Below are 141,975 nucleotides of genomic sequence, written 5' to 3' on the forward strand. Positions count from 1 at the left end.
GGTCGGGGGGCGTGAAACTGAATTTGGGGGAAGAGCTTAAAGACTTACAGCAAATACGTGAGTGTCGACTAGCTATAGAACACTGTACTGGGTACAGCAGAACCCTCATCGGTGAATAAATGCGAAGGGTAGAAGTGTCTTAGGTATTTTGTTATGAGAATTATTCATGCAAGGATGTAACTCAAAGGACCGCCTTCTGTTTTAACTCATTCATACAGGTCTTCTTTCTCTCTCTTTATACCTAGGCTAGTTCAGGGGATACGGTAAAGATCTCCACATGCGTCCTGTACCTCCTCTTGGCTGCCACCTGCACTGCTGCCATCGCCAATGGAGTGTTGTTTTTAATGAGGGAGGGAAGGTAGCTTATTCCCCAGAGCATCTTGTGGGACCCATTCCTGTTCACAGGGTTGTCTCTGAGTGCCAGGTATTGCCCCACTGCTCTGAGATCTGGCTGGGTGATACTTCTGCTGGTTTCTTTTTACCTTCTGTGTTACAATTCTGCATGTCCTACTTTTCCTCAATTCTTCTCAATTTCGCATTTTCTTTGCCCTAGAGACACAAATATAATCTCTCCCTTTGTCCTACCACCACTACTCCAGTTCAGAATAGATTGTAGTCTGCCAAAGGGTTCCTTCCCTCATCCTATCGCAGTCTGTTTTTATTGCCCCATATTAACATGCCCATAGGAGAGCCAGTTGAGTAGAAATCAATATAGATATGCACACGCACCCTATATATACATTTATGTGGTCTCCAGAGGATCCTTAAAGAAGGAGTTTTAGATTGAGAACTATTTAGTTGACACATCCCTTTTCTAACCACAAACCAGCTGATGTATTTTTAATCTGTTTCTCGTCCATCTTGTAATGAATTTGGTGGGTTCTTCTTGTTTTAATATAAATATAGGGTATGCAGCACGTTTAATAAAATCAGAATTCTTAATTGGCCGATGCCCAGCTCTAGGCTGAGAAGTCCTTTATCTTTTCCCCCACTTGTATTTCCTTTTTTCTGTCCACCTCAGTGGAAACAGCACACGGTTAAGCCTTTTCCTGCTACAACTACAGTGTACTTGAGCCTGTCCCCTCAGGGACATGGAGGATTGCCAGAGATGATCCGAACTTAGAGCCTGCTTCCACAGTGTGGCTTTTGCACACTTCCTCTGTCTTCCTGAAACTACTTCAGTAAGCCATGCCGTTCCTTCTCTCTTCCCTGTTTTTATTTGGTGTTGTGGGTAGAAGCCCCAGACCTAACCATGGAAGCTAAGTTCGGCCCACCTTGCTCTTCAGTCTTCTCCACACTGTGGGCAGAAGCGCCGTCCTTGCTACTTCATCTCACCCAGGTCCCATTCCAGGCAGCCAGGGCCTGGGTTTGAATTCTAGCGGGGACAGCCTGCCATCATCCTTTCCACTCACCCTCTCCCGTTCAGCAGTCAGCCAGGTTAAGGGGTTTGGTCCCTAGTGGTTACAGCCCTCAAGGAAATGAAATCTGAATTAACTCTACATGACTGTCCTTGATACACATTCTGCTGTTCTCACCTTTTCGAATGTAGTAGGGGGACAGGTCATGATGTTTGAAGAGAAGAAGCATTTTGCACATACACGTGTTGTACAACAGTAAACTCCTCCGTTGTAACCAGCCGTCACGTCTCCATCTCCATCTCTTCCCGTTCTGTAGCCCCGGCTCCACCAGCTGTTCCCCCTTGGCGTTGCCGAGCTTCCCCACGCGGTTAGCTACTGACTCTTTCCACTCTGCGCCTTTCCTCCCTTCCCCTCACAACTGATCAAGTGAAGACTTGGTTATTATTTCTTCCTTTATGTGCTTTATTTTTTTTGTTTGGTTCTAATTAATAAAAATTAAAGTTTCTAAATTTACATTTTTATAGGGTATTGTAAATAAAAACAAATTGTATACTTGAAAAAAATGTGTGCCTACTTTTCTGCTTGTTACTTCTAAACAGACTTTTCAGTGTGTTTCCAGCATGTTTAGCTAGACTGGCAAACCTCTTGGTATTGGGGGTTAGTAAGGCTATTATGACCTGATGTTTTTACCTTTTTTATTTTGTCGTAAGAGAGGAAAGATCTTAGGTGTACAGGATAACTTTCCTTTAAAAATCTAGGTTCCCCCACACATAGGCTTTTAACTACAAAACAGAATTGTAAGTTTCAGTAGACACACTACAGTTGATCTTCTTCATCTCCAGGCATATGAGACTTTTTTAAGGAACTTCACATAGCACAGTAGGGCCTTAAGCTGCCTTCATGGTTAGTATTTCCTTACCTCTCACATCTCTTCAAAGGAGGTGGTTCATTGTAGTAAATTCATGTTAACTATTTCAAATGTGAGTGTGGATTTTGCTCTAAAATGCTCATTAAAAGATTGGGTTCTCTCTTCCTTTCTTCACCCTTGTGGTGTGTGCCATCGACTCTTCCCTTCTGTGTCTTCTCCAAGTCTCACCAGAGACTTGCAGGATCAAGTGATACCCGACCAAGAAACAAAAGCAGGTCTTCCCATTCCCCCGTAGGTTCTCCTGCAAACTGGTCCTAGTGTCAAGTACAACTCCAAGAGGAGCCATCAGAGAAGAACCAGGCTGGGTCTACAGGGACTCACACATGAGAGGCACACATACTGATGTTCTGTCAAGGTCACTAGCACCTGACTGTATCAGGCTGAAAGCATCACCACTATCTGGGTAATTGGGCATGTTTTATTCGGAAGATGATTTTTTTTTTCCTTTGTTTCTATGCTTCTGCACTAATAGGTTGGTTCAGTAGTAAATATTTGAAAGCTTTTGTTGGGGAGGGGGGATTTCAAACAATTAGAGAAGGCAGAACAAGTTAAAAATGAGGGAGGAGGAGTTCCCGTCGTGGCGCAGTGGTTAACGAATCCGACTAGGAACCATGAGGTTGCGGGTTCGGTCCCTGCCCTTGCTCAGTGGGTTAACGATCTGGCGTTGCCGTGAACTGTGGTGTAGGTTGCAGACGCGGCTCGGATCCTGAGTTGCTGTGGCTCTGGCGTAGGCCGGTGGCTACAGATCCGATTCAACCCCTAGCCTGGGAACCTCCATATGCCGCGGGAGCGGCCCAAGAAATAGTAACAACAACAACAACAACAAAAAGACAAAAGACAAAAAAAAAAAAAAATGAGGGAGGAGATAATTCAACATTACTGGATGCCTACTCACATAAAGTGCAGTTTTTCCTGGTGAGCAGACAGGCTTCTTGAGGGGAAGTAGGTAGCACAATGGTGAGCAGCAGAGCAGGAGGCTCAATCAGGATATGCTTAATGCTATGAGGGAATGACGGTCTTCTGGTAAAAGATTCATTCTCACCACTTATGTGAAAGAGCAGAGGTCTCAATTGATAGCTCTGCTGTGTTAGGATAGACCCAGCCCAGTGGTGCCCTTTCATCCCCAGAAGACTAGATTCAGAATGAAAGGAGTGAGATGCTGTGGTCCAGCATCTAAGGTGTGAGGGAGCCGAAGTCCCTGGATAGCTGGTTATTGGTGAGGTTTATGAGCTCTGCTCCTCTTTAGATTACAGTCTCCACTACGGTTTGAGGAAATGTCCAGAAAACATCAGTATTACATTTCTTGTGAGAAGAAAACCAAGTTTAAGACGTCCTTACAATAACTACCAGCTGGGTTTTGAATCATGTGGTAAATACCAGATACTACATTTTGGTCTTTAAAAAGTTGTTCTAAGACTCAACCAATGAGAGCAGCATTAACCTCCTGACTAATTATATGTGAAAGATAGAATATGCACTAAAATAATTTATAACAACATAGCACAGAATTCAAAACTGACATCAGGAGTTCCTGGCATTGTTCACTGGGTCAGAGATCTGGCATTGCTGCAAGTGTAGGTCGCAGATAAGCCTCGGATCCAAGTGTCACCATGGCTGTGGCACAGGCCTTCAGCTGCAGCTCTGATTTGACCCCTAGCCCAGGAACTTCCATATGCCGCAGGTGCAGCCATAAAAAGAAAGCAAGAAAACATTACATCCATGTATGTAACCTCTTTGTATGAGAAAAAGAAGACCCTGATAGGTAATAAATAAGAGATTCATTAATAGTATTTTTCGGGAAAAAATGGAAGTGAATGTTAAGTTCACTAGTAATCAGAGAAATAGAAAATATTTTTAACCTATCAAATGACCAAAAACTTGAAAGAATGCTAGTGAGAAGTTGGGGCTATCACGCACTCTGGTGGGGTAAATGTCTACGTTCCTGGGAAGTGCTTTGGCAATATAAAGAGCTTCAGAACTAGGAGTTCCCGTCATGGCTCAGCGGAAACAAATCTGACTAGCATCCCTGAAGACTCAGGTTCGAGCCCTGGCCACACTCTGTGGGTTAAGGATTCAGTGTTACGGTGAGCTGTAGTGTAGGTCGCAAAAGTGCCTCAGATCTGGCGTGGCTGTGGCTGTGGCGTAGGCCAGCCCCTACAGCTCCAATTCAACCCCTAGCCTGGGAACCTTCACATGTCACAGGAGTGGCCCTAAAAAGACAAAAAAAAAAAAAAAAAAAAAAAGCTTCAGAACTATTCATATTGACTTATTAATTTGGCTTTAGAAATCTAAGGAAAGATTCTTAAGTAATTATACTTAGTACAGCATTATTTATAAAAGAAAAATTAGGAATAACCCATGTGTCCAACACCACACTAATGGTTAAGTAAATGTTAATCTGGGCCATGAACAACTAGAATATTAAATCATGGGAAGTGCTTATGATAGAGTCTGGGGAAAAGTGGAAAGCGTATATGATTCGAATTCAGTTTTTTTGTTTCTTGTTTTTTGGGTTTTTTTTTTTTTTTTTTTTTTGTGGTTTCTTTATGGCTGCTCCTGCAGCATATGGAGGTTCCCAGGCTAGGAGTCAAATTGGAGCTGTAGCTGCTGGCCTACACCACAGCCACAGCACACAGGATCCAAGCTGCATCTGCAACCTACACCACAGCTCATGGCAACACCGGATCTTTAACCCACTGAGAGAGGCCACGGATCGAACCTGTGACCTCATGGATGTTAGGTTCGTTTCTGCTGAGCCACAATGGGAACTCCTGAATTCAGTTGCCCCTCGGGATCCGAGCCCCATCTGCAACCTATACCACAGCTCAGGGGAACGCCAGATCCTTAACCCACTGAGCAAAGCCAGGGATTGAAGCTGCAACCTCATGGTTCCTAGTCAGATTCGTTAACCACTGAGCCACGACAGGAACTCCCTGCTTTTTTAATTTAATTCAGATCACTGGATGCCATCCACCATCTACTTTTGGAGAACAATAAAGTCCAGTGTGTGAAAAGTAGAAGCCGGAGATTGAAGGCATCTTTAACTTTTCTTCACCCAGCTATGTTTAAGTATATTGATATTGTGATCCTTAAGAAATTAATATGTCGGACCTTCTGTATGCAAAGCCCATTTCAAACTGCATTGTCACCATTTTAGCACAGCAACCCCTTGGCCAGGAACTTGATAAAAGTAAATCAGAGAAGCACTTGCTGATGTCCAGCATTCCTCCAGGTACAGAGGTGACAAAACAGATGCTCTGCTCTGGTGCTGCTTACAGTCTGAGGGGCTGGATGGTGATTAAGTGCTAAGAAGAGAGCAAATACAGGTAAAGGAATGAAGAGTGATGGAGGATTTGTGCTTTAGATAGAGGCCAGGAAAGGCCTTGAGGAACATGTGACATCCTAATTAATGAGAAGAGAGCCATGCAAAGGCTCAGGAGGGCATCCCAAGCCAGAAGAAGGCGATGGCCTCTCTCCTTGAGATGAGAATGAGTGAGGAGTTCGAGGGGCCACAGCAGGTAAACACTGCTGGAGTGAAGGCAGAGTGACCACATGGGGCCTTGAAGGGAATTATGCTTATTATAGCAGGAAGATTTTGCAGAGTTTTTTGGGGGAGAAGTGAGGCGGGGTTTTTTAGAGCCACACCTGTGGCATATGGAAGTTTCCAGGCTAGGGGTCAAATCAGAGCTGCAGCTGCAGGCCTATGCCATAGCCATAGGATCTGAGCAGCATCTGCAGTCTATGCCACATCTTGCAGCAACGCCATGTCCTTAACCCACTGAGCAAGGCCAGGGATGGAACCCGCGTCTTCATGGATACTAGTCGGGTTCTTAACCTGCTGAGCCACAATGGAAACTGCCTTTGCAGACTTTTTAAGGAAAAGGTACAAAACAAAACATCTGATTTATGCCTTTTCTTTTCCTTTTTTGGCCACACCTGAGGCATATGGAGGTTCCTGGGCCAGCGATTGAATCCAAGCCACAGTTGCAATCTATACTGCATCAATACTGGATCCTTAACCCACTGCACTGGGCTGGGAGTCAAACCCAAGCTACCATAGAGACGATGCCAGATTCTTAAGCTGCTGTGTCACAATGGGAACTCCCTGATATATACTTTTAAAAGTCACTTTGGGGGTAGGAGGATAAATTAGGAGTTTGGGGAGTTCCCTGGTGGCCTAGCAGTTAAGGATCCAGTATTGTCACTGCTGTGGCTTGGGACTGACCCATGGCCCAGGAATTTCTGCATGCTGTGGGCATGGCTGAAAAAAAAGAGTTTGGGCTTAACAGGTACACACTACTATATGTAAAATAGATTAAAAAAAAAAACAAAAAAAAAACAAGGACCTCCTGAATAGCATAGGGAACTATATACAAAATTTGTAATAATCTATATGAAAAAAGACTCTGAAAAAGAATATATATATATATATTTATATATATATAAAACTGAATGACTTTGCTGAAGACCTGAAACTAACACAACACTGCAAGTCAACTAAACTTCAATTTTTAAAAATTGCTTCAATTTTTTTTTTTTTTTTTTTGTCTTTTGTCTTTTTGTCTGTTGTTGTTGATGTTGTTGTTGCTGTTGTTGCTATATCTTGGGCCGTTCCCGCGGCATATGGAGGTTCCCAGGCTAGGGGTCTAATCGGAGCTGTAGCCACCGGCCTACGCCAGAGCTACAGCAACGCGGGATCCGAGCTGCGTCTGCAACCTACACCACAGCTCACGGCAACGCCGGATCGTTAACCCACTGAGCAAGGGCAGGGACCGAACCCGCAACCTCATGGTTCCTAGTCGGATTCGTTAACCACTGCGCCACGACGGGAACTCCAAAAAAAAAAAAATTGCTTCAATTTTAAAAGGAAATAGGTGAGAGAAGAGGCCACTTTGGAGAAGGCCTCACAACACTATTCCCAGTCTACAGAATGAGGAGACGGAGCCTTTATTTTTATATTTATTTATTTGCTTATTTATTTTAGGGCCACACCCTCAGCATATGGAAGTTCCCAGGCTAGGGGTCAAATCAGAACTGTAGCTGCCAGCCTACACCACGGCCACAGCAATGCAGGATCCAAGCCACGTCTGCGACCTACACCACAGCTGACGGCAACACCGAATCTTAACCCACTGAGTGAAGCCAGGGGTCAGTGGAACCCACATCCTTGGGGATACTAGTTGGGTTCATTTCCTGCTGTGCCACAACGGGAACTCTCAAGACTGAGCCTTTAAAAGGCAAAATAACCAAGGGAATAATTTTTCCTTAGATTCAAACCAGAGGTTACCTTTTTAGGGGGAGTGGTTTGGAGAATGGGATTGATATAAAGATAAGGGAAAGTCCAGTATACATTTCCTAAGTGGAGTGGTGTATTGATGGGTATTCATTTCACTCTTGTGTGTCATACTCTATGTATCATGTATTCTGCTCTGTGTATGTTATGGGCTGAATTGTGTCTCTCAAAACTTTAAAAGGAAAAAAAAAAAAAAAGGAGTTCTTGCTGCAGCTCAGCAGAAACGAATCCGACTAGGATGTGGCTGTGGCTGTGGTATAGGCTGGCAACTGTAGCTCTGATTCAGCCCCTAGCCTGGGAACCTCCATATGCCACAGGTGCGGCCCCCCAGAAAAACTTAAGTTAAGGAGTTCCCTTGTGGTGCAGTGGGTTAAGCATCTGGCATTGTCACTGCAGTGGCTTGAGTTGCTGCTGTGGTGTGGGTTCAATCCCTGACCCAGGAACTTCCATATGCTGTGGGTGAAGCAAAAATAAAAATAAGGTGAAATCCTAACCCCCAATACCTCAGCACGTGACTGTATTTGGAGACAGTGCCTTGAAGAGGCATTAAGTTAAAATGAGGTCATTAGGATGGGTTCGAATCCAACATGACTGGTGACTTACAAGAAGTGGCGATGAGACCCAGACACAGAGAGATCATGTGAAGATATCAGAAGAAGACAACCATCTAGTCAACACCTCAGAAGAGGAGTTCCCCACTGTGGCTCAGCAGATCAAGAACCCAACTAGTATCCATGAGGATGCAGGTTTGATCCCTGGCCTCACTCAGTGGGTTAAGGATCCATTTGCAGCAAGCTGTGTCAGATGCTTGGATCCAGCATTGCTGTGGCTACAGCAAAGTAGGCCAGCAGTTGCAGCTCCAATTAGACCCCTAGCCTGGGAACATCCATATGCCATGGGTACAGCCCTAAAAAGACAAAAAAAAAAGAAAAAGAAAAAGAAAAAAAGAAAGGGAATTTCCTTTTGTTCTTCCTCCTTCCCTCTTCTTGCTGCCTAGAATGCAGTTGTAATGACTGGAGCTCCAGCAGCCCCCTTAGAGCAACAATCTCAACAATAGTAACAATGCACAGTGGAGGAGAAAGAAGGAGGCTGGGTCTCAGAAGACTTCAGTGAGCTGCCATACCAACCCTGAGTTGCCTACCTCTGGATTTCTTTTCAAAATGTGAGAATAACACTCCTATGTGTTTAAACCAACACAAATCGGGCCTCTGTTATTTGGAAATAATGGTCTTTTGGGGCCACACGTGAGACATATGGAAATTCCCAGGCCAGCCTACGCCACAGCCACAGCAATGTGGGATCCGAGCAAGTCTGTGACCTACACTGCACCTCAAGTCAATGCTGAGTCTTTAACCCACTGAGCAAGGCCAGGGATCAAACCTGCATCCTCATGGATACTAGTCGAGTTCTTAACCTACTGAGCCACAACAGGAATTCTGACAAAGGATTTTTTTCTTTCCAGTCATCTGATATTAGAGTTCATTAAGTGCTACAGGGGAAAGATTTTTTGAATAATCTTTTTTAGACAAATAACAACATCATTTTATCTTTAAGAAGCCCTTAGATGGTAAGCATGTAGACGAAAGCTAAGATTTATTGGGTAAAACTTCTCAAAGAAATTATAATTGTTATAAAGACTATCTTTGTAAGTGACAATCCAGTAAATTCAAAACTGGTTGCATATTCCTAAGTATTTCAGCTTTTTTCTAATTTTATTTTGTCTGAAAATATAGTTGATTTACAATGCTGTGCCAGTTTCTGCTGTACGGCAACGTGATTTAGTTATATACATACATACATACATATATTCTTTTTTTTACATTCTTTTTCATCATGGTCTATCCCAGGAGATTGGATATTGTTTCCTGTGCTATTACCGTAGGACCTTGTTGTTTATCCATTCTATATATAATAGTTTGCATCTACTAACCCCAAACCCTCCCCATCCCCCTTGGCAACCACAAGTCTGTTTTCTATGTCTGTGAGTCTGTTTCCGATTTGTAGATAGAGTTATTTGTGCTATACTTTAGATTCCACATGTAAGTGATATCATATGGTATTTGTCTCTCTCTTTCTGACTTACTTCACTTAGTATGAGAATCTCTAGTTGCATCCATGTTGGCGAGAATGACATTATTTTGTTATTTTTATGCCTGAGTAATATTCCATTATCAATAGGTACTATATCTTCTTTATCCATGCCTCTGTTGATTGACATTTAGTTTGTCTCTATGTCTTGGCTGTTGTGAATAGTGCTGCTATGAACATAGGAGTGCTTTAATAGGGGGTGCATTATAGTTTTGTCTGGATATATGCCCAGGAGTGGGATTGCTGGATCACTGAATAATCTTTTTTAAAATTTACTACAAATTTGTGGTAATTCTTCACACCCACAGCCTCCTTTTTCTCTGAAGTGCAACACATGATTATTTGGTGTGAAACAGGAGGGTTTGTGTAGCCTAAAGAGAGTGGTTACAATGTTGGTATGGGGGAGGAACAGGAACAGGGGTAGTCTAGTGATACTTTTTTAAAATATAAGAAACTGATTCTGGAGTTTCTGTTGTGGCTCGGTGGAAATGAGTCTGACTAGTATCCATGAGGATGCAGGTTTGATCCCTGCCCTTGCTCAGGGGGTTAAGGAGCCAGCATTGCTGTGAGCTGTGGTGTAAGTCACAGATGTGGCTTGGATCCCTCATTGCTGTGGCCGTTGTGTAGGTCAGCAGCTGTAGCTCGATTCAGTCCCTAGCTTGGGAACCTCCATATTCGGTGGGTGCAGCCCTAAAAATGCACAAAAGCAAAAATGAAAAACTAATTCTATTTTCTGTTATCAAATTTAACCTAAACCTCAATTTATTATGTTGATGACACCTAATTTAACTATTTGAATTGTTTGTTGTTAAGGAAAAAAAAAAATTCCAAGGCAGCAGTAGCATAAAGTCTGCCAGTGCCGAAGGAAGGCCTGTTCCTATCTGCTATGCCTAGCTGAAGGCACAGACTTCACTTGTTTGAACCTTAATTTCTCTCTCTGTAAAAGGGATGGTAAAACATCTGGGATTGTGACAAAGAAAAAATAAAATTACTTTTGCAAAAGTGCTTTACACTCAATAAAAGCTGATACTCCCTCAGTTTATGAATCCCTTTCTACCTCATATAAAGTTCAAATACTTCTAGGCTTGTCATACCCTCAAGAAAGACATGTAGATCCTACTTGGATGAGTTATATTGTGCTGCAAAGATAGTCTTGCGTAATTTGGAGTTCCCTTGTGGCACAGAGGATTAAGGGTCCACCGTTGTCACTGCAGTGGCTCAGGTCCCTGCCATGACATGGGTTTGATCCCAGGCCCAGGAACTTCTGCATGCCATGAGCCTGGCCAAAAAACAAACAAACAAAAAAGATAGACTTGAATGATTAATAATTACAGTAAGCATTTATTGATTATTTGCCATATGCCAGGCACATTTCACGCATTTTCATTTAACCCTTCTCCAAAACCTTGAGAAATAGATGCTGTTAATATGATCATAAGGAAACTGGGTGAGTTTGAGTAAACAACACAGGATTGCATTCGCTGAGCAAAAGCAGGATTTGAACTCCAGCGGTCAGGGTCCTGAGACAGAGTAATCAATCACTACCCTCTGGTGCCTATCCGCCAGTAATGCCTTCTGCTAGGAGGCAAGAGACATGATTTTTCCCAATTAGCATGCAGCTCCTCTTTTGAAATTTCCCAATTACTCCCTGTGTGACTGTCTACAAAATACACACAGAATGTGGTCCCTGCTCTCTAGAAGCGACCGTTCCCCTCATAAGCCACGAGAGGAGGGTTGAATTATCTCCCCCGAGGCCCTGTTGGAGACCTTGTTCTGATGTACCAGAGTTTCCCACCTCACTTCCATGTCTTCCTAGTTTCCATGAATTTCATCATCCTGCTGCACAGGCTTAAACACAAGAGGACGATCAAAGAGATAGCATGTGGCTCTTGCTCCAGGACAAAGGAGACAGCCAGCAAGGGACCCCGGGCAGACGACTCCTTGCTGACCACAGAGATGGAGTTCATCCCCCCAAGCACTTTTCCACTGCTCACAGCAGTACCTGGAAATAACAGGCTTTAGGAGGTGTTTGGGGCAGACTCACAGGCATGGAGACCAGACTTGGGGTTGACTAGAGGGAGGAGGAAGGAGTGGGGTGGCGGGGAGGTTGGGGTTAGAAGATGCAAACTATTACATTTAGAATGGATAAGCGATGAGGTTCTGCTGTACAGCACAGAGAAATATATCCAATCTTTTGTGATAGAAGATACTATGAGGAAAAGAATATATGTATATAAAAACCGGGTCACTCTGCTGTACAGCAGAAATTGACAGAACATGGTAAATCAACCACAATAAAAATTTTTCTTGAAAAAAGAATTGTTTGGAATTCCCTTCGAGGCTTAGCAGTTAACAAACCCGACTAGGATCCATGAGGATTTGGATCTGACCCCTGGCCTTGTTCAGTGGGTTGAGGATCCGGCGTTGCCATGAGCTGTGGTGTAGATTGCAGATGCGGCTCAGATCCCACGTTGCTGTGGCTGTGGCATGGGCAGGCGGCTGCAGCTCCAGTTCGACCCCTAGCCTGGGGACTTCCATATGCTGTTGGGTGCGGTCCTAAAAAAAGCAAAAAAATAAAAGATAAAAGTAAAAAAAGAATCATTGGGGAAAGCATGAATGAGTGATGATACCTGCAGGGCCTCTCTGACCATTAACACGCTGTCACCAGGTATAGTGTCAACCTACCAGGTGTCTGGTCTGCTGTTTCTTCATGCAGGACCACATAATGAAGGTCCTGCTCCGAGGAAAACCTGGTTTAATATCTCACCGTTAAGGTCCCTCATTAGGAGGAGAAGAGATTTACACTTCCACATTCATCGCAATATTATTCACAATAGCCAAGACATGGGAACAACCTACGTGTGTGGCAAGGGAAGAATGGATGAAGAAAGCATCTCCTACACATAACGACTATTTTTCAGCCATAAGAACGAAGGAAATCCTGCCGTTTGTGACAGCATGGATGGGCTCTGAGGTCATTCCATGGAATAAAATAAATCAGATACAGAAAGACAAATACTGTATGGTCTCACCATGTAGAATCTAAAAAAGCCAAATTCATGGAAACAGAGAGTAGAACGGTGGGTGCCAGGGCCTCAGTGGAGGGGGAAATGGGAAGATATTGATCAAAGGGCACGAACTTCTAGTTATAAGGCGAATATTATTGTGCTCATAATTAGTATGAGCACAATAATTAAAAATATTCTTTCATATATTTGAAATTTGCCAAGAGAACAGATGTTAAATGTTCTTTTTTTTTTGGTCTTTTTTTAGGGCCGCACTTCTGGCATATGGAAGTTCCCAGGCTAGGGGTCGAATCGGAGCTGTAGCCACTGGCCTATACCACAGCCACAGCAACGCAGGATCCAAGCCACGTCTGTGACCCACACCACAGCCTACAGCAATGCCAGATCCTTAACCACTGAGCAATGCCAGGGATCGAACCTGCATCCTTACAGATACAAATGAGATTTGTTTCCACGGAGCCATGATGGGAACTCTGAAATGTTCTATTTTTTTAAAAAAGGTAATTATGTGTGGTGATAGAAGGGGTGACTTACACCTGAATCAAATCATCACGTTAATTACACACATTAAATTTATACAACATTATATGTTATACCTTAACAAACCCCCCCCCAAAAAAAAGGGAAAAAAAGGAGGGGCGGCATGAAAGATCATCCAGTTTTTGGCTACTGACTAGTTATAACTAAGACTTGTGAGAAAATCAAAGATCAATTTATTTATTTATTTATTTTTGCTTTTTTTTTTTTTTTTTTAGGGCCACACCCATGGCATATGGAGGTTCCCAGGCTAGGGGTCCAACTGGAGCTACAGCTGCTGGCCTACATCACAGCGACAGCAGCACCACATCCGAGCCCTATACCACGGCTCATGACAACGCCAGATCCTTAACCCACCGAGCAAGGCCAGGCATCAAACCCGCAACCTCATGGTTCCTAGTCGGATTCGTTTCCATTGCGCCATGACGGGAACTCCTATTTATTTATTTATTTATTAAAACATGGAACACTTCACGAATTTGCGTGTCATCCTTGCACGGGGGCCATGCTAATGTTCTCTGTATCATTCCAATTTTTAGTATATGTGCTGCTGAAGCAAGCACGCTATTTATTTTTGCAACACCCATGGCATGTGGAATTTCCTGGGCCAGGGATCAAACCTGAGCCATAGCAGTGACAAATCCTTAACCACTAAGCCACCAGGGAACTCCTCAAGCATAAAGACCTTGTATTTATTCCACAATCATGCCTTGACTGAATCACTACCATGTGTCCAGTTCTGTCAGTTCTATCCCCAAAATATGCTGGAATCTGTCCATTTCTCTCCGTCTCTGTTGCCACCACATTCAGTAAAGTCCCCAATATTTTCCGTCTAAAAAGCTGCAGAAGCTTCCTAATTGCTCTCTCCTCTCCACCCTTGTGACTTCACAGCGATCATTTTAAACAAAAATTGGGGTCACTGGAGTTCCCGTCATGGCTCAGCAGAAATGAACCTGGATAACATCCATGAGGACGCAGGTTCAATCCCTGGCCTCGCTCAGTGAGTTAAGGATCCAGTGTTGCCATGAGCTGTGGTGTAGGTTGCAGACGCAGCTTAGATCTGGCGTGGCTGTGTCTGTGGCTGTGGTGTAGGCTGGCAGCTATAGTTCTGTTTTGACCCCTAGTCTGGGAACTTCCATATGCCACTGGTGTGGCCCTAAAATGACATCAATCAATAAATAAATAAATAAATAAATAAAATTACTGTACATATTTTCTCTATGCAAATACTGTTTAATTCATGTGTATACTTCTTGTTTAACACCTGACTGTCCCCAGATCCTTTACGTTCCATGAGGAACTACAGCCTATCTGTACATTCACTCCTCTGTCCCCAGCACTCAGCAAAAGCCTGGAGGTTATTTAGCAAATGCTCAGTAAATATTTGTTAAAAGGATGACTATGCGAGGCTGTGTGCTAACTGTCACGAGGGAACCAAAGATGAAACAGGTAGGGATCAAACAGGGGGAGGAACTTATCCTCGAGGAGAGGTGATGCGGCAGGAACCCGAAGGACTGTAAAGCAAGACAATTAATATACCAGGAAATTCTGAATCCCGAGGAAGGGGCATTATTCTAGGCAGGGAGAGCAGAGAAGACTCTCTGGGGGAGGAATCTGAAAGGAGGAGATGTGGAGGGCACAGGTGGGTGAAGACACGTGGATCCACGTAGAGCGTGGAGCACATCGAGACAGAAGAGCCAGAGATGGGCTGGGGAAGAAGCGACATTAGATTACCAAAGACCTCATTTGCTGGGCTGAGAAATCTGGGGTGTACTCTGGAGGGAGTGGTGCGTAACACCATTAACTCAACACACCAGGATTAACTTAATGCAGCCTTTTAAAGTGTTCTCAGGAGTTCCCATGGTGTTTCAGCAGTAGCAAACCCAACTAGTATCCATGAGGACGTGGGTTTGATCCTGACCTCGCTCAGTGGGTTAAGGATGCAGCGTTGCCACAAGTTGCAGTGCAGGTTGTAGATGTGGCTCCCATCTGGTGTTGCTGTGGTGTAGGCTGGCAGGTATAGCTCTGATTTGACCCCTAGCCTGGGAACTTTCATATGCCTTGGTGTGGCCCTAAAAAGACAAACAACAACAACAAACTATTCTCGGGTATAAGATAAAAATAGAAATAATAGTACAGTAAACATGCGTATACTTCTCACCAATGTTCAACAAGCAACATTTACCTATTTGCTTTATAGACAGATATACAGATCGAGATATATAGATATAAATATGTGTGTATGTGTACTTCAAAGTTTGTGTTATTTTTTTGGCTTTCTTTCTCTGACCGTTTCAGAAGAAATTGACAGGAATTCCTTACTGGCTCTATGGGTTAAGGATCCAGGGTTGTCACTGCTATGGCTCTGATTACTGCTGAGGCACGGGTTCCATCTCTGGCCTGGGAACTTCTACATGCCTCAGGCACAGCCAGAAAAAAAAAATTTAAATTGCATTTAAAAAGTTTCTTTCTCAGAAGTTTCCTTGTGGTGCAGCGGGTTAAGGATCCAGCATTGACAGAGCTGTGATACAGGTCACAACCTCAGTGTAGGTTTGAACCCTGGCCTGGGAACTTCCAGATGCTGCCGGTGTGACCAAAAAAGTTTTTTTCTCTCTCTCCCGAAGGAAGGAAGGAAGGAAGGAAGGAAGGAAGGAAGGAAGGAAGGAAGGAAGGAAAGAGAGAGAGAGAGAGAGAGAGAGAGAGAGAGAGAGAGAGAGAAAGAGTTCCTGTCGTGGCTCAGTGGTTAACAAATCCGACTAGGAACCACGGGTTCAATCCCTGGCCTCATTCAGTGGGTCAAGGATCTGGTGTTGCTGTGAGCTGTGGTGTAGGTTGAAGACATGGCTTGGCGCCTGCGTTTCTGTGGCTCTGGTATAGCCTTGGCAGCTTCAGTACCGATTAGACCCCTAGCCTGGGAACTTCCATATGCCAGAGGTGCGGCCCTAGGAAAGGCAAAAAGACCAAAAGAAAAAAAAAGAAAGAAAGGGAAATTTACAGACTCCTAACATTCCTCCAAATTTTATTTTTTGTTTTTATTTTCTCCTAGTTTTATTGAGATATAATTGACATATAGCACTGTGTAAGTTTAAGGTGTACAGAGTAATGATTTAACTTATATACATCATGAAATGATTATCACAATAAGTTTAGTGACCATCCATCATCTCATACAGATACAAAAGTAAATAGAACAAAATTTTTGTTTTCTTTGTGATGAGAACTCTTAGGAATTACTCTCTTAACTTTCATATAGAATATGCAGTAGTGTTAATGATGTTTATCATGTGGTACATTACATTCCTGTGGTTATTATTTTATAACTGAAAGTTTGCTCCTTTTTACTACCTTCCTCCAGGTCCTTCTCCCCCACCCCCTCAAACCCTGCCTCTGGTAATCACAAACCTGATCCCTTTTTCTTTGAGTTGGTTTGTTTTTGAAGTATAACTGACCTGCATCACTAGCTCCGTTCTTGTTACACAGGATGATGATTTTATATTTCTGTACATTTCAAAATGTTTGCCAGGATAAGTCGTTATCATCTGTCACCACACAAAGGTATTACTATTTACTTTTCATATTCATGACTAATTTATTTTACAGCAGTTATTTTGTGCCTCTTAGTTTCCCTCTCCTATTTCTTTCCTCCCCTCTGGCAACCACCTGTTTGTTTCCCATATCTATGACTCGGTTTCTGTTTTGTTATGTTTGTTCATTTGTTCCTTTTTTTTTTTTTTTTTTTGGTAAGATTCCACACATAAGCGATAACATATAGTATTTGTCTTTCTCTGACTTAACTAAGAAAAAGAAAGAAAAAAAAAAAAAAGAACATACTGCCTATGTTTCCTTTCAGGTCTTACATTTAAGTCTTTAATCCATTTTTAATTTCTTTGTCTTTTTTTTTTTTTTCTTTTTCTTTTTAGAGCTGCACCTGTGGTGATTGGAAGTTCCCAGGCTAGGGGTTGAATTGGAGCTGCAGCTGCCCGCTTAGGCCACAGCCACAGCAGCAGGATCCAAGCCCACACTTGGGCGACCCCCATCACAGCTAATAGCAACTCCAGATCCTTAACCCACTGAGCGAGGCCAGGGATCGAACCAGCATCCTCATGGATACTAGTTAGGTTTGTAATCCCCTGAGCCACAATGGGAACTCCTAGACTTTCTTTTTGCATATGGTGTCAGAGAGTAGCCCAGTTTGATTCTTTTGCAGGTAGCTGTCCAGTTTCCCCATTATCACTTATTGAAGAGACTGACATTTCTCCAGATTCTAAAGATGCTCTCATTCTTATCCATCATCCCAATATTACATTGAACAAAGGTAATAACGGTCTAATATCACCTAATCCAGTTCATTTTCAAATTTTCCGTTACCCCTCAAATGTCTGAAAAGCTGAAGTGTATTTTTTTTTTTTCAGAACCAGAATCCAATCAAGCATTTGTGGAGGGTTTTTGTTTATTTTGCTTTCTTAGGGCCACACTTGTGGCCTATGGAAGTTTCCAGGCTAGGGGTCGAATGGGCCTGCAACTGCCAGCCTATGCCACAGCCACGACCAAAGCAGCAGCTGCAGCAATGCTGGATCCCTAATCCACTGTGCTGGGCTGGGGATCAAACCTTTGTCCCACCGCTCCTAAGACACCACTGATCCTGTTGCACCACAGCAGGAACTCCTTGGGGTTTTTTTTAAGGCACAAGAAAATTTTTAGAACAATCACCGCCTGACTCTTTGTTATGACGTCACTTTTCCTTAACATTTATGCCTTCTATATAAGCAGTTATCTCACATTCTTGATTTAACTGATTGTCTCCCTGGGAGTGTTGTTTAACTGGTTCCTCTAGCTCCTATAAACTGGAGGGTAGATCTAAGGGCTTGATTGGATTCAGGTCCAACATTTTTGGCAAGAAAACTCCATTAGGCGAAGCTGTATTCTTCATGCTGCAGCACACCAGGAACCTTATAAAAATGTTGACTGTCCCAGGGTTAATGATGTTAAGCTGGATAACTGGGTTAAGGTGGGGACAGCCAGATTTCCCCCATTGTAAAAGTATGTGTTTCTGTTTTGCGGTTGGCAAGTAAACCCAGGGATGTGTTTGGCAATACAACTTCCATTTTTGCAGCAGCTGAGTTTATCGAACACGTTCATATGCATTTAATCATAACAGTATCCCTGTAAAGTTTTATTCCTATTTAAAAGAAGTGAAAACTGAGGCTTGGGGTGCCTAAATGACTTTCCCGAAGTCAGAGAGCCGATAAGTAGCAAAGGCAGGACTCAAGCATAAAAGAATTCATCTTAGCTCAGTTAAAACAATTAACCCAAGTAGCCTACATCTAACTGCAGATTTTCTTTTTTTTTTGTCTTTTTGCCATTTCTGGGGCCGCTCCCGCGGCATATGGAGGTTCCCAGGCTAGGGTTCCAATCGGAGCTGTAGCCACCAGAGCCGCAGCAACGGAGGATCCGAGCCACGTCTGCAACCTACACCAGAGGTCACGGCAACGCCGGATCGTTAACCCACTGAGCAAGGCCAGGGATCGAACCCTCAACCTCATGGTTCCTAGTCGGATTCGTTAACCACGCGCCACGGTGGGAACTCCTTTTCAAAGTGTATTCTCTTTCCAGAATTCAATGGATATTTCTCTTCTTTAAAAGCTTTCTAACAGGATATTTTTCTTTATTTCCTTGATACCGTGAAGCACACTGCAGGGAAAAAAGCAATTTTACAATGTCTAACAGCTATTTCTGCTGCCCAGTGAAATCAGAAAAATGTAGCAAGTTCCAGGTTCCCCAGAGCTCCTTTTGCAACAATAGTTCACAACATCTAAATGCTAAATGAGATACTAAATTTGTGACGTTCACAAATGTGTGAACAATTTATCTGAAATAACTACTTTCCGTGCAAGGTTAAGTATACACACGTGAGCATATGATGCTACAGCCAAGGGCCCTTTGGACTGGAAGACATGGGTCGCAAGTAGATATAAAGTCAGGTCCTCGCGAGTCTATTTTCTCCTCACAGCTGGGTCAGCAACTCGTGGGACAGAATTAGGAGTCTAGAAGCAAGAGATAAGAGGTGTGGTGGAACGATGAGCAAACCAGGGAACATTATTAGAATGGTGGATTCAGGAGGAAAGTGGGAAGCTATCTCTGGGCTCCCCATTAATTCTGGTCTCCAGCTGGGAGCCAGCTGCTAGAAGGCGGCCCTGGAAAGGAGAGACTCGGGCAGGGGCTGTCTACTAAGAATCACTCCTCCTAACAAGAAACAATAGAAATCTTAACTCAGAAAGAGGGATTCCTACGCTGCGCATACAGCAAAAATATGCTTTCGGGACGCTGACCCGCTTCTGCCTCTTAGAAAGTTCACCGAAGGTGGAAGCAGAAGGGCTCGCCCGGCAAGTGCTTCTCCCAGATTTTATTGGCTGCCCTGGCCTGCCCTCGCTCAGTCCGTCTCTTTCATTGGTCATCATTGCCAAGCTCCTGGTTCACAGACAACCTCCGGAACCAATCATCTCCAATCACTGCCCCGTCCCTCCCCCAACATGTGAGGGACATTCATTCTAACCAGTAAGAAATTAAAGTGAGGCTGTGATGGCTAGACTCCTCCTCCTTCTCCTCAACTCGTTCGGTAAATGGTAGAAAAGGTTGAGCAGCTGATACCAACCACCAATCCGTAAGGGCGGAAGAGAGACAAGGAGAAGGGTGCTGGGAGGGGGTGACGTGGCGGTGACGGGGGCATAAACTAAAATGAGTGGCAGAAGTTCTAGCCAATCGACAATCAAACTGGCTGGGCAGTCTGCATACTTGAGGCCTCCCGGAGCGCTGGAGACTTCGGGAAAGCACCAATGAAATGTACAGAAATCTGATTGGCCTTCACTTGCACCAATCAATGGCGTGCTTGGCGGAAGCGTCCCACCCTCAGTTTTCACTGGGCGGTGTGTAATGACAGGCCCAAGAGAAATGCCAATGTCCTAGGGGTCTTCCGCAAGTGACACTCGGCGGCACCAATCGACTTTTTCCTTCCCGGCGGCCGAGCCCTCCTCCCCGCGGCCGGCCTGGCGGGGCGGGGACGGTGCGCGGCGGCGGCTGATGCGCTAGCCGTGTGGGGCCCTCCGGGCGGCGACGGCGGCTCTCGTAGGCGGTTCCGGTCCTGTATCTCAGGGCGGCGGCGGCTCATGGCGGCGACGGAACTGAGAGGAGTGATGGGCCCGGGCCCGACAGCCATGGCGGCTCCGGGCGGCGGCGGCGCCGGTCCCCCCATGGTGGGAGGAGGCGGCGCGGGCGGCCGCGGAGACTCGGGGCCAGGCTCCGCGGCCGCGCCGAGCACGGTGGCCGCGGTGTCGGCGGGCGGCCCGGGTCCCGGGGCCGGGGGAGTGGCGGCAGCGGGCCCGGCTCCTGCGCCGCCGGCGGGGGGCTCGGGCGGCTCGGGCGCTGGGGGATCAGGCTCGGCTCGCGAGGGCTGGCTCTTCAAATGGACCAATTATATCAAAGGCTACCAGCGGCGGTGGTTCGTGCTGAGCAACGGGCTCCTGAGCTACTACAGGTAACTGCTTCCGGGGCGCCGTCTCCCATCGCAGCCCACAGTCCCCGCGCCGTCACCCTCTCCAGCCCGCGCAGCAGCCAAGGTCGCCCCAGGCCCCTTTTCGTCACCTGCGTGCATTGACAGCCCCTGACACAAGTCCACCCTCACGAAAATGAACGCCCCAGGACTTGCCCCTCCACCTGGGTGACCCACCCTTAGTGCTAGACCTTCCGCTCGGTGCCTGGCCCTTTGAGTTGTTCCGAGAGCCTCTTCTCTTCCATTGTGTTTCCAGCAGCACATCGGTGCAATGATTAATTCTGCAAGGAAGGCGCCGATGTAGGTGCTAAAGGGCACATATATGAGGGCCGATCGCAGGCACCACTCCCAAAGAACTTAAGTGCGAAAGTCTCAAGGCTTAGCTATCTGGGCCCAGTCTCCAAAATTCAAGGTTATTAGCAGCCCTTGATCTACCCGCCTTTTGGTCTCTCCACATTCAGGCTGAAGGACACCACACACAGGGTGGCCTCGGTAGCTGTCCCCTGTCTTTATCTCTTCCACGATTTGCCTATGCTTTTGCCTTCTAGACAGCCCAGAATGGAGAAGTGCACTCCAGCCTTTCTCTTATTTTTGCCTGCCCCACCTCCTCCCATGGGAATGATTAAGTGTTCCATCCAGTATTTCTGGGCTCTCTCTGGTTAATCAGGTTTTTTCATTAAAAGAAGAACCCATGTCTTTGGAATGACCCTTCTGTTCAGCAATGCTTGTTTTGGATTATTTAATACATATTTATGGTAACTCACAGTCTTGCCATAACATAACATGCTTTTGGCCACTCATGTTACTATAGAAAGGTTAAGATGCTGGATTTGGAGACAGGACATTAACATTTCCTGAATGCTGGACAGTTTGGATAGGTCTTTTACATATGGTATCCTTTGACTCCCCACAACAATGCGGAAGTTAGGAGATGTTTCCGTCTTACCAGTGAGGAAACTGAGGCTTGACTTGGGCAACTTTCCCAAGTTCTTGAGTCAGGATTTGAAACGAGTTATTTTCACACTGACACAGCCTAACACCCAGGTTAGTGTTACATGAATCAGATACAGAGATAACTACTTACCTTTAGCAAGTTAAGTTTACAGATCATGGTACTATGTGTATTTTATATACAATGTATGGAAGTCTCCCTTAAGAGAGATTTTGCTTTATCGAATGGCATTTCTAAGTGAAATCTTAGCCCATTCTACTTGGGATCCAAAACATTCTTGCTAAGAACTGTTCATTCTGTATTGCTTTTCCTCTGCCAGTGGTCACTTTGTTAACTCATTGAGAGAGTTTGGATGAACAAATCTCTTTTCCGTCAACTCCGTTGTATTGGCTCTTAAAGAATTTTGAGAGGACATTGAAGATGGGAGTTGGAGGTTGTTGAAGTAGAAACACATTCTTCTTATCTCGTCTTTAACACAGCGGAAAAATACCTTACCGCGCCCTCACTGCTTAAGCAGCATTAATTGGGAACGTTTAAGTATATCATTTGCATTATTATATTCAGAATTGATTTTAATTTTCACCTTTTTAAATTACTCATCTAGGACTGTTAGTTTAAGGTATAATCACAAATCTAAAATTTTAGTTTGCTTCAGAGCTTTTCTCCTACTCAAATTCGTGTTTTCCTGTTAATACCAGCCATCATTCTAATGTTCAGTTGATTCATATCCTAACTTGGCTCGGAAATCACTATTAACACTGATTCCCTATTTTCAAAAGTTGTTTATCAGCTGAGGGCCTTAATGTGGTCATTTTTCCTTATCCAACTTCTTAATCAGATCCACTTTCCAGTCCAGTTGAGTCTGATCAGTATCAGTCTTGATCAATATTGACCTTGGTTGGACATCATTACCTTATATGTTGCCGTCTCTCCAAGTACTTGTAACTGCTTTTAAGTTCCCTCTTACAAGAGCCAGTGGTACCTGTCTGACTACAGCTAAAATTCCTGCCAAAACATACTGAACCACATTTTGGGAAATATGCCATGGGCCTGCCCTTGCCAGCTAAGATGGTTCCGCCCACAAGCCAACCCAGCAACAGGATCCAAAGTTATCAACTCTATGCACTACCCTCAAAATCACATTGAGGAGTTCCCGTCGTGGCGCAGTGGTTAACGAATCCGACTAGGAACCATGAGGTTGCGGGTTCGGTCCCTGCCCTTGCTCAGTGGGTTAACGATCCGGCATTGCCGTGAGCTGTGGTGTAGGTTGCAGACGCGGCTCGGATCCCGCGTTGCTGTGGCTCTGGCGTAGGCCGGTGGCTGCAGCTCCGATTCAGCCCCTAGCCTGGGAACCTCCATATGCCGCAGGAGTGGCCCAAGAAATAGCAAAAAAAAAAAAAAAAAAATCACATTGAAGTAACTTCCTTCAGCTAATTGGTAGTTAATTCTTCTGAACAGGTTCCATTTGATCCCCACCTCCTTAGAGTTACTTAGCCAAGTTGTCATTCCTCTGCTTTTCATGCCTCCAAAACCAGTCATCTCCTGTGTATGCCTTTTACAAAACACTGTTTTCTTTCTAACTGAATACTTCCTAGACTCATCTTCTGATGAACTGTCGGAATAGGTTTTGGCAGTTTTTACTTATCCTGTTCTTCCTCACATGCAAAGTTATGCAGATAATTCTGTACTTAAAACCATATGTAGGAGTTCCCATTGTGGCGCAGCAGAAACGAATCTGACTAGGAATCATGAGATTGTGGCTTTGATCCCTGGCCTTGCTCAGTGGGTTAAGGATCCAGCGTTGCAGTGAGCTGTGGTGTAGGCTGGCAGCTGTAGCTCTGATTAGACCCCTAGCCTGGGAACCTCCATGTGCCGCGAATGCGGCTCTTAAAGAAAGAAAACAGAAAAACCGTATGTGGAATCCCAGCTCTCCCAGACACATCATGACAAGCCCGTAGCATTGGTTTTCTTAGCTAGCTTCTAGAGATTGAGTTACTCTTTCGGCTGGCCTTTTCAGGGAAGAACTTTCTAACCTGAAAATACCACCTAATGCTCAAGTGCCTAAAGAACGTGTCTTGCGCCCTGAAGAGCATGTATTTCTAGCTTCTGCACTAATCATTTATAAGTATAGGTGTATCTGCTTGAACCCAAGGGCTCCGAGATCAAGCCTGCCTTACTCCCAGAGTTCTTTGGTATTTTAAAAACTGCCACAGACTTTATGTGATTTGAGAAACTTCTTTCATGAAGATGGCCCAAGCAGAAGAGATTCCTAGGAAGTGGCTGTGGAAAGTACCAACACACTGTGAGGAATGTGGTATAAGGTCCAAGTTGCACCTTTGGAGTAGAAAGCAAGGGTGAGCTGGCCTGTCAGCTGTGAGTCTGTAATTCAGCCTGCATTATTCATAATGTAACTGAAGCTCGGGGGCGGGGGCGGGGAGGTTAGCATAGAAAAAAACAGGGATTCACATTACAGTGTGGCAGGTGCAGGGCATGGAAAATGGCCTAGTTTATTGAGACCCCCTGGCCATCCCATACTATTCATTTGAGCATTTGAGAAGGAAAAACCAGTTTCATGTGACAAATCAAACAATAGCAAATCTGTCTTCCTAAGCATAGTAAACAGACTTTCTCAAACCTACCAAAATCTTGGTTTCTGGAGATGGAGTGTGTGTCCCTTCTGGCATGCAGGAATTCTGGATGTGCCAGATGAGTTTGGCCACTTGGCACTCATGAAAGGGAAACAGCTCTGCTTTGCACTGTGGCAGCTGGCAAAGGACTTTGACCTCTTTATGTTCCAAGTTGGTCAGGGAAAACTGCAGTCTCAACATGCAGGTCCCTGTGCCTAACCAGCGGGTGGGGGGGAATTAGCACAATTTGCCCTGTAGACTCAATTGTGCTAGCAGCTTGATGTTTTTTATGTGAGGTCGCTTGTCGCTTGTTGTCACCAAGCATCGCTGTAAAGTTCAAAAGTTAATCTATTAATAGAGCTGTCAGTCAGGGGCAGTGGGGAAAATTTTTACACCCAGTCCTCTGAGAACAGATTTGCTGAATCTTTCCTAACTATTAATAGAATGGCTTAGGAGTTCCCACCAATAGAAGTCAATGGACCTTAGGAAAGAGTATATTCCAGAAAGATTATACCACCTGGTGATTCTTTAATGAGTGATTATCATTCTTCCTTTATTCCCACTGAAAGCTAATTATTCCTATTTCATATCACTTGAGCCAAAGTCAGTATTTAATGCTCTAACCGTCTAAGTATGCCTTATACTTCTGCAATGTAGTTATAAGCATAGTGTGACAGTTCTTACTTGGGCTGTTACAGTTGGGGGGGGTCAGTATATGGAAAGTGGAGCTGTTCTTTCTTTTAGAGAATAAGATAAGCATACACAATTTTGTTGCATGAGTTTATAAAATACTATTTCATAATGGTAACTTGTTAATTAAAAAGTGGTTCCTGACTGCAGAAGGGCATGAGGGAACTTTTGGGGTGATGGAAATGCCCTACGTCTTTATTTATTTATTTATTTATTTTTGCTTTTTAGGGCCGCACTAGTGGGATATGGAGGTTCCCAGGCTAGGGGTCGAATCTGAGCTATAGCTGCCAGCCACAGCCACAGCAATGCAGGATCCGATCCACGTCTGCAGCCTACACCATAGTTCACAGCAACACCGGATCCCCAAACCACAGAGCGAGACCAGGGATCAAACCCGCAACCTCATGGTTACTAGTCAGGTTCATTTCCACTGTACCACAGCGGGAACTCCCTGGAAATGCCCTACATCTTAATTGGAGGTGGTTGCACAATCATATACATTTGTCAAAACTCACTAAATTGTACACTTAAAATTGCTGAATTGGAGTTCCTGTTGTGGCCTAGGGGAAATGAATCTGACTAGCATCCATGAGGACACAGCTTCAATCCCCGGTCCCGCTCACTGAGTTAAGGATCCGGCATTACCGTGAGCTGTGGTGTAGGTTGCAGACACGGCTCTGGTCTGGTGTTGCTGTGGCTATGGTGTACAACTCTGATTCGACCCCTATCCTGGGAACCTCCATATGCCGTGGGTACAACCCTAAAAAGACAAAAAAAAAAAAAAATTGCTGAATTAATATTGTATGTAGTTATCCTTCAGTGAAGCCCATTTTTTAAAAGCTGCGGGTGAGAGGAGCAGCAGAGCAGTAAAGTCTGACTTTAGAAACAACACTTAGGGCTTTGAAAGGAAATCCCTACTGATTGTTTTCTGAATTTCAGGGAGCCATTGGAGGGAAATATTAGAACTTGCTGATTCCTCAGACTGCTGTATTTTCGAAAGCCTTAGCTTGTCCTTAGCTTATCTTTGCCTCATGATTACAGGTCAAAGGCAGAAATGAGGCACACCTGCCGTGGTACCATCAACCTCGCCACAGCCAACATCACCGTGGAGGACTCCTGCAACTTCATCATTTCCAACGGGGGTGCTCAGACATACCATCTGAAGGCAAGCTCAGAAGTGGAGCGGCAGCGCTGGGTGACAGCCCTAGAACTGGCCAAGGCCAAGGCTGTGAAGATGCTGGCTGAATCAGGTAGAGAGCAAAGAACACCATGTCCAGGGACCATTCTGTTTGCCTTGCTTCTGCACAAATCTTATCTTGTCCCTCATTGTCATTTAATTATCAACTATCTTCTGGATGTGTCAGGCTTCTCCCTGTCATGCAGAATTTTCTCCTGGAGAGCTGGTTTTCCACTGGAGGCAGTTTTGCCCCGAAGGGGTCCTCTGGAGATGTTTTATTACAGCTGAGGTGTGGAGGTGCTACTGGTATCTAGGAAATACAGGCCAGGGATGCTGCCAAGCCTCCTACAGTGCACAGGACAGCCTCCCCAAAATGTGGGTGTCTGGGTATCTGGCCCAAAATGTTAGAATTGGTGAGATTGGGAAACTCTGTCCACAGTTATCCTTTGGCATTTTTGGGAGGGGTGGGGGGGTCCTCACCCGAGGCACACAGAAGTTCCTGGGCCAGGAATCAAACCCATGCCACAGCAGGGGCAATGCCAGATCCTTAACCAGGCCACCAGGAACTCCTATCTTTTGGCTTTTTAATTTTTTTATTTTTAGGGCTGCACCTGCGGCATATGGAAATTCCTGGGCCAGGGGTCGAATCAGAGCTGTAGCTGCCAGCCACAGCCACAGCCACAGCCCCAGCCCCAGCCCCAGCAGCACCAGATCTGAGCTGTATCTGCAACCTACACCACAGCTTGTGGCAACGCCAGATTCTTAACCCACTGACCAAAGCCAGGGATGGAACCTGCATTCTCATGGATACTAGTTGGGTTCTTAACCCACTGAGCCACAGTGGGAACTCCCTCCTTTTGGCTTTTAATGCCAACTGACTACCTTAAAATCTTAAGAAACATTATTTTATTGAGAGGTCAGTCATCATTATTACAACTCACAATCTGGATCTATCCTTACTTTTTTCTTGCCTGCTAAATCTTCTTACCAAACTATTAGTTGAATTGAAACCAACACTCTTTGTAGACTGTCAGAAACATTGTATATGAAACCCCCGGCAGTGGGCAAGAAGACTCTTACTTGGTGGTATTGCTGTAGCATCAATCGGGCAGAGCATATGTAGGGCCCTTTGTACAGCAAGCTCGAGGCCTAGCTTGGTGGCTAGAGCTGTTTCAGGCCTGAGGCACATAAAAAAAAATTGTGTGTGATAGTTTTTGTGAAAAAAATCTCTATTTTGCTACCTTAATCTCAGTCAAAAGAACAATCTCGGAGTTCCCACTGTGGCACAGAGGTTTAGGAACCTGATTGTGGTGGCTTGGGTGGCTGCAGAGTTATAGTTTTGAGCCCCAGCCCAGTGCAGTGGGTTCAAGGAGCTGGTGTAGGTTGCAGCTGCAGCTTGGATTCAGTCCTTGGCCTAGGAACTTTCATATGCTGCAGGTACAGCCATTAAAAAAAGAAAAAGGACCATCTAATTATGTTTTGATTTTTCTTAAAGGAAAATGGTAATATTTCCCCTCAGATGTTGATAGTTTAACCACACTGAGCCTGCTCACTTAGAGCTGACCAGGATGGTCACCTGTTAACTTTTGTTCATCTCTTGTTTTTCTTATCCTTTGTCATTTCCCACGCTGTATTTCATATCTCTTAAGCAGTGAAAGGAATGTTCTCTGCTTTGTAAATTTTTGGGTGACAGGTTATATTTGACTTTGGCCCTCCCTCTCTGTCTAGCAGATAGGGTAAGTCTTCCCTTGTTCCTTTTGTTTTGATTTTAGTGCTGATTTTAGCTCTCCCAAAGGAAGTAACAGTGCTAGAAAAGCACTCTGCAGTTACAAAGTGTTAGGGACAAAACTGATAGCGAGAAGTACAATTTAGCTCTCTACCTCTTGTTTGAGAGTCATTTAACAGAAGACCTTGCATCGCTTTCAACATAGTGCTGGCTTTAGTGTCAAATGAGCTCATCATGAAGTTCCTGAGTTCTCCTTTAGAAGAAGATAGGTTAGGAGTTCCTGTCATGGCTCAGTGGTAACAAACCTGATGAGTATCTGTGAGGACTAGGGTTCGATCCCTGGCCTCGCTCAGTGGGTTAAGGATCTGGTATTGCCGTGCTTTCTGGTGTAAGTCAGTAGGCAGCCACTGCTCCGATTCGACCCCTAGCCTGGGAACTTCCATGTGCTGCTGGTGCAGCTCTTAAAAAAAAAAATTTAAGGAAAGATACGTTAATGAGTCTTTGATGACGTGGACTTGGTTTACAGAGAGCTCAACTGTGCTTCTCAACCCATTTCATACAGGCCCACTCATCACCCAACAGGTGATCGTGGATTTGCAGTAATAATGAGTGTGACTGGCTGGGGACCCTCAAGCTAGGGTTAGAAGTCTCAACAATTTATTCTCAATCCCAAGAGCTTCTCCACCCTGTCCTCTAGGTCTTTTGCTCTCAGACCTCAGTGTGCATCAGAATTACCCAGGCAGCTTATTCAAAATTCAGGTTCCTGGGCCTTGCCTCACACCAGCTAAATCAGAGTGTTTCTAGGGATGGGGCCAGAGACTGCACCTTTAAGAAGAACCCTGTGAGGGATTGGATGAAGATGGTCAAAAGGTACAGGCTTCTGGTTACAGGATGACTCTGTCCTGGGGCTGTGATGTACAGCATGACTGTAGTTAACACCGCCTGACGGTACATTTGAAAGTTGCTGAGAGAATAGATCCTAAAAGTCTGATCACAAGGAATAAAATCTTTTTTTTTTTTTTGGTCTCTGAGATGATGGAGGTTAATTTATTGTAATCGTTTCACAATCTGTGTAAGGTGTTTATGCTGTACACCTTAAACTTATCATAGGGTTATATGTTAATTATATCTCAATAAAACCAGAAGAAAAAAGAAGCATGAGCAAAAAAAAAAAAAAAAAAAAAAAAAGTGCTTATTGTTTTGTGTTCCACAGGGAGAAAATAAAAGTACCCCAGGTATTTGTGCTTCAGGTGGGCCAGTCACGGGTCAGAGTGCACAGCAGCAGCAAGCACGTGGCTCTGGTTGTGGGCAGAGCGGGTGGGCTCCGACTCTCAGCCCCGGGCCCAGAGTTACCTCTCTCACCTCGTGGCCCCTGCAGATGAGTCCGGAGATGAGGAGTCCGTCTCCCAGACTGACAAGACGGAGCTGCAGAACACCCTGCGGACCCTGTCCAGCAAAGTGGAGGACCTGAGCACGTGCAACGACCTGATCGCCAAGCACGGCACGGCGCTGCAGCGCTCGCTCAGCGAGCTCGAGTCCCTGCGGCTGCCCGCCGAGAGCAACGAGAAGATCAAACAGGTCAACGAGCGGGCCACGCTCTTCAGGATAACGTCCAACGCCATGATCAACGTGAGTGTGCAGGCGTCTGCCTTGCCTTTGCTGCCTTCCCTCTTCCAAGTGTAATCGTCCCCAAATAGTGGGAAATTGTCCTCAGCAGAGGGTAGAACTTTGGGTCCCACTTCACCCTTCAGGGGCTTTAATAAAGTTCCACCGTTCGTTGAGTGAAGTGGAACCAAGGTGCACAGGTGGAAGGACAGTCCCGCTCTGCTCAAGGGGTCAGGAGGACACCCCTCTAGCCCGCGAGCCAGTTAGGAGTCCAGGGTTCCAGCCCTGCTTCTGCCACCAGCCGGACATCTGATGGTGGTGTTAGCTTAGTCCCTTAACCTCTGTGGGTTCTGTGTCTGTTTATGTATTTATTTCTCTGTAACTTTGTCCTCATGGGCCCTTTCCACTGTCGGGCTCTTTGAGAGTTGGGAGTCTGACCCCGACTTTGCCTATGCCTCCTGCCTACAGTGTGGTAAGCGGGGGTTGCATCGAGTCCTAGTGAGACACTCCTAATCCTGGTTCATCTCATCTGTAGTCTTTAATTTGAGGGGTAATTCTGGGCGCTAAGACAAAACACTCAGCCTTGGGCACTTTTCTTCTAAAAAGGGGTCGATGCTTCTGCGTCTCATGACTCTTAGCTCAGGTAGCTGGTGTTGGTTTGTGGAATACTGCTTGGGTACGAGGCTCCAGGTATACCCAAAGCACCACTGGCCTTAGTGAGTATGTCAGATACTGGGTGGTTGGTGTGAAAAGAGTGCTCGGTTTAAACAGTGCTGTTTTTCCTCTGCTGGTGACTGAGCCTCACCTGGCAGGTTGTTTGAGTCGGCTTCCACATGGGAACACGAGGAGACATTTCATAAGGCAGGTGAGAAAGGGCTTATGCAGGTGGTTGTTTTTTGTTTTTGTTTTCCTGTCTAATTAAATGGGGTGAACTTACTTCACCAGGGCCAGATTTTTCCTTGTTTAAGGAGTGCTGATAAGACTCCGTAGACCTAGGTCTGCTTAGACCTAGTTTACTTCGTGAGGCTTCTTGAGATTAAAGGTCTTTTCCTGTGACCATAGGAAAATTTAGTTTTTCTCATTTAAACCCTTTGTTTCTTTTTTTTTTTTTCTTTTCTCTCTCTCTTTTTTCTCTCTGGCCACACGCATGGCATATGGAAGTTCCCCGGCCAGGGGTCAAATTTGAGCCATACCTGCAACCCACACCACAGCCACAGCAAGGCCAGATCCCCAACCCACTGCTCCAGGGCAGGATTGAACCTATGCTGCTGCAGAGACAACGTCATATCCTTTACCTTTGTTTCTTAATAGAAAGTTGTAATAACTTTTATTTTCATGTCATTTTCTGAAGTGTTGAGCTCTCTCTTCAGTGCTCTGATTCACACACAGTGGAAGTGAGAAATTATTTTGTCCATTTGGACTGCAGGAAGATCAGCTGTCTCCTGACGCTCTTCTGGGAGTCAGCACTGGCCTTGGGTTCCTAACATCTAGTCCCATGCTCTTTTTTTCCAAAGTATCGCACTTCTTATTACCTTTGTGACTGTTTTTTTGGGATCCTCCTGTGATCAAGAAAACTTCATTGGTCATACAGGTCATTTAATCAGTAGTAGATAAATATACTTTTGAAGTAGAACAGCTCAGGATATGAGTCTGTTGCCTTTTATCCATGTCAGGTGAATACCCTGCTCCATGACAGTTTTTTTTCCTGCTATGAAAAATTTGCTAAATAAAACACCTCCTGGAGTTCCCATTCTGGCTCAGCGGAAATTAATCTGACTAGTATCCATGAGGACGCAGGTTCGATCCCTGGCCTTGCTCAATGGGTTAAGGATCTGGTGTTGCCGTGAGTTTTGGTGTAGGTCACAGACGCGGCTCATATCCGGTGTTGCTGTGGCTGTGGCATAGGCCAGTGGCTATAGCTCCAATTCAACCCCTAGCCTGGGAACCTCCGTATGCCTCAGGTGCAGCCCTAAAAAGACAAAAAAAAAACAACAACAAAAAAACAAATCAGGAGTTCCTGTCGTGGCGCAGTGGTTAACGAATCCGACTAGGAACCATGAGGTTGCAGGTTCGATCCCTGCCCTTGCTCAGTGGGTTAACGATCCGGCATTGCCGTGAGCAGTAGTGTAGGTTGCAGACGTGGCCTGCATCCCAAGTTGCTGTGGCTCTGGCGTAGGCCGGTGGCTATAGCTCCGATTCGACTCCTAGCCTGGGAACCTCCATATGCCACAGGAGTGGCCCAAGAAATAGCAAAAAAAGACAAAACAAAACAAAACAAAACAAAAAAACAAATCACCTCCTGATTTTTTTTTTTTTTTTTTTTTTTTTGTCTTTTGTCTTTTTAGGGCCACACCCACGGCATATGGAGCTTCCTAGGCTAGGGGCTGAATCGGAGCTGTAGCCGCTGGCCTACACCACAGCCCCAGCAATGTGGAATCCAAGCTGTGTCTGTGACCTACACCACAGCTCACAGCAATGCCAGGTCCTTAACCCGCTGAGCAAGGCCAGGGATCGAAGCCGCATCCTCATGGATACTAGTCAGGTTCGTTAACCACTGAGCCACAGCAGGAACTCCCTGATTTTAAAATGTCTCATAAAACTGAACCTTTAGTTTGGATTTTTATGTCGAGGGAAGCATACATTCATTTTACTCAGTGGTTTGGTTGCCTAGCCTATAGCTTTCCTTGCCACCAACATGAATCTAAGCAGGGGAGTGAGTTTGATACTGTATTCGTGTTTCCGTTTACTGATCCAGTGGATGTCTGTTGAGCACCTTCTCTTGTCCTACGTACTGTGCAAGGGGATTTAAAACTTCATGTGATGTGGTCCCCGCCTTCAGGGACATTTCCCTCCAGTGAGGGGCCAGAGATATGACCTCATCCTCATGGAGCGGGCCAAGTGCCATGAGAGACAGAGGCTGCTGGGGGTGTCTAGCTCAGATCAGGAGGCTTAGGAAAGGCAACATCTAAATTCTGGAAGGCCCGAGAGACTCTTCCTATGAAAAAAGGGCAGCAGAATGCTGGGGCCCTGAAGTTTAGCTGCCTCGGTTAACTACCTCTATAACCTGGGGCACCCTCCTTCCTCTGTGACCCCTGTTCCTTTTCTGTAAATGGTGGTGATCCCAGTAGCTGCTCACAGGGTTATGGACAGGCTTTTATTAGATAATTGATGGATGGTTTTGAACAAAGCCCCTGACATCTAATTGTCCCTCAGTAACTTTGAGTTATGATCAGTATTCATCAAAGGGAGTGAGGGAGGAGGGTTGATCCAGGTGTGGCATCTGTGGATCCCCTCACTCTCTCCCCAGGTCTGGGAACTGCTCACCGTTGAGTGTTAGCAGAGCAAGGAGGTGGCTAGAGAGAGATAAGGCTGAAGAGGAATTAAGTGTTGGGCGGGGACGAGAGGGCAGATCCTACTGAATGGGCTTGGTAGCAGTGGATTAGAAGAGGATAAGACTGATTTTGATGCTGGCTTAACTATAATCGCTAACACCTTATTGAGTGATTACTTCAAGCCCGGTATTCCTAAGTGCTAGACCTCTAAAGCCACAACCTTTGGAAGTCATTACTTGTGTCATTCTTTGCTTACAGATGAGGAAGATGAGGCACCGAGAGGTGAAATAACTTGCTAGCAATTCCATAGATAGGCAGTGGGATGGAGCTGTGATTTGAGCCCCAGCAATCCAGCTCCAGACTATATAGTCTGTACTGCCTCAGAGTCTGGAGGATGGAAGAAGTGTACAGAGTCCAGAAATATCAAAGAAAAATCAGTAAGACTTGATCGTCGGATGTGGGGAGGGCAGAAAACTAAGAATCAAGGATGCCTCATAGTTTTCTGGCCTGGGCAGCTGCAGGGGCCCTGGAATTGGTCTTGGGATGGAAAAGCAGAGTCGGAAAGGAAATGTGGTGAGTTCAGTAGGGGACTCACTGATATTGAGATTCCTCTGAGCCACTAAGAGGGCAGTGAGCTAGTCTGGTCTGCAGCTCTTTGAGGGCGGGGCTGGCATGACTGATTTAGTGTCCATTAGCCCACAGGCAAAGGTTCAAACCAAGGGAGTAGGTATTCTGTTTACCCTTTAGTTTCTCTTTAACAGGGCATAGACTTTTAAGCTTATATTGCTTCCGTCCTTCATTTATTTATTAAGCAAACTTTATCAAACTATGTCCAGAGCAGCTAAGTTAGGAGCTGGAAATAAGTCTGTGAATAAGCTATAAATGGTGTCTTCAAGTCGCTCATAATCCAGTTGGAGCAAAAGTCACAATGCTGCTGCGGATGGTATAAAATAGCAGTATGTGCAAAGTGCTGTGGAAAGTAGAGGAGAAACTAGCTGCTTAGCGGGGGGTGGGGGAGGGGAGTGTCACAGAAGAGGTAACATTTGCCATAGATCTTAAAGAATGAAGAGGACTTGGCCAAGTAGAGAAAGGGGGAAGAAGACCTTCTAGGCCGAGTAAATAGCTCGTGTACCGATAGCCAGGCGGGGAGGCAATGTGTGTGTCTGAGAAAGGACGCGTGGTTCAGGGTGGCTCCACAGCAGGATGCAGAGTGGGTACAGCTGCCTGGAGGAGGATACAAGGGCCCTTTATGTCCATAACCAGCAGTCAGGATTTAACCCTGATATCAATGGGGAGCCAGTGGAGGGACTGATACGATCAGATTTGACTCCTCAGGTAGACTTGTAATTTTTCATGGTCAGTTGTTTCTGTTTGTGACCAAAATAAAAACCAGTTCAATTTCCTCATATTTGGTCTAATTCAGTACAGGCTCTCAGTTCTCAGTGTCTGAATTCCTCAGCTATAAGTGACTTGAGTTTAGTCAAGAATGTGTTGAAAGCAGAGTTCCTGTTGTGGCTCAGCGGGTTAAGGACCCGACATTGTCTCTGTGAGGATGCGGGTTTGATCCCTGGCCTTACCCAGTAGGTTAAGGATTCGGCATTGCCACAGACTGCAGCGTAGGTCACAGGTGTGGCTCAGATCCAGTGTTGCCGTGGCTGTGGACTAGGCTGCACCTGCCGCTCTGATTAGGCTCCTGGCCCGGGAACTTCTGTGTATTAAAAGCACTTATCCTATGCTTTTCCTCACCTTTTAGTCAATGGGTTTCTTCTTTTGGTGTAGTTCACATAGCTGCCCTTTGTGATGTTGCCACAAATATTTTGTCTAAGTTTACTGCTCACTTGGCATTTGTTTGGGCCTCATGACCAGGAAAATATGAAAGAACTATGACAACCACGTTCAATTCTTTTTTTTTCCTGGGCTTGACCTTGATTGCATCACAGAGCTGGCTGTCCCTGATACTGTGGAATAATAGGGAAAGTCTTTCATTCTAATTTACTAGTTCAAGTTCCCAGAATAAGATTACCTAATGGGCTTACAGAGGCCAAAGGGAATCTCTGGCTAGTTGACTTGAGGTGACCTGTGTCAACTCCTTCCCCATATAGGCCTGCAGAGATTTCCTTGTGTTGGCCCAGACCCATAGTAAAAAGTGGCAGAAGTCCCTGCAGTATGAAAGAGACCAGCGCATCCGACTGGAAGAGACCCTGGAGCAGCTGGCGAAGCAGCATAATCACCTGGAGAGAGCCTTCCGTGGAGCCACGGTGCTGCCGGCAAACACTCCTGGCAGCACTGGTTCTAGTAAAGGTGAGACGCTTCTTTGGTTCTAGGGTAGCCTGTGCCGATACAAGCGTGATCATTTTCTGCAGCTGATAGAGGGAATTCTGGATTCTTCAGAATCAGTGACTCATATGAAATGGAATTGGAGCCCTTTATTTCTTCTGACTTTTCCACTGCTTTCTACCAATTGGTTGCTCTGGTTCTGGTTTAGTATTTAAAAGACACTGCTGTGCTAGGTTTTGGTGAATGTAGCCAAAGTAAATGAATGAGGCTTTCCTCCTTGTAGATCAGTGCTGCTCTGGCAAAGGAGACATGAGTGATGAGGACGACGAGAATGAATTTTTTGATGCTCCTGAGATCATCACCATGCCTGAAAACTTGGGCCACAAGTAAGTTATTCTTAACCCACCCCACCCCCAAATGAACATGAAAAGGTTAGAAATGTTTCAGTGGGAGTATCATAATTTTTCACTAAGATCTGGACTATTTTCCTTAAGTCAGTGGGAGGCTGTCAGCCTTTTTACATGGACAAGTTCTCCAGAGATGTTTATTCATACATATTCTTTTCTGGGTGTCATCATTTGATCACTCATTAATAAGTCTGTGCAGTGTCCTTAGAATTCTGCTTCGCAAAGACATGGCAAGGACCGAACTCTAGTTCTGCTCTTGGTTCTAATTCTCATACATGTTTCCCGTTTGTGTAGGCGCACTGGCAGCAACATCAGTGGAGCCAGTAGTGACATCAGCCTTGATGAACAGGTAACTCTTGCTTGGAAGTTATCAAGACTGAGGCTCTCGGGTGAAATTCGCAAGGATTTGCCTGTAAAGTACTAAAGGAAACAGAAAATACTGATTTTTTTTTTTTTTTTTTTTTTTTTTTTTGCCTTCGCATGGGGGAAGGGAATATAAATACTGGGTTTTCTGTTCTTTGTGGGTGATTGAATGGCTTTGTTTTTGTGCTTAGTACAAGCATCAGCTGGAAGAGACCAAGAAGGAGAAGAGAACGAGGATACCGTACAAGCCAAACTATAGCCTCAATTTATGGAGCATCATGAAGAACTGCATCGGGAAAGAACTCTCGAAGATCCCCATGCCGGTGAGGGTCCTGCACGCCTGGGCTGCTGCCCAGAGGGCCTCAGGCCGCAGTCAGAAGAGTGCTGCCGGACAGCCACACCCACTCGCATGGCAGTTTGCGGCATGGTTCTTGTTACCCTTGCCGTCGTACACTGCCCCTTAAAAATATCTGCTTTGGAGTTCCCTGGTGGCCTAATGGTTAAGGACTTGGCATTGTCACTGCTATGGCTTGCGTTACTGCTGTGTTGCAAGTTTGATCCCTGGCTCAGGAACTTCTGCATTCCCCTGGGTGGGCAAAACTGAAAAACAAAACTAGTTGCTTTTTTTTTTTTTCCCCCTTGCCTTTTAGGGCCATACCTGTGGCATATAGAAGCTCCCAGGCTAGCAGCTGAATTGGAGCTACAGCTGCCAGCCTACGCCACAGCCTCAGCAACATCAGATCCGAGCGGAGTCTGTGACCTGCAACACAGCTCACGGCAACACCGGATCTGTAGCCCACTGAACGAGGCCATGGATCAAACCCTCATCCTAATGGATGCTAGTTGGGTTCATAACCTGCTGAGCTACAACATGAACTCCCCAAAACTAGCTGCTTTAATTTTGCCTGTGGATCTGATACGTTTCCAGATTGCCTAGAATCAGATGCGTATGTTCAGTAATAGTTGTTTATGAGCAAATTCCTATGCTAGATGTGCTGGGGATGTGCAAAGATAAGTAGAGCCTTGTTTCTGTTTTCAAGACACGTATAGTTCAAGAGATAGGCCTGAAAACAGGTAGAAAATATTCCTTTCTGGGAGTTCCCATCGTGGTTCGGTGGTAACAAATCCAACTAGTATCCATAAGGACTCGGGTCGGGTCCCTTGCCTCACTCAGTGGGTTAAGGATCCAGCCTTGCCGTGAACTGTGGTGTAGGTTGCAGACGCAGCTCGGATGCCAAGTTGCTGTAGCTGTGGTGTAGCTCAGCAGCTGTAGCTTAGATTCTCGACCCCTAGCCTGGGAGCCTCCATATATATGGGGCAAGTACGGCCCCAAAAAGCAAAAAAAAAGAAGAAGAAGAAAATATTCCTTTCTGTAATAGTGTGATGGGAAGTACCGTACATACAAACATTTGGGGAGCATGAAAACAAAACCAATTCGTTCCAACCAGGCGGATGTAGACTCTCGCCATGGTGAAGATGGCTTTGGGCTGACCCCCCTTGCCTCCCATCATGCCCTTCCCCAGTCTGTCCACACTGTTTTATTTATTTTTATTTTTTTAGTTTTTGCTTTTGTCCACACTGTTTTAAAAAAGTAATTTTTTAAAATTGCAAATGTAGTTATGTCATTCCTTAGCTTAAAATCCTGTTCTTGGAGTTCCCGTCGTGGCTCAGTGGTTAACGAATCTGACTAGGAACCATCAGGTTGTGGGTTTGATCCCTGGCCTTGCTCAGTGGGTTAAGGATTCGGTGTTGCCGTGAACTGTGGTGTAGGTCGCAGATGTGGCTCGGATCCCGTGTTGCTGTGGCTCTGGCGTAGGCTGGCAGCTACAGCTCCGTTTTGACCCCTAGCCTGGGAACCTTCATATGCCGCACGAGCAGCCCTAGAAAAGGCAAAAAGACAAAAAAAAAAAAAAAAAAAAAAAAATCCTGTACTTAAAATTCTTACTGCTTTGAGCTTAGTCCAGATTCCTTAGTGAGCTTCATACTTCCTCCCGAGGCCGAGGCTCCGCCCGTACACATCAGCGGTCTAGTCCTGGGGAGTTACCTTCAGATGCTCACCCACATCTTGGTTTTTTCCTCTCAGGGCATTTGCACACCCTGCTCTTTCTGCCCAAACCTTCATCAGCTCCCAATCCACACTTGTCACTTTACTTTTGCTCTGGCTGACGCCTTTTTCTTTAGGATTCAGCTATAGTGTCCTCTCTTTCAGCAAACCTTTCCCTGTGCATGCGTTCAGGGTGAGCTGTCTTTCCCCTGGGTTCCAACAAGTTCCACTGTTTATTTCTAGGCAGTGGTTTCACTTACTTGCTCACTTCACAAGCGTTTACTGACTGACTTTCTGTTTGGGGTTGTATCAGTGTGTCAGTTAGGTATAGATTCAGTTTGTTTTTATTTTTTATTCTTTCAGGGCTGCACCTGTGGCATAGGGAGGTTCCCAGGCTAGGGGTCTAATCAGAGCTGTAGCCGCTGGCCTATGCCAAAGTCACAGCAACGCCAGATCCAAGCCTCATCTGTGACCCTATACCACAGCTCATGGCAACGCTGGATCCCTAACCACTGAGTGAGGGCTGGGATCGAACCCACGTCCTCATGGATGTTAGTCAGAGTCGTTTCTGCTGAGCCACAATAGGAACTCCTAAATTCAGTCTAAAGAAGCAAATAAAATATATTGGTTTAGACCAAGGGTCAGCAAACTGGCCTTGGGGCCAAATCTAGCAGCTGTCTTTACAGCCTGCAAGCTAAGAATAGGCTTTATTTTTTTTTTAATTAAAAAAAAATTTTTTTTTGGTCTTTGCCGCATCTGCAACCTACACCACAGCTCACAGCAACGCCGGATCGTTAACCCACTGAGCAAGGCCAGAGATCGAACCTGCAACCTCATGGTTCCTAGTCAGATTCTTTAACCACTGTGCCACGATGGGCACAGTGGTTAAAGAACTCCCCGCTTTATATTTTTAAATGGTTGGAAAAAAATCAGGAGGATAGTATTTTGTGATGTGAAAATTATATATACTTGAGATGTTAAGGTCCATGAAGTTTTATTGGAACATGGTAAATGCTCATTCATACACTGATTGTCTGTGGCTGCTTTCATCCTACAGCAGTAATGCTGAGTAGATGTGACAGAGGCCATATGGCCCTCTAAGCCTAAATATTTACTATCTAGCCTTTCACAGAAAAAGCTGACCAACTCCTGCCTTAAACAAATATTAGCTTAACTCATTATCATGTTAAAATCCAGAAGTAGGTGGTTGGGGCTGGTACCATACTCTGCAGTGTTGGGACCAGGCTCCTTTCTGTCCTTTTGTCCTGCTCTGTGGCCTCAGTTCCTAGGGGCTAAGTGGCTGCTCCAGCTCAGGCCATTAGGGTCTCATTCCAGCAGCAGGAAAAAGGCAAGAGGAGAAGGGCATGCCCTGCCTTTTAAGGGTGCTTCGTAGAAATTGCATAAATATTTTCCCTTTAGTCTCTTTGGCCAGAACTTATGTGGCCTTAGCTAGGTGGACAAGGAGCTGGAAATACGGACTTTTTCTTTTTTGGTGGGAGGGCTTAAATAAAAATCAGGGATTCTACTACCGATAGAAGGGAGGAGTGGAGAGAGAAGGTGGCTGCAGGCTCAGCCCCAGTCAGGTGCATGGCCTTCAGAAATACAGATAGCATTCTTCTGGCCTCTTGGGGCTTATGGACCAGTCAGTGGTTTCTGCCTCTGTGTAGACTGGGTTCCTCTTGGGCAGAAGACTGTGGTATTGGGCTTTATATCCTTGATGCTTAGCCAGTGCCTGGCACATACATATCCTTCAGCACATGTTAAAGTAATTAATTAACTGGGTCTTGGAAAACAAATAGATTCCTCTCTGTAAGCGCATGGGATTTTTGTTAGAAAGATACTGGCCTCCAGACAAGCAAAGGCCATGAGTAAGCACCCTGAAGACACATAAAAGAACTGGTTCACTGGGGACCTAAAAGGCAGCCCCACTTGCCTAGTGCCCTGAAGGAAGCGATGGGAGGCTAGGCTGGAAGGCATGTCACTGCAGCCTCAGAAATGCAGTTCCTGCTCAGAGATAGCTTCTGAGTCTAGGGGGCCTCCCTGTCTTTCTTAACCATTAGTTCCTTGTTGACATTGTGACAAGGAATGTGCAGTCCTGTACCTGTTTGCCTGCGGATCTAGTCCTTGCCCTTTCCCTGCTGTGTGTGTGTCACAGAAAGCTGATCCCTCCAGGCTGTGTTTCTCAGGCTTCCATGTCTGTTGGGCTCTGGCCGGGTTCCACCACGGCAGGGTACCAGTAGGAGATTGGAGCAGGGAGGAAGGGAAAAACCCGAGGGTGCTCCCCGCCCTGACTGCATTCTCTGGGGCAGTGCTCTGGCAGCAGCTGTGTGGCTCTAGTTTCCACTGGACAGGGCCCCCTGAGGTCTTAGCTGCTGCCACATGCCTCTGGTCTCTGTGCTGCAGTAATACCACTGCTTCTCTCTGTGCCGCCCACCTGCCGATGGTTACAGCTTCCTGCTGCTGCTAATCTCTAGGTTGTCTTTTTTGGCTGCCCAGCTCTCCATCAGCTGTAAAACTAATTCCCTGCTTCCTTCCACTTTAAATTCTCAGATTTATTTGTTTCCCTGTTGCGTCACTGAGTGGTAAAATGGCCAATATGAAAAGCTTAGCACTTTCAGAGAAACCGTGGTTCCTGAAAGTTGTTGTGGTGGGGGGGAGTAGGGCTGTGTGTGTGAGATAAACGGAGATGGTATAAGGATGTAGCGATTCTAGGCCCGGGCAGTGCTGATCTGTCCCATGGCCACCAACTGGCCCATTTTTCTCAAAATATATGGAAATGTTACTGCATGGTGCCTGCAGTTCTGGCGTAGTTAATAAGTACCCTCTTTAGAAAAGACCCTCGAGGACTTGAGTTATTTCTGTTTCCCCTCTGTGCATTTTTTCCTATCATACTGCTTTTCTCTCAGTGTCGAGAAGATGGTTTTGGGACATGGCATACTCTTTTAGTTGAGGCAGGATAGATCTTACTTCCCCATTGAGAAATTTTCAGAGAAATGCTTGCTATATTTCTCAGAGGAAAAACAGGCTCTAGTATATTATTTATTTTTTTAAATGTATAAATGGGAATTCCCATCGTGGCTCACTGGTTAACAAATCCAACTAGGAACCGTGAGGTTGCAGGTTCGATCCTTGGACTCGCTCAGTGGGTTAAGGATCCCGCGTTGCCGTGAGCTGTGGTGTAGTTCGCAGTTATGTCTTGGATCTGGCATTGCTGTGGCTCTGGCATAGGCCGGTGGCTATAGTTGCGATTCGACCTCTAGCCTGGGAACCTCCATATGCCATGGGTGCGGCCCTAAAAGATAAAATAAAATAAAATGTACACATGCATAGCAATAAATAAGAAACTATTAATAATAGTTCTGCTTGGGTGATGGTTTTTCCAGTAGTTTTCCTTTGTGCTTTGTTTCCAAAGTTTGTTATAGTGGAAATTACAAGATATTTCATAATTGGGAGGACAGTTAATATTAGGGTAGTGTGTGACTCAGAAATTGGCGGGTAGGAAGTGGGACAACAAGGCAAAAAAAGAAAGAAAAAGAGCTTGGGCTGTAGGAAAGAAAAGTGCTGTTTTTGTCGGTTTTATTAACTGAAATGTTGCTTTAGCTCAGCTCCACACAGTAGAAGTTTTTTCTTCCTCCCTCTGTTCTCTGGACTCAGAACTCAGGCTAGTGATATTCAGGCTTGTTTAGCTGTAGTGCTGGTTACATAAGCTTTATGGACTAACCTGGGAACCTAACCTCTTTTTATAGTAATTTTCTAAGTGGTAAAGTCATCGTAAATTCCACTCAGTCAACTTAGAAGCTAACTCTTTGGAGGGGGTGGGGGGACAATGTCTCTTTTGTTCATTTCTCTATACCCACTGGTTTGTATAGGACCTGGCACAGGTAAGGGCTCAATAAATATTTGTGGAATGAATGGACAGCTCCCTGACAGTGGCCTACAGATACACACTTGCTTTATCCTGTGGCTCAGTGCCCTAAGTTGGCTCTAAAACTTGGAAGGTATAGGGTTCCTGTTGTGGCTCAGCAGTTTAAGAACCCGACTAGTGTCCATGAGGATGCAGGTTCAATCCATGGGCTCATTCATGGGTTAAGGATCTGTCTTTGCTGCAAGCTGTAGTGTAGACCAGCGGGAACTTCCATATGCCTCAGGTGTGGCCCTAAAAAGAAAAAAAAAAAAAAACCTTGAATGATGGACACACTCCTGGCTCTCTCTCAGCCCCCAGGCTGAGCACTCTAGTCCAGAAACACAACTGTCCAGGCTCAGAGGAGAAAGCAGAACCCTGGTCTGATGTAGAACTGAATCGAGACTCCAGGCCATCATCTGCTCCACCAGTGCAAGCTGACTTTTGTACTGTTTCTCCTGCCAGTCAGGACACGCCTGCACTTAGAATTTACTACCTTTTCTTTCCACCCTCGAAAATGTCAGGTGCCTCACTTTCTCTCTGGGTATACTTGTGCTAAAGTACTTTTTTTTTTTTTTTTTTTTTTTTGTCTTTTTGCCTTTTCTTGAGCCGCTCCCGAGGCATATGAAGGTTTCCAGGCTAGGGGTCTAATCAGAGCTGTAGCCACCAGCCTACACCAGAGCCACAGCAACATGGGATCCAAGCCAAGTCTGCGACCCATACCACAGCTTACAGCAGCGCCAGATTCTTAACCCACTGAGCAAGGGCAGGGCTCGAACCCGCAACCTCATGGTTCCTAGTCGGATTCATTAACCACTGTGCCACGACGGGAACTCTTATTAAAGTACATATCTTCTTTGATGCTCTCATTCAGTGGCTTTTTGATGACAGTTTCCCATGGGCCAGGCATGATATGCAGGCATGATAGGCATGGATATGCAGTGGGGAGCAGGACAGGCACGGTTCCCATCGCAGAGAGTTTACAGTTAGTGAAGGAAATGAAAATGGTGGTGATTCCCACCACGCACTGACACAGACAGTTGACCAAGGAGAATGGGCTGCTTTGGGGTTAGATCTCAGGGTTGCTCTACCGAGCAAAGGCCTCTTCTTTTCCCAGTGATTTGCTTTATCATCTTGACATCTTGATATGTGTCTCTACCTGCAAAAGAAGAAAAAAAAAAAAAGCGAAAGAAAGAAAGAAATTGTCTCCTAATGGATGTGTGGGCAAAGTTTTGATATCTGCTCTTTTCCTGACAGGTGAACTTTAATGAGCCCTTATCCATGCTTCAGCGCCTTACTGAAGACCTGGAATACCATGAGCTGTTAGACCGTGCTGCAAAGTGTGAGAACTCTCTAGAACAGCTCTGTTATGTTGCAGCTTTCACCGTGTCCTCCTACTCCACCACTGTCTTCCGTACCAGCAAGCCATTCAACCCACTCCTTGGGGAGACCTTCGAGCTAGACCGATTAGAGGAGAATGGGTACCGATCCCTCTGTGAGCAGGTAAAGGAGGCTCTGAACTGTGACCCTTTTCCTGTTTGAAGAAGGGGTGATCTGGGGGGCTTGATCTCGCTGGGTGTTAGATTTGCAAATATTCCAGTCCCTGTCACCCCAGACTGCCTCCTTTTCCCTCAGGCCTTCAACCTTGGAGGCCCTGGTATTCACCCACTGCCATGGGTGTAAAATTGTCAAGTGTGGATTTGGGGTGTTGATCACCAGTTAATAGGCAATATCTTTTCCTTCTCCTTTCTTTTAACTCGAACCACTGATCTCTTCAAGGTGAGTCATCATCCCCCTGCGGCCGCACACCATGCTGAGTCCAAAAATGGCTGGACATTGCGTCAGGAAATCAAAATCACCAGCAAGTTTCGAGGCAAATACCTCTCCATTATGCCCCTCGGTAAGGCCACCATCTTTATGTTAATTTGTGCTCCAGGAAAGAACACTTTTCTGGCAGGATAGGGGAGTCACTGGTTCAAGGGTCAGGAGCCTGCGTGCAGGTCTAGTTTGGGCACTGGACCTTCTGAGCCAGCTTTGTGCAAGTCATATAACTTCTCAGCTACTGGGGGAGTGGGGGTGGCTTGAGACTCTTTAAGGACCCATCCAGTCATAAGTTTGTCTTCTTCACTATATTTAATGCATCTTTGAGTATATTGTAGAATATACATTTTAGCATGTATTTTAAAATTCTTTTAGGTGGTGTGGTTTCCCCATTACCGTAGCAATCAGCTTCTCCCTATGGAGCAGAGCTCTTGTGACGCAAGGTTGGGTTTCTTAGGTAGCTCCTCCCCCTTCTCCTCTCCTTTCTCCCCTCTCTCCTCCTCCACGGAAGGAGTTAGGTATCATTTATGTAACAGCTGAACTGTAGGTAAGATGAAACCTTATTTTAAAAGATCTTATTGGATTACAGGTTAATTTTGCAGCAAGATCAAAAAGATCAGGCCTGGGAATAGGAATCTTAATATGCAATGTTGGAGTGTCTATACTTCAGGGAAAATGAGATTCTTCAAAAGGCACAGCAGAGGGTCTCGATGCTCTTCTGAACTAGACCAGCCACATTTGACCATGTGTGTGCCAAAGAGTGAATGCCAGCCTGCAGAGAAAGAAACACAAAGCAGGTAGAAAGAAACTAAGTAGCTCCCTAGAGACAGAGCTGACAGCACCTCCCTGAGCTTCCCATGCTTTCCATTCCCTGCTCCTCCTCCTTCATGAGGCAGAGCTGCAGTGCTGCATTATTGCAGTGTAGTCTTCTGCTTTAATAAAAGGTTCTCTCAGACACACAGAATGTAGAGGTATAGACTAGACATTAGCCAGAAGAAAATCCAGGGATATTTGTGATATATTAAGACAAGAAACTGCAGTGTTAACTCTATTGCTCCATGCTTAATATGCAAAAGGCCCTTAGGTGAAAAGGAGACTAAGTGATTTTGGTCTTGATGGTTATTGGGAACCTTCAAAAAGGTTCCGATTGCTTAATTGTCTTTGAAGCTAATAATTTCAGATATGTGTTAGGTTAAGAGTAGTAAACAGCTGAGATGTTCACACCTAATCTGCAGAACCAGGGTGTCAGTGGGTGTATTGCAGCAAACCTTTCCTCTGCGGAGAAGAGTTTCAGACCCCCCCACCCCCACCCCCGCCCCCGCTGAGGATCACTAAAGGGATGGACTATATGTGTTTAATTCTAAGGAGAGTTGTATGTGTTTAAAAAATAGCAATAAACCTAAATTACCAGTGATGTGCTGTACATTTTCTCTGTAATTTGACTAATCTAGAATTCTTGGAGGGCAAATAACTACAAGAGCATGATATAAGTGGTGGATCTAGTTTTTTAGAGTTAAATAAAAAATCTTTGATAGAATTTCATTCCTGTGTTTGGTGATTTAAGGATTTGGGTTGTCAGGAGGTATTGTCTTAAGTCACCCCCTCTGTGAGATACTGAGTATTTACCATGTACCAGGCAGTATTCTAAGGTGCTCAGGAAATGCAACAAAGATCCCAGCGCTTGTAGGAAGATTGAAGAGAGAATTCACATAGTGGCAGGAAACTGAATACAGAAGTATAAAGAGTGGAATTTTGAGACATTAGCCCTGGGGATGGCTGTATTTAATATTTTCCCATCTGTGACTTGGAAGGAGAATCAGGCAATTAAATTTTCACATTTTCAGCGGCACTCAACTTTCAGAGGGTAGATTGTTAGGGCAGTAGACGTCATTGAAGAAAGATATATGGACAGGATTGTGAGTGAATGGGTTGTGAGTGAATAGGCAGATAGATGGTTTTTTTAGGTGGTAGCAGCCTTTTGATCTCTGTGTCAGTGACACTACTGGGCTCCCTGGACCTTGAATTTGCCCTTGAGTAGCACTTTTCGTCAAAAACTCCTCCTTGTGTATTTTATTCATTTTTCCAATTTCTCCTTTTTGACCAGAGCAATTAACTCATTTATATTTATTGTAATTACTGATAAGGTAAGATTTATATCTGCCATTTTGGTATTTTGTTTCTGTACATCTTGCAACTTTTTTGTTCCTCTGTTCCTCCATTGGTTCCTTCTTTTGTGTTAAATAGATATTTTTCTAGTTTACCATTTTAATTCCCTTGTTATTTCTTTTACTATATTTTTTAAAGATATTTTTTTGTGGTGGTTACCCTGAGTTTTACAATTAACACCTCAACTTCTAAATAATCTAGTTCAGATTAATACCAACTTAATTTCAACAGTATACAAAACATTGGCACTTATATGGATCCATTACCTTTTCCCTTCTTTGTGCTCTTGTTTTCATACAAAATGTATTTCTATACATTATAATTCCACCAACTTTGTTTTATAACTGTTGCTTTATGTATTTGCCTTTTAAATCATGTAGGAGAAAAAAGTTGCAAACAAAAAATACATTTATGCTGTCTTTTATATAGTTTCATTTGCAGTTACATTTACTAGTTTCTTTCTTTTGTTTTGTTTTTGCTTTTTAGAGCTGCACCCACAGCATTAGGAGGTTCCCGGGCTAGGGGTCCAATTGGAGCTACAGCTGCTGGCCTACGCCACAGCTGCAGCAATACCAGATCCGAGCCACATCTTTGGGTTTTTTTTTTTTTTTTTTTTAATTAATTTATTTATTTATTTTTTGTCTTTTTGCCTTTTCTAGGGCCGCTTCCCATGGCATATGGAGGTTCCCAGGCTAGGGTTCTAATTGGAGCTGTAGCCACCAGCCTACGCCGGAGCCACAGCAACGCCAGATTCGACCTGTGTCTGTGAGCTACACCACAGCTTATGGCAGCGCCAGATCCTTAACCCACTGAGCAAGGCCAGGGGTCGAACCTGCAACCTCATGGTTCCTAGGTGGATTCGTTTCCACTGCACCACAGTGGGAACTCTGTTTCTTTATTTTTTAGTGTAGATTTAAGTGTCCGTTCATTTCAGCCTGAAGGACTTCCTTTGGTATTCCTTGAAGAGCAGATCTGCTAGCTATGAGTCCTTTGTGTTTTTCTGGGAATGTCTTACATTCTCCTTTGTCTATGAAGGATAATTTTGCTGGATATAGAATTCTTGGTTTGGCAGTCTTTCTCTTGCAGCACCTTGAACATGTCATCCCACTGCCCTCTGGCTTCCGTGGTCTCAGAAGGTCACTTATATATGTGATGTATCCCTCCTCTCTTCCTGCCTTCAGGATTCTCCCTTTGTCTTTGTCTTTCTAGTTTGATTATGGTGGTTTCAGTGTGGTGCTCTTTGAGTGTATCCTATTGGCATTCGTTGAACTTCTTGGATGTGTAGATTAGTGTTTTTCATCAAATTTGATGAATTTGGGGCCATTACTTCCTCAGCTGCTCCAGCTAGTATCACCACTTCCTTCAGCCGTTGTGTCAAATAATTGCCACTGATTGTAATAATCGCTCCAGGGAAAAGGCTGTTTGAAGTGAGTGGGTACGGAGTCAGATCAAATAAAGATAAGGCCTGTGAGTGGGAGTTTACAAAGAACCACAGATGGGTCTGATAATGTGATAATGATGAGCAAAAGCCACTTTGACCTCACTTAGCTTACATTCTTAAGTCGGCAAAAATGTAAACAAGACATAATTTTATATCGTGGTAGTTCTATGAAGAAAATGGGGGAATTCCTGTTGTGGCACAGTGGAAACGAATCTGACTAGCATCCATGAGGATACAGGTTCGATCCCTGGCTTCGCCCAGTGGGTTAAGGATCTGGCATTGCCCTGAGCTGTGGTGTAGGTCGCAGATGCAGCTCGGTTCCTGCGTTGCTGTGGCTGTGGTGTAGTCTGGCAGCTATAGCTCTGATTTGACTGCTAGACTGGGAACCTCCATGTGCGGTGTGTACAACCCTAAAAAGCGGGGGGAAAAAAAAAGGGGGAATATAGGGTGGAGGTGACAGGGGTTAATGGAGGAATGAGTGTGTGGGTTCCTTGGATGAGGGAGTCCAGGGAATGCTCTGGAAAGGTTACACTTGAGCAGCAATCTGATAACAGAAGTAAAATCAAAAGATGACTTGGGGGAGTGTGTTCCAGGCAGAGAGAGCCCCAAAAGATAAGGGCCCTTAGGGGGAGCAAGCATAGCATGCATGAGAAACAATAAGGCCATTGCAGCTGGTTCAGAGTGAGATGGGGGGGGGGCGGTGGATGAGACGAGAGGGTTGGGCGGGGACCAGCTCTGAGGGTCCTGTACACCATGGAAAGAAGTAATTGAGAGATTTTTATGGTGTGGTAAGTTGATATGACCATGTCTTGTTAAACAGATCATTTTGGCTAGAGACTTTACGGTGGCCAGAGTAGAAGCTGGGAGGCCAAAAAGAGGTCAGACTAGAGCTGGTGGTGGGTTAGACTGCAGGGATGGTGGAAGAACAAGAGACTTAGGGTATAATTAGGCAGCGTAAATGCTCTTAAAGGTTGCTGTGAAGATTAAATGAGGTAACGCATGAGGAGAACCTAGCAGTGTCTGCTCCTCAGCAAGTTCTCTCAGCAGGGTTGCTGTTGTTCCTGCTAGTGCATCACTGCCTCAGCCACTAGGGCTATTTTCCTCTTTTGTGCAAGAAAGACATACCTAAGCCACATTTCGTGTTCTTCTCATTGGTGATCATAGAAGGGAGCTTAGACTGTTACTAGAATTAACTACTATTTAATATATATCTTATAAAATTTTTTGATTATTTTGAATCTCCACTCACCTCTGTTCAAACCACTGATTTTAGTTTGGTATTCATTTGAGATTAACTCATAGGAACAAGAGAAGGCCACACCTGCCGAGGGCTATCAGGTTTACAAAACAGGACCAGCCAAATGGAGAGACACCTAGAACAGGGTGTGGGAGGATCCTGGACACGGAGTTTCCGTGCCCCTCCCCACGAAATCCAGGCACATCACCTTCCTGGCACATGGATGTGTTTAACATCCTGGAAGCTCCACGGAGCTTTGTTATCCAGAGATTTTTATTGGGGTTTCATTGTGAGGGCACATTGGCCACATGACTGAACTCACTATTCTTCCCGGCCTCCTTCCCTTCCTGGCAGGAAGGGACCGTCATTCCCAGGAGGTTGAGAGGCCCAGGCCTGGTCGTATCAGGTGACCTGAAGCCCCTGCTCTCTAATGACAGGGTTGGCCTCTCTGGCCCGCCCTCCTCCTTAGTCATCTTGTTGGCATAAGCTATCCAGGGACCCACCTGAGGCACCTCATTGGCATAAACCACCAGGGCCCCTGTGAGTGACAAAGATACAGCCGTCACTTGGGAAATTACAAGGGTTTAGAGCTTTCCTCCCAGGAACCTTGGACAAAGACCAGACAGATTCTTTATTATAGAGAACAGGCTCACATCTAATAAGTGGTGGAGCCAGTGAATCCAGTTCTGTCTGATTCCAAAGCCCCTGCTCTGTCCACTCCTCCTTTTTCTGTGTTAAGGCCCTTAGCAGAGAAGTGGTGTGCCTGAGGTCACTCAGCTGACTACCAACGTGTGCTCTTTTCCACAACGCAATTTTATTTTTTCATGTTGGGGCAGATTTGACCTGTTTCTATGAATTTTACAGCTGGTATGGCAGACACAGTTAGTGACAAAATTGGGGCTTTTTATTTTCATTTCTGTTTCTACAGCTGCAGGATATTACTTCCCAGCTAAGTTGTGTCAGTTGTCAGTGTTTGTCACCATTAGTTATATTTTACTCATACATTTAAAAATCAAAGTAATAAATTCAGTCAGTAGTTCCAGCATCTTAAAAGGTTATAAGTCCTTTTTGACTTGCTCTTTTCTTTGTAAAAGTAAGAACTATCAATAGAAGAAAATCAGTCTGTCATTATTTCTAGCTAGCACGGTGCTCCTTTCCCATTTGGCTTAATTTGTGTGCCGCTCTCTGTTTCTAGGTAGCATCCACTGTATTTTCCATGCAACTGGGCACCACTACACTTGGAAGAAAGTTACCACAACAGTGCACAACATTATCGTGGGCAAGTTGTGGATCGATCAGGTGAGTGAAAGTTCTCCAAGGGCCTCTGAAGTTCAGAAGAATACCTCCTAACGTCCCTCTCTGCAGTGCCTAGGGCATGGTATGCGAGCTGGCCCTAGCCTGCTGTTACTGGTTTATCTGTTTTGCCTGAGGAATTTCTCTCAGGCAGTAGCCCCAAGCTCAGCCTCCCTGAGTTTCTTTACCACAATGTATTATCTGTAAATGACCAAGTTACAGCATTCATTCAGTGCCTCCTCCCCTGGGACTGTGTTAGGCCCCATGAACGATACCAGAAAATAATACGCTTGGCTCCCATCCTTCATTCTTTCATTATTCCTCAAACATTTATTGCCAGGCAGAACGCTAGGTCCTGGGGATACAAAGTCAGGTGAGGCATTGTCCTTCAATGAGTTATTTTATCACTGGAGACATAGGACAGGTACGTATAAGTTGAAAAGTATTTGACAAAATAGACTCATGTAAGAGCTGTACTAAGATCATACCTAATGCACTGTCAGTGTGTTCTTCAGAGGAGGGGTGCAGTAAATTCAGAAAAAAGAGGGAATAATGTCTGAGCAGCCAGGAAAAGCTTCACGGTAGATACGGGAAGGAAGCTGCATCTTGAAGAGTAGTCTAGGATTCGCAGGATAGAAAGGAGGAGGGAATGAAGTGAGTCAGGAAGGCCCACCGTGTGTGATCTTGAAACCGTAAGAGTACTTTTTCTTTAATGCCTTTGGTCATACAGAATATTTTATTTATTTGTTTGTTTATTTATTTATTTAAGGGCGGCACCCGTGGCATATGGAGGTTCCCAGGCTAGGTGTTGAATCGGAGCTGTAGCCTCTGGCTGACGCCACAGCCACAGCAATATGGAACCTGAGCTGTGTCTGCGACCTACACGACCTACACCACAGCTCAGGGCAGCGCTGGATCCTTAACCTACATCCTCATGGATGCTAGCTGGATTTGTTTCCGCTGCGCCACAACGAGAACTCTGTGAGGAGAGTGCTTTGAGTTCATGAAGGGTAGCAGTGGAGACTCGGCTTGGAAAGGTCCAATTATGCTATCTAAACTGGGACACACAATTTTTTTTTCTTTAAAAAAGGGGTCACTTGGCCTTGATTCCAACCTGGAATGCCAAGATTATGAAGGCATTCCACAGCCTCTCAAGGTTGGCTGAGGCCTGGATCTTAAGTATGGTAGTGTTAGAATGTAAAATTGAAAAGGGAAGAATTATGGGGTGTGGGGCCTCGCAGATACTCAAGCCATCCAATCTCGGTAAAACTAACCCGTGATTCTTTTCATTTTACAGTCTGGTGAAATCGATATTGTGAATCACAAGACAGGAGACAAGTGCAATCTTAAATTTGTTCCTTATAGCTACTTCTCCCGGGATGTAGCAAGAAAGGTAAGAGAAGTTCGAAGTAAAACGTCTTTCACTTAGTGTGTATCCCCCAGAAAGCCTCCTCCTTTGGAGCTGGTGTAGATGGGAGAGTGTGTGTGTGTGTGTGTGTGTGTGTGTGTGTGTTTTCAAAAAAAAAAAAAGGAGAGGTAAAAGACAACAGACTAGAAAGTAAAAGTCAAGAACAATGAGAGATTGAAAGTAGGGACCACTGGGAGACAAAGGGAGGATTCCAGGCAGAAGGTATGTGCACTTTGACCCCTGGGAAGTCTGGGCTGGAGTTCTGTCACTACCACAGCAGAATTGTGCCGTGAGTTTCGACGCCGTGACTTCTGGAGAGAAGAATATATAACATAATTCTGAGTACAGTTAGATCCTCCTTCTCGACACATCATTACAGCAGAAATCCCTGAACCACAAAGTGGTAATGAAACCTCCAGCTCCTAGGTCAGTTATTTTAAGCAGCTCAAGAAAATATGGCAGAATAATTTGAATGGCTCCGTGGAGGTTGTCATAACAGGATTTAACCAGCATTTACCCTAGGACTTCGGTCTCCGGCGTAGTCAGATTCACTAACCCACAGTGAGCACTGTGCTCCAGAGCCCTGCTCTCCATCTTTGTAGGTGACAGGAGAAGTGACAGACCCGTCGGGAAAAGTTCACTTTGCCCTCCTGGGGACGTGGGATGAGAAAATGGATTGTTTCAAAGTACAGCCAGTCATTGGGGAAAATGGGGGTGATGCTCGGCAGCGAGGCCACGAGGCGGAAGAAAGCAGGGTCATGCTGTGGAAGCGGAATCCCTTACCGTGAGTATCAGGGCACGTGCCGCCCGGGTCCTGCTGTGACTTTGGGCCTTTCTGCCTGCCTTGCCACCTAATGACGTGAGGGATGGAGCAGGGGAAATGGGAACCGGAGAGAGGACCAGAAGGTTTCCCTGTATGAAAGGGAAAAAAGTTCAAACTACTCAAACCACATCTGCCAAAAAATAATTTGGTGCTTCCTACCAGACCTGTGGATTATGATTCAGAAGGATATTTTCTATAACTTAGAGCAAAACTCTTCAGAAGTGGGGAGTTCCCATCATGGGCCAGTGGTTAATGAATCCATCCAGGAACCGTGAGGTTACGGGCTCGATCCCTGGCCTTGCTCAGTGGGTTAAGGATCCAGCATTGCTGTGAGCTGTGGTGTAGGCCAGTTGCTACAGCTTTGATTCGACCCCTAGCCTGGGAACCTCCATACCCCACGGGTGCAGCCCTAAAAAGAGAAAAAAAAAAAAAGTGGCTAGAGGAGAAAGATGCCCATGACCTGTGGCCTAAAGGCCTGGCAGCTCTAAAGGTCCTTGAGGTAATGTACCAGGCTTTGGAAATAAATTAGGATGGAGACCTGTCATCATTGAATATGTTCGGGCCTTAGGAATATCCAAGATTATTAACCTATTCCAGAAAGAGGTTAAAAAGAAAGCGAAAAGGAAGAAAGAAATTTTATTTGGTAGTGTTTCATTCTTCCTGATTTCAGAACAGCCCGGCTGAGGTGGCCTTTGGCATTGAACTTGGTTGTTGCTCCTTAACTAATGAGGGTCTCAGGTCTGGCTCACTCTCTCTCTCACCCTTTACTTTCAGGAAGAATGCAGAAAACATGTACTACTTTTCAGAGCTTGCTCTAACTCTCAATGCCTGGGAAGCTGGCACTGCCCCCACAGACAGCCGATTGCGGCCTGACCAGAGACTGATGGAAAACGGGCGCTGGGATGAAGCAAATGCTGAGAAGCAACGCCTAGAGGAAAAACAGAGACTTTCCAGAAAGAAGAGGGAAGCCGAAGCTATGAAAGCCACAGAGGATGGTAGCGGACGCCTTCTCCTCTTATTTCTCAATGCTGGAGAACGCCAGGGTGTTTTTGGTTCTAACTGTTTTCCTCTACCCTCTTTCCCTTTCAGGCACACCCTACGATCCCTACAAGGCACTGTGGTTCGAGCGGAAGAAGGACCCCGTCACCAAGGAGTTAACCCATATTTATAGGGGCGGATACTGGGAGTGTAAAGAGAAACAGGACTGGAGCTCGTGCCCAGACATTTTCTGAACCAGCCCTAACAGAAGGAGGAGGACGCAAAGCTGTCGAGGACAGAGGATGCGCGGGAAAGCTGGCCGGCGTGACTCTTACCGAGCGAGCGCTTTCCTCGAGTTTGTCTGTCTTAACCAATCATTTTTTCCAAATCAATCACCAGAAGCAGACACCATCGGTGGTGATTGGCTGGTTGCCTTAGCTGATTGAAACTGAAATCGACATTCTAGATACTGTGCTCGGGAGGGAGAGGGGTAGCGGCCGAAAGTTAGTGTAATCCCACTTGGGCAGAGGCGAGTGCTCTGGGCTCTTCCTTCTCCCTCTGCCCCCATCTGAGATGACGTCATTCGCCCTCCCCTCAGAGCGTCCTGCTCAGCCAAGATCTGCGGAAGGTGATGATTCAGAGGCATTCTGGTGCTGTTCAGAGCAAAAGCTGATTTTAGACGTTCCCTTTAAAAAGAAACACGTTGAGACGTACCAGCAGAGGCATCGGGAATGCTTGTGATGGAACTTAGGCATAACATTATGAAATGTTCACAAGCGGGGACCCTTAACGGGGTGTCCGTGCAGAGAAAACTGGTATTGGGACGCTTGCCAGAGGGCTGGAACGTTCAGAGTTAAATTCTTGGAAGTTTCGATGATCTTCACTCGCGTAAAACACCCTGCTGCTGTTCTCCATCTTCTTTGACAGCAACCAGGGCCACTGGGGTGGTCGGTGGTAGGAGGGTTGCTTTATCCTCACAAAGGGGTTTTACGGACTCGCTCAGGCAGAGAACTTCTGAGAACACAGGCAGGATGGAAAGAGACTTGCTGGCCACTTCAGCTTTGCTGTCCCTTCTCACCCCCGTCCTTCACTGCCTTTTTCCTCTTCTCTCTCCCGGCACAGTACCAATCCAGGTTTGGGCCCCAGTCTGGAGCAAAGCATTACCTGTCCCGTTCTGATACCCTTCAGAATCTGCGAGAAGGAGATGCTTTGGAATAAGTTTTCACCATCTCTCAAGCCCCGTGGACTGGAGCCACCTCTGGAATAATGTGTTAAATATCTGTATATTATATATATGTAGAGAAAAATCTAATTTTTTTTTTTTTTTGGTTTGATTTTCCTTCTTCCCATTAAGAATCTTGTTTTTTTGATACCACTTGTCTCCCTGGGAGACTCTCTTGGACACACTGATGTGGGTTGGAGCCTCCTCTGCTTTCCATCTTTCAGGGTCAGACACTCAAAACCTGAGCAGGACCCCATCCAGCAGTTACTGAGCAGGGACTTTATCCATGGTTGGTATCATGGGGCACCCACCACTGTCCAAGCTCTGCTCTCCTAATTACCTGACTCTTGAAAATGAAATCCTAACCTCTTTCCTACCGTTTTTCCTCCTTTCATTAGGAAGGGTCTGGGTAGAAAGTCCGGAGGGTCATTTCGGGTTTAAGCTGGCCTCTGGCCAAATCACAGCACCAGACAGCTCATTCCCCAAAAGAGCCTTCTTCCCAGGAATCGGGGCTAAAAACACCGGGCACGTGGGGTTGGCAAGAGAACTGCTCCTGTCGGGCCCTGGTTTCCTTCCTTTTTTTCCGTTTGGCATTTGTTTAAGTTGTCTTGTTCAGAAACCTAGCCCCCGTGCCACCCACCCTTGGTTGAGGATCACAAATTGAGGTGCCTTCCTTGTATGCTTTTTGTTAGCGTTTTTTCATTTCTGTTCCTTAACTGCTGAGCCTCAGCTGGTGGGGGTCCGAGGGAGAGTATCATTCCAGAGGAAGCCATCCCGCTCGGGGTGACTGGATTGACACTGGCGAAGTAGTACTTTCATTCCCACCCCCCCGCCTCTCCCTTCCTAGCTGTGATGAACTCAAGAGGGGCACCTCCTGGGAGCTTCTTTCAAGGAGGCCTGTGAAGGCGATGACCTAAGGAGGGGGGCTTCAGACGGAGTGGGAACTCCCCAGCTAAGCAACGTCCCCGATGTACTCCCCCACCCCTCCACCATCTATCTGCACTACATTTCCAGCCTGACCCCCCAGTCAGATTCCTGCTAATGGAAGAAGCTTCGAGTCCTTCAGGTGAAATAAAGTCATGTGAAAACAAAACAAAACGATATATATTTTCGGTTTTTTTGCCTTATTGTTTTTTTTCCAAGAAAACTACTAAATTAAATAATTTTTAAAAAGTCATATTGTTTGTCTGATTCACTTCCACGTCTACCAGGTAGGAGGCGGGAGGAGGTGGAGAGCTGGACCCACAGTGATTTGTTCTTGGGAGTCCAGGAACTTGATCTCCATGGGAAACTGAGAGAAAAACTGGGCAAGGGTTTACAGATGTTTTGACTGCTCAACAGCATTCTGGAGGTCCCATGACCAGAAGAGTGGTTTTAACAGCCCCTGATGCTTCAGGATAATGTCATCATCTGTGTCCCACATTGGCATTGGGGGATAGTTTACAGAGTTTTTGATACTGGGCCTGCGTCACCCCCAAGATAAAAGTCTTGCAAGTTCTCATTGCGGCTCAGTGTAACAAGTCCGAATAGTATCCATAAGGACTCCGGTTCCATCCTTGCCCTCACTCAGTGGGTTAAGGATCCAGCATTGCTGTAAGCTGTGGTGTAGGTCACAGACAAAGCTCAGATCCTATGTTGCTGTAGCCATGGTGCAGGTTGACAGCCGTAACTCTGATTCGACCCTTCTCTAGCCTGGGAACTTCCATATGCTGAAAGTGGGGCCCTAAAATAAAAAAATAAAAAAAAAAATCTTGCCCATTTAATTCTCAGGCTCTTAGCTCTCCCATGTGGTAACTCAGATTCTGTATTTTGAAACATAAGCAATTGAGTGTTGATTCGCAGACCTTGGACAGAAGTAAGAACAGTGAAGATGCTTGTTTAGGTTTTCTCTGTAATGTTCAGGGAGGGGACAGGTGGGCAAAGGGACTGGAGGGGACTGGAGAGGCCTTAGATGAGGGCCAGTGCCAATACCTGCCCTGAGGGGGGCCCCCACGTCCGCTGCACATCTGCTTCTGTGTCCAGAATGCTGAGAACTGAGTCTGAACATTTCCTGGCTTCCTCTTAAACAATTTTAAGAGGTAAATGTTAAAATTGTCTTGTCGAATATAAAGAAAGTTGCTCAAAAAATACCCCAACTTGGATTAATTCACTCCTGGTCACATGGCTGATTGGTTAGTCACAGCACTGGAATTCAAAGCTGGGTTTGTTTAACCCTGGAGTTTGTGACCTTTCCAACCTTGTGTGCTGTGAGATACTGGGTTGGAACGCAGCTGATAGTCATTTCCTCCTGGATTATACATCACGCAGAAATGCATATTTCTGTTTCTAAAAGCTTATTAATGTGGATAATATCATTTTGGGAGTCCCACCTCAAGGAAGGAACATGCTCCCACAAAATTAGCTTTATCACCAGGGATGGTTTTTTCTAACCTGCTTCTTGGGATAACCACTTATCTGCTCAAGTCATCTTCCCAGTTCCCATCAGTGGGCTTGGTGTGAAGTATCAACGACTTTGTTTTCCCTCTTTTTTTTTTTGGTCTTTTTGCTATTTCTTGGGCCGCTCCCGCGGCATATGGAGGTTCCCAGGCTAGAGGTCCAATTGGAGCTGTAGCCACCGGCCTACGCCAGAGCCACAGCAACGCGGGATCCGAGCTGCGTCTGCAACCTACACCACAGCTCACGGCAACGCCAGATCGTTAACCCACTGAGCAAGGCCAGGGACCGAACCCGCAACCTCATGGTTCCTAGTCGGATTCGTTAACCACTGCGCCACTACGGGAACTCCCCTCTTTTTTTTTTTTTTTTTCTGGCAAGCTAAAAACCACTGCAGTAGACCCTTGACAGTTGTGGGAGCTGCATCCCTCAACCTTGAATACCATGTGGAATGTAGTTCCCTCCAACAGGGGCTGTCAAATGTGCCTGAAAAATTGTAATAATTCCTCCTTTATTCCTTTAATGGGTGACTGTGACATGATGGGTCTAAAATCCTGAGGTGTCTACATGTGATTCAAAATTATATACTATTACACGTGCCAAAAATCTCCGAAGACCTACACAAATGTTAAACCTATAAATTTCAAGGGTTTGCTCTACTTTCAGCAAGATAATTGAGGAATACATTAGGGATACAAATGGGGGAAAAAAAATGCTCAGAGGGGTTCCCTGGTAGCCTCATGGTTAAGGATTCAGCATTGTCACTGCTGTGGCTCAGGTTTGATCCCTGGCTTGGGAACTTCTGCATGCCAAGGGATCAGCCGAAAAAGAAAGAAAAAAAAGAAAGGAAGGAAGAAAGAAAGAAATTAAGAGCTCAGATAAACAGGCAATTATGACAAGCTAGTTTGATAAATGGTGTGAAAACAATGTAGCAAGGTAACAAGATTATAGGGAGTGGGAGAGAAGGGACAAAGACATATCAGACAAAGCTTCTAGAACTAGGAGAATGTATCTGAATCAAGAGTTGCAGGTTTAATAGGGGTTAGGGGAAGAGCAATGTATAAAAATGCTGCATGACTGCTCACAATACCCAAGACATGGAAAAAACCTTAATGTCCATTGGCAGAGGAGTGGACAAAGAAGATGCGGTATACACACACACACACTCACTCACACACTGGAACACTACTCAGCCATAAAAAAGAATGACATAATGCCATTTGCAGCAACATGGATAAACCTAGAGATTATCATACCAAGTGAAATCAGAAAGAGAAAGACAAATATCATATACTATCACTTACATGTGGAATCTAAAATATGACACAAATGAACTTATCTAGGAATAGAAACAGACTCACAGACCTAGAAAACAGACTTGTGGTTGCCAAGGGGGAGGGGAGGTCAGGGAGGGCTGGACTGGGAATTTGAGGTTAGCAGATGCAAACTATCACACATAAAATGGATAAACAACAAGGTCTGCTTATACAGCACAGGGAACGATATTCAATATCCTGGAATAAACCATAATAGAAAAGAATATTAAAAAGTGTATTATAACTGAATCATTTTGCTGTACAGCAGAAATTAACACAACATTGTAAATTAACTATACTTTAATTAAAAACAAAAACAAAAATACTGCATGGATAAAGACGAAGAGCACAGTAAAGGAAAGCATCCTGAGGTTGGAAGGCTGCATGAATGGCTGGAGCACAGAATCGAGGAGAGAACACTGACACGGTACTGGAGAAGCGTAAGGTCCAAGTTATGGAAGTCTTTGCAGACCATATAAAGAAGGTTTTTGTTTTCAACGAGGGAGCCAGTGAAAGATTTGTAAGCAAGATGATGGGTTCCAGTGTGGAAAATGATCGATAGGTAGTAAGATCAATTAGGAGGCTGAAGAAGTTAAGAGAATGAAGAAGTGCAGGGATTTTGGAATATGGAATTGGAATGAAGAGTACTTGGGTATGATTATTGGTGGAGAGCAGGGGGAGGGAGTGTGGGAAGGAGGAGGGAATTTGTATTTTTCTGGCTGGGGAAACTTAGATGGAAGGTGGTGTTAAGCTAAACAACTTTAGAGGGAAAGATGTGTTTATTTTTGGACATTCTAAGTTGGAGGTGCCTGTGGAGAGGTTGAGTAAGCAATTAAAAACATGGGGAAAAATACAATGGCTACATTTTTGTGAGAAGTGAGGGATGGGATGCTGAGAGTAGCTGTACATTAAAATCACCTGCAAGTTAAAAAAATATATCATCCGGAGTTCCCATTGTGGCACATCGGAAACGAATCTGACTATATCCATGAGGATGCAGGTTCAATCCCTGGCCTCGATCAGTAGGTCAGGGATCCGGTGTTACTGTGGGTTGTGGTGTAGATCACAGATGCGGCTTGGATCCCGTGTTGCTGTGACTGTGGCATAGGCTGGCAGCTGTAGCTCCAATTCGACCCCTGGCCTGGGAACTTCCATATGCTGCCCATGTGGCCCTGTAAAAAAAAAAAGCAAGAAAGAAAAATATCTATCTATTTATCTATCTATATCACCCTAAGACCCATCTGCAAGGCATTACGATTCAATCAGGGTTAGGGCTACTGCAATTATATATGTAATTAACTCTGTACTATGTAGACATAGATATGAATGCAAGGGTTGCGAGATTATGAAATGGGAGGAAGAGGTAGGATAAAATCAGTATATTGGGGAATATTATTTAGCCGCAGCTTGCTTCTCAGAGTTTGAGAAAGATATGTCTGAGCCAATTCCACTTTTTGACAATGTTTATATATTTCAAGTTTTTAATTTTTTTATTTAAAAAATTTTTAAATTCAAGTATTTGATTTACAATATTTGGCCAATTTCTGCTATACAGCAAAGTGACCCAGTCACATATATATACACATTCTTCTTCTCATATTATCTTCCACCATATTCTATCACAAGTGATTATCCACTAGTTCCCTGTGCTGTACAGCAAGACCTGATTGCTTCTCCATTCTGAAAGTAATCATCTGCATCTACTAACCCCAAATTCCCAGTCCCTCCCTCTCTCCCCCCTTCCCCTCCTCCCCCTTCCCCCCTCCCTCCCTACCTGTCTGTCCTTTTCCATAGATTTCTTGACCCTGTTTTGACAATATCTGAAAAATTCAAAATGTTCATATATTTTGATCTTGAAAAGTCTGCCTTGAAAAACAAATACAAAAAGGTAGTCATTGCAGAACTGTCTTTAATACTGAAAACTAGGAAAAACATCGAAATATCCATAATGAGGAATTTTATTAAATTGATTGTATTATACCCATACAATCCAATACTGTGCTTGGATTAAAAAGAATGAAATAGGTCTACATAGCTGACATGAAAAAAGACATGATTTATTTTTATTTTTTATTTAAAATTTTTAATTATAATCGATTTACAATAGTCTGTCAATTTCTCCTGTATGGCAAAGTGAGCCAGTGACACATATACATACATCTTTTTTTTTCCATCACAAGTGACTGGATACAGTTCCCTGTGCTACACAGCAGGATCTCATTGCCTTATCCACTCAAAATGCAATAGTTTGGATCTACCAACCCCAAACTCCGAGTCTATCCCACTCCTTCACCCTCACCCTTGGCAACGACGAGTCTGTTCTCCACGTCCAAGAGGTTTTTTGTTTTTGTTTTTTTTTGGTGGCTAGGTTGATTTGTGCCATATATTAGATTCCAGATATAAATGATATCATATGGTATTTGTCTTCCTCTTTCTGACTTATTTCACTTAGTATGAGACTCTATAGTTCCATTTATGTTGCTGCAAATGGCATTATTTTGTTCTTTTTATGGGCGAGTAGTGCTCCATTGTGTATATGCAGCACATCTTCTTAATCCATCCCTCTGTCCACCGCACATTCAGGTTGTTTCCATGTCTTGCCTATTGTGACTGGTGCTGCAATGACCATAGGGGGCACCTGTATTTTTCAATGAAAGTTTTGTCTAGATAGAAGCCCTGGAGTGGGATTGCTCGATCATATTGGTAGTTCTATATTTAGTTTTCTGAGATACCTCCATACAGTTTTCCATAGTGGTTGTACCAATTTACATTCTCACCAACAGTGCAGGAGGGTTCCCTTTTCTCCACACCCTCTCCAGCATTTGTCATTTGTAGACTTATTAATGATAGTCATACTGATCAGTGTTAGGTGGCACCTCATTGTACATGATTTATTTTTAAATGAGAGAAGTAAATTTTAGGGTAGTCAAAAAGCAAACTGAGGCATTCCCGCTGTGGCTCAGCGGGCTAAGAACCCGATTAATATCCATGAGGATGCAGGTTCCATCCCTGGGCTCGCTTATGGATTGAGGCTCCAACCTTGCGGTGAGCCCGTGTAGGTCGCAGACGGGGCTCGGATCTGGCGTGGCTGTGGCTGCGGCTTAGGCTGGCAGCTGACGTTCCGATTGGACCGCTGCCTTGGGAACTTCCATTTGCAGCAGGTGCGTCCCTTAAAAAGACCAAAACAAAAAACCAGAACACACACAAACCAAGCACCCAAAAAAAACCAAACCAACAAACAAATAGAAAACCTCCGAGAAAAGTAAAATTGTTTATCACCTCTAGCTTATTAACAGAGGCCTTTCCTGCTAATATTTATCAAATGCCTCCAGCTGAACTTATACCCTGATCCTTTTTCACGTCAAAAGAACAGATGTTGTTATTTCATTACAGATATGAGGAGGGGAAACCCTCACGACTTGCCGAAATAGCTCAGTTGGGAGAGCGTTAGACTGAAGATCTAAAGGTCCCTGGTTCGATCCCGGGTTTCGGCAATGGTTTTAGGGGTCATTGGCAGTGACCCAACAATACTTCCCACGTGGTTGTCCGTTCAGTCCGCTGCGTACCAGTTTCCGGCCCTTTAAAGAACGAACCCCAGTTTGACACCCCGCACTTCTTACTCCCCTCTGCCCCCCGGAGTGGTTGTATAGGTGCTTGGGTGGACACGGAAGAGCTGCTCAGATTTTGTTTTCCTTTCCTCTAGGAAGGAGGAAACTGACAGGACGTTGCTTTCAAACTGCTCCTTATCACGTCTGTATCCGCCAGTATCTCTTCCCTGATCTTGGGTCTGCTTGGATCCAAGTTCTTCCCACGCGCCTTGCGCCGCTCGCCTTTTTCTTCATCCCAGCCCTGTCTCTTCTTTTTTTTTTTTTTTTTTTTCCCAACCTCTTTGCACGAGCAGCTGGCGTCGGAACGTGTCTTTGAGGGTCAAAGGGACCCGCGAGCCCGGGCTCCGCAGGGGGAATTGGGGGCCACCGAGCTGCCACGTGCGAGGCGCCGGGCTGCACAGCCTCTGCTGGACCGCTCTGTCTCCAGGGCGGCGGGGACTCGGAGGTGATGGCGACAGCCCGGGCCCCCTCTCAGCCAAATAAATCCTCAATTTCCGCTTGGCCCAGCTAGTTTAACCATAACAAGGACGTAGGACAGCTTCTGGAGATGGTGGCGGTGGCGGAATGGGGTGCGGTTGGAATTCCTTTCTGCCTTCTATCTACTCTAGGGTTACGAAATCTAATAGAGGACGCCCAATTAAGTTTGAATTTCAGAGAAACAATGACAATTTTTAGTATAAGCATGTCCCAAATATTTCATGGGACATACAAATGATATATTCTTTTTTTTTTTTTGAAATTCAAACGTAATATTTTTATTTGCTAAATCGCAAACCACTGTTGGACATCAGATCCTTGCACCGCTCTGAATGGATGCGCCCTGCCCCGCAAAGATAGTCAGAAACTAAGTCAGGACGAACGGGATTTCAGAAGAAACTGGAAGTTTCTCATTCTCAGCATCTCTTAGGTTTAAAACTGCATTTGCGTCCATCAGCTGATTTGTTCTTACCACCACCGGACATCTAGATCTTGGTGGGGATTACCAGGAATCACCCAAGAATCAGGCTAGCTCCAGGCTTCCAGAGTTGTCCACACTGGCCTAGGGTGTGGGTGGGGGAGAGGGGGATTTGGAGGCTCTGGACTGGATCCTTAAAAAAAAAAAAAAAAAGCAAAAAAACTTACGACGATGAGCCGCTCCATTTAAGGCAGTGCAATGGAACACATGCTTAGGGAATGCTTTCTTTTCTCCATCCCCCAGGCAAGGGCACGGGGAGAGAGGAATGAGATATGGCTCTCACATTCTAAAAACTTGAGATGTGGTAAAAAGGCAAAATGGAGACCAGGGATGGTGAGGGTCACCAAAGAGCTTCCCCGTAGGTTAATTTGAGTCCTCAACAAAGTTCTTCGGGAGGACGAATGGCAAGAAGTGCAAGGGGCGGGGGGTGGCATTCCAGTTAGAGGGAACACCGGGTGCAAAGGCCCAGAGCATTGAAAGGCACGGCAGGATCTGTTACATGTAAATAGTGACTTGTATGGGAAAGAGGTTGGGGGAGGTGGGTTCAGACAATGAAGAGCGCCGCCACCGCGCCTGCGCAAAGACCAGTGGCCCAGGTGGGTGGGGACCTGGCCCGAGCGAGGGGCCAGGGCTCGGGGGCGGGGCGCGCTTCCCGAGCTCAGAGGGGTGGTGGCTGCCATAGCTTCTGACCGGAGTTCAGGTCGTCTCTTTCAGTTCATCTGTTTCGTGGGAACCTGGCATTCGGACAAAGAACTGAGACGTGATGCTTCTCGGAAGAAGTGGCAGCCTGATACCTTTAACACTAAACTGTGGTCGCCAACCCCGTACGGTTTAAGGGCAAGGAATCACGGAGGGGTGAAACAAGCGGCTTCTCCTCTCTCCGCAGGGTTTTGCAGAGTTTTGGATTCACATTTGCCAAAGGGTCTCTAAATAAAATGGGACGTGTTCTATTTTATTCAAGAAATCTGTTTTCCATCACAGAACGACTTAATTACCTTCCTTCCACACTTCCTACTTCGCCTCCTTGTTCCCGCGGGATCTGTGGCCGGGGGCTCGTTAGGCATCATGCCCATTAGCTCGCAGAGCAAACGATGACATAGCCTTCATTTATCGGAGCAGCTGCTTTTTCGCGAGCCCGGATAGCTCAGTCGGTAGAGCATCAGACTTTTAATCTGAGGGTCCAGGGTTCAAGTCCCTGTTCGGGCGTTGCCGCTTTTCCTTTTTTAAACAGGTGCTTCAGAAGTGAAAACCAGCTTTAGGGGCCCTGCATTGTGGTGGCCGATTTCCTTTAGCATAGGGAGTAAAACGCTGGAACGGTACCTTGCGAGTACAAACCACTTCCCAGAGAAAAACCCGGCAGACGCCACTGGCGTTTGTGCAAAGCTCTCCCGGAGCGCTTCGCTCTGCACTGTAAATAGGCAGGCTTACTCTGCAAATTGGTCTCAGGAACAGCTGCAGTTAAAGAAAAGGGAACTTGACGCCTTCAGGAAGTCCCTGGGACTCCCGCAATCGCCACCTCCCTTCTCTGTTCTGTGAGTGGCCCCGGCGGATCACTCTCTCTCTCTCTGGGTTCCCTCCTACTAGGTCCCTGCGGATTGTGGCACGGATCCTGCACCCTTCCGCTCTGCCTTACTACTCTTCTAGAGAATATTTTTGTACTCTGAAAGGGAGGAGATCACTATCTAGAAACTGAAGCACCACACAGAGCAATTCCCCCTCTCTGCTGGGGTCAGATTTCTCCCCTCAGTCCCAAAGTGTGACCGGGAATCCGGGGAGAAATTGAAGTTGAGTGGCAGCTTCTGCTGGTGGGAGAAAGAGGGTGCATATTGGGAAAGATTGCATTCAAGGGACTTGAATGGGATAGGTCCTGGAGTTTGAAAAACAAAAAGTTCACTCCCACCGACCACAATTTAATAAGGAAAGCATTTGGCTCTATGAGAAGTTTTGAGGAAGTTGGGTTGGGGACCCAAGGGCTCAGGCATGATTCATCAAGACTAATGTTCCCTGTGGAGCCAAGGGTCCGGGTGCATCCTTGCTTAGCTGGTGCCTGAGCCTCTCTTTCTACAGCCAGTAAAGGAAAGAATATAGACCTTGAACTCATTAACAGGATGAGGATGTGGCCTGACTGAATCAGCTACCCTCTTAGCTGATGGACTATGGTACCTAAGGTACCCAAAGAGTGCTGATTAGTGGGGCAGGGCCAAGAGAAGGTAGCATTCAAGTGGGAGGCAGGACCTTCAGCCTCCAAACTGAATGCCTCCAAACTGAATGCCTCCAAACCCTGCTCCTACACAGTCCCAGAATTTTCTTCTCTCCAAAGCACAGCTTCCTCATCAGGAGAAAGGGAGTAATACTAATAGTATCCCTTATAAAATTGCAGTGACTAAATGGGATAACTGTTCTTGCACAGGGCTTAGTAGAATCTTTGCCCCATAGCGAGCATTCATTACATTATAACTATTATTATTAAAGAGCTTTCAGTCAAAAGACACATTGAAACAGGTAAGGAACCATTTCAAAGAAATATGTCCCCAATATGTCCAAGATCATGAACACATACTCATGTGACTTGTGTTTACTGGTACGTATGGAGGGGACAGCAAGCAATTGTCACTGACCCAAGGAAGGGTGGGCTTCTTTCTTGGACAGAGTGAATCATGGGGTGGCATTCCAGGGAGATAAACAAGGTAAGGGAGCTGAAGTAAACACTAGGATTTTTCTTCTTCCTGAGGGACTCCCCTGGAAGTGATCAAGTCCATTTTTTTGGCACCCTTGAAAAATGGAGCCTCTTAGCTCCAGTCATTTCTTGACTGAACTGGAGCAGACTGGGATGGGAGGTTGGGGCGGGGGGATGGAGCCAGGTGGGGGTTGGTGCAAGGAGAGGACAGAGGAGGAGGGACTTAAGATCTGATTCTTTCCTTCTTCCTCTCAAGTCCACTCTCCCTTTGAAAAATCGAGGAGAAAAACAACAACGACAACAACAAAACACCAAAAATAAAAAACAAAAGCACCAATTAGGTTCTCTCTCCACCAAGACCCTTCCAGCTGGGTTAATAGATGCAAACTGTTGCATTTGGAATGGATAAGCGATGAGATCCTGCTGTATAGCACTGGGAACTATATCTAGTTTCTTGTGATGGAACATGATGGAGGATAATATGAGAAAAAGAGTAGATATATATGTGTGACTGGGTCCTTTTGCTGTATAGTAGAAGTTGACAGAACACTGTAAACCAACTATAATGAAAAAAAATCATTTAAAAATAAAAATAATTGGAGTTCCCGTCGTGGCGCAGTGGTTAACGAATCCGACTAGGAACCATGAGGTTGCGGGTTTGATCCCTGCCCTTGCTCAGTGGGTTAAGGATCTGGTGTTGCCGTGAGCTGTGGTGTAGGTCGCAGACGCGGCTCGGATCCCGCATTGCTGTGGCTGTGGCGTAGGCCGGCAGCTACAGCTCCGATTTGACCCCTAGCCTGGGAACCTCCATATGCCGCAGGAGCGGCCCAAGAGATAGCAAAAAAACAAAACAAAAAAACAAACAAAAAAATAAAATAATAATTTAAAAAAAGACCTTTCGAGCTTTGGAGCAGGAGTAGTTCGCTGGTTCTGGACGATTTGGGAGCAAAGTAGTTATTTAACTTAAAAATGATCATATCAACCTTAAGTCAGGGGTGGGGATTGAACGACGACATGTAGAGCACATTGTGGGCACAGAGCAGGCACTTAGTAGGGTGCTGTCTTTCCTTTTATTAGGGTCCTGGTCCTGGGAAGAGATAGACAAAGCCTTAGGGAGACAAGGAAAGGTAGCCTGGGACAAGGCAGAACGTGAAATTTTCCTCACATGACAGGACTGAATTTTCTCACTCACTGCCCTTGAAACCTCAGAACTAAAAACAGTACAATTTAGAAAGTTACATGGAAAAGGTGACTATGAAATTGAAGAATCTTTCTTATCCCACCCTCCCCTTTCCTTTTCCTTAAAATTTGTTTAACAGGGCCGAGGGGGTTGTCACCTTCGCCGAAATAGCTCAGTTGGGAGAGCGTTAGACTGAAGATCTAAAGGTCCCTGGTTCGATCCCGGGTTTCGGCAGGGCTTTTTGCTGATACGTGATTGGACAAAACTGGAGTCTGGGGTCCCTTCCTTTCATCTCAAGAGGCTCACCTCCTTCCCCCTTCCCAGTGTGCCCTTGCACCTGTACCACTCACTGAAGATACTGAGAAATCACACATCACGGCGTGATCTGCACTCAGTCGCATAATCAGTCCACTTATATACTACTGGGTGTTAGGTAGCAGCACGTGGCATGACAATTCGTAGTGGGGTGGCCAACACATCCGGTTTACAGGGTGAAGGTCGTGGGTTTGATGCCAAGTATAGCTTCTGCTGGGCTTGCAAGTTTTTCTCATTGAAGACAGGCTTCAGTTACGTTGTCTATACTCTGAAATATCTTTTGGAGTCAGCTTTCTCACCTCGCTTTCAAAACAGTGCACGAACTATCTTTTTTTAGTGCCAAAATCTGCACACTTACTGCCAGGAGCATTGCTGTCGTGACTCTGGTCCTGGCTGCAATTTTCTTGTTATGTGTTTATTGATGTTTTGAATATGCAAAAAAACCCTACATGTTAATTTTCAGGAAAAAATATCCAAAGGCAAAATATCTATCATAGGAAGGTTGAGAGAGAAAACGCTGACATTGGAAGAGAAAGCTGTCAAGCGTTTTCCTTACCTTCACCTTTTCCACAACTCTAAGGGGCCGGAATCAACTGTTTTGCATAACTGCACACCAGCTGTGCGAAATTGGTGTGAATACACATTGAAATTTGGGGGCTTAAAACAACTTCCGCCCGAACAGGGACTTGAACCCTGGACCCTCAGATTAAAAGTCTGATGCTCTACCGACTGAGCTATCCGGGCTCACGAAAGTGAGTTTTCTCCTAGTCTATCCGCAGAAAATAGACCACGTGGCCCTATTCTTTCCCTATTGGATTAAAATTCCGAGTTCTTTTGTTGGTTCCACAAAAAGTGAAACTGCGAAATCAAGATCGAGTAGGTGTTTGGCGGCAGGCTTTTAAAGTTTTTATTTTATTTTATCCTTTCGCAGACAAATTATAAGGAAAGCAACTGCCTGGCAGACCCTGCTCCCACCCAGGCAGCGCCCCCGCCCCTCGGGGCCTCAGGGAACATCCTAGGAGAAATTCTCCGGATTTGGGACCAGGTGAGCAGCAGTATTTCTCATTCTAATCTTGGTCTGGGAAAAGCCTCCGAACGTCTTGTGGGTGGAGCATTATAATAATTGTTTAGATTTCCAATCTTTATTTGTCAGACCCCATCTAGAACCAAGACCCAGTCTCGGTCCTCCGTGAGGCGGGAAGACACTAAAACGGAAGCATCTCGCCAAGCGCTTTGATGGTGGGAATCCAGCAAACACCAGAAATAAAAGTTCGCCACGTCTTCAGGGGGTGCTGACGCCCGGCTGAGCTGCAAATGGTGTCTCGGCCCCTGAAGACTTGTGAAGAGAATGCTGAGCAGAGGGAACAGCAGAAGAGAAAGGACGTTCGCTAGGGAATCCGAGCATTTTCCTTGAAGCTCCCATCGAAAGGTTTTGATCAGGCTGGATTTTCTATTTTTAGCAAGTCCTATTACCCTGGCCTGCAGTGTCCTGAACGAACCAATGTGGACAAAAACCTGCTGCCTGCCATTTCAGTGAACTATCCTTGCTGCCTACAATTCCAGTAAACAAGGAAGGTTGCCCACCATCAAGCCATCAGCCGCCACAGCTTCCCTGTTGGTGTGCCCTTAGGGGAATTCAGGATGGAGAAAAACAGGATACTGGCCTTAGATAGTTAAGATGCATGCCAAAGGAATAATTTCAATGAGTCCAGAGCCTTGCATCTTCCCATACCTAGAAAGGCACTAAAATAATTAACTTGAGATATCTATCTTTTGTGATTAGCAGTCATCTTTTGATGTGTCACTACATTTGTTTTGTTTTGTTTTTTCCTTAGCAAAAACTCCTAATATATCCTGGCTCCTCCTTTATCTCTTTGAAACAGTGCCTCAGAGCTATCTGAGAGGCTGATTTCTAGGCTATCAACCTTGGAAAGTCCCTGAATAAAACACAACTCTCAATTTTTAGGTTGTGTGTGTGTGTTTTCCTCGTTATCCCTAATGAGCCCAGTTTTCATTAATCCTGCTTCTTCAATGCCAGGTCATTCATTGAGGCATTGGCTAAGATCCCTGAAAGGAAAGAAATCCTATGTAGTACAGCCTCATAACCATTTTAACTGTCCCTGGAGTTCAGAGATAGTCCACTCTGTGGGGAAAGGATGATGCTTGCAGTGTTTGATGGACAGATGTATCTGTGTAACTGAGCAGGACCCATGGGGCCCTGTCCTCTGCCTGCCTCTTGTCTGTAGAAAAGCTTTAGTTTCCCAGGCCTCCCAAGAGTCACACAAGTCTAGCTCAAGAGTTAAGAATTGGAGGAATGTGAACACACAGTAACAAAAGCTAGCAGTTGGCCCAGGAGAACTGGTAATAATTTAAACAACAGTTCAGCCATAAAGGAGTCACAGAATCTTTAGTTCCTCCCTGAAGGACATAGATAACAGTGTCTGGTGCACATTCCTAAGTTGTTTTGTGGATATTAACACCACCACCAGAGGGGGAAAAAGTAACTACTTGATGACCAGACTACAGACCTGACACAGCTGCTCCATCTTGAGCAGTACTGAATCTATGGCTTGCATAATTCCAGAAAGTGGATTCAGGGAAGTGGAAACAAATGGACCCTGGAGTAGTTGAAGATGAACTGGGCCTAAAATAAGATGACTCTAACCAGACCGCCACATTAGCAGTTTCAAAATGATTGTCTGCGCCCTTTGTGCTGTTCTGAACTTACCCTCCACCTGCACCCTGAAACTTCCTGGTTTTTCGCTATACAACCCTTTCCCCCCTAACTGGCAACTTGGAGACGGTTTGGGGGACACGAGTCGGCCATTTCGCCAGGTCGCTGGCTTCCTGAATAAAGCATCTTTCTTCTTCCACCAACCCTCGTCCCTTGAACATTGACTTTTGAGGGGGAGCTACTGACCTGAGTTCTGTTCCAGCTCCTGCTGGTAACATTGGGAACTCTGAGCAAAGTTTAAAAAATAACTCACTATGGAAAAATATTTATATTATGTTAAACAACAATGACAAAAAGTGCCAAACACAATGTATGATCTGTGGAAAAGTCAAAGGACGTGTATATGAAAGTATATCCTCTAATTATATATGTTCGTATCCTCCTTGTTGGCACATACCTAAGAGATGTTTAAGGATAGAACAATTTAATAAAAATGACCACTTTCTGAGGAATGGCAATAAAGTATATGAGAAGAAACTTCCCTTTAAGTACATCTGTATGATTGGATTTTTTTATTACTCAATGAATTGATTACATTTGTAGTTGTACAATGATCATCACAATCCAATTTTATAGGATTTCCATCCCACAACCCCAGCGCATCCTCCCACCCCCAAACTGACAATTGGATTTTTTTTTTTTAAAAAGCACATATTGTTTTCATAATAAAATAAATGAAGAACAAATATAGTCAGATGATTCTCTCCTTCTGGGATCACAGAGGTAGCCCTTCAGATCCCAGCATCCCTGATCCTGTGCTTTCCCCAGATCCCAGCAGAGACAGGTGAAAAGCAAATTTCCTTCTCAATAGGAGGTCCCTCCATGTGTCAGGGTTTTAGAGGGGAGCTCCTGATGTCAGGGAGGAAGAACTTTCCCCCTCTATCCTTCGTAGTTCTTCTAACTGGTCTAAGAATTACATAGACCTCAAACAAATTAACAGGAGAAAATCCACCAAAGTTTTGCAGTTTTTTTTTTTTGGCTGTGCCCAAGGCATGGGGAAGTTCTTGGGGCCAGGAATCAAACCCGCGCCACAGTAGTGACCTAAGCCACAGCAGTGATAATGCCAGATCCTTAACCCACTGAGCCACCAGGGAACTTCCAAGCAAAAGTTTAATAACCTGTATACATGGAGACATCCGGGAAAACTGAATAACTCACCAAAATGGTTGAAACCCTCACCTCAAATACCATCTTCAGCCAACGCCAAAAGAGGATAGTGAGTCATCTGGGACCTCAGAAGGGAATTGACATGAAAATGGGAAAAGCAAATGTTTGGTAATGTGATGTTTGCTGGGCCATGCAGAGACCCTGGGTCACAGAGAGGAATTTTAACACGGAGACTTTGCTAGATCCCTCCCCTGTTCTGCACACCTCCTTCTTCCTGTAGTTACCCGTGATGATGGTTCCTTTCCCTTCTGGGAACAGATCCTGCATCTACATTCTTTATGCAGTTGCAGGGAAGGTCAAACGTCAACGTTTCTTCCTGAGTCTTCTGGGCCTTGAATGTTTTCAGCTCAAAATAATCCACCTGCTGGAGAGACATTCTGACACGGTAAACTTTGCTCCTCTTCACTGCTATTGAACAATCACAAATGAATTAGATGCGATTGTCACTAATTAAGATGTGGATCCCTAAGAATCATAGAACAAGTCTGGATTCAACCAAAGAAGCTAAAATCAGTCCCCGCTGAAAAGGAGCTGCCTGTATCATGGAGTCGATTCTGGGGGAAGTTAGCTTTTGGCCTAAACTCAGCTTCTTACCACAGTTCCGGGTTCAGGAGAGCTGCTAGGTGCCGCTTTGAATGCAGTGTGGAAGAGTGTGAAATGTTTTCTGTTCTCCTAGGGCTAGATTGACAGGAGTTGAACTCAGAGAACAAAAGTCTCAAACTGTGTGTAATCGGTGTTAAAGATGTGGAACTGGGCTGCTTAGCATAGAGCTAATTGGAGCAGCATGTACTTTTATTTAACAAACAACAGTTTTTTTTTCATCCTATGTTCCGGCCCACCCCATGTTCCCCGACTTGAAATGCCGTCCTCTTCCTACTTTATTTTATTTTATTTTATTTTATTTTATTTTATTTTCCCACTGTACAGCAAGGGGATCAAGTTATCCTTACATGTATACATTACAATTACATTTTTCCCCCACCCATTCTTCTGTTGCAACATGAGTATCTAGACAAAGTTCTCAATGCTACTCAGCAGGATCTCCTTGTAAATCTATTCTAGGTTGTGTCTGATAAGCCCAAGCTCCGGATCCCTCCCACTCCCTCCCCCTCCCATCAGGCAGCCACAAGTCTTTTCTCCAAGTCCATGATTTTCTTTTCTGAGGAGATGTTCATTTGTGCTGGATATTAGATTCCAGTTATAAGTGATATTGTATGGTATTTGTCTTTGTCTTTCTGACTCATTTCACTCAGTATGAGATTCTCTAGTTCCATCCATGTTGCTGCAAATGGCATTATGTCGTTCTTTTTATGGCTGAGTAGTATTCCTCTTCCTACTTTCTAAGTTCCTTTGTTTTGGGAATTTGCTGCTGATCCTTAAAGAATTTGCCCCGGAGATATCTGCTTGATCCTCTCCTGAGGGGACTGGGTCCTGGGGACTCTGAGACTGCCCCTCTTGCTGGGCCCACCACAATCCACCTTCAACACATGTTTAATGGGTGTGCCTTTCTTCAAGAATGCTTCTGCTGTGAGGACAGGAACTTTCTGTACATCCCCAGTGCCGGGGTGAGTGGCTGGCACGAAGCAAGCTGTCAAAAACTGTTGAGGAATTCCTGGGGGGTTCAATGGGTGAAGGATCTGGCTTTGTCCTGCTGTGACTCAGGTCACTGCTGTGGTGAGGATTTGGTCCCTGGTCCAGGGACTTCTGTATGCTGTGGGTGCAGGCAAACAAACAAACAAACAAACAAAACAACCAAAAAACCAACCAAACAACAAAAAAAAGCCACTGTTGGATGATTGAATGGAGAGTTGAGCAAGGGCAGTGGGTCAGGGAGGATTTTAGTGGATGAAGATGGGCAGACTCCATCCTTGGAAGTTTCTGTTTGTTAGAGAGATGGGAGAAAATTCCAATCAAGGTGACTGATTTCCATAACCAAATGGAATAAGTTTGTCCTGAGAAATTTCTATGCACTTTATTGTGCCACCCCACCTAATTCTTTGCAGTGCTTATCACCATCTCAAATTCTCCAATTTATTTGCTTGTTTATAAACCATCTCTTCCCTCTGTTGCTCTGTCCTGCAAGTGCCACTTGGCAAAAACCTTGTAGGAAAGGACTTTGTATTTTTTTGTTACAGTTATTTTCTATTTGGCTTATTTTTATTTTTTTAAAGAAATTTGCATTCCCACCTCAGTGTTTAGAATGGTAATTGGCACATAATAACTATTGACTACGTAGAGATTGTTATACTAAGTGAAGTTAGAAAGAGAAAGACGAATACCACATGATATCACTTATTTGTGGAATCTAAAATACGACAAAAATCAACATATCCAGGAAACAAAAAACAGACTCATAGAGAATAGACTTGTGGTGGCCAAAGGGGAGAGGAGATGGGGGAGGGATGGACTGGGAGTTTAGGGTTAATAGATGCCAACTATTATATATAGAATGGAAAAACAAAAGTCCTACTGTATATAGCACAGGGAACTGTATTTGATATTCTGGGGTAAACCATAATCGGAAAGAATATATATATATATGTCACTTTGCTGTACAGCAGAAATTAACACATTGTTGTAAGTCGACTATACTTCAATGAAATTCAAAAAATTGTCGACTCATTTCAAAAAGTTACGTGCCTCCCACCCCCATTCCCTACAAAGTAGTAGTTTCAGCAGTCGTTTACACTTTATTTGGAAACCAGTAGTTCTGAAGTTTTTGCTACACTTTCTTTGAAATAAACTTTCAGATTAAAAGGTCATTGCCACTTAATCACTCACGCTGAGCACCTAAAACTATTGGGGAAAAAAAACAAAACAAAGAAAACACATGTTTGTACCAGAAGTGGGGTTCGAACCCACGAGGATATAAATCCATTGGATCTTAAGTCCAACGCCTTAACCACTCGGCCATTCTGGTAGCTATTTGAAAACTTTTTGTTTTTCGCAATTTGATTAATACTGAGCAGGAGAAAAATTGTAGAGCAATTAAATAAACTTTTATTCCGGATGTGAAAGGACAACTCGGAGGTGGGATAGGAGGAAAGTCAGCAACTCTCACTACATCTTGTCAATTTCCGCATGTTGGGTCCCCACAAACCCTGGAGGCACTTGAAAGTGGTGGAGCAAACTCAAGGAGTGGGACTCCTAACACTTTCAAGGCTGAGGACACCACACAGAACGGAAATCACTTCCTTCAAAGTGAACGCATCGTGTTTTCTTACTTAAAAAGAACGACTCTGGTGGGACTCGAACCCACAACCTTTGAATGCCTCCATCTATCTAGAAGTCCAATGCGCTATCCATTGCGCCACAGAGCCAGATACCCCAACGTTCTCCGCGTCGTTTACATCAAGACAGGAGTGATGTCTGTCCGGGGCACTCACGCCGGCACATCCGGCCACGCTTTCTTTCTTGGAGAAACGGAAGGGCCCATGTCACCTAGAAGAAGTGCGGGCGGGAGTTGCGCTTCAGCGTCCGAAATCTGCTTGAAAGTTTCTCCTCACGCACGATCGCCAGGCATTAACTCTCAATCCTATTCCACATAGTAAGAAAAAAAGGTCTTTGTGTGCTATTACCCCATCCTGGCAGGCCTGTGAAGCGAGAGGTTCCATAGTGTAGCGGTTATCACGTCTGCTTTACACGCAGAAGGTCCTGGGTTCGAGCCCCAGTGGAACCACGAGGTTGTAAATAACCTCAATTTTGCGCTTATTTGCACAATTCCTTTTGCCTGCCGCGGGAAATTGAGTTTTACGCCAGGAAGGAGACACTTAGGTTGCTAAGGGGCTCTGCACTGCGCCCCGAAGCGCAGGCTCCTTTCTGAGGTGCCGGCACGGATGTGCTGCCACGGCTGCCCCCTGGTGGCACCTCTAAGGAGTGCAGAAGGCCCTGCCCGGCTCCGGCCACCGCACGCCGCTGCGCCTGCGCGCCCCTGACAACCCACAATTCTACCTCGAGGTGCTTGGGCGGGTTCTTAAGTCCAAGCCCCGCTTCTTCCAATCCCCGCTTGGCCATCTTTAAAAGCTGCTGCCACCACTCAGTTTAGGCAATTACTGAAGGTCACCTCCCACCCCGACAATATTCTAGAAATCTTTTAATTTCCTTCATAAGCCTTCACTCATCCTTTCCCTTTCATTGTTTGAATATATCACGATTCTTTCTTTAGTCTGTGCTTTTTGATGAACAATTAAACCGTATTCAGTCTAATGGACAGTACAGTATTGGATTTCCTTGTTCACTGGTTTTGGAGGGGATCAGTATGTAAAATAATAATAGCAAAAATCTTCAATCGTCATGATCATCTAACCCATTTGAGATACCATCTCAGGCAAGCTGGAGCTTGCCCTTTTGTCTTAGAAGAATCACTGGGCTTGTGTGTTACATCCCCATAAACGTTACTGCTTTCATCTCCAAAGAGCTTATACCAAGATAAGAGCAACTTGCTTCTCTCTCTCAGATGGGAAATATTAATGAGCTTTTGGATCTTTGCTTGTCTGAGAGTCAAGAATATTTTTTGGGTAAGTGTGGCTATTTTTTCGTATGCTTAAAAACTTTTCCCGCTTCCCTCTTTCTTCCTTCATACTATCTGATCCCTTCTTTTCTTCAATTTTCTATTATTTTGTTAATATTTTCATATTGATTTTTCAGATACCCTATAGATTTAGACTTAGGATATGTTTTGCTAATACATTTCCCCCACTTTTCACTTGCCTTTTAATTTTATTTTTGATATTTTGTGCAATGTAGAAACAAAACTTTTTTTAAAAAAACAGATGAATGCAAAACATTTATTATAGCAAGATATAAAACAAATAGAGCTTTAAAAGTTCATAATGGCACTAGGCATTATCATGACTGATGGTATTCTTTGAACTTGCTTAAACTTGGGGGATTGGTTAGATATAATTCCTAAAATTCACTACTAACTATCTTCATGAAAACATGAAGTTCGAACTGGGAAGTTTGAGTATGATATTCAAAAGCATGTACATGTTTTTCGTAAGAGTATATAAATTCTCTTTCCTGTCTTTATTCACAGTCTGGACACTGTCATACATCCTCAGTGAGGTGACCAAACTGGCGGCCTTATAAGAAATTTAAAACTTTTAATGTAGTCCCATTCATCATCCTTATAATAATTTATTGTTTATTTTTAAAATAATTTTATTGATTGATTGATTGATTGTCTTTTTGCTATTTCTTTGGGCCGCTCCCTCGGCATATGGAGGTTCCCAGGCTAGGGGTCGAATCGGAGCTGTAGCCACCAGCCTACGCCAGAGCCACAGCAACGCGGGATCCGAGCCGCGTCTGCAACCTACACCACAGCTCATGGCAACGCCGATCCTTAACCCACTGAGCAAGGGCAGGGATCGAACCCTCAACCTCATGGTTCCTAGTTGGATTCGTTAACCACTGCGCCAAACCACTGCGCCACGAAGGGAACTCCCTTTATAATAATTTTTTTGGGGAGGGGAGAGATTATAAAATTTCTTGCCTAAAAAAATTCTTCCCTATTCTGAGATCACATTCCAAAAATTATGCTATACTTTCTCCTGATTATTACTTCGTAAAAATTTTTCTGTTTATCTTTGGTCCAGTTGGCATTTCTATACCTGGGTGCCATACCTGGGTGCTTTGGGTGTGTCCCCTCCAAACTTGTATGTTGAATCCTAACCCCAAATGTGTTAGTGTTTGGAGGTGGGGCATTTGGGAGGTGATTCGGTTATCAGGGCGAAGCCCCTATAACAAGATTCGGGCCCGTATAGAAGAGGACCCAGACAGATCCCTTTCCTCTTCTGCCGGGTGAGGCCACAGCAAGAAGACTGCCATCTATGACCCAGGAAGTGGGCTCTCACCAGACTTAATCTTGGACTCCCCAGCCTCCATAACTGTGAGAAAGGAATGACTTTCTTTCTTTTTAATTTTTTTTTTTTTTTGGCTTCCCCTGTGGCATATGGAAATTCCTGGGCCTGGGATGGAATCTGAGCCATAGCTGTGACCTATGCCATAGCTACAGCAATGCTGGATCCTTAACCTGCTGCATCAGGCCAGTGATTGATCAGGCACCTCCACAGAGACAATCAGGGTCATTAACCCACCGCGCCACAGCGGGAACTCCTGAATTTCTGGTATATGCAACAACATGGGTTGATTTCAAAAGTGTTGTGCTAAGTGAAATAAGCCATGTACAAAGGCCATATGTTATATGATTGCATTTATATGACTTTCTGGAAAAGGGAAAACTACAAAAGACAGAAGACAGATTAGTGATTCCATTCTGGAAGCCTGAGTAGGGTTTCATATAATGTCCCAAGATCTCACATAGCTGAGGACATTGCTTGCTTGCAGATGAAGAGGCTAGTGTGGGGGGGAAAGTATTTGCTGCAAAGTGGTGTGATGGAGGCATTATGTATCCTGATAATAATGGTGGTTGCCGTTGTATGACTGTGTGTTTGTCAAATCTCATAGAACTAAATACCTTGGAAGTTCCTGTCATGGCTCAGCAGTAACATGGACACAGACTAGTATCCATGAGGACGTGGGTTCCATCCCCGGCCTTGCTCAGTGGGTCGGGGATCCTACGTTGCCATGAGCTGTGGTGTAGGCTGGCAGCTGCAGACAAAACAAAACCAAAACCAAACAAACAAAAACAAAACAACCCAAAACCCAAAACTATATACCTTAAAAGAGTGGGCTTTACTGTATATAAATTGTACTTCAATAAACAAACAAAAGTAGAATTTATAGCATATCACAGGCTCTCGATTAAAAAAAATAAGTAAATACATAAATATACAAATAAATAAGTACTTGTTGAATAAATAATGGAATGAAGTAGGAATTGGATTTCAGATTGAGATCAATAACAGTTTTACACAAACATAATTTTTTTTGCCTTTTTTGGGGGGTGGGGGCGCATCTGCAGCATATGGATGTTCCCAGGCTAAGGGTTGAGTCGGGCTGCAGCTGCTGGCCTGCACCACTGCCACAGCAATGCCAGATCCGAACCACGTCTGCAACCTATGCCACAGTTGATGGCAACGCCAGATCCTTAAGCCACTGAGAAGGCCAGGACCAAACCCTTGTTCATTACCTCTGAGCCACAGTGGGAACTCCTACATAATCATAATTTGGTGAATAATTTTTTGGAGGCTCTCTCCATTTCTTGGGGGATAGTTGCATAATATAAGGGGGATAGTTGCATAATATAAGAGGGGAAATATCTAAATCACAGAATATCAAACCCTTAGAGAAGAGGTCTCTATCCCATTGTGTTTAAAAATGCAAGGAAAACAATTTCTTTTGTAATATATAAGAAGATCTGGGTAGGTGGTACCTCACCCCTTTCTTTTTTTTATGGTCACACCCAACTGTAAGGTTGGCCAGGGATTGAATCTGAGCCGCAGCTGTGACCGACAGCACAGCTATGGCAATGCCAGATCCTTAACCCACTGCACCAGAGCAGGAACTCTGCTATGTGGTTCTTATGCCCTCTGAGGTTTGGGGACCCTTGGCCAGGTAGCATAGAGGGTACTCTAGCAGAGGCTTCCAACTCTGAACTGTGGACTGTGGACCCAAGGGAAATGTTTATAGAGCTGCTCCTCTTGATCTGTGTGAGTTCATGTGTGCAGATATTCCCACTCCTTAAGAAAAAGAACTGAAATCTTTTTTTTTTTTTCTTTTTAGGGCCACACCCGTGGCATATGGAGGTTCCCAGGCTAGGGGTCTAATCAGAGCTGTAGCTGCCAGCCTACACCACCAGAGTCACAGCAATGCCAGATTGGAGCCTCGTCTGCAACCAACACCACAGCTGATGGCAACGCCGGATCCTTAACCCACTGATCGAGGCCAGGGATAGAACCAGCAACCTCGTAGTTCCTAGTCAGATTCGTTTCCGCTGAGCCACAATGGGAACTCTGGATTGAAATTTTGAGGAGAGAAAATGAATGTGATAGGGGGGTGGATAAAGAATATCTCCTGCCCTTTCAGTAAACAAAGAATGTTGTGGTCATCAAGCTAATAGCCATTGCAGCACCCTGGACTGTGCACCCTGAAGCTATTTAGAAAGGCTGCTAAACAGAGTACCGGCCCTAGATAAGGTGGACCTCAAAGGAATGATCAGTGAGCCCAGACTCTTCCCTGTGTATGCATCTCCCCATACATAGAAAAGTGCTAATTTCCTTAACTTGAGATGTCTGTTTCTTTAATTAGCGGTACTCTTTTGATGTTCTACTGCTTATTTTTTTCTTTTTTTGGCAAAAACTCCCATAGATCCTGGCTCCTCTCTTACCTCTTTGCGGCAGTCCCTCAGAGGTATCTAAACAGCTATATTCCAGGAAAGTCCTCAGTAAGTCCCCTAAATAAAATGTAATTCTCAGATTTTAGGTTGGCTTTTCTCCCCCCACCCCAGTGGACATGGGTTTTGAAGCTTCGTGTCTGGAAATAAAAATCTCAGTTAAAATTCTTCAACCTCTGCCAAGGGGAGACGCATGCAAAGGAATGGCTCCCTCTAGTGGTAGGAAAACATCATGAACCATTTGGCTCTGTAGACACTGCTCTTTCAAGGAGGTTCTTTAGAAATAACAGCTTCCCAAGAGACGAGATGTTGAAGAATTTGACCCAAACACATATTGTTTTAAAATCCATATGTTAAAATATTGTTGTCAAGCAACACGGTCTCATGATATTGAAAGAGAACATTTTCATGGGACTGCTTGCTTCCAAATTACTATAATCTATTAGGAGCCCAATAATCAATTGTCTCTTAAAAGTAAGTGTGTGTTTGTGTGTGTGTCCTTGGATAGTCTCAAAGTAAAAAGTGTATGTACACGAGTGTGTTTTAAAATTGTGTGCTATGTATTTTTTCTCATGTTGATCAGTCTATACCTAAACACACACATACACAGTTACATATACACACAGAACACACATTTTTTTTTTTTTCCTGGAAGTATTCTCTTGTGAAACCTCAATTCAATAGTTGCCTCTAGAAAGTAAAGACTAAAAGCTAAAAAACTGTATAAAGAAGGGAAGGTGGTGTGGGTTTTTTTTGGTAATAAAAAATGATTTCTGAGGAAGAAAACATCAGCTAGTGTTGATAAAGGAACATACTGGTTACGGCCGAATGTGATTCTGTATGCTTTGGTTCAAGGGAGTTTGAATTGTTCTTGACACTTTTGCTACACAGGTAATTAGGTTGAAAATTCAAGCCTGAAGTTAGAAGTGTGGTGAGTGATTTTAATTCTAGGCCAGAAGTCACAACCATCTTAGTGAAGCAAATGTAGATTTTTTTTTTTTGTGGAGTTTTTTTTTTTTTAATGATTTTTATTTTTTCCATTATAGTTGGTTTACAGCAAACATAGATTTTTTTAAAAAAGACCTTCCAGCTTTAAGAAAGCACCCATGAGTCCAGGATCAGAAATGAGCAACTGTGAATTTCGTCAGTGGTGTCTGCTTTGCGCTGCCCCAGCCACCTTGCTGAAATGGCCTATCCTTCTGTACCTGAGAATTTTGACTCTGAGGGTTTGAACTTATCCCCCTCGCAGGCACCCTCTGCAGCTTTCCAGTTCCACATCTCTTCCACTCTGGGATGACCCCCTTTGCCTCGTCCAGTAGACCCTTGGAAATTAACTCCTAAGGAGATGCTACTGAGAATGGGCTTAGAGATACCTCCCCCACCATCACCACCACCAGATGGCTGTGGCTTTCCAGAGATGTATATAACTTCTGCAGTGGTTTCACTGTACCTAGCTTGAACCCCATGAGCCATGTCTAATTTATGAATTATCCCCAGAGCAGGAATTTCAGGCCAACACCAAGGGAACAAGAGTAGGCAGCAATAGAGCTTGTTGGGATGGGTTGGATTTGGGACCAAGTCCCCCCCCACCACTTTTTTTTTTTTTGCTTTTTAGGGCTGCACCTGCAGCACACGGAGGTTCCCGGGGCGGGTGTCTAATTGGAGCTGCAGCTGCTGGTCACACCGCAGCCACAGCAATGTGGAATGTGGGACCTGAGCTGTGTTTTCGACTTACATCACAGCTCATGGCAGGATCCTTAATCCATTGAGCGAGGCCAGGGATGGGACCTGTATCCTCATGGTTCCTAGTCGGGTTCATTACTTCTGAGCCACAACGGGAACTCCCAGGGCCAAGTTTCTCTCATTTGTGAATCACACTCTGTAAAGGATGCTTTACTTCCCTTATATAAGTCCCTCAAATTCTAGCTGACTACTCTGTTCATCTGTTTACTTGATCAAATAACAGGTTGTCAGGAGACCAACTGGAATTTATGATTGTTTTCTATGCTCTTAATAAGGGGCTTTAAAGAAAATGCTAGGAGTTCCCGTCGTGGCGCAGTGGTTAACGAATCCGACTAGGAACCATGAGGTTGTGGGTTCGGTCCCTGCCCTTGCTCAGTGGGTTAACGATCCGGCGTTGCCGTGAGCTGTGGTGTAGGCTGCAGACGTGGCTCGGATCCCGAGTTGCTGTGGCTCTGGCGTAGGCCGGTGGTTACAGCTCCGATTCAACCCCTGGCCTGGGAACCTCCATATGCCGCGGGATCGGCCCAAGAAATAGCAACAACAGCAACAACAACAACAACAGACAAAAAGACAAAAGACAAAAAAAAAAAAAAAAGAAAATGCTAGAATGAAGAATGAGGAGGAATTTAGAATGGGCTGATTGGTACTCCAGACAATTGGTCCCTAAATAATGGAAAGTCAGTTTAACCTTAAGCCTGTTCCTTCTTGTGGATGTGCAACTCAGGCACCTTCTAGCAATGCAGACAAGATAGGGTGTCCGCAGACAAGATAGGGTGTCTTTCTCCCCGGAGGGCTGCAGAGAAATGAGTGGCTGGAAGATGATGTTGAAATTCTTAGAGGGAAACTAAGCCTTACCATATGTACTCCTTGGTCATATAAGGACAACCCAGTACTTTTCATAACACTACAATACAGGATAAATTTTTTTTTTTTTCTGTCCTTTTAGGGCTGCACCCATGGCCTACAGAGGTTCCCAGGGTAGGGGTCTAATCGGAGCCTACACCACAGCAAAGCCAGATCCAAGCCATGTCTGCAACCTACACCACAGCTCCCGGCAACACCGGATCCTTAACCCACTGAGCAAGGCCAGGGATTGAACCCACAACCTCATGGTTCCTAGTCAGATTCGTTAACCACTGAGCCACAACGTGAACTCCTTAGAGGAATGTTTATAGACCCCTTGTTTCAGATGCCATCAAATCCTGTCTGAGGAGTTGTCAAGACATGCATTTAGCTTATTAGATAACACAGATCTAGGCTGGCCTTGGCCATTTGTTAGCTATGAAATCTTTGATCAGACCTGAAACTTATCTCAGCTGCTGCAAGGGAAACCTCGACATTTCCATAGAAAAACATAACTCAGATCCTCCAAGGTGAGCCATGGAACGTTTCCACACAGAGGCAGCTGGATATTATAGCTGGATTCTGGCCCTTGGAGATCATTTTACTAATTATTGCTTAGGCTACACGGGGCACAGACACAACTCAAGAACTGAGAGGTTATTTTCCCTCCAACGTTACTTCCTCACTTGTAAAACGAGGTGTTTGGGTGATAGCAGATTTATTGTCCTATTAAGAGCTGACAGTTGAAGGGTTTGCTGACAAGCTCATCATGAGAAAATCTTATATGTAATAAATCATTGAGGGGTTTGAATCCTACTAGGAACTATGAGGTTGGAAACAGATCTGACTAGGAACTATGTATGAGGTTGAAGGTTCGATCCCTGGCCTCTCTCAGTGGGTTAAAGATCTGGCGTTACTGTGAGCTGTGGTGTAGGTTGCAGATGTGGCTAGGATCCCGCATTGCTGCAGGATCCCATCGGCTACAGCTCCCATTAGACCCCTAGCCTGGGAACCTCCATATGATGCGGGTGCGGCCCTAGAAAGACCAAAAAAAAAAAAAAAAAAAAAAAAAAAAAGAAATTCATTAAGTAATTAAAAAAAAAAAAGCTTGAAAAAAGAGAGAAAATCTCATAGAAATAAATGTTTCAGATCACCTTTTTTTTTTTGAAGTTCCTGGGCCAGGGATTGAACCCAAGCCGAAGCAGTGACAATATCAACTCCTTAACTGCTAGGTCACCAGGGAACCCCCCAGACCATCCTCCTTAGAGGGCTGCAGAGCAAAGGGAAAACTCTGGCTTCAAGATGGCTTGTTGATGAGTTCCCATTGTGGCACAGTGGTTAACAAATCTGACTAGGAACCATGAGGTTGTGGGTTCAATCCCTGGCCTTGCTCAGTGGGTTGAGGACCCGGCGTTGCTGTGACCTGAGGTGAAGATTGCAGACGCCGCTCAGATCCTGCATTACTGTGGCTCTGGCGTAGGCCAGTGGCTACAGCTCCGATTCGACCCCTAGCCTGGGAACCTCCATGTGCCGCAGGAGCAGCCCTAGAAAAAGGCAAAAAGACCAAGAAAAAAAAAAAAAAAGGAAAGAAAAAATGGTCTATTGATTGGGATCTTCTATTGTGTTGTAAGAAAATACTTTTTGGTTCTGATTCTTCTAATCTGCTTCAAGGTGTCTATTCCTGCCCCTTCCCCCTTTTTTTTCATTTTTGGCCACCCTGCGGCATGTGGAGCTTCTGGGCCAGGGATCAGATCCGAACAGCAGTCTCGACTTAAGCCACAGCTGCAGCAACACAGGATCTTTACTCCACTGTGCCGGCCGGGGATTGAACTTGCGTCCCAGCGCTTGCAAGAGGCTGCCGATCCCATTGTGCCGCAGTGGGAGCTCCACGCCGTCTATTCCTTTTGGGACGGTCCAAGCCTCCTCTTCAGTCTCCTCATGGCTGACTTCATCTCCTGGTTCCTCAGGGTGTAGATCATGGGGTTCAGGACAGGGATGATGACAGTGAAGGTGATGGAGACAGCTCTGTCCATGGGGAGGGCGGTGAAGGGCCGGGCGTAGACGTAGATGCAGGGTACGAAGTGCAGGGTCACCACGGTGATGTGGGCGGTGCAGGTGGAGATGGCTTTCTTTCTGCCCTCACCCGAGTGAGACCTCAGCATCGTCAAGATGACTGTGTAGGACACCAGGAGGAAGAGGAACCACAGTGTAGAGATCAAGCCATTGTTGGAAATCATCAAGACCTCAAGGGCAAAGGTGTCAGTGCAGGCGAGTTTGAGGACCTGGGGGACATCACAGTAGAAGCCATCCACAACGTTGGGTCCACAGAAGGGGAGTGGGAGCAGCAGGGAGATCTGCACGACGGAGTGGACAAAGCCCCCCAGCCAGGAGGCCACAATGAGGGCGGTGCACCGGCCCCTGCTCATGACGGTCACATAGTGCAGGGGCTTGGAGATGGCCACGTAGCGATCGAAGGCCATCACGGAGAGAGAGAAAATATCTGCCCCACCGAGGAGGTGGAAGAAGAACATCTGTGTGATGCAGCCGTTGAAGGAGATGGTCTTTCTCCTGGAAAGAAGGTCTACCAGGACCTTGGGGGCAGTGATGGAGGAGAAGCAGATGTCCAAGACGGAGAGGTTGCGGAGCAGGAAGTACATGGGGGTGTGCAGGCGAGACTCCCAGGTCACCGTGACCATGATGAGGAGGTTTCCCAGCACGGTGGCTGTGTACACCGAAGCTAACAGCAGGAGCAAGACCAAGCTCAGCTCTCGGGACTGGGTCAGTCCTTGAAAAATAAATTCTTTCACTCTTGTGTAATTTTCCTGCTCCATTGCATCATGTTTCTTCTTCTTCAGTTGCTGGGGAGGGGAAAACAGAAAATAGAATGTAGAAAACACAACATTAAGAGCAAAAGGTGTATGAGTTAAATGATGGAGCTGCCTTGGGGATTATTTTTATGGTTATTTTCTTTTTGGGTGGGGATGCCTAAAATTCAGTAAGCTCTCCTCAGGAGATGGTGTTTTTTGAGTTTTCTCAGAGCAAACAAAAGGGTGTAATTCATTGCAGCACCTAAATTAGTACATTATTAAATTCTTAAAAAAAGTTTACAGTCTCTGGAGTTCCTGTTGTGGTGCAGCAAAAAACGACTCCAACTAGTATCCATGAGGGTGAGGGTTCAACCCTGACCTCAATCAGTGGGTCAGGGATCTGGGGTTGCCGTGAGCTGTGATACAGGTTGCAGATGCCGCTCAGATTCCATGTGGCTGTGGCTGTGCTGTAGCTCCGATTCGGCCAGACCCCTAGAGCGGGAACTTATATATGCCTTGGGTGAGGCTCTAAAAAGCAAAAAAAGAAAAAAAAAGTTTAGTCTCATAACTTTATATGTTCTACATCCCTCTTAAAAAGTCACCAGATACCCTGAGAAGTGAAGAGACTCATTTTTTTCTTGTTTCTGTTTTCTCTTTTCGACAACACTTGTGCATCTAATTATGAGGAAGTAGGAAACACACACAGGGGAAAAATAGAAAACAGTCTGCAGCTCTAATGGAGGCTTAGAGTTTCTTCTGTCCTCCTCTTCGATAGCAGACGATGTGCTTGGCATAGTCTGGACAGATTTTCATGATACCAGATAATTAGCATTAAGTCCAGAAAAACAGTTTTCCCTTAGGACAAACAGCTTTGCAGCAGCTAAGACAATTGGAGTATATCATTGATTCTTTTTCCTTTTCTTTTTTTCAGTTTTTGTCTTTTGAGGGCTGCACCTGGGCCATATGGAGGTTCCCAGGCTAGGGGTTGAATCAGAGCCGTAGCCGCTGGCCTACACCACAGCAACGCAGAATCTGAGCTTCGCCTGCGACCTACACCACAGCTCATGGCATCGCAGGATGCTTTAACCCATGGATCAAGGCCAGGGATCAAACCTGCATCCTCATGGATAGTAGTCAGATTTGTTTCCACTGAGCCATGGCGGGAACTCCCTTCGGTCTTTTTATTTTTTGGGGGGGAGTGGTGGATATGAAAGACCTCCCGCCAGGGATGGAATCAGCTGCAGTTTACACCGCAGCCAGATCCTTAATCCACTGTACTGGGCCAGGGATCAAACCCTCAGCTCTGTAGTGACCAGAGCCACGGCAGTCGGATTCTTAACCCACTGTGCCTCAGTGGGAACTCTATCTTCCTTCTCTTTGGTTTCTTGTTTTCCTCATACTTCTATGGCCCAAGATTGGGACTTGGCAAATGATAGCTATTAATCCCTGCCCCCCAGGATGCTCTTGGTAAAAACGTCATCATTCAGGCCACTGGACAAATGGTTTTCCTTTCCTGGACTCCATCCCTTTCATCACTTGCATTTGTATATCACCCTCTCTCCCTTCCGCATTTGTAAAGGCTTCAGTTTTGTGCAAAGAGCCAAGATAGTGAGTATCAGCAGAACTGAACTGGAATATAGACTCTGTCACTTCATTGACAGAGACTCCAAGCCTCAGCGCATCGGCAGTAAAAATGGGTCTAATCATGTTTGGTTCATAGGATTGTGAAGCTTGAAGAGGCTTGTTTAATTTATTCAACCTGAGTTCATTTCAGACCACATTTCCCCTGTGCATAGCACAATTGACATTTTGCAGAGCCAGTCTTTCATATATGTTATTTGAAAAACGATGACTAAAAATGCACTCTTATGCTTTTCTTTTTTTCTTTTTTTGTCTTTTCTAGGGCCACACCCACGGCATGTGGAGGTACCCAGGCTAGGGGTCTAATTGGAGCTGTAGCTGCCGGCCTACACCACAGCCACAGCAACTCGGGATCCTAGCCATGTCTGTGACCTACACCACAGCTCACAGCAATGCCGGATCCTTAACCCACTGAGCGAGGCCAGGGATCAAACCTGCAATCTCATGGTTCCTAGTTGGATTCGTTAACCACTGTGCCACGACGGGAACTCCTATACTTTTCTTATAAAATGTAATTCTTTGAAATAATTGCAACTATGATCACCTCTAGCATTTGAAAAGCAGATATGTTCCATTCTCTGGAATATTATTCAGCAAAAGAAAGGAAAGGAGCTATCAAGCCAGGAAAAGACATGGAGGAAATTTTAGTCATATTATTGAGTGAAAGAAGTCAGTCTGAAAAGGTACATATCATATGATTCCAACTGTTTTTTTCTGGAAAAGGTAAAACTGTAGTAAAAAGATAAATGGTTTCTAGGGGCTGGGCTGTGGAGGTGGGGAGGGATGATGAGGTGGCAGATGGAGGTTCCCTGGCTAGGGGTCTAATCAGAGCTACAGCCGCTGGCCTATACCACAGCCACAGCAAGGCCAGACCTGAGCCATGTCTGTGACCTACACCATAGCTCATGGCAACGCTGGATCTTTAACCCACTGAGCGAGGCCAGAGATGGAACCCACATCCTCATGGTTACTGATTTGGTTCGTTTCTTCTGAGCCACAATGGAAACTCCCATAGGGGATTTTTTTTAAAAAAAATTTTATTAGCGTGTTAGTTGATTTACATGTTGTATTAGTTTCAGGGGTACAGCAAAACGAATCAGTCGTACATATAAATATAGACATTTTTTCCCCCATGACTGAGTAGATCTTCTGTGCTGTACAGTGGATTCTTGTCAATCAGCTATGTTATTCAGGGTGAGTGTTATTCCCACCCTCTCAATTCTTTCCTCCCCCCAACAATGTCACGTATGGTAACCACAAGATGGGTTTTGAAATCTGAGACGCATGGGATTTTTAGGACCCTGAAACTATTCTGTGTGATACTCAAATTGTGGATACATGACATCATGTGTTTGTCAAAACCCCTGGAATGTAAAGCGGGAAGTGTGAGCCCTCATGCAAACCATGAACTTCAGTTAATAATAATGTATCACTCTTGGTTCATCGGTGTTAACTAATGCAGCACACGAATGCAAGACATTAATAATAGGGGAAACTGCAGTGGTGGAGGGGAGAGGGGGTAAACGGGCTCTCTGAAGCTGCTTTCTAACTTTTCTTTTTATTTTTCCTTTTTTGGCTGCACCCACGGCATATGGAAATTCCCAGGCCAGGGACAAGGTCATAGCTGAGGCAACGCTGGATCCTTAACCCACTGTGCCCACAGTGGGAACTTCTTTCTAATTTTCCTGTACATCTAAAATTGTGCGAAGAAATAAAATCTATTACTTCAAAAAATCATATACCAAAGGATGACACAATTTAAAACATTTCTATTTTGCAAAGGAGCACTTAAAAAAAACCCTTATAAAGCCTCATTTCCGCTACATCCCAATTTGATGCTCTTCTCCTGTTTCCCACCCTGTTTTAAGGAAAACAACTATACCTAACTACCACTTTGTGTGTCAACAAGGACCTGGCTATGGTGATTTTGCCAACTGCCTACAACAAAATTGCCCTTTGCTGCTTTTAAAAAAAAATCAGCTTTGTTTGCATACAGTGAACTGCACACATTTCAAGGTACAATTTGAGGAACTTTGACATATATGTACAGCCATGAAACCGTCTCCACAACTAGGATAAGGAATGCCTCCGTCATCCCAAAAAGTTGTGCCCCTGAGAACTTGCAGAATCTCAGCCCCTAACTCCGTCCAAGCCTGCACTGAGAGACCACCAGACTGTAATATGCTGAGTCCTTAGCATGCCCCCAATATCACCCCCTCTCCCCATGCAAGTGCCTGCCTGGGAAGCACAGAGCTGCCAGGACAATTTACTGTCTGTGGCGGCCGGCACCTGAGATGGGCCACTGACCTCCCTTGCTTCGAGAATTTATTGGAAGGGCCTTGCAGTTGTGAATATGCAACTCCTGCAATTCACAAGTGTCTCTCTCAAGGACCGAGAGCCATTCCTTTGAATGAGATCATCAGGAAGGAGGGGGGTGAATGTCTCCCAGCCGCCCACCTTCCATAACCGCCAGCCCGAAGGCACAACCCACGGAAATGCATGGACATTGATGGACTCTGCAATTTTTCACTTTTCTTTGGGGCCAGATTGGAGTGGAGCTCAGCCCTTTCCCTAGGTTTCAGTAACATCAGGCTGTGTTCAGCTCTGACCCTTCTTTCTACTCCTTGCCTCCACGTTCTGTCTGTATTGAAGCCAACCTCTCATCCTGCTGTTAACTCCTGGGGTCCCTGGAGGCCACCCACTTTCCGTCTCATTTCCTCCTCCAAGCAGACAGCACTAACTTTCCCTCTGTGCCCTTTCCTTTGAAGCCCAAGCAACACAAAGCTAATTTTCTTGGCTCACTCCCAGCCATCTATGAATCCACAGATAACTTCCACAGGATTTCATCCTCTTCAAATACCCTCCATTTTTAAAAGGGTCAGTTTTTTTTTTTTTTTTGAGTAAATATTTTTTTAAGAAGATTTCAAAAGTGAAGTGATCAGAACACATGCTATTTTTTAGATAACACACAGAGGATTAAAACAAACTTTTGAACTGCGGTGGGAAGTATTGTGGCACAGAGAAGAGACACCAGCTTGGGAGGTATGAGCTTTGATGTCTTCGTGGGACAACAGAAAATTCTTTAAAGGCATCTAAACTTCTGGGTAGTCAGTCTTTTCATCAGGGAAATGGAAGAATTCACTGCCTCAAGCCCCTTTGCAAGCAGGCAAGATCTGCACAATATTAATATTGATATTAATATTGGATCCATTGATCTAGGAGATTTCTAGAATTTTGGAGCTTTTTTTGAACATATATTAAAACTTAAAAAAATTGAAGTGTAGTTGATTTACACTATTCTGTTAGTTTCAGGTGCATGGCAAAGCGATTTGGTTATCTATCCATCTATCATCTATTTACTATATCCTTTTTTCTATTTCTTCCTATTATAGTTCATTATGTTTTAAATAATGTTGCCCTCAATTTCCTTGTGTCTAGTCTAAGACTGTGTTCTGTCTATTGCTTTACCAAGCCAGTTGCATCTCAATTAACTAAAACCCTCAACTTTTCTGGGGGTGGGTAGGGGACACACCTATGGTAGTGGACGTTCCCAGGCCAGGGATGGAACCCTTGCCACAGGAGTAGCCAGAGCCACAACAGTGACAATACCAGATCCGTAACCCTCTGAACCACTAGGCAACTTGCTCAGTTGTTTCTTGATATTTAACTGATGGCTGATGGGTGGTGGCAAGAAAAACGTTTTAGAACAAGAATTTCCAGGGGCGATTTATCATAGTGGTTAAGAGACTGAGCCCTGAATCCCAAACACGGGAGGTTCTGTGCAGAAATTAGCTGTGAACGTAATCGTATCACCTATACAACTGAAACATGCTGAGAATGGTGAGCATGAGATGTACGCGCCACTAAGAAAGTAAAGTTGGAGGGTGGGAGGGTAACTAGGAATCCTTTTGAATGGGTGCCTGTTTGCAACAGGAAAGAAGAAAACAGAGAACTGTGTTTACATATATTTTGCTTTTGGCAAGAACGAGCTCAAGATCCTAAGAAATTCTTTAGAAAAATGCCCAGGCAAACCATTCTAATAAACGAGGCTTCTTGAAATTCATGGAGGGCCCAACTCGAGGGAAAACACAACCCTCTTTTCCACCCAGTGTGCATTGTCCCTTCCCGCCTAACCAGCTGACCTCCTGTCTATGCTCTTCAAGTCCCCTTCTTAATACTGAAGAACCCGTTATTCTGCTGTGCATCTCTCAAGTTCTTCGCTTGAATAGACATTATCCTCCACCTCTCAGGAGGGTGACAAACACTGAAAATATTTCTGAAATCCATAATCAAGCCGCACGGACACACATGCACAGACAGGCAGTCGGACACACCAGCACGCACCAAAGAGCCCCAATGTCACCGAATGACCTCACTTAAAGCTCCCAACCTCCAGTCCCTACCCAGGAAGTAGTGCTGGCCGTTGGGTGGCAGACACTGACCTTAGGAGTGATTGTCCAGGAATAGTCCCCTTTAAGGTAGACATGCATCTGATGGTTGGTTGGTACAGTATCTTCTCTCCTATTCTCAGGGGCTAAGGGCAGGCTCCAAGAATCACTTCTGTGTGGTCCTACCACACTGCCCCATGGATACCCCATGGCTGCTGCCATGGATACCAGCCTCTCAGCCCCAGGCCCAACGGAAGGATCACCAAAGGGAATACATTTGGATGTGATGGTTGAACCTGAGTAGCCAGACTTTCCTACTGGGATGCAGCTCCCTTGAGTGTTATTAAGACACTGATCATGCACGGGAAGGGGTGGGCAAACATGCACATTTTGGTTTTGAAATTCTCCTAAGGCAGGGGAGGAGATGAATCTTCAGAGATCTTGTGATGAGATCATAAATGTCTTTGCCTCAAAGGCTCATAGGAGACAGACAAGTCTGTCTCCTGACGAGACAAGAACTCAGGGAAAATACGCAGAACTCCCAGGAGATTGTGCTCCAGCTCATTCCCTTTCTTTTCTCTTTTCTTTAGGTAGATGATTTGCTTGTTGTCTGAATAACAGACATAATTGAATTCATTATAAAGATTGGGAAGCACATTTTCTCTTTGTTTTCAAGCAAACTCCTCACACAAAGAGAGCATATAAGGAGACAAAGAATGTGTTGATACCATTCATAGAACAAGTTTTTTTTTTTTTTTTTTTTTTTGCTTTTTTAGGGCCGCACCCGTGACATATGGAGGTTCCCAGGCTAGGGGTCGAATCAGAGCTATAGCCGCCGGCCTACACCACAGCTACAGCAATGTGGGATCCGAGCCGCGTCTGTGACCTACACCACAGCTCACAGCAACGCTGGATCCTTAACCCACTGAGTGAGGCCAGGGATCAAACTGCAACCTCAAGGTTCCTAGTTGGATTTGTTTCTGCTGCACCACAATGGGAACTCCTATAGTTTCTTTTTCATTTTGCTGTTGAAATACTATAGGAAGAGATGCTTTCACTCATCTACAATCTGGTTGCCTGTTTTTTTTTAAATCTTATAATTTCTTTTTTATTTAATTGTTGAAATACTATAGGAAAAGATCTAAATTTTATTTTATTTTATTTTTTTTAATTTTTATTTTATTTATTTATTTATTTATTTATTTTCCCACCGTACAGCAAGGGGATCAAGTTATCCTTACATGTATACATTACATACATTTTATTTTTTTTAATTTACTTTTTGGCTGCACTTATGGCATGTGGAAGTTCCCTGGCCAGGGATCGAACCCGAGCCACAGCAATGACAATGCCAGATCCTTAACCTGCTGAGTCACGAGGGAACTCCCCCAATATTGTTTTTGAAACCTCATCTCTTACTATAGATCCGCAGATAGTCTCACTTGGAAATACTGCACACCTTCAACTTAAAATATCTAAAAGTGATCTGATCATTGCTATCAAGCGCTAAACACTTTCCTCTCTGTAGCGGGTGTAGTCATACTCCTTGTCTCAAGGGTCCAGTATCATTGAAATACCTCTGATGAGTCCCCTTAGCCCCCCCCTCCTTTTTTGGCCTTTTGTAACCCTTTTTGGCTTCTTCCTTCATTGGCCCTACTTTTTCATAATTTACTTCTTGAACTTGTCAGTTCTGCTCTGATATTCATGCTTTTGTGCAATCCCGTCCCCTCACATGTGGACTGGACTTGGTGATTTGCTTCTAATGAAGAGAATACAGCAAAAGTGATAAGATGTCACTTTTACTTTTTAATTTTTTTTTTTTTTTTGTCTTTTTAGGGCTGCACCCAAGGCATATGGAAGGTGCCAGGCTAAGGGTAGAATTGGAGTTGTGGTTGCCGGCCTACACCACAGCCACAGCAATGCCAGCTTCAAACCACATCTGCAACCTATGCTGCAGCTCATGGCCTTGCCGGATCCTTAACCCACTGAGTGAGGCCTGGAATTGAACTCAAGTCCTTATGGATACTAGTTGAGTTCATTATCATTGAGCCACAAAGGGAACTCGAGGATGTCGCTTTTAAGACAATGACTTCTGTCTTGTTGACACAGTTTTTTTGTTTTTGTTTTTTTTTTTGCTTTGATCACTTTCTCTGACGAAGTAAACTGCCCTATGGGAGAGGCCCACAAGGCTAGCAACTCGAGATGGCCTCCAGCCAACAGCCAGGAAGGAACTGAAACCCTCGGACCAATAGCTCATGATTCTTCTGGTCAGGTCGGTGAACTTAGAGACTGGCCCTTCCCCAGTCGAACCTTGAGATAAGGTTGCAGCTCCCGGCTGAAGCCCTGACTGCAGCTTAATAGTCTGCTATTAAGTGAGATTTCTGTGGACAACTTTCTGTTTTAGACTTGAAAGATAAGTCACGCCACAGTAACAATGACACAACTCTGCAAATTCCTCCAGGGTAGTGTTTTGTGAGTGGAATATCAGATGCTTCAACATAGTTTCTGTGGTGCTGATTGTACTAGCATCTTAGAAAGTAAGCTGAAACAATCTGAATCTTCTTTGAATTTCTCAAAGAAGTCTAGAATGACAGGATCATTCCTTTTTTATTATTCAATGAATTTATTACATTTATAGTTGTACAATGATCATCACAATCCAACTGTATAGGATTTCCATCCCACACCCTCCGTGCATCCCCCCACCCCCAACCTGTCTCCTTCGGAAACCGTAAGTTTTTCAAAGTCTGTGAGCCAGTATCCATTCTGCAAAGAAGTTCATTGTGTCCTTGTTTCAGATTCCACATGTAAGTGGTAGCATTTGGTGTTGGTGTCTCATTGTCTGACTGACTTCACTGAGCATGATAGTTTCTAGGTCCATCCATGTTGCTAAAAATGCCATTATTTCGTTCCTTTGAATGGCTGAGTCATATTCCATTGTGTATATGTACCACATCTTCTTGATCCACTCCTCTGTCTATGCACATTCAGGTTGTTTCCATGAGAAGGATGGGATCACTCCTAAACCAGTCCATTTATGTATATAGATACACTTATTTGCTTATAAAAATGTTGCAGAAGTTTAAAATCAATGTTTCTTTTTTTTTTTTTTTTTTTTTGTCTTTTTGTCTTTTGTCTTTTGTTGTTGTTGTTGTTGCTATCTCTTGGGCCGCTCCCGCGGCATATGGAGGTTCCCAGGCTAGGGGTCCAATCGGAGCTGTAGCCACCGGCCTACGCCAGAGCCACAGCAACTCGGGATCCGAGCCGCGTCTGCAACCTACACCACAACTCACGGCAACGCCGGATCGTTAACCCACTGAGCAAGGGCAGGGACCGAACCCGCAACCTCACGATTCCTAGTCGGATTCGTTAACCACTGCGCCACGACGGGAACTCCTAAAATCAATGTTTCTAATGTAGAAAAAAATCACAGACAGTAGGGCCAAATACAAGGGATTTGTGTAGGATAAGTTAGCATCTGCTTAATATGTAATATTGCCCTAGAAAATGTCTCTACTTGGAGGAAAAAATATATTAATCCAAGTAATTATTTGATGTTATGGTGAAGGGAAGTAAATGTAATGCTATTCTCCTGAAGTCAACTGCTTTTGCTTTTGTTTTTTCTACTCGTGCCACGTGGAAGTTCCCAGGCCAGGGACTGAATCCTCGCCACAGCAGTGACCTGAGCCACAGCAGTGAGAGCACCGGATCCTTAACTTAGGCCACCAGGGAACGCCACCTCACTGTGTTTTATCAGGTTGTTTTGCATGCTGCAAACAGGTCAAGGCAGCTTCATGGGCAGCTTTTGCTGAGCGGCCGTAATTTGTGGGGTCCTACACTTGGGAACATAAACTCTGATGGTACAGAGTTTTGGTGACTTAAAACGTCGCCCAGTCACAAAGGTTTTGCTTGAGGTAGAGTCAACAGAGAGGTTGGAAAAGAAGGCACCCTTGTGACAAGTATGGAGGGTCAGAAGAGCACTGACATCTGAGCAAAGATGGAACCAGGTGGTAAATGGGGATTTTTCTGCAGATAGATGCAGCAGAGGACAAATTTATGTCTTTATTGGAATTTTATTTTATTTTGTTTTTTCTCTTTAAAAATATTATTGGCGTATAGTTACTTGACAATGTTGTGTTGGTGTCAGATGTGCAGTAAAATGAATCGGTTACACGTATACACATATCCATTCTTGTTCAGATTATTTTCCCAAGTAGGTTATCCTAGCATATTGAGTAGAGTTCCCTGTGCTTACAGTACGTCCTTGTTGATTATCTATTTTATATATAGTAATGTGTATTTTATAAATAACAGTGTGTATATGTTCATCCCTGTTCCCCCCCGCCACCTTTCCCCTTTGGTAACCATAAGTTTGTTTTTGAAGACTATGATTCTGTTTCTGTTTTGTATCCTTGTTTTTTTTTTTTTTTGGTCTTTTGTCTTTTTAGGGGCACACCTGTGGCATATGGAGGTTCCCGCTAGGGGTTGAATTGCAGCTGTAGCTTCTAGCCACAGCCACAGCCACAGCAGTGTGGGATCCGAGCCGTGTCTGAGACCCACACCACAGTTCATAGCAACACTGGCTCCTTAACCCATTGAGCAAAGCCAGGGATGGAACCTGCATCCTCATGGATACTAGTTGGGTTTGTTAACCACAGAGCCACAACAGGAACTCCTCTGTCATTTTGTTTAGATTCCACATGTAAGTGATATCATATGATGTTTGACTCTCTTTGACTTTCACTAAGTATGATAATCTCTAGGTCCATCAATGTTGCTGCAAATAGCATTATTTCTTCTTTTTATGGTGGAGTATATATACCACATATATTCCATTGTACATATATACATTCCATTGTGTACATGCACCACATCTTTATCCACTCCTCTGTCAATGGACAGTTAGGTTGCTTCTACGTCTTGGCTATTGTAAATAGTGCTGCAGTGAACATTGGGGTGCATTCCAGAATATTTTTGAGTGGTGAGAGTAGAACGGAGCACAGGAAAGGATAATCAATAAGAAAAAAGACACTTGTTTCTATAGGAACGTCTGCATCAGTAAATGTTTGTTTACAAGTAGCCTATGGAAATGATGGGGCTAAGTGATGGTTGTCTTCCATGAGTCTTGCCTTCTTGGCCAGTCTTCTTTGGGCAATGGACTCCAGTGTTCCATCTTTTGGAACCTAGCCTGCAAGTCTAGTGTCATCCTAATCTCCAGGATTGCCTTCATCAATTTGCCCTTTTTTTCTTCTTTTTTTTCTTCCCCCACTTTTTAGGGCCGCACCCTGGACATATGGAAATTCCTAGGCTAGGGGTCCAATCAGAGCTACAGCTGCTGGCCACAGCCACAGTCACAGCCACACAGGATCTGAACCACGTCTGCGACCTACACCAAAGCTCACGTCAGTGCCAGATCCTTAACCCATTGAGCGAGGCCAGAGATTGAACCTAGGTCTTCATGGACACAAGACAGATTCGTTTCTGCTGAGCCACAATGGGAACTCCCAAGTATTTTTATGTAATAAGAGACTCTTTTTAGAGACAATGCTTTAGACCTCATAATCTAATCCAACCGTGAGGTCTTAGCCATGATCGTAAATGTGGAGGAGATCCCTAGAGCTCACCATTTTTCATGTTCTTTCTTCTCTCTGGCATCAGAACCAGATACATTACCCCCTTGCAGTTAACTGGGGTACATGATGAAGGGCTGGCCCACCGACCATGGTCAAAAATGATACACACTACTTTCAGGACTGGTTCCTATCGATCCCTCCCCTTTCCACATTATTCTTTTTTTTTTTTGTCTTTTTGTCTTTTTTTTTTTTTGCTATTTCTTGGGCCGCTCCCACAGCATATGGAGGTTCCCAGGCTAGGAGTCAAATCGGAGCTGTAACCACGGGCCTACACCAGAGACACAGCAACGCGGGATCCGAGCCGCGTCTGCAACCTACAACACAGCTCATGGCAATACCGGATCGTTAACCCACTGAGCAAGGGCAGGGACCGAACCCGCAACCTCATGGTTCCTAGTCGGATTCGTTAACCACTGCGCCACGACGGGAACTCCTCCACATTATTCTTAATCCTCTCTCTCTCTTTTTCCATTTGCAGGATGAATGGTGAGGATTCTGAGACTCTTTAGAGAAAGGTGGAGCCGAGATGGAAGAAGCTTGTCTCTTTAAATGACTGCCTGGAACAGCTCTTTCTAAAGACCAGTGTCGGCCTGCGACATGAGCAGGAAATGCATTTTTATTGTGGTTAACTGCTTTGATTTTGGACGTATTTAACACAGTTTTTAGTCTACTTGGATTAGCCATGAGTGTCAGTTTCTGTAGCTTGAGCTTGATCAAATCTGGAGACATAGTAAAGTCAATAGATCCCAGACAAATATCAGCTGGATTGTTAGATAATCCATCTCCCAACACCATTATCATTCTTCTCATTGCAGACAACCAGCAAAATCTCAGATTCCCTCATTAAAACTTTATACATTTTTTTTTTCTTTTCAGGGCACACCCAAGGCATATGGAAGTTCCCAGGCTAGGGGTCAAATTGGAGTTACAGTCGCCAGCCTACACCGCAGCCACAGCAACACAGCATCTGAGCCTCCTCTGCAAACTACACCACAGCTCATGGCAGTGCTGGATCCTTAACCTGATGATGGAGGCCGGGGTTCGAATTTGCATCCTCATGGATACCAGTTGGATTCATTTCTGCTGCACCACAACGCGAACTCCTATACTTTTTCTTTCTTTTTTTTTTTTTTTTTGTCATTTCTTGGGCCGCTCCCGTGGCATATGGAGGTTCCCAGGCTAGGAGTCAAATCGGAGCTGTAGCCACCGGCCTACGCCAGAGCCACAGCAACACGGGATCCGAGCCGCATCTGCAACCTACACCACAGCTCACAGCAACGCCGGATCGTCAACCCACTGAGCAAGGGCAGGGACCGAACCCACAACCTCGTGGTTCCTAGTCGGATTCGTTAACCACTGCGCCACGACAGGAACTCCCTATACTTCTTCTTAACATATGAAATTCCCTGGAGCTGCAGTCATAGGATCCCAGATCCTGGATCCCATTGGACTGGGGATCAAATCCACACCTCTGCAGCGACCTGATCTGCCTGCAGTCTGCTTCTTAACCCACTGTGCACAGATTTTCTTTAGCTTCTAATGGATTAAATGGAAAGTGTAAAGGAGTTGTGAATTCTCATGTGCAGAAACAGAGAGAAACCTGGGTCTGGCTAGTCTATGATTGGAATAATCCTGCTATGTAATAGGGAGTCACTTTCTTCCTTTGGGAATGCTTAGTATTGGCCTTTTGTAAAGACATTAAAACAAATTTCAATTAAAAATATTATTGGGGTACAGGTGATTTACAACATTGTGTTAGTTTCAAGTGTGCAGCAAAGTGAATCAGCCATATGTATATACAAAGCCACTCTTTTTCAGATTCTTTTCCCATCTAGGTTATTGCAGAATATGGAGCAGAGTTCCCTGTGCTATACAGTAGGTCCTTGCTAGTTATCTGTTCTATAGATGGTAGTGCATATATGTCAACCTCAAACTCCCAATTTGTTCTCCCCCGCCCCGCCCCCCCCCGCCACACTGATTAGCATCTGTCTTTGCTTAAGCCTTTCGCAAATTCAGGTGCGCTGTCTACAGGCTCTGCCTGTCAGTGTTATTTCTGTATGAATACTCCCACATAGAACATTACCGATTTCTGCCCAGGAAGAAATCTTGGAGCCATTTGGGGATCCTCTCTCCCCAAGCGAAAGCGTGGATTTGCATTGTTTGGGGGACCACAGGTGGAGTTCTCTTTTCCCTATTTTCCTTTTAAATGTCAGATACTGGTCTTCACTCCATGGGTGTCTGGCTTTGTGGCTGCAGGGAGCCCACCATCACACAAGTGTGACCTACTCTTGCACACCAGCCTCTCCCTCTGCATATACTGATTTATGTGCTTGAATTTTCCTTCTCTGTCTTGCTACCCTTGGCAATGGTAAGGGGTATATTGTCAAACATCTTTTCAAACTCTCAGGAAAAGTGCTTACAATATTTCCACTACACTTTGTTCTTATCTTTGCGAAAGCAACTTGAGGTACGCTTCTGAGACAGTGACTCTATTGAATCCTTCTGCAGCAGTTTGACTCCTAACACTGTCAGGCACATAATAAGTGCTCTGTCAATACGTGTGGGATGAATAATTGAAAGTGGGTAGTGGAAGGTGTGAATGGGACTCACTTTAAAACGGTATCACATATAGGTTCCCAGCACATCCTATAGGACTAACCGCGTCAGGACCCTATGGTCCCATAGATTTAATTGCTTTCGGCCTTATGGTGATCCCTTCCCATTTTGAGAAAGTGAAATATTTGATATTTATCTTAACATTTTGGTATTACCTTGTCCTCATAGAATTTTTTTCATATTAAAAAAGTTCTTATTCTATTCTTTCTACTCTATTCTATTCATTTTGCCTTTTAGGGCCATACCTGTGGCATATGGAAGTTCCCGGGCTAGGGGTTGATTTGGAGCTGCAGCTGCTGGCCTAAGCCACAGCCACAGCCACAGCAATGCTGTATCTAAGCTGCCAGTTCTGAGCTTAATATCTGCCGTTTGTAAATAATTTAAAAAAAATTCAATTTAATTTAATTTAATTTAATTTTTGTCTTTTTGTCTTTTTAGGGCTGCACCCTTGTCATATGAGGTTCCCAGGCTAGGGGTCAAATCTGAGCTGTAGCTGCCTGCCTACAGCTACACCAGATCTGAGCCACGTCTGCAACTTACACCACATCTCATGGCAATGCTGGATTCTTAACCCACTGAGCAAGGCCAGGGATTGAACCTGGGTCCTCATGGATGCAAGTCAGATTTGTTTCCACTGAGCCACGGTGGGAACTCCTATAAAGAAATATTTAAAAAATTTAAATTAAAAACATTTTATTGGGGTACAGTTGATTTACAACCTACACCACAGCTCATGGCAACACTGGATCCTGAACACACTGGGTGAGGCCAGGGCTGGAACGTGCATCCTCATGGATACTAGTTGGGTTCGTTAAAGCTGAGCCTTCTTCCCATTTTTGAGAAAATGAAATTTTATATTTGTCTTTATATGTTGGTATTGTCTCATTCTCATAGAATTATTTTCATATTAAACAATTTCTTTTTTAAAAATTAAAGATGATTTACAATGTTGTGCCAATTTTTGCTATACAGCAAAGTGACCCAGTCATGGACACACACACACACACACACACACACACACACATATATACACTCAATCCCTTTCTCATACTATCTTCCATCATGTGGGACCTCATTGCTTATCGTTGTCCTCACAGAATTTAAATCCTTTCTGAATGCTCCAGTCGTTTCTTTAGTCTCCTCATGGCTGATTTCATTTCCTGGTTCCTCAAGGTATAGATCATAGGATTGAGCAGCGGAGAGATGACAGTGAAGGTGACAGAGATAGCGGTATCCGTGGGGAGGGCGGTGAAGGGCCGGGCGTAGACGTAGATGCAGGGCACGAAGTGCAGGGTCACCACGGTGATGTGGGAGGTGCAGGTGGAGATGGCTTTCCTCCTGCCCTCCCCCTGGTGAGACCTCAGCATCCTGAGGATGACTGTGTACGAGATGAGGAGAAAGAAGAATATGAACCAGCTGACCAGTCCATTGTTGGAAATCATCAGGAGCTCCAGGGTGAAGGTGTCAGTGCAGGCGAGTTTGAGGACCTGGGGGACATCACAGTAGAAAGTGGCCAGAACATTGGGTCCACAGAAGGGGAGTGGGAGCAGCAGGGAGATCTGCGCAACGGAGTGGACAAAGCCCCCCACCCAGGAGGCCACCACGAGGCTAGCGCATCGTTCCTTCCTCATGATGGTCAGATAGTGGAGGGGTCTTGAGATGGCCACGTAGCGATCAAAGGCCATCACAGAGAGAGAGAAAACATCTGCTCCCCCCAGAAGGTGGAAGAAGAACATTTGGGTGACACAGCCATTGAAGGAGATGGTCTTTCTCTCTGACAGAAGATCAACTAGGACCTTAGGAGCTGTGATGGAGGAGAAGCAGATGTCAAGAACGGAGAGGTTGCGGAGCAGGAAGTACATGGGGGTGTGCAGATGAGATTCCCAGGTAACTGTCACCATGATGAGGAGGTTTCCCACCAGAGTCGTCATGTACACCAAAAGCAAAAAGACGAATAAGACCCAGCTCAGCTCTCGCGACTGAGTAATTCCCAGGAAAATAAATTCTTTCACTCGGGTATAATTTCCCTGATCCATTGAGTCACAGATCTTTTTTTTCAAGTATATCTCTGGAAGAAATAACAGCATGTTAAAGAATGTGTTATGAAATCTACTAGTGTTTTTTCTGTCACTTGAGTTTTTTTTCCTTTTTCTTTTTCATGGCTGCACCTTGCTACTGATGCTGTGGTTCAAAGCCCTCTTCCCAACAACTGGGAATAAGTGTAAAGTGCCATTTACCCTCTAGGGATTTTTTTTTTTTTTTTTTTTGGCCTAGGAATTTGAACTAATGCATATGTTAAAAAAATTGAGTATTGTATCACACGTCTGCTTATAAATAAATTTATTTCTGTATGCAACTGTAAATATAAGCATTTGCATTAAAAAAAACCTTTACAGAAAGAAAGCAAACTATAATCTTCAATTTGTGCTTCAGTCATCTGGATACCTGGCTTTGGGGCATAGGGGTGGCAACTTTCAAGGTCTCAGCATTATAGCAATGTGGGTAGAATTATGGAGCTCTGTTTTGTTTATTTTTTCCCTCACTTTTACCGAAAATTTATGTTCATCTTATTGCTTCTAAAACCCATCATATCCATGTGAAATATGTATTATGTTCCTGAATTTATGGATGAGGAAATCAAGGCACAGAAAAATTAAGAAACTTGTTCAAGTTCTCACCACTGGTAGAGCCATATCACAAACTGAGATCTGTCTTATTCCAAAGACCTATGGTCTTGGGAGTTCTCTTGTGGTGCAGTGGGTTGAGAATCTAGTACTGTTTTCGCATCAGCTCAGGTTGCTCCTGTGGCATGAGCTCCTGGCCTGGGAATTTCCACTTGCCACAGGTGCAGCCAAAAAAAACAAACAGAAAGAAACCCTAACGACTGCAACTACACTTCTTCCCGCTGTTGGTCAGCCCTTCCCAGAAAATCCTGGAAAGGAAAAAAAAATCCTTTGCCAAGCAAGTGAAAGTAGAATGTGGGCATAAGATGGTGATGTTAGAAGCTGGCGCCTGGTGAATAAAAGGTTTAGGAGTTCCCATCGTGGCGCAGTGGTTAACAAATCCGACTAGGAACCATGAGGTTGCGGGTTCGATCCCTGTCCTTGCTCAGTGGGTTGAGGATCCAGCGTTGCCGTGAGCTGTGGTGTAGGTCGCAGATGCGGCTCGGATCCTGCGTTGCTGTGGCTCTGGCGTAGGCTGGTGGCTACAGCTCCGATTAGACCCCTAGCCTGGGAACCTCCATATGCCGAGGGAGCGGCCCAAGAAATGGCAAAAAGACCAAAAAAAAAAATAAATAAATAAATAAAAAAATAAAAAAAAATAAAAGGTTTGGCTGAAGGGGACTCACATGAGAGGATGTCAGAAGTGACTTGGAAAAAAAAGGAGAATTTTAAAAGTAGACTTTGCAGTCTTTAGAGGTACCTTCGCCCAGAACCTACATCAACCACAAAGTGTTCAGTGCAAGGTGCAGAAATGAGTTCTGGGTAGCATTATCCCAAACACAATCTCCTTCCTAAAATAATGGATATTGTGAGTTCCTACGGATGCTGGATGCTGTCTTTGTACCAAGTGGGGAGGATACTTTGAACCTGCAGCATTGTGCACACTGCGCTGAAACACTGGCTTAATAAAGAAGGAGGGAGGGGAAGTGGATAAAGAAATACAGATGTGGGGAGGGATAAATTAGGAGTTTGGAATTAACATATACACTCCACACTACATAAAACAGATAACCAATAAGGACCTACTGTATAGCACATGGAACTCAATATTTTGGGAAAGGCATCTATAAGTGAAACCTATAAGGGAAAAGCATCTGAAAGAGAAATATGTACATATATCTGTATGAATATCTGAATCACTTTGCTGTATACTTGAAACTGACACACCATTGTAATCAACTATACTTCAATTAAAAAAAAAGAGTTATAATTTTATCTGTTTTTGTAAAGTCAAAAGAAGGATCATGAGGGTTTCTCAGAAATCACCCCATGCTTTGGAAACAAGCTTATCAAACATCTTGGACAGAGCCTGTAAACCGAGGGTTACCCCGCAGCCCAGCTTCCCAGAAAGAATGCTGCTCCATTCTCTACATTGAGTTGAATCTCTGAGAGCTCGCCTATGCCACAATTTTCTCTCTCCCAATACTGAAAAGCCTCTACTCTTAATTGAATCCTTAAATTTTTAGAAGCCTTATGCATATTGAGTTGCGAAGCTGGCCAGATTGCATGTACTAAATTCAGGAATTGCTGACTTTCAGTGCTGTTTTTCCAAGGTAATTGTCCTCCTGAGAGGCAGGAAGTAGCCAGGCACCTTCTCAATCACCTTCAAAACAATTCAAACCTCACCCTCCTCCCTCCCACCCCCTAGTAAAATGCATCACATCCCCTGGAGCCAACTGAACTTCCTCTTCTATTTTACAAGCCACAATTTCCTTCTTCCTCATCGTGAACAACTACTGCTTTTCTTGGCTTCATTAAAAGTCTTGGTTTCAAAAGGAACATTCTATACATTTGTAGCATTTCTGAAAAATCTACACCCCCAGCTTTTGAGTTTTGGAAGTTCACAGGCAAGCACTAACAGACTCAGGCTCCAAGTGAAAAAAATCAACCCTCTTATGATGCTCCCATTGCTTCTTAGAAGTAGGTTCTGGGGAAAGTCTTTGTTTCATGGACAGCCTACCTCAAAGCTAGCGATTTGGTTATGTTTTTCTTTCAGCTGGGAAAGGGCAGACTTGGGGAATCACCTCATTCTGACTCTTCACCTGACAGTGCCTCAACCACCTCTCTTGTCCCTCAGCCACATGCCTAATAAAGGAATTTGCAAAGGGAATATTGTTGTGTATGAATGCAGAAGCTGAGTGGCCAATTCAATGGTGTTCTTGTGAGAGTCATTAAAATGTCACCAAGGCCTCCTCCTTTCTCTCTATCTCCCTCATCGCCTCTCTGCCCCATCCCAGGTGTGCATGCAGAGACACTAGTGCATCTTCAGGACATAGCCTTTTCTCTAGAGGAAGCCCATGAAACGGTGCATTATCATCCTTGGCTTAGGAGGAACATGCTGTGTTGCACCACACCATGGAGCGTGCGTTTTTCCTTCTTCCCAAAATTGTTTTGCTTTCAATCAGCTGGGAAATGAAACTTAAGTAAAAGGGTAACAACAGAAAAACAAATCAGAACTCAGTGGTTACTGTTAGGGTAGCTCTCAGAGACTGGAGGGGGTAGATTTATTTTTATTTTTTATTTTTTGCTTTTTAGGGCTGTACTCGCGGAACATAGAAGTTCCCAGGCTAGGGGTTGAATCTGAGCTGCAGCTGCCAGCCTGCACCACAGCCAGATCCAAGCCCTGTCTGTGACCTACACTACAGCTCACGGCAATGTCAGATCCATCACCCACTGAGGGAGGCCAGGGATTGAACCTGCATCCTTATGGATACTGGTTGAATTCTTTACCGATGTGCCACAACAGGAATCCCCAGCTTGTGATTTTATGTCATCAAGATAAATGATAGACATGTGTGTAATTGGATGCAATTGACCTCCCCCTCCCCTGAGTTATTGAAACAGGTTGTATCTTGTGTTCAGACATAGGTTGAGGAAGTGTCAGGGACAATGGCATGGCAGGGCTTTCTGAGTTCCTGCCCCTGGGATCATATTTCTGTAGCCGAAATGTGGCCTCCGCCTCTGTGCATTGGCACAAATTAAGTCTCGGAGAAAGAGTTTTAGGTGAAGCAGAAAGAACAGCTTAATTGCTTTGCCAGGCAAAGGAGGCCATGGCAGGCTAAGGCCTCAAAACTGTGTCCTGTCTTGAGAGGAAATAGCAAAAGGTTTTATAGATTCAGCTCAGAAGACAGGGTTATTGATTAAGGTGTCTATATTATTCTCCCTCCATAGATCATTTCAGAGTCGTTGGGTCCATTGGTCAGTCCAGTGATGGTTTTGAAACTGACAATACTTACGACTTGAACCCAGCCAGCAGATTGGGACTTGAACCCAGCCTAAACCCAGACTGGGACTTGAGCCCACGTGCTGGGACTCGAATTTAGCCAAAAGCCAGATTGAGACTTGAACCCACAGTTTTTAAATTAGAGTCACTCACCTGGTGTCTGGACTTACTGAGGTTCAGGTTCTTTGTGCCTCAGTGCAGAAGGAATTCAGCAAGAGAGAAAGTGATAGGCAAGAAATAGATTTATTAAGATGCTTGTGAGAGATGCAAGCAGGCAGGCAAGGAGGCTCTGCCCTAAGGATTAGGTGGGCTACAGTTTTTTTTTTTTTTGTCTTTTTGCCATTTCTTGGGCCACTCTCACGGCATATGGAGGTTCCCAGGCTAGGGGTCTAATCAGAGCTGTAGCCACCGGCCCACACCAGAGCCACAGCAATGTGGGATCCGAATTGCATCCGCGACCCACACCACAGCTCATGGCAATGCCAGATCCTTAACCCACTGAGCAAGGCCAGGGATTGAACCCGCAACCTCATGGTTCCTAGTCAGATTCATTAACCACTGGGCCACGACGGGAACTCCAGGTGGGCTACAGTTTTATCATCCAAGAGAAATGGGGGTGGCAAAAACCACCTCTTTCTCTTTCTTCAAGTAGTAGCTTCTTCTTGGTATCCGGTATCAAAGTATTTGACCCTATAAGGTCAAACTAGGACTGTCATGGTGCTTATTAAAAACAGCAGAAGGGTGGTCCTTAAATTCCTGCCCTTGGTCTGAACCTGAATGCTGGCCTCGCCCCATCCCCACCCAATGGCCTGAGGTGCATATCTGGCACCTCCACCAGTCAAGCAAGCCTGCCTCCTTCTGAAGGCCCTCCAGAGCGATCACCAACCCACAATGATCTCCCAAAGCTCCCCAGGCCCCCTCTCTCCATCCATGGTTCCCCACTGGGACCACCCCCCCGCCCCGCCCCCAACCACCACCCATGCAACTATCCCACTCCATCCCTATCTGTTTCTGGCTGTCTTTGGGGTTATCGTTCCTTGACCTCTTTGGAAAGAAGATTGCTCACAGGGAAGTGGCGAAAGGTGGTGTTCCTTTACAGAAGAAAAACTAGATGCAATAAAACACTGGGTGCAGTAACTCTAACTAGAAAGTAAACATTAGCAATACGTTTGTGTGTCCAGGCAGGGCATAACATAATGGAGGTGGTTTTAACTAGTTTTGTGTTTTAGCTGTAACAAAATTTCCTAATGATTAACTCCGGAGTCAGTCTTTTGAGACTGAGGGGAGGCCTGGGAGGTGAAAGGAAAAGCCTTTTACTTCAAAACATAAGGACTCAGGCGTTTGTACATGGTTTCACTTCTGAGATACAGTGATTCAGACTCTATAGGTCTTTGATGCCATCCAGATCTCACATAGGGATAACACTCTGATTTGAGGGAGTCACAAGGGGTAGGAAGAAAAGGAAAGGACCCATTTGCATGAACTGGGCTCTAAAGTGGCTTGCGGTATGCATTTTTCATAGGCAATTTCATATAGAAAATCTTAGAGAGTCTAGAGACTAGAGACCCGAGCTGCTGGAGCAAATGTAGCAGAACCCGATGAGCAGTGAGTTGACAAGAATTTGTGGGCTGGGTTAATGCTGTAAAAAGTTAGAGCTGATTGACAGGAGCAGGAAATAATGAACAAGTGAGTCAGTTAGTTAATGGATGCTTAAGGGGCCAGCCCAGGTCCGATGAGGGGCAGAAGCGAAGTTTGCTTTCAACACTCGCCAAGCTTTGGCTGCCTCCCCTGGGCTCTCTTCTAACCCACTGGCTCTGCCTTTGTGGTCTGACCCCTCATCCCTACTCTCTAAGCCATGGTTTATCTTTGACCCATTGTATTCTTTCGCTATGAAACTCTCTCGCACTGTGTACCTCATCATCTTCAGGGTGATTCTTCGAGTTGTATATAAATAACAGGAACACCTATTTGCATGTTTTAATGACAAAGCTAGAAATTTTAAGGAGTTCCCTTTGTGGCTCTGTGGGTTAAGAACTCTACAGAGTGTCCATGAGAATGGGGTTTCAATCCCTGGCCTTGTTCGGTGGATTAAGGATCCACTTTTTTTTTTTTTTGATTTTTAGGGCCTCACTTGAGGCATATGGAGGTCCCCAGGCTAGGGGTCAAATTGGAGATACAGCTGCCAGCCTACAACACGGCTGCAGCAATGAGAGCTATGAGTGGCGTTTGTGAGCTACACCACAATTCACGGCAATGCGGGATCCTTAACCCACTGAGCGAGCCCAGGGATTGGACCTGCAACCTCATGGTTCCTGGTTGGATTTGTTTCTGCTGTGCCACGACGGGAACCCCAGGATCCACTTTTTTTTTTGTAAGAAAAAAAATGAAAGCTAGGAATTTTAAGATGATAGGTGCTTTGACTTCTAGGTACATTCCATCTTTTCCACACCATTTTTTCCCCCTAATAATGACGAGTATAGATCATACAGAGGAGAAGAGTGTGACAGGTCAATGGGTAACGGAATGTGAGTGAGGCATAATAGTTTAGTTATTAAAGTGGATCCATTTGCCTTTACCTGAGCATTTACTGTCTGCCAGGCAGTGTATGTTTCACATATACCATCTCATTCTAACCTTCACAACAACTCCAAGAGAACCTTTGTACAGGGGACCTGTGCCCTGTGAGGAGTTAAAATAGCTCAAGATCACACAGATGGATGGCAGAGATAGGATTTGGATCCAGGTCTGTTTAACTCTGAAGTTCGAGCTTTCAGCCACAGTGCTCTACTTTTTTACTTTTAACCATATTTCCCCAGACAAAACCACAAGCCTATACTTCCTCTTCACAAATATGAACATATTGAAAGATAGAGTTTTATTCTTCTTTAACACCCTCTTTCTCTCTTTCTTCCTCCTTTTCTCCGGTGGGGAGAATGTAAATCCTCAGTGGTGTAGTCAGTCTGATATTTGCTCTGGTAAGACTACAACGGTGCACAAGTTCTTGAGTAATGAGAACAGATTGCTCTTGGTGTAGGATCCCTGAGGTTCTGCCTGCCTTTGTCATGAGAGTGTGAATTTGGCATGTCTAGTTCTGCATAAGCTAAATCCCTTGAGGACATTATGGGAAATATTCCCAAGCTTCTTCATTCCTGATAGGAATCTAGGAGGACAACCACTACATACCTTTGAGGTTCTCCATGGGTTACAAGCCCATATGGAGCTTAACTCAGCAGAAAAAATGTTCTTAATCTGTGACAGGCCCGTATGTACTCATATATGTGTATTTCAGAGGCAGTGATCATGAAATCTTTCTAGAACAGGATTGCAGTTGGGCCATGGACAGGTCCAGCCATGAAATAAATTGCATTCCTGTGGCAAGAGGAATTGACCTTCTGAAGACTTATCTCTAGCTAAATTGATAGAAGATCTTGAGGAAATCACTCTATTCTTCTTCTATTTCATATTACTCACCTCTTGGAAAAGGGATCACTCTTCACATGCCATAAAACTTTCATGGTTGACACATCTTTTTTTAGTCTTTGAGTGGAAATATATCAATCAGCTCAATCCTATAACACGAGATACTTCATGTTCACCAGAAGCTTGGGTTATTAGTATCCTGTTAACTTAAATTGGAAAATAAAGTATTATCTAGTGAGTTTAGTTGGTTTATTGACCGTATATCTGAGTATATAAATTGACTCCATGGGTAAAACACTGAATGGAGTCTTTGTTGATGAAGAGGATGGAGAGCCTCAGTCTATCGCCTTTCAGAAGGGATGAGTCTTCCCTTCAGTTTCCTCATGGCCGACTTCATCTCGTGGTTCCTCAGAGTGTAGATCAAGGGGTTCAGCAGTGGGGAGATGACGGTGAAGGTGACAGAGATGGCCTTATCTGTGGGGAGGGCGGTGAAGGGCCGGGCATAGACATAGATGCAGGGCACGAAGTGCAGGGTCACCACGGTGATGTGGGCGGTGCAGGTGGAGATGGCTTTCCTCCTGGCTTCCCCTGCCTGAGACCTCAGCATCATCAAGATAACTGTGTAGGACACAAGCAAGAAGATGAACCACAGGGTTGTGACTAAGCCATTGTTGGAAATCATCAGCAGCTCAAGAACAAAGGTGTTGGTGCAGGCGAGTTTGAGGACCTGGGGGACATCACAGTAGAAAGTGTCAAGGACATTAGGTCCACAGAAGGGGAGTGGGAGCAGCAGGGAGATCTGCACGACGGAGTGGACAAAGCCCCCCAGCCAGGAGGCCACAATGAGGGCAGTGCACCGGCCCCTGCTCATGATGGTCACATAGTGCAGGGGCTTGGAGATGGCCACGTAGCGATCGAAGGCCATCACAGAGAGAGAGAAAATATCTGCCCCACCGAGGAGGTGGAAGAAGAACATCTGTGTCATGCAGCTTGTATATGATATTGTCTTTATCTTTGTCAGAAGGTCTACAAGGACCTTGGGAGCAGTGATAGAGGAGAAGCAGATGTCAAGGATGGCTAGATTGCGGAGCAGGAAGTACATGGGGGTGTGCAGGTGAGACTCCCAGGTCACCGTGACCATGATGAGGAGGTTTCCCAGAAGAGTTGTCATGTACACAAAGCTCAAAAAAAGAAAGAAGACCAAGCTTAGGTCTTGGGACTGAGTCAGTCCCAGAAATATAAATTCTGTTACTCTGGTGCCATTTCCCAACTCCATTGAATCATGTTTCCTCTTCCTCTGTAGATTGGAAAAAATTAAAAGTGTTATTTTGGAAAGTGTTTACTCTCCCTTAATAGATTCAGGTTTATAGAGTCAGGTATATGGTCTAAAAACTGGTAAGATATTATCCCCACTGAATTGCTGCTCTGGGGTTATTGCTAGTGTGTGAAAGTGATATAACACAAGCATGCATTTTATTGTTCTTTCTCTGAGAGTTCCCTTGTGGCCTAGTGGTTAAAGGATCTGATGTTGTCACTGCTGTGGCTTGGGTGGTGAGGGTTTGATTCCTGGCCCAGGAACTTTTGGAGGCCGCAGTTGCTGCCCCCAAATTATTCTCCTGTAAATTATGGATATTTTAGAAAATGCACAAAATAATGTTCTAAATATTCAAGATAAAGAGGTGGACATTAAATATTCATAAAGGAGGTATTGTGGTATGATGGATATAAAAATGGCATCAGTTTGATGTATGGGTAAGAAAATGCCTATTGATATGACTGAGTTCCTATAAATCCTACAGGAATGTGTTGCTTCCCCCCTCCCCATCCCCCAGACTGGGTGGCTCATTTACATGGTTTAAGAATTGCTGTCTTTAGAATGGTTCTCTTTGGCCTTCATTCTGCAGAAGCACTCCTTTCTTTTTCAAACCACAAGTGTAATTCTATGAAAAATTAGAAAACTTTAAGGTCATTATTGCTCTATTCTTTCTTAAGGGGATTTCTTTGTTTCTGCATTTACTTTAAACTACTTCAGGTACTCAAACCCCTGGGTGTCAAAATAACAGCTATGGAAATAAAGGTGTAACTCAGAGCTTCAGTTCATTGCTTCAGTTTATTGCTTAAAATTAATTGTTTAAAATCGAGCGATCATGCACATATAGACTCATGTACTTCAAGTGTACACTTCAATAAGCTTTGACACAGGCACAGACCCTTGCCGTCATCACTATATTTAAGATAATTAGCATGTCTATCACTCCCAAAGCATCCTTGTGACCCTTCGTAATGTCTCCTCTGCCCCTCCTTCGTCAGGCAACCACTGAGCTGCTTGCTTCTGTCACTCTGCATTAGTTTGTATTTTCATTTTTTTTATTTTATGATTTTTATTTTTCCATTACAGTTGATTTACCCTGTTCTGTCAATTTCTACTGTACAGCAAAGTTACCCAAAGTTATACGTATAATATACCCCGTTATTATACATATAACTATATATATATATGAGAATATATATATATACATATACATTCTTTTTATCACATTATCCTCCATCATGTTCCATCACAAGTGACTAGATATGTTCTCTGTGCTACACAGCAGGATCTCATTGCTTATCCACTCCAAATGCAGTAGTTTGCACCTATTAAAGAAAGACAGTTGGTTTGTATTTTCTAAATTTTTTTTATGAACTGTATTTTACAATGTGTACTCTCTTTTTGTTTGGCCTCTTTTACACATAAAAATTATCCATGTTTTGGTGTGGACCAACATTTTGTTCCCTTTTATTGCATGGCTATGCCACGGTTTATTTATCAACTCACTTGTGGGTGAACATTTGGGTTGTTTTTAGTTTTTGGCTCTTATCTTAAAGCTTCTATGAGTAGGTCTTCACATGGACATATCTTTTCATTTCACTCGAGTAAGTATCTAAGAGTGGAATGGCTGTAACTCTTCAAATTCAATAATAAAATATACAAACCAATTAAAATGAAAAGGACAAAAGGTCTGAACAGACACTTGAGCAAGAAGATAGAGAGATAGCAAATGAGCATAGGAGAAGATGCTTAGTGTCATTCATCACTGAGAAAATGTAAATGAAAACCACAGTGAGATAATAGCATGTACCTGTCAGAATGGCTAATATTAAAAAGATGGATATATCCAGAGTGGGCAAAAATGAGGAGGAATTGGAATGCTGGTGGGAACATAAAATGGTACAACCACTTTAAAAAACAGTTTGCTTGTTTCTTAGGATGTTGAACGTGTACTCACGGTATACTCTTGATGGCTTTTGAATTCCTATCTTTTTTTTTTTTTTTTTTTTTGGTGAGTCCTTGAAATGGACCTTAACTTCTTCCTTTGCAGTTTATCTCTCTTTTCTTGCTATAATCAGAAACAAAGGAAAAGTGAAAGCCACTTCCCTCCCACTTTTGGGGTGTATTTTTCCAGTTCGGATGAAGACATTTCTTTTCGCCCAGCTCACTTTCCCTTCAAGTTGTCTTTCCTTTGTTTGCAATTTTGTCCAAAGGCCATTTGGTATGGAAAACTGGAAACGCTACTGAGAGGCATCACAGCATACAGCAGATACAGGGGGATTACGATATCACCCAGCCTGTTCAGATCCCAGCTGGATACTTACTGGTTATGCAAACACAGGCAGGTTCCTTCGCCCACTTGACCTCAGGCTCTGCATTGGTGTTTAGAAACAGTAGCATCTCCCTCATATGATTTTTGTGAGCGTTAAATGAATTCATCTATGTAAAGCATCAGGACTTGGAGCACTGCCTAATCCTTCATAAGTGTGATTACACATGTGTGACCTTAAAGAAAAACTCTGGGTTAGTAACTCTCACAGACACATGACTTCTTTAAAGATACTGGTAATCTTTCAGAAGAACGGAAGGTTCATCCTGGCATGTAGCATCGTGTGTACTTATTACATTATTTGCAGTCAAAATCTATTTGTAAGTATTAAGGATTACATCCAGGAGTTCCCGTCGTGGCGCAGTGGTTAATGAATCCGACTAGGAACCATGAGGTTGCGGGTTCGATCCCTGCCCTTGCTCAGTGGGTTAACGATCCGGCGTTGCCGTGAGCTGTGGTGTAGGTTGCATACACGGCTTGGATCCCGCATTGCTGTGGCTCTGGCATAGGCCAGTGGCTACAGCTCTGATTTGACCCCTAGCCTGGGAACCTCCATATGCCACAGGAGCAGCCCAAGAAATAGCAAAAAGACCAAAAAAAAAAAAAAAAAAAAAAAAAAGATTGCATCCAACTTTCAATTTTTCTCACTCATTTTCTCACTCTTATGTACAGGTACCCAGACGTCACAAATGTACATGCCAAGGTAGGGTTATGCATCTTACCAGAAATGCCAAGTATTCTTTGCAGGTCTCCAACACCTTAATTAATACTCCCATGAATCATTCAGTTTCAGAAAATTCTCTTAAATGCCCCTCTGAAGGGCAGTGATTTCAATGGCTTCTCTTTCACCTTTATGTGGTAAAGGGCAGACACTGGGAATAGTATTTTCTTGAGTCTTCCATGCTGATATACCACGCCCTGTCGTATTGACCAATTCCTTAATCCCCTAACCAGGATGAGAATTATCAGAGGGCATGTAGTTGGATGTGGTGCTGGAACAATTCTGCTGATGGAGAGGCTGTTTCAGTGGGAGTAATTAAGAAACGACTCAGGCATATACACTTAGGAACACACATTTGGTCATGGGTCTAAAACTTTCCAGCCGTGGTAGAGTCTCTCCTTGACCAACACTGCTCAGCTGCCCCTGGATTTTTCAACAAAGCCTTGACTTTTGGAGCTCCATGCTTGTCTCTGCATCGTCCAGGGGTAGCCCAAATCCTGCTAAGCTATGGTAGCCAGACTCTCCCATCCGCCATATCTGATCTCCTGCCATCCTCATCCTCCGTCGCCCCCCAGGTGGTGTCTGATCACCTTGGCCTGCCTTCAGCAAGGATCCTGTTAGGTCAGTTTAGCCACGATGCCCCCTGCCCAGCCCCCTGATGATTACCTCTTGGTAATTTTCCTAGTGGGAGATGAATGTCAGTCCTTAGGGACTGTGAGCAACTTCCTAAGGCAGTTTCATCCATGCAGGGAGATTCCTGAAGGGTGATACACAGGTAAGGGCAGGAGACCTCAGACCTGAGGGTTATGTAGGTGAGAGTGAAGGAGATCTGAGTGGGGTGATGACCAAAGTGGGTGATGGATTTCTCATGGGCTACGCAAATCCTACTTGCTTGACCTTCAAAATTTTTCAAAATCCTCACTGCCTCCAGGGTGACTAACTTAAGTCATACCTTCATAATTTCTACTGCAGTAACTTTCTAACTGGTCTTCCCATCTTGTCCTTACCTCTCCTGCAATTCTGTTAAAACATGCATCATTTTTTTTCCTTTCTATGGCTGCACCTGCGGCATATGGAAGTTCCCAGGCTAGGTGTTGAATAGAAGCCACAGCAACATGGGATCCGAATTGCATCCGCGACCCACACCACAGCTCATGGCAATGCCGGATCCTTAACCCACTGAGCAAGGCCAGGGATCGAACCCGCAACCTCATGGTTCCTAGTTGGATTCGTTAACCACTGGGCCACGACGGGAACTCCAGGTGGGCTACAGTTTTATCATCCAAGAGAAATGGGGGTGGCAAAAACCACCTCTTTGTCTTTCTCAAGTAGTAGCTTCTCCTTGGTATCCGGTATCAAAGTATTTGACCCTATAAGGTCAAACTAGGACTGTCATGGTGCTTATTAAAAACAGCAGAAGGGTGGTCCTTAAATTCCTGTCCTTGGTCTGAACCTGAATGCTGGCCTCGCCCCATCCCCACCCAATGGCCTGAGGTGCATATCTGGCACCTCCACCAGTCAAGCAAGCCTGCCTCCTTCTGAAGGCCCTCCAGAGCGATCACCAACCCACAATCATCTCCCAAAGCTCCCCAGGCCCCCTCTCTCCATCCATGGTTCCCCACTGGGACCACCCCCCCGCCCCACCCCCAACCACCACCCATGCAACTATCCCACTCCATCCCTATCCGTTTCTGGCTGTCTTTGGGGTTATCGTTCCTTGACCTTCTCTTTGGAAGATTGCTCACAGAGAAGTGGCGAAAGGTGGTGTTCCATTACAGAAGAAAAACTAGATGCAATAAAACACTGGGTGCAGTAACTCTAACTAGAAAGTAAACATTAGCAATACGTTTGTGTGTCCAGGCAGGGCATAACATAATGGAAGTGGTTTTAACTAGTTTTGTTTTTTAGCTGTAACAAAATTTCCTAATGATTAACTCTGGAGTCAGTCTTTTGAGACTGAGGGGAGGCCTGGGAGGTGAAAGGAAAAGCCTTTTACTTCAAAACATAAGGACTCAGGCGTTTGTACATGGTTTCACTTCTGAGATACAATGATTCAGACTCTATAGGTCTTTGATGCCATCCAGATCTCACATAGGGATAACACTCTGATTTGAGGGAGTCACAAGGGGTAGGAAGAAAAGGAAAGGACCCATTTGCATGAACTGGGCTCTAAAGTGGCTTGCGGTATGCATTTTTCATAGGCAATTTCATATAGAAAATCTTAGAGAGTCTAGAGACTAGAGACCCGAGCTGCCGGAGCAAATGCAGCAGAACCCGATGAGCGGTGAGTTGACAAGAATTTGTGGGCTGGGTTAATGCTGTAAAAAGTTAGAGCTGATTGACAGGAGCAGGAAATAATGAACAAGTGAGTCAGTTAGTTAATGGATGCTTAAGGGGCCAGCCCAGGTCCGATGAGGGACAGAAGCGAAGTTTGCTTTCAACACTCGCCAAGCTTTGGCTGCCTCCCCTGGGCTCTCTTCTAACCCACTGGCTCTGCCTTCGTGGTCTGACCCCTCATCCCTACTCTCTAAGCCATGGTTTATCTTTGACCCATTGTATTCTTTCGCTATGAAACTCTCTCGCACTGTGTACCTCATCATCTTCAGGGTGATTCTTCGAGTTGTATATAAATAACAGGAACACCTATTGTCATGTTTTAATGACAAAGCTAGAAATTTTAAGGAGTTCCCTTTGTGGCTCTGTGGGTTAAGAACTCTCCATAGTGTCCATGAGAATGGGGTTTCAATCCCTGGCCTTGTTCGGTGGATTAAGGATCCACTTTTTTTTTTTTTTTTTTTTTTTTTTTTTTTTTTTTTTTTTTTGGTTTTTAGGGCCTCACTTGAGGCATATGGAGGTCCCCAGGCTAGGGGTCAAATTGGAGATACAGCTGCCAGCCTACAACACATTGCTGCAGCAATGAGAGCTATGAGTGGCGTTTGTGAGCTACACCACATTTCACGGCAATGCGGGATCCTTAACCCACTGAGGGAGCCCAGGGATTGGACCTGCAACCTCATGGTTCCTGGTTGGATTTGTTTCTGCTGTGCCATGACGGGAACCCCAGGATCCACTTTTTTTTGTAAGAAAAAAAATGAAAGCTAGGAATTTTAAGATGATAGGTGCTTTGACTTCTAGGTACATTCCATCTTTTCCACACCATTTTTTCCCCCTAATAATGACGAGTATAGATCATACAGAGGAGAAGAGTGTGACAGGTCAATGGGTAACGGAATGTGAGTGAGGCATAATAGTTTAGTTATTAAAGTGGATCCATTTGCCTTTACCTGAGCATTTACTGTCTGCCAGGCAGTGTATGTTTCACATATACCATCTCATTCTAACCTTCACAACAACTCCAAGAGAACCTTTGTACAGGGGACCTGTGCCCTGTGAGGAGTTAAAATAGCTCAAGATCACACAGATGGATGGCAGAGATAGGATTTGGATCCAGGTCTGTTTAACTCTGAAGTTCGAGCTTTCAGCCACAGTGCTCTACTTTTTTACTTTTAACCATATTTCCCCAGACAAAACCACAAGCCTATACTTCCTCTTCACAAATATGAACATATTGAAAGATAGAGTTTTATTCTTCTTTAACACCCTCTTTCTCTCTTTCTTCCTCCTTTTCTCCGGTGGGGAGAATGTAAATCCTCAGTGGTGTAGTCAGTCTGATATTTGCTCTGGTAAGACTACAACGGTGCACAAGTTCTGGAGTAATGAGAACAGATTGCTCTTGGTGTAGGATCCCTGAGGTTCTGCCTGCCTTTGTCATGAGAGTGTGAATTTGGCATGTCTAGTTCTGCATAAGCTAAATCCCTTGAGGACATTATGGGAAATATTCCCAAGCTTCTTCATTCCTGATAGGAATCTAGGAGGACAACCACTACATACCTTTGAGGTTCTCCATGGGTTACAAGCCCATATGGAGCTTAACTCAGCAGAAAAAATGTTCTTAATCTGTGACAGGCCCGTATGTACTCATATATGTGTATTTCAGAGGCAGTGATCATGAAATCTTTCTAGAACAGGATTGCAGTTGGGCCATGGACAGGTCCAGCCATGAAATAAATTGCATTCCTGTGGCAAGAGGAATTGACCATCTGAAGACTTATCTCTAACTAAATTGATAGAAGATCTTGAGGAAATCACTCTATTCTTCTTCTATTTCATATTACTCACCTCTTGGAAAAGGGATCACTCTTCACATGCCATAAAACTTTCATGGTTGACACATCTTTTTTTAGTCTTTGAGTGGAAATATATCAATCAGCTCAATCCTATAACACAAGATACTTCATGTTCACCAGAAGCTTGGGTTACTAGTATCCTGTTAACTTAAATTGGAAAATAAAGTATTATCTAGTGAGTTTAGTTGGTTTATTGACCGTATATCTGAGTATATAAATTGACTCCATGGGTAAAACACTGAATGGAGTCTTTGTTGATGAAGAGGATGGAGAGCCTCAGTCTATCGCCTTTCAGAAGGGATGAGTCTTCCCTTCAGTTTCCTCATGGCCGACTTCATCTCGTGGTTCCTCAGAGTGTAGATCAAGGGGTTCAGCAGTGGGGAGATGACGGTGAAGGTGACGGAGATGGCCTTATCCGTGGGGAGGGCGGTGAAGGGCCGGGCGTAGACGTAGATGCAGGGCACGAAGTGCAGGGTCACCACAGTGATGTGGGAGGTGCAGGTGGAGATGGCTTTCCTCCTGGCTTCCCCTGCCTGAGACCTCAGCATCATCAAGATAACTGTGTAGGACACAAGCAAGAAGATGAACCACAGGGTTGTGACTAAGCCATTGTTGGAAATCATCAGCAGCTCAAGAACAAAGGTGTTGGTGCAGGCGAGTTTGAGGACCTGGGGGACATCACAGTAGAAAGTGTCAAGGACATTAGGTCCACAAAAGGGGAGTGGGAGCAGCAGGGAGATCTGCACGACGGAGTGGACAAAGCCCCCCAGCCAGGAGGCCACAATGAGGGCAGTGCACCGGCCCCTGCTCATGATGGTCACATAGTGCAGGGGCTTGGAGATGGCCACGTAGCGATCGAAGGCCATCACAGAGAGAGAGAAAATATCTGCCCCACCGAGGAGGTGGAAGAAGAACATCTGTGTCATGCAGCTTGTATATGATATTGTCTTTATCTTTGTCAGAAGGTCTACAAGGACCTTGGGAGCAGTGATAGAGGAGAAGCAGATGTCAAGGATGGCTAGATTGCGGAGCAGGAAGTACATGGGGGTGTGCAGGCGAGACTCCCAGGTCACCGTGACCATGATGAGGAGGTTTCCCAGAAGAGTTGTCATGTACACAAAGCTCAAAAAAAGAAAGAAGACCAAGCTTAGGTCTTGGGACTGAGTCAGTCCCAGAAATATAAATTCTGTTACTCTGGTGCCATTTCCCAACTCCATTGAATCATGTTTCCTCTTCCTCTGTAGATTGGAAAAAATTAAAAGTGTTATTTTGGAAAGTGTTTACTCTCCCTTAATAGATTCAGGTTTATAGAGTCAGGTATATGGTCTAAAAACTGGTAAGATATTATCCCCACTGAATTGCTGCTCTGGGGTTATTGCTAGTGTGTGCAAAGTGATATAACACAAGCATGCAATTTATTGTTCTTTCTCTGAGAGTTCCCTTGTGGCCTAGTGGTTAAAGGATCTGATGTTGTCACTGCTGTGGCTTGGGTGGTGAGGGTTTGATTCCTGGCCCAGGAACTTTTGGAGGCCGCAGTTGCTGCCCCCAAATTATTCTTCTGTAAATTATAGATATTTTAGAAAATGCACAAAATAATGTTCTAAATATTCAAGATAAAGAGGTGGATATTAAATATTCATAAAGGAGGTATTGTGGTATGATGGATATAAAAATGGCATCAGTTTGGTGTATGGGTAAGAAAATGCCTATTGATATGACTGAGTTCCTATAAATCCCACAGGAATGTGTTGCTTCCCCCCTCCCCGTCCCCCAGACTGGGTGGCTCATTTACATGGTTTAAGAATTGCTGTCTTTAGAATGGTTCTCTTTGGCCTTCATTCTGCAGAAGCACTCCTTTCTTTTTCAAACCACAAGTGTAATTCTATGAAAAATTAGAAAACTTTAAGGTCATTATTGCTCTATTCTTTCTTAAGAGGATTTCTTTGTTTCTGCATTTACTTTAAACTACTTTAGGTACTCACACCCCTGGGTGTCAAAATAACAGCTATGGAAATAAAGGTGTAACTCAGAGCTTCAGTTCATTGCTTCAGTTTATTGCTTAAAATTAATTGTTTAAAATCGAGCGATCATGCACATATAGACTCAAGTACTTCAAGTGTACACTTCAATAAGCTTTGACACAGGCACAGGCCCCTGCCATCATCACTATATTTAAGATAATTAGCATGTCTATCACTCCCAAAGCATGCTTGTGACCCTTCGTAATGTCTCCTCTGCCCCTCCTTCTTCAGGCAACCACTGAGCTGCTTGCTTTATGTCACTCTGCATTAGTTTGTATTTTCATTTTTTTATTTTATGATTTTTTTTCCATTACAGTTGATTTACCCTGTTCTGTCAATTTCTACTGTGCAGCAAAGTTACCCAAAGTTATACGTATAATATACCCAGTTATTATACGTATAACTATATATATATGAGAATATATGTATACATATACATTCTTTTTATCACATTATCCTCCATCATGTTCCATCACAAGTGACTAGATATGTTCTCTGTGCTACACAGCAGGATCTCATTGCTTACCCACTCCAAATGCAGTAGTTTGTACCTATTAAAGAAAGACAGTTGGTTTGTATTTTCTAAATTTTTTTTTTTATGAACTGTATTTTACAATGTGTACTCTCTTTTTGTTTGGCTTCTTTTACACATAAAAATTATCCATGTTTTGGTGTGGACCAACATTTTGTTCCCTTTTATTGCATGGCTATGCCACGGTTTATTTATCAACTCACTTGTGGGTGAACATTTGGGTTGTTTTTAGCTTTTGGCTCTTATCTTAAAGCTTCTATGAGTAGGTCTTCACATGGACATATCTTTTCATTTCACTCGAGTAAGTATCTAAGAGTGGAATGGCTGTTACTTTTCAAATTCAATAATAAAATATACAAACCAATTAAAATGAAAAGGACAAAAGGTTTGAACAGACACTTGAGCAAGAAGATAGAGAGATAGCAAATGAGCATAGGAGAAGATGCTTAGTGTCATTCATCACTGAGAAAATGTAAATGAAAACCACAGTGAGATAATAGTACGTACCTGTCAGAATGGCTAATATTAAAAAGATGGATATATCCAGAGTGGGCAAAAATGAGGAGGAATTGGAATGCTGGTGGGAACATAAAATGGTACAACCACTTTAAAAAACAGTTTGCTTGTTTCTTAGGATGTTGAACGTGTACTCATGGTATACTCTTGATGGCTTCTGAATTCCTATCTTTTTTTTTTTTGGTGAGTCCTTGAAATGGACCTTAACTTCTTTCTTTGCAGTTTATCTCTCTTTTCTTGCTATAATCAGAAACAAAGGAAAAGTGAAAGCCACTTCCCTCCCACTTTTGGGGTGTATTTTTCCAGTTCGGATGAAGACATTTCTTTTCGCCCAGCTCACTTTCCCTTCAAGTTGTCTTTCCTTTGTTTGCAATTTTGGCCAAAGGCTATTTGGTATGGAAAACTGGAAAAGCTACTGAGAGGCATCACAGCATACAGCAGATACAGGGGGATTACGGTATCACCCAGCCTGTTCAGATCCCAGCTGGTCACTTACTGGTTATGCAAACACAGGCAGGTTCCTTCGCCCACTTGACCTCAGGCTCTGCACTGGTGTTTAGAAACAGGAGCATCTCCCTCATGTGATTTTTGTGAGGGTTAAATGAATTCATCTATGTAAAGCATCAGGACTTGGAGCACTGCCTAATCCTTCATAAGTGTGATTACACATGTGTGACCTTAAAGAAAAACTCTGGGTTAGTAACTCTCACAGACACATGACTTCTTTAAAGATACTGGTACTCTTTCAGAAGAACGGAAGGTTCATCCTGGCATGTAGCATCGTGTGTACTTATTACATTATTTGCAGTCAAAATCTATTTGTAAGTATTAAGCATTGCATCTAACTTTCAATTTTTCTCACTCTTTTTCTCACTCTTATGTACAGGTACCCAGACGTCACAAATGTACATGCCAAGGTAGGGTTATGCATCTTACCAGAAATGCCAAGTATTCTTTGCAGGTCTCCAACACCTTAATTAATACTCCCATGAATCATTCAGTTTCAGAAAATTCTCTTAAATGCCCCTCTGAAGGGCAGTGATTTCAATGGCTTCTCTTTCACCTTTATGTGGTAAAGGGCAGACACTGGGAATAGTATTTTCTTGAGTCTTCCATGCTGATATACCACGCCCTGTCGTATTGACCAATTCCTTAATCCCCTAACCAGGATGAGAATTATCAGAGGGCATGTAGTTGGATGTGGTGCTGGAACAATTCTGCTGATGGAGAGGCTGTTTCGGTGGGAGTAATTAAGAAACGACTCAGGCATATACACTTAGGAACACACATTTGGTCATGGGTCTAAAACTTTCCAGCCGTGGTAGAGTCTCTCCTTGACCAACACTGCTCAGCTGCCCCTGGATTTTTCAACAAAGCCTTGACTTTTGGAGCTCCATGCTTGTCTCTGCATCGTCCAGGGGTAGCCCAAATCCTGCTAAGCTATGGTAGCCAGACTCTCCCATCCGCCATATCTGATCTCCTGCCATCCTCATCCTCCGTCGCCCCCCAGGTGGTGTCTGATCACCCTGGCCTGCCTTCAGCAAGGATCCTGTTAGGTCAGTTTAGCCACGATGCCCCCTGCCCAGCCCCCTGATGATTACCTCTTGGTAATTTTCCTAGTGGGAGATGAATGTCAGTCCTTAGGGACTGTGAGCAACTTCCTAAGGCAGTTTCATCCATGCAGGGAGATTCCTGAAGGGTGATACACAGGTAAGGGCAGGAGACCTCAGACCTGAGGGTTATGTAGGTGAGAGTGAAGGAGATCTGAGTGGGGTGATGACCAAAGTGGGTGATGGATTTCTCATGGGCTACGCAAATCCTACTTGCTTGACCTTCAAAATTTTTCAAAATCCTCACTGCCTCCAGGGTGACTAACTTAAGTCATACCTTCATAATTTCTACTGCAGTAACTTTCTAACTGGTCTTCCCATCTTGTCCTTACCTCTCCTGCAATTCTGTTAAAACATGCATCATTTTTTTTCCTTTCTATGGCTGCACCTGCGGCATATGGAAGTTCCCAGGCTAGGTGTTGAATAGAAGCCACAGCAACGTGGGATCCGAATTGCATCCGCGACCCACACCACAGCTCATGGCAATGCCGGATCCTTAACCCACTGAGCAAGGCCAGGGATCGAACCCGCAACCTCATGGTTCCTAGTTGGATTCGTTAACCACTGGGCCACGACGGGAACTCCAGGTGGGCTACAGTTTTATCATCCAAGAGAAATGGGGGTGGCAAAAACCACCTCTTTGTCTTTCTCAAGTAGTAGCTTCTCCTTGGTATCCGGTATCAGAGTATTTGACCCTATAAGGTCAAACTAGGACTGTCATGGTGCTTATTAAAAACAGCAGAAGGGTGGTCCTTAAATTCCTGTCCTTGGTCTGAACCTGAATGCTGGCCTCGCCCCATCCCCACCCAATGGCCTGAGGTGCATAACTGGCACCTCCACCAGTCAAGCAAGCCTGCCTCCTTCTGAAGGCCCTCCAGAGCGATCACCAACCCACAATCATCTCCCAAAGCTCCCCAAGCCCCCTCTCTCCATCCATGGTTCCCCACTGGGACCACCCCCCCACCGCCCCCAACCACCACCCGTGCAACTATCCCACTCCATCCCTATCCGTTTCTGGCTGTCTTTGGGGTTATCGTTCCTTGACCTTCTCTTTGGAAGATTGCTCACAGAGAAGTGGCGAAAGGTGGTGTTCCATTACAGAAGAAAAACTAGATGCAATAAAACACTGGGTGCAGTAACTCTAACTAGAAAGTAAACATTAGCAATACGTTTGTGTGTCCAGGCAGGGCATAACATAATGGAAGTGGTTTTAACTAGTTTTGTTTTTTAGCTGTAACAAAATTTCCTAATGATTAACTCCGGAGTCAGTCTTTTGAGACTGAGGGGAGGCCTGGGAGGTGAAAGGAAAAGCCTTTTACTTCAAAACATAAGGACTCAGGCGTTTGTACATGGTTTCACTTCTGAGATACAATGATTCAGACTCTATAGGTCTTTGATGCCATCCAGATCTCACATAGGGATAACACTCTGATTTGAGGGAGTCACAAGGGGTAGGAAGAAAAGGAAAGGACCCATTTGCATGAACTGGGCTCTAAAGTGACTTGCGGTATGCATTTTTCATAGGCAATTTCATATAGAAAATCTTAGAGAGTCTAGAGACTAGAGACCCGAGCTGCCGGAGCAAATGCAGCAGAACCCGATGAGCGGTGAGTTGACAAGAATTTGTGGGCTGGGTTAATGCTGTAAAAAGTTAGAGCTGATTGACAGGAGCAGGAAATAATGAACAAGTGAGTCAGTTAGTTAATGGATGCTTAAGGGGCCAGCCCAGGTCCGATGAGGGACAGAAACGAAGTTTGCTTTCAACACTCGCCAAGCTTTGGCTGCCTCCCCTGGGCTCTCTTCTAACCCACTGGCTCTGCCTTCGTGGTCTGACCCCTTATCGCTACTCTCTAAGCCATGGTTTATCTTTGACCCATTGTATTCTTTCGCTATGAAACTCTCTTGCACTGTGTACCTCATCATCTTCAGGGTGATTCTTCGAGTTGTATATAAATAACAGGAACACCTATTGTCATGTTTTAATGACAAAGCTAGAAATTTTAAGGAGTTCCCTTTGTGGCTCTGTGGGTTAAGAACTCTCCATAGTGTCCATGAGAATGGGGTTTCAATCCCTGGCCTTGTTCGGTGGATTAAGGATCCACTTTTTTTTTTTTTTTTTTTTTTTGGTTTTTAGGGCCTCACTTGAGGCATATGGAGGTCCCCAGGCTAGGGGTCAAATTGGAGATACAGCTGCCAGCCTACAACACATTGCTGCAGCAATGAGAGCTATGAGTGGCGTTTGTGAGCTACACCACAATTCACGGCAATGCGGGATCCTTAACCCACTGAGGGAGCCCAGGGATTGGACCTGCAACCTCATGGTTCCTGGTTGGATTTGTTTCTGCTGTGCCATGACGGGAACCCCAGGATCCACTTTTTTTTGTAAGAAAAAAAATGAAAGCTAGGAATTTTAAGATGATAGGTGCTTTGACTTCTAGGTACATTCCATCTTTTCCACACCATTTTTTCCCCCTAATAATGACGAGTATAGATCATACAGAGGAGAAGAGTGTGACAGGTCAATGGGTAACGGAATGTGAGTGAGGCATAATAGTTTAGTTATTAAAGTGGATCCATTTGCCTTTACCTGAGCATTTACTGTCTGCCAGGCAGTGTATGTTTCACATATACCATCTCATTCTAACCTTCACAACAACTCCAAGAGAACCTTTGTACAGGGGACCTGTGCCCTGTGAGGAGTTAAAATAGCTCAAGATCACACAGATGGATGGCAGAGATAGGATTTGGATCCAGGTCTGTTTAACTCTGAAGTTCGAGCTTTCAGCCACAGTGCTCTACTTTTTTACTTTTAACCATATTTCCCCAGACAAAACCACAAGCCTATACTTCCTCTTCACAAATATGAACATATTGAAAGATAGAGTTTTATTCTTCTTTAACACCCTCTTTCTCTCTTTCTTCCTCCTTTTCTCCGGTGGGGAGAATGTAAATCCTCAGTGGTGTAGTCAGTCTGATATTTGCTCTGGTAAGACTACAACGGTGCACAAGTTCTTGAGTAATGAGAACAGATTGCTCTTGGTGTAGGATCCCTGAGGTTCTGCCTGCCTTTGTCATGAGAGTGTGAATTTGGCATGTCTAGTTCTGCATAAGCTAAATCCCTTGAGGACATTATGGGAAATATTCCCAAGCTTCTTCATTCCTGATAGGAATCTAGGAGGACAACCACTACATACCTTTGAGGTTCTCCATGGGTTACAAGCCCATATGGAGCTTAACTCAGCAGAAAAAATGTTCTTAATCTGTGACAGGCCCGTATGTACTCATATATGTGTATTTCAGAGGCAGTGATCATGAAATCTTTCTAGAACAGGATTGCAGTTGGGCCATGGACAGGTCCAGCCATGAAATAAATTGCATTCCTGTGGCAAGAGGAATTGACCATCTGAAGACTTATCTCTAACTAAATTGATAGAAGATCTTGAGGAAATCACTCTATTCTTCTTCTATTTCATATTACTCACCTCTTGGAAAAGGGATCACTCTTCACATGCCATAAAACTTTCATGGTTGACACATCTTTTTTTAGTCTTTGAGTGGAAATATATCAATCAGCTCAATCCTATAACACAAGATACTTCATGTTCACCAGAAGCTTGGGTTACTAGTATCCTGTTAACTTAAATTGGAAAATAAAGTATTATCTAGTGAGTTTAGTTGGTTTATTGACCGTATATCTGAGTATATAAATTGACTCCATGGGTAAAACACTGAATGGAGTCTTTGTTGATGAAGAGGATGGAGAGCCTCAGTCTATCGCCTTTCAGAAGGGATGAGTCTTCCCTTCAGTTTCCTCATGGCCGACTTCATCTCGTGGTTCCTCAGAGTGTAGATCAAGGGGTTCAGCAGTGGGGAGATGACGGTGAAGGTGACGGAGATGGCCTTATCCGTGGGGAGGGCGGTGAAGGGCCGGGCATAGACGTAGATGCAGGGCACGAAGTGCAGGGTCACCACAGTGATGTGGGAGGTGCAGGTGGAGATGGCTTTCTTTCTGTCCTCCCCCTGGTGAGACCTCAGCATTGTCAAGATGACTGTGTAGGACACCAGGAGGAAGAGGAACCACAGTGTAGAGATCAAGCCATTGTTGGAAATCATCAAGACCTCAAGGGCAAAGGTGTCAGTGCAGGCGAGTTTGAGGACCTGGGGGACATCACAGTAGAAGCCATCCACAACGTTGGGTCCACAGAAGGGGAGTGGGAGCAGCAGGGAGATCTGCACGACGGAGTGGACAAAGCCCCCCAGCCAGGAGGCCACAATGAGGGCGGTGCACCGGCCCCTGCTCATGATGTTCACATAGTGCAGGGGCTTGGAGATGGCCACGTAGCGATCAAAGGCCATCACGGAGAGAGAGAAAATATCTGCCCCACCGAGGAGGTGGAAGAAGAACATCTGTGTCATGCAGCTTGTATATGATATTGTCTTTATCTTTGTTAGAAGGTCTACCAGGACCTTGGGAGTAGTGATAGAGGAGAAGCAGATGTCAAGGATGGCTAGATTGCGGAGCAGGAAGTACATGGGGGTGTGCAGGCGAGACTCCCAGGTCACCGTGACCATGATGAGGAGGTTTCCCAGAAGAGTTGTCATGTACACAAAGCTCAAAAAAAGAAAGAAGACCAAGCTTAGGTCTTGGGACTGAGTCAGTCCCAGAAATATAAATTCTGTTACTCTGGTGCCATTTCTCAACTCCATTGAATCATGTTTCCTCTTCCTCTGTAGATTGGAAAAAATTAAAAGTGTTATTTTGGAAAGTGTTTACTCTCCCTTAATAGATTCAGGTTTATAGAGTCAGGTATTTGGCTAAAAACTGGTAAGATATTATCCCCACTGAATTGCTGCTCTGGGGTTATTGCTAGTGTGTGCAAAGTGATATAACACAAGCATGCAATTTATTGTTCTTTCTCTGAGAGTTCCCTTGTGGCCTAGTGGTTAAAGGATCTGATGTTGTCACTGCTGTGGCTTGGGTGGTGAGGGTTTGATTCCTGGCCCAGGAACTTTTGGAGGCTGCAGTTGCTGCCCCCAAATTATTCTCCTGTAAATTATAGATATTTTAGAAAATGCACAAAATAATGTTCTAAATATTCAAGATAAAGAGGTGGACATTAAATATTCATAAAGGAGGTATTGTGGTATGAAGGATATAAAAATGGCATCAGTTTGGTGTATGGGTAAGAAAATGCCTATTGATATGACTGAGTTCGTATAAGTCCCACAGGAATGTGTTGCTTCCCCCCTTCCTGTCCCCCAGACTGGGTGGCTCATTTACATGGTTTAAGAATTGCTGTCTTTAGAATGGTTCTCTTTGGCCTTCATTCTGCAGAAGCACTCCTTTCTTTTTCAAACCACAAGTGTAATTCTATGAAAAATTAGAAAACTTTAAGGTCATTATTGCTCTATTCTTCCTTAAGGGGATTTCTTTGTTTCTGCATTTACTTTAAACTACTTTAGGTACTCAAACCCCTGGGTGTCAAAATAACAGCTATGGAAATAAAGGTGTAACTCAGAGCTTCAGTTCATTGCTTCAGTTTATTGCTTAAAATTAATTGTTTAAAATCGAGCGATCATGGACATATAGACTCAAGCACTTCAAGTGTACACGTCAATAAGCTTTGACACAGGCACAGGCCCCTGCCATCATCACTATATTTAAGATAATTAGCATGTCTATCACTCCCAAAGCATGCTTGTGACCCTTCCTAATGTCTCCTCTGCCCCTCCTTCTTCAGGCAACCACTGAGCTGCTTGCTTCTGTCACTCTGCATTAGTTTGTATTTTCATTTTTTTTATTTTATGATTTTTATTTTTCCATTACAGTTGATTTACCCTGTTCTGTCAATTTCTACTGTACAGCAAAGTTACCTAAAGTTATACGTATAGTATACCCAGTTATTATACGTATAACTATATATATATGAGAATATATATATACATATACATTCTTTTTATCACATTATCCTCCATCATGTTCCATCACAAGTGACTAGATATGTTCTCTGTGCTACACAGCAGGATCTCATTGCTTATCCACTCCAAATGCAGTAGTTTGCACCTATTAAAGAAAGACAGTTGGTTTGTATTTTCTAAATTTTTTTTTTATGAACTGTGTACTCTCTTTTTGTTTGGCTTCTTTTACACATAAAAATTATCCATGTTTTGGTGTGGACCAACATTTTGTTCCCTTTTATTGCATGGCTATGCCACGGTTTATTTATCAACTCACTTGTGGGTGAACATTTGGGTTGTTTTTAGTTTTTGGCTCTTATCTTAAAGCTTCTATGAGTAGGTCTTCACATGGACATATCTTTTCATTTCACTCGAGTAAGTATCTAAGAGTGGAATGGCTGTTACTTTTCAAATTCAATAATAAAATATACAAACCAATTAAAATGAAAAGGACAAAAGGTTTGAACAGACACTTGAGCAAGAAGATAGAGAGATAGCAAATGAGCATAGGAGAAGATGCTTAGTGTCATTCATCACTGAGAAAATGTAAATGAAAACCACAGTGAGATAATAGCATGTACCTGTCAGAATGGCTAATATTAAAAAGATGGATATATCCAGAGTGGGCAAAAATGAGGAGGAATTGGAATGCTGGTGGGAACATAAAATGGTACAACCACTTTAAAAAACAGTTTGCTTGTTTCTTAGGATGTTGAACGTGTACTCACGGTATACTCTTGATGGCTTTTGAATTCCTATCTTTTTTTTTTTTTTTTTTTTGGTGAGTCCTTGAAATGGACCTTAACTTCTTTCTTTGCAGTTTATCTCTCTTTTCTTGCTATAATCAGAAACAAAGGAAAAGTGAAAGCCACTTCCCTCCCACTTTTGGGGTGTATTTTTCCAGTTCGGATGAAGACATTTCTTTTCGCCCAGCTCACTTTCCCTTCAAGTTGTCTTTCCTTTGTTTGCAATTTTGTCCAAAGGCCATTTGGTATGGAAAACTGGAAAAGCTACTGAGAGGCATCACAGCATGCAGCAGATACAGGGGGATTACGATATCACCCAGCCTGTTCAGATCCCAGCTGGACACTTACTGGTTATGCAAACACAGGCAGGTTCCTTCGCCCACTTGACCTCAGGCTCTGCATTGGTGTTTAGAAACAGTAGCATCTCCCTCATATGATTTTTGTGAGGGTTAAATGAATTCATCTATGTAAAGCATCAGGACTTGGAGCACTGCCTAATCCTTCATAAGTGTGATTACACATGTGTGACCTTAAAGAAAAACTCTGGGTTAGTAACTCTCACAGACACATGACTTCTTTAAAGATACTGGTACTCTTTCAGAAGAACGGAAGGTTCATCCTGGCATGTAGCATCGTGTGTACTTATTACATTATTTGCAGTCAAAATCTATTTGTAAGTATTAAGGATTACATCCAACTTTCAATTTTTCTCACTCATTTTCTCACTCTTATGTACAGGTACCCAGACGTCACAAATGTACATGCCAAGGTAGGGTTATGCATCTTACCAGAAATGCCAAGTTTTCTTTGCAGGTCTCCAACACCTTAATTAATACTCCCATGAATCATTCAGTTTCAGAAAATTCTCTTAAATGCCCCTCTGAAGGGCAGTGATTTCAATGGCTTCTCTTTCACCTTTATGTGGTAAAGGGCAGACACTGGGAGTAGTATTTTCTTGAGTCTTCCATGCTGATATACCACGCCCTGTCGTATTGACCAATTCCTTAATCCCCTAACCAGGCTGAGAATTATCAGAGGGCATGTAGTTGGATGTGGTGCTGGAACAATTCTGCTGATGGAGAGGCTGTTTCAGTGGGAGTAATTACGAAACGACTCAGGCATATACACTTAGGAACACACATTTGGTCATGGGTCTAAAACTTTCCAGCAGTGGTAGAGTCTCTCCTTGACCAACACTGCTCAGCTGCCCCTGGATTTTTCAACAAAGCCTTGACTTTTGGAGCTCCATGCTTGTCTCTGCATCGTCCAGGGGTAGCCCAAATCCTGCTAAGCTATGGTAGCCAGACTCTCCCATCCGCCATATCTGATCTCCTGCCATCCTCATCCTCCGTCGCCCCCCAGGTGGTGTCTGATCACCCTGGCCTGCCTTCAGCAAGGATCCTGTTAGGTCAGTTTAGCCACGATGCCCCCTGCCCAGCCCCCTGATGATTACCTCTTGGTAATTTTCCTAGTGGGAGATGAATGTCAGTCCTTAGGGACTGTGAGCAACTTCCTAAGGCAGTTTCATCCATGCAGGGAGATTCCTGAAGGGTGATACACAGGTAAGGGCAGGAGACCTCAGATCTGAGGGTTATGTAGGTGAGAGTGAAGGAGATCTGAGTGGGGTGATGACCAAAGTGGGTGATGGATTTCTCATGGGCTACACAAATCCTACTTGCTTGACCTTCAAAATTTTTCAAAATCCTCACTGCCTCCAGGGTGACTAACTTAAGTCATACCTTCATAATTTCTACTGCAGTAACTTTCTAACTGGTCTTCCCATCTTGTCCTTACCTCTCCTGCAATTCTGTTAAAACATGCATCATTTTTTTTCCTTTCTATGGCTGCACCTGCGGCATATGGAAGTTCCCAGGCTAGGTGTTGAATAGAAGCCACAGCAATGCTGGATCCGAGCTGCATCTGTGATGTATGCTGCAGCTTGAGGCAACACCAGATCCTTAATCCACTGAGCGAGGCCAGGGATTGAACTCATCCTCATAGACACTGTCGGGTTCTTAACCTACTGAACCACAGCAGGAACTCCAAAAACATGCATAATTATTCCACTTTCCAGAGCCCTCTAAGGACAACCCATATTACTTTATGGGAAAGTCAAAATTCTTAGGATGGTTTCAAAGGTTGTAATGAACTGGTCCCATGGTCCAATCATCTCTCTGACCTCAACTACTACCACTTTCCTCCTTCTTCCCCTCATCGAATTACAAAGGCTTCCTTGCTGTTTCATGGATGCTCAGGGCACACCCCCACCTCAGGGCCTTGGCACGTCTGATTTGTGCCCTGAGATGTGTACCACAACATCACCATTTTCCTAGTTTCGAGTATTTTAAGATCCATAGTATACCTCCAGAAATGGAGCCAGACAAACAAACAAACAAACAAATGAGAAAACCAAAAAACCCCCCCCAGGTTATAAATGGCATAATAGTTAAGCAAAAAAAAAAAAAAAAAAAAAAAAAAAAAGCCGAGTTGATACATTGACCAGTGTTTTCCACTTCATTCCAATCCTTCTGAATGTACATACATAGTCTGAAGAAGCTTCAGAGGTTTCTATGCGTTTTAGAGAGTTAGGTGTCAGGGAATAAAAGCATATCTGTTTTTTTTTTCACCATATTCTCCAATGATTTGAGCAGCAAAAACAAGTGAGAGGAAATATTCATGCATTGACTTTTTAATTTTTCTTCTTTTTAAGGCCACACCTACAGCATATGGTAATTCCTAGGCTGGGGTCAAATCAGAGCTGCCGCTGCAGGCCTATGCTACAGCTATGGCAGCACTGGATCCGGAGCCGCATCTGTGATCTACACCACAGCTTGCTGTAATGCTGGATCTTTAACTCACTGAACAAGGCCAGGAATTGAACCCACATCCTCATGGACAACAGTTTGGGTTCCTAACCCAACGAACCACAATGGGAACTCCTTGATGTTTAAAATTTTTACGAGTGTTTTCTATGTTCTGCTTGTTCTGCCAGGTTCTTGGATAAAACTGCAAAGCATAAAGTTAAGAAGGCATGGAGAATAGGGTCTGAGGGTTAGAGCCAAGTTCAAGGTGCTGAGGAAGAGCAGTGGAGGGTGGCCAGTGGGCCAGGGCATCAGAGGAAGGTCAGAGTAAGGACCTTGCACCAGGTCATAGAGATTTTTCATTTAATTAATTTTTTTGTTTTGTTTTGTTGTATTCTCTTTTGCTTCTTTCTTTTCTTTTTTGGCTGCCCTGTGGTATATGGAGTTCCCAGGTCAGGGATCAGATCTGAGCCACAGTTGCAACCTATGCCACAGCTGAGCTGGATCCTTAATCCACTGTGCTGGGCAGGGGATCGAACCTATGTCCCAGCAAACCAGAGACACAGCTGATCCCCTTGTGCCACAGTAGGAACTCCCAGGTCATGGGACTCATAATTGCTGAGGTCCATATTCTTTTTTTTTTCTTTTTAGGGCCATACCCGTGGCATATGGAAGTTTCCAGACTAGGGGTCGAATCGGAGTTACAGCTGCTGGCCTGCACCACAGCCACAGCAACACAGGATCGGAGCCATGTTTGCGACCTGCATGACAGCTCATGGCCACACTGGATCCCAAACCCACTGAGCAAGGTCAGGGATCGAACCCGTATCCTCAGGGATACTAGTGGATTCATTTCGGCTGAACCATGACGGAAACTAATTCAAGCTCTGCTAACTTCAAGGCTGCTTCCTGGCATGTGGGCTTTAGATGGAAAAATCCTCAGGTAACAGATATTTAATTTATTCGTATTTTACAGTCAGAAGAGGAACTTCATTTGGGTATGTTTACTTTCTTAAGATGTAATTACTTTGTGAAAGACCTTATAGAATCCAGATGTTAAAACTGCATTCTTTTTTTCTTTTAATTAAAGTTGTATTGAAATATAGTTGATTTACAAGATTGTGATCATTTCTGTACAACAAGGTGATTCAGTTATACAAGTACACATATCCATTCTTTTTCAGATTCTTTTCCCATGTAGGTTACAGCAGAATATTGGGCAGAGTTCCCTGTGCTATACAGCAGGTCTCTGTTGACTGTCCATTCTAGGTACAATCATGTGCACATGCTGATCCCAGACCCCCAGTCCATCGCTCCCCCGCCCCACGTCTGTCCCCTTTGGCAAATAGAAGTTTGTTTTCAAAGTCTGGGAGTCTGTTTCTGTTTTGTAAATAAATTCATTTGTATCTTTTTTTTTAGATTCCTTCCATATATAACTGATATCATATGATGTTTGTCTTTCCAAACTGTGTTATTTTCTAATATGTCTCTGCTCTCTTCCTGTGAACAGTGTAGGAATTAATGGGAATGTCTGGATATACAACATTTTTTTATGCCTTTTTAATTGAAAAATTCATTTAGACAAGTGTAGATTCCCATGCAGTAGTAAAAAATAACATGAAGGATCCCAGCTTAGCTCACTTTCCCCCAATGATGGTTTCACAACATCGAGTTGTACATCTTAAATAGATGCCATTTTTACTTGTCAATTACAACTCTGTAGAGCTGAAAAAACCCCTATGACTATCCGATGTGATAGGATGGTCTGAGTGTATGTGGATTCCATTTTCTTTCTCTCTTCCAAGGCTGCATAGCAAACGTGACATACATTTCTTTGGCTAACTATTTTGAAACACGAAACCCACTTTTTTTTAACATCATTATGGCACGACGATCACAATATTCATAAGTCATAGTATCTTAGCAGAAATATGAAAGTTAATCAGAAGTCCGTTAGTAAATATAGTTTATTTGATGCACAAACATTTTCAAAGATGGCCAGTGGGGGTGAGCTAGCAGTCTATCCCATGACAGAAGGCGCCAGTCTTCCCTTCAGTTTCCTCATGGCCGACATCATCTCGTGGTTCCTCAGGGTGTAGATCAAGGGGTTCAGCAGCGGGGAGATGACAGTGAAGGTGACAGAGATGGCCTTATCCGTGGGGAGGGCGGTGAAGGGCCGGGCGTAGACGTAGATGCAGGGCACGAAGTGCAGGGTCACCACGGCGATGTGGGAGGTGCAGGTGGAGATGGCTTTCCTCCTGGCCTCCCCCTGGTGAGACCTTAGTAATAATAATATGACCAGGTAGGACACCAAGAGGAAGACGAACCACAGCGTGGTGAGCAGTCCATTGTTGGAAATCATCAGCAGCTCAAGAACAAAGGTGTTGGTGCAGGCGAGTTTGAGGACCTGGGGGACATCGCAGTAGAAAGTGTCAAGGACATTGGGTCCGCAGAAGGGGAGTGGCAGCAAGAGCGAAATCTGCACGATGGAGTGGGCAAAGCCCCCCACCCAGGAGGTCACTATTAACCCGATGCAACGGCCTCTGCTCATGATGGTCACGTAGTGTAGGGGCTTGGAGATGGCCACGTACCGATCTAATGCCATCACTGACAAAGAAAATACATCCACCCCTCCGATAAGGTGGAAGAAGAACATCTGGGTGAAGCAGCCGTTGTAGGAGATGGTCTTCCTTGGTGACAAAAGATCTGCCAGAACTTTGGGAGCTGTGATGGAGGAAAAGCAGATGTCGGCAATAGATAAATTACGGAGCAAAAAGTACATGGGGGTGTGCAGGCGAGACTCACAGGTCACGGTGATCATGATGAGGAGGTTTCCCAGCAGAGTTGTCATGTACACCAAGAGCAGGAAAAGAAATAAGACCAAGCTCAGTTCCTGGTCCTGGGTTAGGCCAAGGAAAATAAATTCTTTTACAGCAGTGCCGTTTCCCAGCTCCATTGAATTATCTTTTTTTCTCTTTTGTTTCAAGCTACTTGGTATGAAAATACTTGGCTATGTGTGTTTTCTCCTTCATCTCTTTTCCTTCTCCTTCTTCTAAAATGTTGTCTTCTTAAGCACATGAGTGCAACTCAGAATCTTTCCCACATGGTGGTCGTATTCGTAATTTGTTGCGCTGTCCAAATTTCTAAGATAGCCGTCACTTCAGTGATCCAATTACACAATCGCATGTGAAGTCATTCAATAATCCTTTTCCAGTAAAACTGTTTTTGGAAAGCATAAGCATTTGTGTTCAGTAGTGATATTTACATAGCCTATTTTATATGGATTTGTTTTGGTTTCAAAATTTTATTGTTATTATTTATTTATTTTTCTGTTCTTTTAAATTGAACTATAGTTGCTGTACAATATTATATAAGTTTCTGGTGTACAACATAGTGCTACACAATTTTTAAAGTTTATATTCCATTTATGGTTGCTCCAAGATACTGGCTATATTCCTTATATTGTGCAATATATTCCTGTAGCATATTTTTTTGCCTGTTATTAAACATTTTTTTATTATGATTGATTTACAATGTTCTGTCAATTTCAGCTATACAGCAAAGTGACCCAGTCACACATGTATATACATTCTTTTTCTCACATTAGCCCCCATCAGATTCCATCACAAGTGATTATATATATATAGTTCTCTGCGCTATGCAGCAGGATCCCATTTAAATTTCATACAAATTTATTGACATCAAGAACTTTCTGAAGCCTTTTCTCATATTCAAACCATATCTTTGTATGTAAAGATAAGAAAGAGAAGTTCCTGTCTTGGCTCAGTGGTTAATGAATCTGACTAGCATCCATGAGGATGCAGGTTTGATCCCCGGCCTTGCTCAGTGGGTTAAGGATCTGGTGTTGCTGTGACCTGTGGTGTAGGCCAGTGGCTACAGCTCCAATTTGATCCCTAGCCTGGGAACCTCCACATGCTGTGGGTGTGGCCCTAAACAGCCAAAAAACAAAACAAAACAAAACAAAATAAAATAAAATAAAAGACATGACTCCAGCCATTGTGGACTTAGAGTCTACAAATCTAATATTTGTAAGAGCAAATATTCTGTTGTTCAGGAGGGTTTTATCTTGCCAAAATAGATGTTGTCTGTTTCTGATTACAATGTTGCTGTGGTATGAGTCAGTTTCCTTGCTCTTGGCTGTTTTATGTCAGATTTCTTAAAATTTCAGCCTATTGTTTTGTATAGGTAACTTGTTATTTTGATTCCTTTACCCTAATGAGATTATTTGTTTTATAATTATTTAAAAATATTTAACATTTGCTATTGAAAAACAGATGTGTAAATCCAAATCTCAAAGAACATTATAATTTTTCTTATTGTGGTTAAAACACAAATGTGAGAGCTACTCTCTTAATAAATTTTTAAGTGCATCATGTAGTTTTGTTAACTATGGCTGTGGTTTTGTACAGCACATCTTTAGAACACATATTCATCTTGTATAACTGACATGACCCTTGCTTGGGGAGGTGGGTAGAGAATAAAGATGGTGACCTACTTTCAAGAGGTGGTCCATGTCGCATCAGGCACACTCTCCTCTGCCTCTTTCCTTTGTGGACTGAAGCTAAAAGAGAGGAGGGAATCACACAACAGGGAGACACCCTGGTATCATTAGCATAATGCTCTTTTTTACTTAAACTGTTACGGATCACTTTTAGGAAATTTTATAATTGTTATCTGTTCCTCCTTATACTTAGCCAGTGAACACTTGCTACAATCTTCCAGTGCATATAGGTAACTTGGACCACATGATCAAAGAGTTTACAGCCTAAAAAAGTGAATGATTTGTGCAAATTATGAATGTAACGCACGATCAAATGAGAGATGTATGATGAAGTGAAGATTTGGGTGGGATAGGAGATGATAGGAGATGTCATGATTTTCATCAGTAACAAAAACAATTATCTTTAGAGAGCTTACTATCTGTGAAGAGGTATTAAAAGTTGATTCTTCTTCTTCTTTTTTTTTTTTTTTTTTGTATTTTTAGGGCCGTACCCATGACATACAGACGTTCCCTGGATAGGGGTCAAATCAGAAATGTAGCTGCTGGCCTACACCATAGCTCTATTTGGTTGAAGGAAGGAATAGATAGAAATAAGATGGAAAGAAACAGTTTCTTTTTAAAAAGACCTTAAACAGTAACTTTTTAAATAACCTCTTCACATATACACACACACATACATGTAGAATTTAATTTTGTATAACAAAAATGTCTCATGAAGTCTATCTGAAGATAAGCATTTGACAGAAAGGGACTCTGGAAGTCATGCCAAATGGCCCAAATTTTTGCATTCCTCTTAACACAACATCCCTCTTCCCAAAGGTTAACACGCACCTCTGCTGTCTTTGTCACTGAGAAGATCACCTTGGCTCTGAAACATTTAATATAACTGAGAAATATTAAGGTCAAACTATTTATACAAAATCAGTAACAACATCTTGATTTCACTATGCATAACTTTAACCTTAGCTAGACATTTAGAATGTCTTTACCTCATTCCTTGGATCCTGAAACTCCAAGTACAAATTGTATGCCGTGGGGTGGAGGGCAGAACAAAACACTGGTGACATTAATTCTTGAAAATTTTTTCTGAAGGTAAAGCCCTTTGGAGGACTAAATATCTTAGTGTTGGAGTTCCCTGGTGGCTCAGCCTGTTAAGGACTGGTGTTGTCACTGTGGTGGCTCAGGTCACTGCTGTGGTGTGGTTTCAATCCCTGGCCTGGGAACTTCCACATGCTGCAGGTGTGGCAAATATATGTGTATGTATTAATCCGATCTAGCTATTATTTATCTGTCTGTCTGTCTATCTATCTATCTATCTATCTATCTATCTATCTATCTATCTATCTATTTATCTATCTATCTATCTTAGTGTTTTTTCTCCCCTTTCAGGAGAGAAAGGGTAGATTCAAAGAATCACATCTTCAAGACTCTTCACTGTGTTCTTGTGTTATTCACAAATCCTTCAGCTTCAGGCCTAATATAAGAATTGGAAAGGAAATATTATTGGACAAGGAAGGGGAAGTCAAATGCCTGATTGTGCTGCTGGTGATGAATTTTCAATGGGAGTTACTAAAAGTCACTGAGACATGCATATGTACACACACACACACACACACACACACACACACACACACACGCATATGCGCGCACGCATACACACACACAGACATGGACACATTTTAATTGGTGTTCGAATTATTTGGAGGCAGTAGGTGAAATCTAGACCTTTATCCACAGCTCAATCAGAACTTTGTTAAAACGTGCCAGCTGCTGTTCCCAAGTGACTAAAAATGTCCAATTTGTATGGCTTTCAAGGCCCAGAGGACACCATAGACAAGAGAGTTTTAATTATATTACCAAAAACAGAAAGAAGAGAACTGGACCTCAAATCTTTCGTTATTAGTCCAGTTTCTCATTACACACAGGATGCTCAGTCTCATGAGTCCCCAGGTAGAGAAACACGACTTAGATGGTGTTTGGGGGCTGCGCAATTTTCTTGTTTTGCAACATTCCACTCATACCGAATCTTTCAATTTTGATTAAGTACGTTACTCTGAGATATCTCATACATTGAGCTAGATAAGCATGTTAATAAAGCTGTCCACACAATTATGTTAGTTATTCAGAATTAATTCAATTTATTAAATGGTTTCATCTTACGTAGAATGTACTTTCCCTGTTTCCAGAATGATAGTGGGCTTGGATTTACCTGCTTTTCCATTTTGTCTTAGTACATTAAACTAGTCAACAAAGATAAAAACTGCCTTGGACCCAGCCTAAATAAACAAACAAATAAATAAATAAATAAATGGAGCTACAACAAGCTAAAGGGCATCTGCAGAGCAAAAGACGTCATCAACAAATGAAAGGACAACACCCAGAATGGGAGAATATATCTGCCAATCATATATCAGATAAGGCATGTGAAAGTTCCCAGGCCAGGGATGGAAGCCATACCACAGCAGCCGCTGCTGTGACAAAAATGGATCCTTAACCTGCTGTGCCACAAGAGAACACCTCCATTTTATTTATTTATTTAATTTTAATTTTTTTGTCTTTTGTCTTTTTACACCCCGCCCCCCACCGGGTTGAATTGGAGCTATAGCTGCTGGCCCTGTGCCACAGCCACAGCAATGTGGGATTTGAGTTGTGTCTGCAGCCTACACTACAGATCACAGCAATACTGGATCCTTAACCCATTGAGCAAGGCCAAGGATTGAACCTGTGTCCTCATGGATGCTAGTCAGATTTGTTTATGTTGAGCCATGACAGGAATTCTCCCTCCTCCATTTATTAAATTTTGCTTTTGTTGCTTATGTTTTTGGTGTCAGATCCAAAAGTATCATTGCCAAACCAATGTCAAAGAGATTTTCCCCTAATTTTTCTTCTAGGAGTTTTCAAGTTTCATGTTTAAATATATCTCCATCAAGTGAATGTTGTTGTTGTTGTTTTTAATTTTAGGGCCTCACTGGTGGTATATGGAGGACCTCAGGCTAGGGGTTGAATTGGAGCTGTAGCTGCTGGCCTATACCACAGCCACAGCAATACCAGATCCAAGCTGTGTCTATGACCTACACCACAGCTCACTGCAACGCTGGATTGTTAAACCCCTGAGTGAGACCAGGGGTCGAACCTGTGTCCTCATGGATGCTAGTTGGGTTCGTTTCCACTGAGCCACAACAGGAACTTCCATTCAAGTGAATTTTTGTGAGTGGTGTAAAATAGGGGTCCAATTTCATTTTTTTAAATTGAAGTCTTCCGCCTTTTAAAATTTTATTTTTATTTATTTATGTATTTATTTTTTAGGACTGCACCTGTGGCATATGGAAGTTCCCTTTACTTCAGACTCACACTCTTCCATCCTATACAGAGTCCAGAAAGTGGTGACAGCTTGGGGTTGGCTTCTCTAGCCCATGAACTTGAGACTTGTGCATGAGTGTGGTGCTAATTCCTAGACTCTTGGAAGAAGCAAGTGGCCACCATCCTTTGTCAAGTCCCCCTCCCACCCCTGGCCCCTCTTCCTTGCATCTATCTTTCTCTCCTGCTTCCTTTTCGGCTCCTCTTCCTCTTCATCCCAGTTGAAACATCACTCTCGAATCAGTTTTCTATGGCTGCTGTAACAAAATTATCACACACTTAGTGGCTTAAACCAACATAAATTTATTATCTTGCAATTTTGTGGGTCAAAAATCTGACACGGGTCTTTCTGGAGGTTCTAGGGAAGAATCCACTCTCTTGGTTTTTCTCACTTCTGGCTACCCACATTCCTTGGCTGTGGGCTCTTCCATCTCTAAAGCCAGGTACTTCTCACATTGCATTAATCCAACTTTCTCTCTGTCTTCCCCTTCTACTTTTAAGGCCCTTGGGATGACATTGACCCTACCCAGATATTCTGGAATAACCTTCCTATTTTAAGGTCAGCTCATTAGCAAACTTAATTCCATTTACAACCATGATTTCCTTTGCCATGTGTTATAACATTCACAGATTCTGGGTACTAAGATGTTAACTATATTGTCTCCTATAACCCCTCATATTCTGTTTCTGTATTCGTTACCTGTCAATTGGGAACCTCCGAACTCTGAATGCTGAAAGATTTTTAAGGTCATTTAATAGTAAAAATTTGATCTGACCTGAACTAATTTTAAGCGGAAAAATTTGATCTGAATTAATATGAGGACATATCTACCTTTAATAAATTGCACATAGTGGGAATATTCACATATTTTCTTGCAGAAATTGATTTAAATGTTTGGGTATTAGAGGCTCCCAATGGGATAAATGATATACTATATAATATATGCACTGAATTATCTTTCTAAAGCTAAGAAATTTTAAATTGCTCCTGGGCATCTATCCATAGAAAACCATGACTCGCAAAGACACATGTACTCCAATGTTCATTGCAGCACTATTTACAATAGCAAAGACATGGAAAAAACCTAAATGTCCATCGACAGAGGAGTGGATCCAGAAGATGTGGTACATATACACAAAGGAATATTACTCAGCCATCAAAAAGAATGAAATACCAGCATTTTTAGCAACATGGATGGACCTAGAAACTATTATGCTAAGTGAAGTCAGCCATACAATGAGACACCAACATCCAATGCTTTCACTGACATGTGGAATCTGAAAAAAGGACATACTGAACTTCTTTGCAGAACAGATGCTGACTCACAGACATTGAAAAACTTATGGTCTCCGGAGGAGACAGTTTGGGGGGTGGGGGGATGTGCTTGGGCTGTGGGATGGAAATCCTGTGAAATCAGATTGTTATGATCACTATACAACTACAGATGTGATAAATTCATTTGAGTAATAAAAAAAAAATATATATATAAAAGAAATTTTAATTTGCAAGACCTATCTGCTCCAAATAAGTTAAAATAACGGGATGTGGTTCTGCATAAAGCCTAGAGTATAAAATCCTAGGACACTCTGGTTCAATCATTTCCATTTCCTTTGGCTTCCATAGAAATGTAAAGTCAGTTTTGTTTTGTTTTTTCCTTTTTAGAGCCACATGTGCTGTATATGGAAGTTCCCAGGCTATGGGTCAAATTAGAGCTGCAGCTGCCAGCCTACGCCACAACCACAGCAATGGCAAGATCCCAGCTGCATCTGCAACCTACACTACAGTTCACAGCAATGCCAGATCCTTAACTCACTGAGTGAGGCCAGGGATTGAACCCTCATCCTCATGGATACTAGTTGGATTCTTACTGCTGAACCACAAAGGAAACTCCTAAAGTTAGTTTTAAATACTAAAAAAACAAGATTGATTAGAATTTGGTATCATCTTCTTGCATGCATTATTTCATCCTTTTCTACATATTTGAAACACTTACTCATAGCTTCTTAGGGGTCAGGCAGTATTCTAGATACTGGCAACATAAAGGAGAATCAGATCTACTGATTTGAAGTTTTATGAGGTTTTAAAATGGACAGCGGTAGGAGAAATGATAAAGAAGTACATATAGGAAAAACAAGAGTATTTGTTGGGTTGAACATACATTTTTCCTTTTTCAACTAATCTAACTAGGTTATGCCTGAGGCAGTGGTATGAACACAGCATAGGTAGCTCCAGATTTTGGCCATTGTGGTAATTACATACTGGAGCTGTACAAATCAGATGGTGACTTAGAGGTCACATCCAATTTATCTCTTCCTCTTCCTTTGCAGCATCCAATTCTGACAAAGTTATCCAGGCACAAGGCAATGGAAATCTTTAAAAGCTAAGACTCTTTACACATACCAAATATTTGCAGGAGGTCTTGCCAGTGTATTTTACAGGTAGGTTGATTAAAAAGAAAGTCCAAAAGGGGAATGCGGTGGTGGGAGGGATAAATTAAAAGGTTGAGATTAATATACACACCCCTGATACCACCTCACACCAGTCAGAATGGCCATAATTAATAAATTCACAGATAACAAATGCTGGAGGGGGTGTGGAGAAAAGGGAACTCTCCTGCACTGTTGGTGGGAATGTAAGCTCGTACAACCACTGTGGAGAACAGTATGGAGGTACCTTAGAAATCTATACATAGAACTACCATATGATCTAGCAATCCCACTCTTGGCCATATATCTGGATAGAACTTTCCTTAAAAAAGACACATGCACCAGCATGTTCATTGCAGCCGTATTCACAATAGCCAAGACATGGAAACAACCCAAATGTCCATCCACGGATGATTGGATTAGGAAGATGTGGTATATATACACAATGGAATACTACTCAGCCATAAAAAAGAACGACATAATGCCATTTGCAGCAACATGGATAGAACTAGAGAGTCTCATCCTGAGTGAAGTAAGTCAGAAAGAGAAAGACAAATACCGTATGATGTCACTCATATCTGGTATTTAATATCCAGCACAAATGAACATTTCCACAGAAAAGAAAATCATGGACTTGGAGAATAGACATGTGGTTGCCAAGGGAGAGGAGGAGGGAGTGGGGTGGTTGGGGAGCTTGGGGTTAATAGATGCAGACTATTGCCTTTGGGATGGATTAGCAATGAGATCCTGCTGTGTAGCACTGGAAACTATGTCTAGTTACTTATGATAGAGCATGATAATGTGCAAAAAACAGAATGTGTACATTTATGTGTAACTGGGTCACCATGCTGTACAGTAGAAAACAAAAAATTGTTTTGGGGAAATAACTATTAAAATAATAATAATAATAATAATAATAATAATAAATATACACCACTATATATAAAATAGA

General features: G+C 44.1%; 8 protein-coding genes, 1 long non-coding RNA gene and 8 other non-coding genes across 22 annotated transcripts in view; 7 read left to right on the top strand and 10 right to left on the bottom strand.

Annotated features, from left to right (window-relative positions):
• The window catches only part of PATL1 (PAT1 homolog 1, processing body mRNA decay factor), a 29,524-nt gene extending 27,603 nt beyond the window's left edge, over positions 1-1,921 (top strand). For all 5 annotated transcript variants that reach the window (XR_014836952.1, XR_014836951.1, XM_021082992.2 and 2 more), the window contains one exon: positions 246-1,921. Coding sequence is in view for 3 of the 5 variants with exons in the window: in XM_021082992.2 (XP_020938651.1) it covers positions 246-267 (22 nt within the window). In the remaining 2 variants the exon portion in view is untranslated. The remainder of the gene's footprint in view (positions 1-245) is intronic.
• An 11,764-nt stretch (positions 1,922-13,685) lies between these two features.
• LOC146405098 (U6 spliceosomal RNA) lies at positions 13,686-13,793 on the bottom strand. The gene has a single exon (XR_014839272.1). It is a non-coding gene; the product is annotated as a U6 spliceosomal RNA (small nuclear RNA).
• Positions 13,794-20,285: 6,492 nt separating this feature from the next.
• OSBP (oxysterol binding protein) lies at positions 20,286-55,443 on the top strand. 2 transcript variants are annotated; one of them, XM_085011041.1, is made up of 15 exons: positions 20,286-20,417; positions 20,602-20,761; positions 26,087-26,295; positions 29,327-29,577; positions 34,988-35,186; positions 35,446-35,548; positions 35,864-35,918; positions 36,124-36,255; positions 43,135-43,380; positions 43,657-43,777; positions 49,738-49,841; positions 51,133-51,228; positions 51,846-52,027; positions 52,841-53,061; positions 53,156-55,443. In XM_085011041.1, exons 3-15 carry the CDS (start codon positions 26,100-26,102, stop codon positions 53,296-53,298), a joined length of 2,049 nt encoding a protein of 682 aa, XP_084867167.1. In that variant the 5' UTR covers positions 20,286-20,417; positions 20,602-20,761; positions 26,087-26,099; the 3' UTR covers positions 53,299-55,443. The 2 variants fall into 2 exon arrangements, with proteins under 2 accessions (XP_084867167.1, XP_084867166.1); XM_085011040.1 differs by having other exon boundaries at positions 20,286-20,761.
• A 5,993-nt stretch (positions 55,444-61,436) lies between these two features.
• Positions 61,437-61,509, top strand: TRNAF-GAA (transfer RNA phenylalanine (anticodon GAA)). The gene has a single exon. It is a non-coding gene; the product is annotated as a tRNA-Phe (tRNA).
• Positions 61,510-63,711: 2,202 nt separating this feature from the next.
• Positions 63,712-63,784, top strand: TRNAK-UUU (transfer RNA lysine (anticodon UUU)). Its single transcript has one exon. It is a non-coding gene; the product is annotated as a tRNA-Lys (tRNA).
• Positions 63,785-66,596: 2,812 nt separating this feature from the next.
• Positions 66,597-66,669, top strand: TRNAF-GAA (transfer RNA phenylalanine (anticodon GAA)). The gene has a single exon. It is a non-coding gene; the product is annotated as a tRNA-Phe (tRNA).
• A 752-nt stretch (positions 66,670-67,421) lies between these two features.
• TRNAK-UUU (transfer RNA lysine (anticodon UUU)) lies at positions 67,422-67,494 on the bottom strand. Its single transcript has one exon. It is a non-coding gene; the product is annotated as a tRNA-Lys (tRNA).
• An 84-nt stretch (positions 67,495-67,578) lies between these two features.
• Positions 67,579-68,713, top strand: LOC106509343 (uncharacterized). Its single transcript, XR_001306801.3, has 2 exons — positions 67,579-67,795; positions 67,904-68,713. It is a non-coding gene; the product is annotated as an uncharacterized LOC106509343 (long non-coding RNA).
• A 4,775-nt stretch (positions 68,714-73,488) lies between these two features.
• On the bottom strand, positions 73,489-73,571 carry TRNAL-UAA (transfer RNA leucine (anticodon UAA)). The gene has a single exon. It is a non-coding gene; the product is annotated as a tRNA-Leu (tRNA).
• A 314-nt stretch (positions 73,572-73,885) lies between these two features.
• TRNAR-UCU (transfer RNA arginine (anticodon UCU)) lies at positions 73,886-73,971 on the bottom strand. The gene is given in 2 exon segments: positions 73,886-73,921; positions 73,935-73,971. It is a non-coding gene; the product is annotated as a tRNA-Arg (tRNA).
• A 286-nt stretch (positions 73,972-74,257) lies between these two features.
• On the top strand, positions 74,258-74,330 carry TRNAV-UAC (transfer RNA valine (anticodon UAC)). Its single transcript has one exon. It is a non-coding gene; the product is annotated as a tRNA-Val (tRNA).
• An 8,577-nt stretch (positions 74,331-82,907) lies between these two features.
• LOC100515186 (olfactory receptor 4D9-like) lies at positions 82,908-84,548 on the bottom strand. The gene has a single exon (XM_003122687.4). It carries the CDS (start codon positions 84,362-84,364, stop codon positions 83,429-83,431), a length of 936 nt encoding a protein of 311 aa, XP_003122735.3. The 5' UTR covers positions 84,365-84,548; the 3' UTR covers positions 82,908-83,428.
• A 15,170-nt stretch (positions 84,549-99,718) lies between these two features.
• LOC100515358 (olfactory receptor 4D9) lies at positions 99,719-100,654 on the bottom strand. The gene has a single exon (XM_003122688.4). The coding sequence runs from the start codon at positions 100,652-100,654 to the stop codon at positions 99,719-99,721; it is 936 nt and encodes a 311-aa protein (XP_003122736.3).
• A 7,670-nt stretch (positions 100,655-108,324) lies between these two features.
• Positions 108,325-109,260, bottom strand: LOC146405099 (olfactory receptor 4D11-like). The gene has a single exon (XM_085015123.1). The coding sequence runs from the start codon at positions 109,258-109,260 to the stop codon at positions 108,325-108,327; it is 936 nt and encodes a 311-aa protein (XP_084871249.1).
• A 7,554-nt stretch (positions 109,261-116,814) lies between these two features.
• Positions 116,815-117,750, bottom strand: LOC146405100 (olfactory receptor 4D11). The gene has a single exon (XM_085015124.1). It carries the CDS (start codon positions 117,748-117,750, stop codon positions 116,815-116,817), a length of 936 nt encoding a protein of 311 aa, XP_084871250.1.
• A 7,233-nt stretch (positions 117,751-124,983) lies between these two features.
• On the bottom strand, positions 124,984-125,919 carry LOC100515525 (olfactory receptor 4D11). The gene has a single exon (XM_003122689.3). The coding sequence runs from the start codon at positions 125,917-125,919 to the stop codon at positions 124,984-124,986; it is 936 nt and encodes a 311-aa protein (XP_003122737.3).
• Positions 125,920-132,737: 6,818 nt separating this feature from the next.
• Positions 132,738-133,673, bottom strand: LOC100522475 (olfactory receptor 4D10-like). The gene has a single exon (XM_003122727.3). The coding sequence runs from the start codon at positions 133,671-133,673 to the stop codon at positions 132,738-132,740; it is 936 nt and encodes a 311-aa protein (XP_003122775.3).
• Between the last annotated feature and the right edge of the window lie 8,302 nt (positions 133,674-141,975).

The sequence above is a fragment of the Sus scrofa genome, chromosome 2 (genome assembly GCF_054392235.1).
Source record: "Sus scrofa isolate SSC_HxYL_T2T_F1_AM1 chromosome 2, Sscrofa_HxYL_maternal_Yorkshire_Landrace_v2.0, whole genome shotgun sequence".
Taxonomy (NCBI): domain Eukaryota; kingdom Metazoa; phylum Chordata; class Mammalia; order Artiodactyla; family Suidae; genus Sus; species Sus scrofa.

What these genes read in the sequence shown, in the direction of transcription:
- OSBP (XM_085011040.1), top strand. Translation starts at nt 20,394, where the DNA reads ATGGCGGCGACGGAACTGAGAGGAGTGATGGGCCCGGGCCCGACAGCC. An exon ending in ACCGATCCCTCTGTGAGCAG is followed by an intron (nt 43,381 to 43,656) that starts GTAAAGGAGGCT and finishes GATCTCTTCAAG; the next exon opens with GTGAGTCATCATCCCCCTGC. An exon ending in TATGAAAGCCACAGAGGATG is followed by an intron (nt 53,062 to 53,155) that starts GTAGCGGACGCC and finishes TTTCCCTTTCAG; the next exon opens with GCACACCCTACGATCCCTAC.
- LOC100515358 (XM_003122688.4), bottom strand. Translation starts at nt 100,654, where the DNA reads ATGGATCAGGGAAATTATACCCGAGTGAAAGAATTTATTTTCCTGGGA.
- LOC100515186 (XM_003122687.4), bottom strand. Translation starts at nt 84,364, where the DNA reads ATGGAGCAGGAAAATTACACAAGAGTGAAAGAATTTATTTTTCAAGGA.
- LOC100522475 (XM_003122727.3), bottom strand. Translation starts at nt 133,673, where the DNA reads ATGGAGCTGGGAAACGGCACTGCTGTAAAAGAATTTATTTTCCTTGGC.
- LOC146405099 (XM_085015123.1), bottom strand. Translation starts at nt 109,260, where the DNA reads ATGGAGTTGGGAAATGGCACCAGAGTAACAGAATTTATATTTCTGGGA.
- LOC100515525 (XM_003122689.3), bottom strand. Translation starts at nt 125,919, where the DNA reads ATGGAGTTGAGAAATGGCACCAGAGTAACAGAATTTATATTTCTGGGA.
- LOC146405100 (XM_085015124.1), bottom strand. Translation starts at nt 117,750, where the DNA reads ATGGAGTTGGGAAATGGCACCAGAGTAACAGAATTTATATTTCTGGGA.